The sequence below is a fragment of the Theropithecus gelada genome, chromosome 8, assembly GCF_003255815.1.
Source record: "Theropithecus gelada isolate Dixy chromosome 8, Tgel_1.0, whole genome shotgun sequence".
In the NCBI taxonomy this organism is placed as follows: Eukaryota; Metazoa; Chordata; class Mammalia; order Primates; family Cercopithecidae; genus Theropithecus; species Theropithecus gelada.
This window is the reverse complement of record NC_037676.1, coordinates 68,266,728-68,379,256: the sequence shown is the minus strand read 5'-3', so window position 1 is coordinate 68,379,256 and position 112,529 is coordinate 68,266,728. Positions and strand designations below refer to the sequence as shown.

Genomic DNA, 112,529 nt, shown 5'->3' with positions numbered 1-112,529 from the left:
TATCATTATTTTTTAGAAACAGAGTCTTGCTTTGTTACCCAGATTGGGGTGCAGTGATGCAATCATAGCTCACTGCAGCCTCAAACTTCTGAGCTCAAGTGATTCTCCTGCCTCAGCCTCCTGGGATTACAGGCATGCACCACCTCACCTGGCTCTAGCTTTTTTGCCCAGGCTGGTCTTGAACTCTTGACTTCAAGTGATTTTCCGGCCTTGGCCTCCCAAAGTGCTGGGATTAAGGCGCAAGCTACCATACCTAGCCAAGCCCTTTTCCCCAACGGCCAACCTTACTTGAGTAACAGGTTTCAGGGAGGCCAAACATGCATAATTTTTGGCCTTCTTACTTGTAAGTGACAGAAATTCACAAGAGCTAGTATAAGCAAGACATTTATTATAATGATACAAGGGTGTCCCCAAGAAACCAAGGATGAAATGTCACTAGGCCTCCTTAAAAGTTTCTCTGTCAGTGCTTCTCAGCTCCTCTCTAGCGCACACAGTTGGAAACATGGTGCTGTCCCCCACCCTAAAAGTTCTGGAGCTTTATTCTTCATGGTCTATCACACAGAGAGTCACTTCTCTTTCTCTGGCCTGACTGCAAAACTCTCCGTTATTCTTGGCCTCACTTAGGTGCTCACCCACTGTGTCCAGGGATCAGGATTACATGTATGAAGGTTGGGCGCATACAACTACACCCCTTCCTCCCCAGGAGTACATTGAAAAGATGATAAAAATACACAAAAGAAAAAAAAATCTATTGCAACATGGAAAACTACAGTAGGTATAATTAACAAATAGACATTTTAAATAACTTCTGGAAGGTGAAAATCAAATGAGATTATAATGGAGAAAAGCACAGCTTCAAATGCACATTCTGCAAGCTAGCAGAGACAAAACCATTCTCCCCATGGAGCTCATAAGAGACTCCAGGCACAGAGAGAGCAGCACAGAGGTCAGCCGCCCACAACATTGTGCAGCTGCTGCTGAATTTTTTGCCAGGGAGATCCCACTGGAGAATGGCTTAAGCAGAGTAGATTTGCCAGTCTAGAGTCTGTAGAGTGGTATAGGGCTAGGGAGTAGGGCAGAGTAGAGCCTAATAGAGATGGAGGGAACAGGAAGGCCACCCCACCCAACTCTTAGAGCAAGTTCTTCCTTGACTTGTCAGGTTGGGGGATCTTAGGCCAGCATGGCTGTTCCCACCCATGCACCATAAATGCAAAGCCTGATTGTCCTCAGGACACAGTCATTTTTACAGATATCAATGTATTCCGTCATATTGTGTTTACCAGACATTTGGGAGGAAATAACAACTTAAAAAAGAAAGTCCAAGATGAACAAGTTAAATAAATGACTGAGGAGAAAACAGAGATAATGCAAGGAATAGAACAGAACTATTTAACAAAAAAGTAGTTAGGGATATCCTCAGGGACATCCAAGAGAGTGTTACAGCAATGAAAACCAGAATACAGTGATATTAACAGGAGCAATTAGGGAAGAAGAGAGTTCCTGAATATAAAAGTATGATTGTTAAGGTGAAAAGTAACATATTGGTCATGGCTAAAGATCAACTATGAAGATATAGAAGACAGAATGGAAAATATGTGGAAAGCAAAAAATAAAAACATGACATTGGATACGGTGGCTCACCTCTGTAATTCCAGTATTTTGGGAGCCCGGGGCGGGAGGATTGCTTGAAGCCAAGAGTTTAAGCAAGCCTGGGCAACAACGCAAGACCCCCATCTCTACAAAAGATACGAAAATTAGCTAGACATAGTGGTGTGCACCTGTAGTCCCAGCTACTTGGGAGGCTGAGGCAGGAGGATCTCTTGAGCCCAGGAGTTCAAAGCTGCGGTGAGCTATGATTGATTGCACCATTGCACTCCCGCTCCTGGGACAGCGTGAGATCCAGTTTCATACATACACGCACGTGTGCACACACACACACACACACACCGCCCCCCCAAAAAAAGAAAGAAAAGATAGATCCTGAAGACATAAAGAGTATCTAATATGAGCTCCAGAAAGAGCAAACAGAGACAATGCAGGGGAAAGAATAAAAGAAAGACATTGGTCCTCAGATGGAAAGGATCATGCAAGTTAGGATGAATGAAAAACAACTATGCCTGGACACAGCCTAGTGACATTCAAAAGCATTGAGGATAAAGATGAAACCCTATAACTTTCAAAGATGGAGAAAAACAAAACAAAACAAAAAATCTAAACAAGAACTAGGCTAGCTACAAAGGAATAAGAATTGGATTATCATCAGACTTATCATCATCATTACTGGATGTTAGAAGACAGTGGAGCATGGCCTTCAAAGTTCTGCAGAGAAATAATTTTAAGCCTAGAATTGTATACCGATCGAAGTAGTAATCACATATGAGGACAAATAGTTCACACTTGCAAGGTCTCATAAAGTTTAAATCTATGATTCCTTTCTGAAACAAATAAAAAGTAAGTAAATATTATTTGAGGATGTTATACTGGATGGCTTCTCCAGGAAGCTGAAGCTCAAACAGAATTAGAGCACAACATTTTACAGGGGAGTAACATCTGTGAATGGAAAAGGGGAGGACACAGGATTGGGTAGAGGTAGTCATTAGACAATGATGCAGACCCGACAAAGTTTCTGCCAACCCTCTTGGTGGCTCCAGAGCAAAGATTTCTTTTTAGAAGAGTCTCAAGTTGGGCAGAAATGGTGGGGCCCTAGCATCACCACCTTGCTCAGTCATTGGCCAGAGGCTTAGAACCTCGGCTAGAGGAGTTAACACGTGGTGGCTACTAGTTAACCATCCTCCTTGCAGCTGGGTAGTGAATTCTTTTTTGAAAGGAAAGAACAGCATGTCTAGCAGCATGTCTCTGTGTATGCCACGGATGTACTTCAGCAAAGCAAAGCAAGAATCCAAGAAGGAGGAGTACACAGGATTTAAGAAAAAAGGAAACCAACCCAGGAACTCAATGAAAATAAAATCTCAGGTTGACAGTGATGCAGCTGGCAAAGATAGCAATCAGGACAAATTAAGGGGAAGAAAAAAGAGGGCTCTGGGAAGATTATTTTTCAAAAAGAAGCAGATTCTTTACAATAGTAGTGTGATTAAGGACCTGGGAGACCTTAGAGATATGATAAAGGCACATGTCACTTTTCTCAAAAAGACAGAACAAAGATACTCAGGGATTTCTAAAAAAAAAAAAAAAGTCTTTATAAAACATGTGGTTCAAATATTAAGCAAACTGAAATATGGCACAATTTTGAGAAATTGATGGCATGGATGTTGTTAGGCTGACTTCCCTCCCCACCCCAATTTATTTGTTGAAGACCTAACTCCTAGTACTTCAGAGTGTGACTGTATTTGGAGATAAGGCCTTTAAAGAGGTAATTAAGCAAAAACAAGGTCATTAGGATAAGTCCTGATCCAATACAACTGGTGTCCTTACAAGACGAGGAGAACAGAGCACAGAGACAGCAGGCACATGCATGCACAGAGAGATGGCCACAAGAAGATGCAGGGAGAAGATGGCCATCTACAAGCCATGGAGTCTGAGAAGAAACCAAACCTGCCAATACCTTGAGCTTAGACTTCTAGTCTCTAGAACTGTGATAAAATAAATTTCTGTTTTTAAAAGCCATCCAGTCTGTGATATTTTGTTATGACAGCCCTAACAAACTATATGGGGATGGTGAAGAAATTTGCTTTTGCACATTTTTGTTTAACCATATGTAAGTTATTTTTACATGTATGGGTCAGAGTGTCCCATAATTGTCATCTAATTAAAGATATTCTCTAATAAAATTGCTTAAGAATGAAGAAACTGAGGCCCAAAGATGTGAAATGACTTATCCAAGGTAACAGAGAGGAGAAGTGGCATGTGAGATCTCAGGCCTCCTGAGTCACAGCCAGGTCTCCTTTCTGTGGCACTGCTTGGTCTCTCTGTCCTCAGACAGACACTTGGGTTAGGGAGATTGGGCTGCTGGCTGCTACTCTGGGAGGAAGGAGGTTGAAAGGCAGGTTCTGATGCCAGTACAGTCAGAAAACGGACATTCTGGGAGTAGCAAAGTGTTCCATCTATTATAGGGTATTCTCTTCTCACCTCTAAATCCAAAGGTCAAATCCCTTAAATTTGTTAACAGCGATGCTCCAAGGAGGTGTGTCAAGACTCCGTGAAATGTGAAAAAAAAAAAAAAAAAAAAAGCCATTGTTTACTAGAAAAATTATTCTTAGACATATGTGCACTAAAGAGCTTTCAAGTTTTTCCTTTCAGTCAAGGAAACCATTCTACAGATAAGGAAGCTCTACCCGGAAAGATTAAACAATGTCTTTAGAATGACCATCCAGATTAGGGATGCAGGGCTAGACTCAGGCTTATTGACTTATCCATGGTTTTCTCTAAATATGCACCATCTCCAAGAAGGATATTTGTGAGAAACCACAGAGATGATGTTTCTAGGTCAGAAAGGGAACTATTCTGGGGAATTCCAGTGAAGATACACTTGATTCTCATTATTCATGTAATTACATTGTATAAAGTCATTTTGAACCCTGTTAGCCAAGTTACTTATCTTTTCCATGTTCTAGTCACATAGTCTAAAAAACCACAGATGATGATGGTGACAGTACTTCTCTCACAGGTTGTTGTATTAAATGAATCAATATAAAGCTCTTAGGGCAGTGTCAGATACTACGCATTATGACTCTTGGTTATTATTCTCTTAGAAATTTTATTTCTAATTTATGAACGAATAAATCAGCTTTCTCAAATACAAGTAAATGCACCTGTGAGACTAAGGCCAACACTTTCAAATCCTCTATTTTGGGGGATGGGATGAGAAAGGAAGAGGTAAAAGAGCTAAGAAATGCAGAATATGAGTAGGAAAGTGACTCATTTAATTTTGTTAAAACTTTACTCTTTGACTCAGAATAACAGGTATCTTTCAAGTTTTGGTAGCTAAATATTTAATTTTCTAGTATGTTACACATTGATTAAAAAAATAATTTCCATGTTGAATACAATAAAAATGTTATCGAAATGAAGGCATTTCATATAAAACTATTATGCTAATAAATTAATCAATGTAGCTGGGCGTGGTGGCTCACACCTGTAATCCCAACACTTTGGGAGGCTGAGGCGGGCAGATCACCTGAGGTCAGGAGTTTGAGATCAGCCTGGCCAACATGGTGAAACCCCGTCTCTACTAAAAATACTAAAAATACAATGTAGCTGGGCGTGATGGCACGTGACTGTAGTCCCAGCTACTCGAGAGACTGAGGCACAAGAATTACTTGAGCCCAGGAGGCAGAGATTGCAGTGAGACTCTGTCTCAAAAAAAAAAAAAAAAAAAAAAAATTCATGTATAGACAGTTTTTTCATTCTAGATATAGAATGTCACTTATTCTAAAAGAATTGATATGTGTGTGTGTGTGTGTGTTTGGGTAAAGAAAAATGCACATGTAAGTTTTTTATTATGTTCTAATGTAAGACAGCAAAAAAATAAATGGATGACTCATTGAACTTTTTAAGAAGTCTCCCATTCCAGTAGCCCAGTGCCCAGGATAGGTGGTGAGCTGTTGACACGGACCGTTCAATGAACTCTGTGTGTCCACCGATGAGGCTCACGCTCAGCATTTCTCTTCTTGCCTTGAAGCTTCCCTGCTAAGATGCTTGTGAGTTCAGAATGACTGCCAGTGCTTCTGGATAGCCCTTCTGTTGACCCCCACAATATACTTCAGCAGCTCCTCCTCTAATGAAGAGTGGATTCTTGTATCTCTGTAGCTGAAGGAGCATTCTGCAGAATTCATTCCCTCATTCATAGGCATTCAAGTGCTTGCATTTGTCACACATCATTGTAACCAGAAACTAGCCCTTTGTGAGGAACATTGGCCAGAACCCCTCTAGCAATTTGATTCTACCATCTAATTCTGATTCTGATCCATGTCCTGTTCTCATCTTAACCACTCTTGGACCAGCTTCCTGGGGGAACTAGGAGTGGAAGCAAAAAATTCCATGTGAGAAAGGAAAATGAGGTTTGAGCAAGAAAGAGAAGGTGAGCTTTGTAATTTGTAAGTTGCTTTTCAAAATAGACCTGACCATTTTGCTTAAAAAGACCACAGGAAGGAAATGGAATGGCTCAAATTATCCGCAGATTGGGCTATTTATCCTATTGTTTCCTCCAAACAGAAAATAGCATTTGTTTGTTGAGTACAGCTTTCCAAGCACTTGCTGGTTACTGGAGCTGTTAATACTGGGTGTCTCTATGGGTCTTGTTGGGTGAGAGAGTTTATATGCATCGAGTCACAGTACATTTGTCTGTGTGTGTCAACATATACAAATTCATTTAAAACCATCTTACATTTGTTGAACATTTGACTTTTCAGATTTCTTTCACTTTAGCCATTTTATCTGGTCATCCAGCAACTTGGAAGGTGGTCAGGGCAGATATGAAAACAGAGCCATAGAGAGATTAGCCATGTTATTTTCATCTCACTTGGTCACAAGGCTAGTTAATGAAAGCTTAGATTAGAACCAGGTTTCTTAACTTTCAAACCAAGGCTCTGTCTACTTGATTACATAGAAAAAAAAATTCAGTAACTAAAGAGTTAGAGCAGAATTTTAATGACGTCAGAACTGTCAGAGCTATAACACTAATTCTCACTTACAATATATATTTAGCAGCAATTGACTATAATTTTGTGGGGAGGGGGATAAGAAACAAGAAAAAAGATGAAGGCATTTTATACAATATTATATAAAAACATAACAAGATCTTGAAAATGCAATATTATGTAAAGAAGTAAGAAAGACCTAGAAAAACAAACACTTTTTCTGCCGTAGTATTTTAGAAATAGCACATGGTTTCTACCACATAATAAATGTAAGAATCAAACAAGCAGATGCAGAGATGACCTCTGGGCTTAAATTGTGTAACATGTACAGAGCCGAGCAATTTCTGTCAAGGCAAATAATTTTAACAAAAATGAGGTGATATGCGTTTTGGTGTAAATTTAGGCTCTAGAGTTTAGAGTTCTATCCCTTCATGTGTTTTTTTTTGTTTGTTTGTTTTGTTTTGTTTTGTTTTGTTTTTCCTTAGTTTGGCTAATCTGAGCCAGTTATACAAAAATTATTTTACTAGAAAATGATCAACATACTGATGGGGCTGGTTCAGTCTCAGAATGATTTTCTGGTTCACTTACAACATATAACCAGGTTGAAGTTTTGTTTTGTTTTGTTTTTAAGCCGATCTAAAAGTACACACAAAACCTGTTTCTTCCTGGTTTTACTTGCCAGTTTTCAGTAAATGCCAATTTTTAATGTTCCAAAAATATACCTTAAAAATGTGATTTTTAAGAAATCCAATCATCCTTTTCTGGCTCTTGAAACATTTCTATAACTTTATTGAATATTGACATGGAAGAGGCTCCACACCCAAAAACTCTTTATAGGTTCTCATATATTTTGATGATGATGTTTGTGGTAGATATGAATATTGTGCTACATGGAAGAAAAGTGGCTTCTGTTCTGGAATATTACTTTGGTCAGTTAGGAATCAGATCTGCCTCACATAAAGGGCAGGTTCATAAAGGCTGTACAATTCCACTGTCCTACATCAGGCAAGGAGCATAAAATAACTCTTCAGGCCTTTATTCACCCAAATTGAATGTGTTTCATAAGAAATTCTACTCAGAGAGAAAGTCTGCAAACTGAGAAAATTATATAGCAATCATGTTTTCCTAACCCAAAAATAAAATACCAAGATGGAAAAGTTCACAGCACTTTATGCCCCACACGCTCCCCTACGACCATCTGGAAACAAGACTGAACTGAGAGGAGGGACTGTGGACTCTCAGAGAGCTCAATATCAAGAGTCTGTGCAATAACTTCGAGATCCTTCTTTGATTAGCTGTGTTTTCTCATTTGCATTTGTAGGCTGGAGAAAAACTGGAAAGTCCACATCTAAAAATAAACAAAGCAAAGCAATAAACACTTTCATCATGTTACAGTTCTTTTAATGAAGCAAGTGATAGGTATTTTTGTTGAAATGATGACTGGCAAATCAACTCAATTAATAAGATATCAATATATCTACCATTTTAAGGACTTCAAAAAGGAGGAGGCACTGTCTTTACTCTTTATTCAAGTTTTGTCAGTTATGGAATTATAAAACCAAAGCACCAAACCCAGCTGTCACTTGCTGAACCTGGTGAACTTGAACTTTAGTTTTCACCATCTTGTGGGGATACAGATAGAACCATCACATATAGTGGTGAAGATTGGAAACTGAACATTATCAAAGGGCACCTTTCATATAGACTACAATGTATATCTACAGGGAAGGTATAGTTTATATGAAAGATGCAGCCTGGCATTAAGTAGTGTACAATTGGATGACTGGCCCTTCTTGGGACAGCAGTCAAAACTGGGAGTTTGCTTAGAGGGAGAGTCTAATAGAAATCTCCTCAGATAAAGCTAGTGCCCAAAATGGTTATGCTGTCTCTAAAATCACTAAATCTACTCCTAAATCTACAGAGAGATTTGTTAGCCTTTAATTTGGGTGCTAAGTTGAGAGAGCTGCCCTAAAAATGTTTAATGGCAAGCCAATGAATACACAAGTTGGCCGACCAAGTTTTCAAAACCTCTGTGTTCTAAGAAACCTCAAGATGATAATTTAGTTTAAAGAGGTCCAGTGCAAGATGTGCTCTCAGGCACTTAGCAAAAATGAATGACCTCACCTCCAACCTAGGCCTCAAAATATCATCAGAAAATTGCAAGAAACATGAGCTCATAGTAAAAACAATTAGAGGTAGAGATATAGATGTGTGTGTGTGTGAGACAAAGAGGGAGAGAGAGAATGAGAGAGGGAGAGACAGAGAGAGAGAGACAGAGAGAGAGACAGTGATTACATATAGAAACAATGCATACTAAGATCCAGTATAAACAGCAGAAGGCCAAATCAGACCCAGAAAGACTTCAAGAACTGCATTTATCAGATACAGAATACAAAATAATTACATTTTAAAAGTAATTAAATTAAATAAAATAATAGATCTTAAAATTTAAAAGAGAATTTCTGGAGATTAAAACATGGAAAAAACCTTCATGAATTGGCTTAACAGGTAAAGAAAGAATTAGTGAAGTAGAAAACAGATTGGAAGAGATTATCTAAAATTTAACAGAGACAAAGAGAAAATATAAAAGAGGTTAAAGGACATGATGGAAAGAATTGTAAGGTCTAACATATCTAACATAACTTTCAGAAAGAAATTAAAAAAAGGAGACACAATATTTGAAGATTTGATGGCTGAGACTATTCTAGAATTGATGAAATACACCAATCCATAGAACCTGCCAGGATAAATTAAAGAGCACAGTGGTTCACTGTTGTAATCCCAGCACTTTTGGAGGCTGAAGCAGTCAGATCATGAGGTCAGGAGATGACCTTCCTGGCTAACATGGTGAAACTCCATCTGTACTAAAAATCCAAAAATTAGCTGGGTGTGGTGGCGCACACCTGTAGTCCCAGCTACTCAGGAGGCTGAGGCAAGGAGAATCACTTGAACTTGGGAGGCAGAGGTTGCAGTGAGCTGAGATTGTGCCGCTGCACTCCAGCCTGGTGACAGAGTGATACTCTGTCTAAAAAAAAAAAGAGAGAGAGAGAAACCCATCTTTAAAACATCTTAGTCACATTGAAGAACAAAAGACAAGGATTTTGGGCTGGGTGCGGTGCCTCACGCCATTCCCAGCACTTGGGGAGGCCAATGCAGGCAGATTACCTAAGGTCAGGACTTTGAAACCAGCCTGGCTAATGTAGTGAAACCCTATCTCTACAAAAAATACAAAAAAAAAAAAAAAAAAAAAATTAGCCAGGCATGACAGCAGGCGCCTGTAATCCCAGCTACTCGGGAGGCTGATGCAGGAGAATCACTTGAACCTGGGAGGCAGTGGTTGCAGTGAGTCAAGATTGTGCCACTGCACTCTAGCCTGGGCAACAAGAGCGAAACTCCGTCTGAAAAAAAAAAGACAGGGATTTTAAAAGCAATCTTACTTGTCAATAGCAAATATGGAAATAAAACTGTGGAGCTAAAAAAACTATGAAACTATGTCTCCAATATACTGAAAGAAGACATCAATCTATATTTATTGACAAACTCTCTTAATAAGTTACATTTCTTTTTTAAAAGAGCATGATAAAGATATTTTCAGACAGTAAAAAACAAATTTTTCTAACTGCACACTCAATTTAAAAGATATAATTCAGGCAGAAACAGTTATCAGATGAAATAATTGAGGTGTAAAAAAATTTTTAAAAACAGTAAATATGTCAGTAAAACCAAATAATTATTGAATATAAAACAGTAATAAAAATGTATGAGGCTTAAAATTGAGAAAAATCTAAAATATGAAAGTAATGTATAAGTCAGAAAGAGGTTGATCAGGGTTAAAGTGTTACAAAATTCTCGTATTGTTCAAGAGGAGGGTAAAGATAAGAATTGGCTTTAAATTTTGACAAATTAAGTATGTTTGATAAATTTTCAGGGTAATTCCAAAAGAACAGAAAAGAGAATATAATTTCCAAATCAGAGGACAGAAGGAAATTAAATAAGAAAAGACACTCTGACAATTTAAAAGAAAAAAAAAAAAGAAATAGAAAAACATGTCAACTTAAAGTGATAAATAAAATGATAAAAAATTACCAAAAATTAGGTATATGTATATATCTTATTTTGTATCCAGCAGTGTTCTTAGCACTTTATGTATATTAACTCACTCAAAGTTATAATGATGCTATGAGGTAGGGTTGTTATTATAACCATTTTACAAATGAGAAAAGGGGGGCACAGACTGTGTAACTAGGCCAACTTTACATGGGTAGGAAGTAATAGAGCTGATATTCAACCCAAGGCAGTGTTTCTCAGAGGTCTGTTCCCTTTAAGACTATTTCTATATTGTCTCTCACAAAAAGTAGGGTAATAGAAAAAGATCAAAGTACATTATATTGATGGTAATAAATACCAATGGATATAATACTCTATTTAAAAGAAAAATAGTGTCAGACCGAATTTTAAAAACCCAAGCCGCATTAAAAAATAAGGATAAAAGTAGAGAGTAAAATGATGAAAGCATATTTACCACACAAACACTGATGGGAAGAAAGCTAATGTAAGTATATTTTAACAGACAAAATAAAATATAAGGCAAAAGCATTTCTGGAGCTAGAAGTAACTCCATAATAATAAAATGTTTAGTTCACCAAGTAGCTGTAAATATTCTAAACTTATATACACTAATAACATAACCTCAAAATCAAAATCATAAATCAAAAATCAAGAGAACTTTATAGAGGAACAGAAGACTTCATCATCACAGTGGAAAATTTGACTGCTTTCAGCACCTAACTCATGAAATCAAGGAAGGAAATCTTACATAGAATTTGAAAAGGACTATGTCGTGGACTGAATTGTGTCTCCCCCAAAATTCGTATGTTGAAGTCCTAATTCCTAGTACCTTACAATGTGATCATATTTGGAGATAGGGTCTTTAAAGAGGTAATTAAATTAGAAGGAGGTCACTAGAGTGGGCCCTAATCCAATAGGACTGGTGTCCTTATAAGAAGAGATTTGGACACCGAGGAAACACCATGTGAAATCACAGGGAGATGAACAGCTACCAAACAAGAAGAGGGGTCTCAGAAGAAACCAACCCTGCTACCTTGATCTCTGACTTCTGACCTCCAGAACTTTGAGAGAATAAATTTCTGTTGTTTAAAGCCCCAGTCTGTAGTAGTTTGTTATGGCTGCCTTAGCAAACTAATATATACAATAAATTAGCTTTATGCAATAGACATATATGGAACAATGAACCTAACAAATGCAGAATGTGTTGTTTTGAAGCAATGTGGAACATTTATAAAAATTGGCTAAGTTCCAGGCTGTACAGCAAATCCTAAGACATTTCAAAGCACTGGTATCATAGTGTTGACATTTTCTGATCACAGAGCAGTCAAGTTAGATACAAACAACAAGTAACCTCGAAATCCCAAGATTGAAAATTAAGATATACATAGGCCTAGCTTACAGATTAAAGAAAAAAAATCATAATAGAAATCAGAAAATATTTAGAATTCAGATGATGAGAACAATATAAGAACGTCTGTGTGTGTGTGTGTGTGTGTGTGTGAGTGTGTGTGTGTGTATGTGTGTGTGTGTGTGAAACTGAAGTATAACTTATAGGAAAATTTAAAATTTATAGTCTTAAATTTTTAATGTAAGAACAGAGGAGGGGCCGAAAATTAAGAAGCATAAAAGGAAGTTAGAAAATGAACAAAATAAACTGAGAAATAAGGAAGAAAGAAATTAAGTAGAACCAATCAACAAAACCAAAAGTTGTTTATTTGAGAAGACTGATAAGATTGTAAGACATCTGGTGAGAATGGTTAAAAAAAAAACAGAGAGAAAGCAGAAATGACCAATGTAAAGAATAAAAAATAGAATAATCATGCAGATACTATAGATGTGTAAAGGATAAGAGGAAATCTTGAAGAAACCATTTTTTCTTTTTGTAAATAAAAAAGAAGGGAAATCTAACTGGTCTATAAACATTAAATAAATTAAATCAATAGTTTAAAATTTGCAAAGTTACACGCTAGCCCAGAAAGGTCTTCAAAATCCTGTAGAAAGAATCCTAGTATTACACAAACTCTCCAAGAGAAGTAAAAAACAAAGGAATACTTTGCAATTTATTTCATGAGGCATAATCTCGATGCAAAATACAGTAGGGAAAGTTTGAGGAAGGGAAATTATAGACCACTCTCACTCATTAACATTGTCACAAACATCTCAAACAAAATATTGACAGCTCATTTCACCAAATAATAAAATAGTTAATACATGAAGACTACACTGAGTTTAATTATCTAAGGAGTAGAAGGTTGCTTTAATATTGGAAAACCAATTCATATAATTCATCACATTAACAGATCAAAGGAGAAAACTCAGGACCATCTCAAATGATGAAGAAAAAATATTTGATAAAATTTTAATCCGCAATCAAATATGAAGTTCTAACAAAATATGAATCGAAGACAATTCTCTTAACCCGATCAAAAACCTATAGCAAACTTACTAATTATGATGCAACCCTGAAAGTACCTTCTCTTCAACATTTTACTAGTAGTCTTGGCAAACACAGAAAGGCAAGAGAAAAAACTGGGTTCACATACTTGGTATGGTTTAAAAAATAAAGAAAAAATGATAAGAGATGGAAAGGAAGAATCGAAACTGTCAGTACTCACAGATGAGACAAACAGTTATGTAGAAACCCTAAAGAATCTACAGGTAAATAATTAAAATTAGCAAGAGAGTTTAGCTAGTTTCTTGGATTCAAAAATCAATGTTTTTAAAAGTACATTTCTATATGCCAAAAAGCAAGTAGAAAAATACATATATAATTGATTGATAGTAAGAAAAATGGTAAAGTATTCAAAAATAAATATAACTAAAGATATGGAAAATACATCCTTAGTGAAAGCCAATAAATGGTGAAATATACCATGTCACTTATTAAAAGACTCAAATTCTTAAAGGTGTCAATTGTACCTGTGGATCTGTAGATTCACTGTAATTCTAACCAAGATCCTAAAAAGTTTTGCTTAGGGAATTCTTGTTAAAGAACTTGACAAAAACCTGATTTTGAGATTTATATAAGAAAGCAAAATACTAAGGATATGTGACTCTCCTAAAGTACAAGGGAGAAGGACTTGCTTAAACAGATATTAGGGATTATTATAAGTGGGCTTGGTATTGCATAAAATAAACAAAATCACCAATGGACTAGAACAGAAAGCCCAGAAACTGCTCCATATATCTATTGAAACTTAATGTTTATCAAAACCAAAATTAGAAATCAGTGTGCTGAAGCAATTTGTTTTCTATCTGGGAAAAAAATGAAATTGGAGTCCCACATCATACCACATGTAAAAAATCAATTCCAGGTGATTAAACTCGTATATGTGAAAAGGCAAAACTATAAAACTTTGAAAATCTATATCAGAGAATATATGTTTGAGTTAGTACAGGAATTCTTAATCAAAACACAAAAATCACTAAACATAAAGGCAAAGACTTTTCACTTTTCAACATTAAAATCAATAACTTTGATTCATCAAAAGATGCCATAAAGAGTAAAACACCAAGTCACAAACTGGGAGAATATGTTCTAAATAAACATAATCAATGAAGAATCAATATCCAGAATATTTTAAAAATCAGTAAGGAAAAGGCAGATGATACAATCTTAAAACCTGCAAAAGATCTGAATGGGCATTTCATAGAAGGGGAAACCCCAATGAACAATGAACATATGAAAAGATGTCAACTTTAATCAAGGAGATAAAAACTAGAACCACAATGGCACACCGTTTCCCACCTATAAGATTGTCACACATTTACCATCTGGGGATGTCAAATGTAGGCAAGGGTGTAGGGCAACAGGAACTCTCGTTAACTGTTAGTGGGAATGTAAATTAGTGCAATGATTTTGCAGAACTGCTCAGTGTTACCTAATGAGTTATATAAGTGTGTATGCTTTGACTAAAAAATTACATCCTCTGTATACATATACCGAGAAAAACTCTAGCATTCATGCACCAGAAAATACATGCAAGAACATTCATAACAGCACCGTTTGTAATGTCAAAAAGTGGACGGTACTCAAATGTCCATTAGCAGTAGAATGGATAAGTGAATTATGGGATGGCCACCCAAAATATTATACAACAGTGAAAATACATGAATGACAGCCATAATGTGAATGAATCTCAGAAGGACAACGCTGAATGGAGCATACATAGACATAAAATGGGAATAACAGACACTGCGGGCTGCTAGAGTGGGGAGGGGAGAAGGGGGCATGGGTTAAAAAACTAACTATTGGGTACTATGCTCACTACCTGGGTGATGGGATCTGTACCCCACACTTCAGCGTCACACAATATACCATGTAACAACCCTGCACATGTACCCCTGAATCTAAAATAAAAGTTGAAACTATTTTTTTAAAAAAGAAATATTACACAGTAAAAATAAAGAAAGTTGAAGAAAGATAATTATTGCATGTAAATCTATTCACTTGAAGTTCAAAAATAGGGAAAACCAAGCAGTATGCCATTAGGATTATAAATAAAGTTGTAATACTAAAAAGAATAGTAAGAACTGGTCACACATGATTTAAGATCATTATGTCTGAAGAGCAAACAAGGAGCTCTAAAGGTGATGGTAACATTCTTTTTCTGAGGTAGAAACCCAGGTCATATTTATTTGTATCTATTTAATATTTGAGAAAAACAATAACAGATAAAGGAGTTAGGTAAATTATCCCCAGAACCTCAACCAGTAACTAGGGAGCTGAGGCCTGAGCCAGGATTGTCTGACTCCACAGCCGTCTGTCTTAGTCCCTGGGGTGGACTGCCCTCAAGTTAGCTGGCGTAAAAGGTTAGCTGGCGTAAAAGGCTGAGTCACCTTTTTGCTGTCCCTTTTCAGGAATTTTAATGCCTTCCTTAGGCCTGTGATATCCTCCACTCGCTGTGCTGCATGAATTTGCAGAGAACAAAGGATTCTCCTTTTCTGAAGGAAGGGTGTTCAGTTTCTTTCTCTAGTCAAATCTTGGTCTACCCTCTCCCCTACTATATATTTTTAAGATTGAAATGAGATTCACATAACTTAAAACCAACCACTTTAAAATGAACACTTCAGTGGCATTGAGTACACATACAGCTAATGTATGACTCACACTTTGTCTAATTGCAAAACATTTTTATCTCCCCAAAAGGAAACCCAGTCCCCATTAAACAGTTGCTCCCTATTTGTCCCGCGCCACAGGCCCTGGCAACCACCAATCTACTTTCTGCCTCTTTGGATTTACCTATTCTGAATATTTAATATAAATTGAATCGTACAATGTTTGTCCTTTTGTGTTTGACTTCTTCCGTCTAGCATGATCTTCCCAGGTTCATCCACATTGTAGCAGCCACATGTATCACTACCTCATTGCTTTTTATGGCGGAATAATATTTTACCTCCCCTCTATATTTTTGCATTTTTCTCCATGGAGTCTCTCAAGTCCTTTTCCCCCTTCCCTAGGTAATCCTACCACTCTTGCACTTTTCTAGCAAACTGTTGGGGATTCCAGCTACTTCCACTTATCACGTTTCATTTTGATGGTTTGAACCTTTGTGTAAGCATATCTCAGTTTGGGTTTCTTTGCAAAAATAGTCATTGCACAACTTCTGCTTCATTCGATTACCTGATAAAACTATTCAATAGAACAGCCCAATATGACTCTACCTGCCTTGCCTGGCATGCAAAGCACCATTCACCATCTTATCCATAAGAATATGGGGAGAGGCTGTGATAGTTCTTTGCTTGCACTAAGATTGGTCCCTTCTACAGTGCACCATCCCCAGAGTCCCCTACCCCTCAACTCCTCCTCCTTCTTAAAGCCTTCTGCTTTAAATGTCACTTCCTGGGAAAGTGTCCTCAACCTGCATGCAGGTGAGGCCCCAAGTGCTCACTTTCACAGCCCCTGTACTTCTTCTTTGGCAGGCTTATGTACCTGTAAATTAACTAGTTCTTTGTGTGATTATTTATTTAATATTTGTCTCCCCATCTCCCTTGCTAGTTTGTAAGGTCCAAAGTACCAGGAACTATGTCTTTACTTTCTCTAGCCCCTGGTATAGCATCAGGCAAATACTAAGTGATCAGTAAATGTTTGCTGTCCGAAGACTATCTCAATAAACCTGACCAGTAAGTTTGCTCACTGAACCTTAATGGCCAAAAATCAAAGAAAGCTTGGGTTCACTTTGAGCTGCTTTTTAGGGGAGCATTCAGAGCTGACAAACCTGTCCTACTGCTCTGGCCTAAGACCTTGATGGTACTTTCTTGCTGTTTCCGTATAAAGAAGAAGCACAGCACTCTTGACTTGCAAGCATTGTTTTCCATGCATTATTTCTAGAAATTGATTCCTTTTGATTGAGGGAAAGGGGTAGGAAGAAGCATGATATGTGGGGAGTGGCAAAAAGGGGAAGGATGAATTTAATCTCTTCCTTGGTGCCTTTTCCCTGGGCAGTAAGATGTGATGAATACTAAATAGCAAATGTAATAAATGTCTCAATATCTTGGCCAAGAGTGAGAGTCTAATTACAAGCCATATGGCCTCTTCATCTCAGTGGTTTTGTGGTTGTGAATGTATTTGGGTTTTATCCAGGTGAGTGGCAAGAACAGTTAAACAGTCAACAGATTTTTCTATGAACTGAATCTCACATTTTTAGATCCAAGGTCAATAGTATAAAACTCTTTTTCTTTTAGTCTCCCTCCTTTAAAAAAAATTGGGGCAATCATGACTCCACAGTTTTTTGTTTTGTTTTGTTTAGGGTTTTTGTTTTGTTTTGTTTTGTTTATTTAGGGTTTAGCTGGAAATTTTGGTTGGAGGTCGTTCCACTGCCTTCAACTTGGAAAAATCAAACTGAATTTAGCTCTTATATTGTGGGTTTGCTTTGTCAGGGTGTTCAGAGGTAACTGGTTCCAATTTGGGCTCTTGCTCCATACCTTCTCTCTCTCTCTCTCTGTCACACACACACACACATACACACACGCATGCAAGCACATATACTACATACAGATACATTGTCCCACGAAATAAGGCTCTCTCTCAAGATGGTCTGTAAGGCCCTCATAGTGGAATTCTATTTCATTGTGGCTTTCAGCTGCTAGAGGAGTATAGGGTCTAAGTGAGCTTTTTTTAAACATACCACCCAAAATTTCACAAAGTAGAACTCCTAATTTGTGAGCATATGAAAGTAAGGGAAATAAGTTGGTACCTATTACCTTTTACCTTTAAGGTTTCAAATTTTCAAAGACAACAATACTGGGGAAGGGTTCCCCCAAGACACTATCTATCTTCCATTTGATCTTGATTGATTCATAAGAACAACAGAATGCCTCTGTGTTCCTGGGGTCCCATTTTGGGAGTATATTGGGAGTATATTTCTATTTTAAGAAAGACATAGGAATCCACTTATAAGTTCTGTAGTTGCCAGTGAATACTGAAGATGCCACTGTTTGAACTTTCCCCCATTTATTTCTTAAAGGTAGAAGCTGGATTATACTTTCTGATATAGTTTAAAGGGACATAAAAACCCAAACAAATCTATCCCCTTTGCTACCAAATCCCACATTGTAACACCACTATTGAACAGAGTTTGGTACAATTTTATATCATCAAAAGGTATCTTAGACTTCAGCTAGAGTCAAGGAGTAGGCATGTTTGAATATGCACACAATAACAAATACACAAGACAAAGTCTTAGATACATAATTAGAATTGTTAAAACTCTCTTAAGGCAGGTGAGAAATATTTCTAATACTTTTTATAAGTCAACAATTAAAAAAGGATTTGATATTTCAAATTTGGATTTTCATAAATTAAGAAATAGTTATAATGTCCTATAACATGTACTTAAAAGTGAAATTTGTAGTGTTTGGTCACTGATATGGTTTGGCTCTGTGTTACCACACAAATCTCATTTTGAGTAGGAATCCTTATGTGTCGAGGGAGGTGACTGGATCATGGAGATGGTTTCCCCCAAGCTGTTCTCATGACAGTGAGTTATCACAAGATCTGATTGGGTTAAAAGTGTGACACTTCCCTTTCACTCACTCCTCTCTCTCCTGTCACCTTGTGAAGAAGGTGTTTGCTTCTCCTTCACCTTCCTCCATGATTGTAAATTTCCTGAGGCCTCCCCAGCCATGCAGAACTGCGAGGTCCATTAAACCTCTTTTGTTTATAAATTACCCAGTCTCAGGTGGTATTTTTATAGCAGAGTGGTATTTTTATAACAGACTAATACAGAAAATTGGTACAGGCAGAGTGGGGTACTGCTATACAGACAACCTGAAAATATGGAAGTGACTTTGGGATTGGGTAACAGGCAGAGGTTGGAACAGTTTGGAGGGCTCAGAAGAAGACAGGAAGATGTGGGAAAGTTTGGAACTTTCTAGATACTTGTTGAATGGTTTTGACCAAAATGCTGATAGTGATATGGACAATGAAGCCCTCAGACAGAGATGAGGAACTTGTTGGAAACTGAAGCAAAGGTCACTCATGCTATGCTTTAGCAAAGAGACTGACAGCATTTTGCCCCTGTCCTAGAGATCTGTGGAACTTTGAACTTGAGAGAGATGATTTAGGGTATCTGGTGGAAGAAATGTCTAAGCAGCAAAGCATTCAAGAGGTGATCTGGCTGATTCTGAAAGCCAGTTATACGTGTTCACAAAGAGATGGTTTGAAATTGGAATTTATGTTTAAAAGGCAAGCAGAGCATAAGGTTTGGAAAATTTGCAGCCTGACTATATGATAGAAAAGAAAAATCCATTTTCTGGGGAGGAATTCAAGCCTGCTGCAGAAATTTACATAAGTAACGAGAAACTGAGTGTTAATAGCCAAGATTATGGGGAAACTGTCTCCAGGGCATGTACAGACCTTCACAGAAGGCCCTCCAATCACAAGCCTGGAGGCCTAGGAGAAAAAAAAATGGCTCCTTGGGCCAGGTCTAGGGCCCCACTGCTCTGTGCAGCTTCAAGACTTGATGCCCTGCATCCCAGCCACTCCAGCTCCAGATAAGGCTGAAAGGGGCCAAGGTACTCTTCAGAGGGTGCCTCAAACCTTGGTGGCTTCTACGTGGTATTGGGCCTGCTGGTGTGCAGAACACAAGAGTTGAACTTTGAGATCCTCTGCCTAGATTTCAGAGGATGTATGGAAATGCCTGGATGTCAAGGCAGAAGTCTGCTGCAGGGGTAAAGCCCTCATGGAGAGCCTCTGCTAGGGCAATGCAGAAGGGAAATATGGGTTTGGAGCCCCAACACACAGTCCCCACTGGGGCACTGCCTAGTGGAGCTGTGAGAAGAAGGCCACCATCCTCCAGACCCCAGAAAGGTAGATCCATCAATAGCTTGCACCAAGAGCCTGGAAAAGCCACAGGTACTCAATGCCAGCTAGGAAAAGTAGCTGCAAGGGCTGTACCCTTCAGAGCCCTGCAAAGCCACAGGGACAGAGCTGCCCAAGGCTGTGGGAGCCCACCTCTTGCATCACCATGCCCTGGATATGAGACATAAAATCAAAGGAGATTTTGGAGCTTTAAGATTTAACGACTGCCCAGCCAGGTTTCAGACTTGTCTGGGGCCTGTGGTCCCTTTGTTTTGACCAGTTTCTCCCATTTGGATTCGGAACATTTACCCAATGCCTGTACCTCCATTGTATCTTGGAAGTAACTAACTTGCTTTTGCTTTTACAGGCTCATAGGTAGAAGGGACTTGCCTTGTCTCAGATGAGACTTTGGACTTGGACTTTTGAGTTAATGCTGGAATGAGTTAAGACTTTGGGGGACTGTTGGGAAGGCATGATTTGTTTTGAAATGTGAAAAGGACATGAGATTTTGGAGGGGGCAGGGGCAGAATGATATGGTTTGGCTCTGTGTCCCTATCAAATTTTATCTCAAATTTTAACTTTCATGTGTCAAGGGAGGGACCTGGTGGGAGGTGACTGGATTATGGGGCTGGTGTCCCTCATCCTGTTCTCACGATAGTGAGTGAGTTCTCATGAGATCTGAAGGTTTAAAAGTGTGGCACTTCCCCTTTACTCACTCTCTCTCTCTCACCTGCTGCCTTGTGAAGAAGGTGCTTGCTTCTCCTTCACTTTCTGCCATGATTGTAAGTTTCCTGAGGCCTCCTCAGCCATGTAGAACTGTGAGTCAATTAAACCTCTTTTGCTTATAAATTACCCATTCTCTGGTTGTATCTTTATAATAGTGTGAAAACAGACTGCTACAGTAACTGAATTCAAATCATAAATGTATTTCCCTAGTTAACCCCTGTTCCTTTCTCTTATTTGTTATACAGTAAGATAGAAGAAGACAAAGTGTTAAGTAGCTATTACTTTTATTCTGGAGTAAAGATTGCCCCATAGTAGTTTTACGATACTTTGCATCTTGACATTTCTGGATAAAAGATGGGGAGAATAATAGAAGAAAGAACTGCTAACCATATTTCCTTAAAATCAGTGCTCATGTATGAAAAATTAATTTCCTGTGGTAATCTTCATATGCTGGTCAAATCTCCAAGTACAGTATAATAATCTGTAACATAGCATTTAGATGGGTAATTAATATAAAGCCCTGGCTCCACTTAGTCTTCCCCATCCCACCTTGTCTCATCTTAATTTGTTTTCTCCTTCCCTAAAACCAGAGTATTATGCTCTGGAGGCATTTTGTCTTTTTCCTTGCCAGTGAGGATTGGCTCCTCTGTTCTTTTAAACATCCTTATATAATGTAGATTTTAAAATGTAAATGTAAAGTTAGCTAATAGTTCCTTCGAAGAAAAATTCTGTTGGCAAAAGTCATCAAACTTGAAATCCCGATTTATAGTCCACACGAGGAAATATCCTCAGTAGTGGCTATATAACTTGCCAAACCCAGTTCAAAATGAAAATGTGAGGTACCTTATTCAAAAATTTATAATTTTGAGACAATAACAGCACAGCAGCAAACTAAGTGGTAGAAATCTTAGTGCAACAAGGCAAGAAAAAGAAACAAATGGAATAAGGATGCGAATGGAAGAAATAAAACTGTTTCTATTTGTAGATGATATAATTGTCTGCATAGAAAATCCCAAGGAATTTACACACTCACAAAAATCCAAACTGTTAAATGAGTTTAGCAAAGACATGGGATACAAAGGCAACACAGAACAACTGCAAACAAAATTAAAACCAACGCCACTTACAATAGCTCTCTCCAAAATGAAATACTTACGTACTCATTTAACAAGACATACTAGCTTTGTATGCTGAAAGCTACAAAATGTTCATGAAAGAAATCAAATGAGACCTGGGTAAGTAGAGATACATACTGTGTGATAGATATTCAACATAGTAAAGATGTCAATTCTTTCCAAGCTGATCTACAAATTTAATGCAATTTCAATAAAAATCCCAGCAGGATTTTTCTGTAGATACAACTTGATTCTAAAATTTATATGCAAAGCAAAGATACTAGAAGAGCCAAAACAATTTTTGAAAAAAAAAATAAAGTTGGAAGAATCACACTACCTGATTTTAAGGCTTACTTTAAAGCTGCAAGATAGCAAGACAGTGTGGAATTGATGAGATCACATTTCTCTGTCTGATGAGTGGCAACAGAAGAACTGTAGACATTTTGGGGATTTGATTAAGGGGATAAAGAGTTAGGGATAGGTTTCAGTTGAATTTAGTGGGATATGTTTTTGTGGTTTGCAGCAACTCTGTGTGTAGTTAATTATTGTTAGCCCTACGAGTGTAGAAATGACTTTAGGTAGATTCCTACACATAGATCAATGGGATGGACTAGAGAATACAGGAATAGGTCCATAGAAATATGACCTTTTTTTTTTTTTTTTTTGAGACAGAGTCTTGCTCTGTCGCCCAGGCTGGAGTGCAGTGGCTCAATCTCTGCTCACTGCAACCTCTGCCTCCCAGATTCAAGCAATTCTTGTGCCTCAGCCTCCTGATTAGCTGGGATTACAGGCACCTGCCACCATGCTCGGCTAATCATTGTATTTTTAGTAAAGACAGGGTTTCACTGTGTTGGCCAGACTGGTCTTGAACTCCTGGCCTCAAGCGATCCGCCAGCTTCAGCCTCCCAAAGTGCTGGAATTACAGATGTGAGCCACCCTGCCCGACCCTGGCCAACTGATTTTTGGCAAAGAGGGAAAGACAATTCAATGAACAAAGGATACATGGTAGAAGCCATGTAGAGGATACATAGACCATTTTCAGCAAATGGTCTTAGAAAAATTAGATTCCATATTCAAGGAAAAAAAAAAGAGTCTGGACCTAAACCTCACACCTTATATGAAAATTAACTCAAAATGGGTCATAGATCTAAATGTTAAACATAAAACTCAAAAACTTTTAGAAAACATTGGAGAAAGTCTTTATGACAAAAAGGTAGTCTGAGTTGTCGACATAACACCAAAATAAAGCACAATCAATTTAAAAAGAACTGATAAATATGATTTCATAAAAATTTTCCTCTGCAAAGAAGCAGGAAAAGGGCGTAATAATATGTGGATACCACACTTTTGTAAAACAAAAAAAATTTACACAAAAATTGTGTAAATGTAATTGTGTTTTGGTATCCTTGAGTGGTGCCTGAGGGTGGACTGTAGAGTTAATGTGGACTCTACGCCCTCCTTTGGTGGTTGAGTTTTTATGGGCATCTCTTACTTATAAACAAAGTCCTAAACCACAGGCAGCTTTCAAATGAGCAGCTGGCTGGAAAAGCCATGCAGAGGTGAGGGTTGATTCCTCAGATTCCTCCCAAGTCTAAAATCCTAAGATTTTATGATTAAACCCTACCTAAGAATGAAGGATTCCCCAAGTAAGAAAAAGTTTGCCATTTTTTTTTTTTTTTTTTTTTTTTTTTTTTTTTTTTTTTTTTTTTTTGAGACGGAGTCTCGCTCTGTCGCCCAGGCTGGAGTACAGTGGCCGGATCTCAGCTCACTGCAAGCTCCGCCTCCCGGGTTTATGCCATTCTCCTGCCTCAGCCTCCCGAGTAGCTGGGACTACAGGCGCCCGCCACCTCGCCCGGCTAGTTTTTTGTATTTTTTAGTAGAGACGGGGTTTCACCGTGTTAGCCAGGATGGTTTCGATCTCCTGACCTCGTGATCCACCCGTCTCGGCCTCCCAAAAAGTTTGCCATTTTTAAATTAAGTTTTAGAATCACTAAAATAAGATTCTTAAATCCCTAATGTCATACCAGTGCCTTCTAATGGATTTAAACCTTGATGAATGCTGTTTATTCTTTGTCTTGAGTCACTTGATTTTTAAGTGGCTAGTAGACTCTTTCAAGTGTATTTTCTTAAAGAACCTTACGTGGGTTCCCTTCTTTTGCAGAGCAGATGCAAGTGCAGTCCATTTAATGGACCACAGTCCAGAAAGCTTAGTCTTCAGATGAAGTCTGATTTTCATTCTTAACCAGCCTGAACTCTGGGTTAATGGAGTACAAACGTGAATCTAGCTAATACAACTAACTGCAAATAAGGCACAGTTCCTTAAAAGGAAAGGGTAGATCCAAGAACAGTGCTGGATTTACTGCACAGTTAATAAAACTTAAGCTCAAGGATCCTCACCTGTGCACAGCCTTCCAAGGGCCTATTGGGGCCCTAACGATGTATTCATGTTTTTTGTAATTTGCAAAAGAAAGATATTTTGGCCACAATCAACAAAAACATCTCTTTCCACTTTGACTTCCCTTCTGTCACATTTCTCTGTCTGATGAATGGCAACAGAGGAACTGTAGACATTTTGGGGATTTGATTAAGGGGATAAAGAGTTAGGGTTAGGTTTCAGTTGAATTTAGTGGGATATGTTTTTGTGGTTTGCAGCAACTCTGTGTGTAGTTAATTACTGTTAGCCCTACGAGTGCAGAAATGGCTTTAGGTAGACTCCTACAGCTCACTGTGCCAATTCACTTGCTGAGGGGACATGAAAATCGAAACCAGAGGTGATGTTACACAATGTGAATGTGTCCATTGGGCTCTGATGCTGGGAGTATTAGATGGAGTAAGGACAACAAGGTTTGAAATGTACAAAATCAAAGGTGTTCTGTGGAAAATTCCTCCAAATCTTACATCTTCTATATGAAATAAATTATACAGGTGTTTTCCTGAATTTGACAACAATCCCTAAAAATGTAGACAACATTATCAATAATGAGTCATAAAGCTAAAATAAACTTTTCTAATTTACCAGTAATAAAACTTTTTGATCAAACATGCTAGAGGAAAGGCAGATTTTTCTATTTTTTTTTCATAGAAAATATTACAAAATGGCCAGGCGTGGTGACTCACGCCTGTAATCCCAACACTTTGGGAGGCCAAGGCAGGAGGATCACGAGGTCAGGAGATCAAGACCATTCTGGCTAACACAGTGAAACCCCATTTCTACCAAAAACACAAAAAATTAGCCAGGTGTGGTGGCACATGCCTGTAGTCCCATCTACTCAGGAGGCTGAGGCAGGAGAAATGCTTGAACCCGGGAGGCAGAGGTTGCAGTGAGCCGAGATCTTCCACTGCACTCCAGCCTGGGCAACACAGAGACTTCATCTCAAGAAAAAGAAAATAAAAAGAAAATACTACAAAATTATTGCTCTATTAATATGAAGAAGCAATCAATGGATGTGTAGCTGCAAAACCTCAGGGGAAGCATATTGCAGAGGTGTACCAGAGAGTTAATTAAACAATTGCTATTTTTCTAGATTTTGTGACATTTATGGTATCCTTAAGTATTTAAGCCTTGCAATTTGTTGTGATTTCTTTTTCTCATTCTACATATATATTCACTTTCAGATTTAATTTTGTGTTCTTTTTCTTAAAGAGGTTTGCCCAGATTGTGTAAATTTCAAGTCCCACAAAATCTGGATCCCTGCATATGAGCTGTCAAATATTTAGAAATAAGATAAAGCTTTTCCTTTTGGTTAAGAATTCTTAATAACATAGTCAAACAGGATCATGGTTTACTTTGTCCAAGATCTGACCTCTGTGATGGAATTGGTAGCTCTGGGGTGTCAGAGCTGAGCACAGTGAGAGACATGTAGATTCATCACCAATCACCCAGCAGGGAGGAAATCTGGGTAGAATCTGGCACCTAGTATGGATTTCTGTTCCAAAAAAGAAATCTTCCACAAAGAAGGTCTCCTGAAATGACCTGGTGGAGTTTTTATCTAATTTTAAACAGGGAAGACTGAGGTTGTTCAGAGAAGTGTGAAACACTGGATTGGGGGATATCTAAGTTCAATTCACCTAGGTTTGGTTTTCCCACTGTAAAGGAAAAGTTCAGTTAGGTTGACCCAGTGGAGGATGTTGAAGATACTCCCCTATCTTGCTGTGTCTTCTGGTCCTCTGTCAGTGACTGAGTGCTGGGCTGGGTTGATGGATGTTATGGGAGATCCTGTGGTCTATGGGGCTAGCAATCCCTGACATAATCTTGTAACAGTTTCTCTCCTTCACAAGAGCAGATGGGATTCAGACCCTAGGATTGTCATTCTTAGGCAAGCTGTGTCAACGTCATGGACCTTTTCCTGAAGAAACAGATATTCCATGCATACATTACTCCTTAACCCATTTACTTGTAATCCTGCTTGCTTGGTCTTCTTGGTGTATATGCCCACATTAAAAGATTAATTCGTCCTTTTATATCTCAAATAAAGGAAAGGAGAGTTATAATTCGGCTTCACCATGGGCCCACAATTTAGCGTCAAGGTCAGTAATAAAAAATGGTCAGAACACCACCTCTGTTTGCTGGACTGGCCACCTATAGGTCCCCACAGCAAGGGGTCCCAGGTTTCAAGAAAACCCCTTCTGTCCTCTCTGAGCTCCCAATCCTGAAAGAGTCTGGGAGTCTGCACAATTCACATGATTGAAGACCCCTTCCTCTGAGCTAGAGTCAGGGTGGTTAATACCTGGATATTACTTAGCACTGCATTTCATAGGGAATAAAACGTGTGTGGAAGTCTTTAACTGGTCTCTGATGCTAGATGACCTGGAATTTCCATTTCAGTTTGATCAAAAAAATCAGAGTACAATATAGTCCAGAAAAGTAAACTGTTCCTAATTTTAGCGGTTCTGATAGAAATGGGCCACTGTCTGAATTATCAAGTAATTCTTTTATTTGGCTGTCTAGGTTTTTTTGAGGATTCAGTAATGAAGTCTGTACTCCAGGATAACTATGAGAGAGAACAATGGGAGAGAATGACAAGAGGATCTTGGCTGTAAGGTGGAGTGGGACAATGGCAGGTCTGACCCCAGCTTCTTTAAACAAAGGCATTGCCCAGAGGCCATAAAGTATTCCTGGTGCTGCGAATCCGTGAGCTCTCATCTTTCTTTAAACTTTTAAATTTTTTTCATTTCTGGATAGAATGAACTTGAAGAATCAAGTACTACATCACAGTCATGCATACACATGGACATACGGAGGTGGGTTAGCAAAGCAAATAGTCCCATCCTTGATGCTGGTTTGAGGCTACTCCTGAAAGAAGCTACATTTCAGGTAAAGAAGGACTTCTCTCTGCTAGTTCACCCAAATTCATAATCAAGTCATTAAAAAGAAGCAAAGTCAAGGGTTGGTGACTTTTTTTGATGCCCACTTCCTTCTATTGCAAAGAGGATCCTAAAGGAATCGGCTGAAATGCTTTTTCTGCAAAAAATTTCTACCTTGGTTCTGCCCTGAGCATTTTCATCCAATCCTCCCTGAATCCAGTGCTCACTCTCTTGTAATGAGACCTGAATTGTATTTCCTTTGTTTCATCATCAGCATATTTCATGATTTTTCTTTCTAATGACATCAGGAACTGCTTTTCTCTATGCCTGGTAAAGGTATCGGTCTTTTCATTCTCCCCAGAAGCTGTACCAAAGCTGACAGTCTGTGAGGTTCCAACCATTTGGTTGTGGGAGCTCTCCTACTATAGTGATAGCTGTCTCTGTGGGACCTGGTGCTTGCTCAGGCCTATGAATGGACACTCACTACCTCTGCTCTCATTGTACCCCACCTTTTTCCATGTCGGATTTGATCTGTGCCTCCAGATCCTCTGGGGACACGTAGAAGTCCTCTTCTGGCACTGATGACTTGGGCCGGCAATGCCCACAGCAGCAGTTGCAGCAGCAGCACAGGCAGCAGCAAAAATAGCAGCCTGTCAAGAGGCCGACGATGACAAACAGGGCCTAGGGAAACAGAGGCAAAGCAAAATAAGGATAAGGGGTGATGCGGTGAGGGGAGAACCCATGAAATCAAGTCTGCACCCAGTTACCCCCAGAGACCTGAAGACTTCACAGTTCACCCCACAGGCCACATCTTCACCCTCATCCTTACTCCACATAAGAACGATTTCACTTCCTTGGAAATCAATTTCCTGGTAAAGTTTTGCCTAATAAATTAGACCCAGAGGAAATTACTTGTAGCCAAAGTAATAAAGTATGGAGTTTCTTTTTTTATTCTTAAGCTATATGGTGATCATTATTAAGAGCAGAGCACAGCAAGACAAAAACCAAAAAACCAACCAACAAAACCTCTGCAGGTCAAATGAGTTAGCAAGCCCCCTGCCCAGAGGAACTGAATCATCCTCACCAGAATGATAAAGAATGAACTTTCCAATACCTCCCCCTCCTACACTCACATTCCTACTGGTCACCAAGTCCTGGAGAGCTTCTCTCCTCAAGTCTCTTATATCCTCCCTCATGCTTTTATCCTGGCCAGCAGGGCTTCAGAACAGACCTTCAGTATGTCTAGTCTGGACACTTCAGCAGCCTCCCAACTGGCCTCCCTGCCTCCCCTCTGGCCTCCCTCAAATCCATGCTGTGCATTGCTGATAGAGTGAACTTGCTGAAATACATGTTCTCTTGAACCCATGCAATGGCGCTCCTGCCTCTGAGATACAGCCAAGTTCCTTATGATAGTGATCTGGCTCTGCCAATGCCTCCCTGCACCAGCACAGCCCTGTTCTTGCCTTTCCTTGCCTTATAGCTCTGCTCTCCCTGTGGATTCATCTGTCTGGACGTCCACCTCCCAGTTCCCCAGTCACCTAACAAAATATCCACCTGGTGTGTAAGACTCATCTTAAAGATCCCTTCTATGACATCTTTCCTGATCCTGCCCCAAACAATGACTCCCTCCTTTGTCCCCAGTTGCATTTCATGCAGACTTCTACTTTGGTGCTTTTTTAAAGTGATATTTTTAGAACATTGATCAGTTCATAGGTCTGTCTCATTGGACTAGACCATGAGCTTCCTGCAAGCTGGCACTGTCAGCTAGTCATCTTTCAGTTCCTCCTACTGAAGGACTTAGTACCTGATATGTGTTAGATGCTTATAAAATACCAGCTGAATTAATGATTGTATCAAGTAATAAACAGACAAATTATTTGCTCTGCCTGGTGAACAGCAGCAGGATTTCCCCCAAAACATAAAAGGTTTGCTCGCTGTTTGTTATAGCTAAAAATTAAAAGAAACTCTCAACTCCTCCAATGTGAAGTTATAAAAAGTCAGCTTTTGTGAATTGAGCAAAATCAATTTATGATTTTATCAAAAATATGCAATTTGAAATAGAAAGAAAGGGGTTTATACACCTCTAATTAAAACACAGATTTTGGCCAGGCGCAGTGGCTCAAGCCTGTAATCCCAGCACTTTGGGAGGCTGAGACAGGCGGATCACGAGGTCAGGGGATCAAGACCATCCTGGCTAACCCGGTGAAACCCCGTCTCTACAAAAAAAAAAAAAAAAAAAAAAAAAAAAACACTAGCCGGGTGACATGGCGGGCGCCTGTAGTTCCAGCTACTCAGGAGGCTGAGGCAGGAGAATGGTGTGAACCCGGGAGGCAGAGCTTGCAGTGAGCTGAGATCCGGCCACTGCACTCCAGCCTGGGTGACAGAGCCAGACTGTCTTAAAAAAACAAAAACAAAAACAAAAACCCCAAAAACCACAGATTTTATCTAATTAAGGGAGCAAGAGGGATAAAGAGGACTTGTGTGCCTGAGTACTTCTTCAATAACTTCAGGTAGAAATCTTTAATGCTGACAGCCCTCACCTGCCCCACTTATGCTTCGTAGCCCTGGACTTCATCTCTGACTCTGGCCCCAGGTGTGAGGTGGAGCCTCTGGTGCCTTGGAGTAGGGGAGCTTTAGTCACATCCTCAAATATATAATCTCTTCTCTACAGAGAATTTACATTTTCGTAGTCTTAGGTAAATCACTCTGAAAACAACTACAACACCCGCCACCTCACTGTCTCCACACCCTCCTGTACAGTGTTCTTGAGCCATTGCCCCATGAAACTCCTCCCTTTTTTTAGTTATTTTTGTCTTTTTTGTTTCTACTATGCAATTCCCATATTGTTCTCTTCTCTGAACTTTTCTTTTCATTCATATACTGTTTTGTTCTTTATTCCAACTTGATTGTTTGCCTTCTGTGGAAATAACCTTGCTTTATCCCTTACAGTGCTTAGTACAGTACTAGGCACAGGTAGATGTCTAATATTTTTACAAATACGTAACTTTGTGGTACACTGATTCATTCATGTCATGCATATTTAACATATGATTGCTACATGCAGGGCCACTCTGATGGGTGCCGTGAAACTGGGCTTTGGTACAAGGAGAAGGTAAAGATATGTTTTTTGTGGTCTCATGTTTAAAGAACCACACCAGGAATTATGTTGTGTATCTCTCACACTACTGGGCAGATTCTGCTTGTTCATATTAATTTTGATCAATTTTGTCAGCTTCCAGAGCAAGGAAATTTATTCTCATTTTTATGCAGGCAGGCCCTGATGTGCCATCAGATGGATATGTGTAATTATCTGGACCTGCCTCTGTAGTATCTTCCCATGGAACAATGTCACGCCCAGAGGTTGGGTTCCCAAGCAAACCCACAAAAGCTTGTACGGTCCTATGAACATTCAATCTATTGTCATAAATGACATTGTCAGTGTGTACACTCTCCAAATTCCAAATCTTCTCAACAGGAACTTGTCTCTCCCCTAAGTCTTCAACAATAGAGAAAGGGGTTTCAAATGGGAATCCCAGGTATCCCCGAGAAACAGAACTCTGAAGACTATAGTAAGCAAATTAGGCTAGGTTGCAAGAATCCTTTTGCATGCTGATGTACAAAAACATATTCTCTCTCTTCCTGCATACATAAAACTCAATTTAGCAAGATTCAGTGGAAGAAAATAGCAATCAGATACTACTATTAAACCTGTCTTTTTAGATATTTAATAATTATTATTATGTATTGGAACTTATATGAATGTGAACTGTCCACAAAATATGTTGATGGACTACATGTATGACCCATGTGTAAATATACTTTTATCAGAAGATAAGGATATTAATATTCACAAACAAGTAAAAACCATCACCCAACATATATATATCAGAGATTCCTAGGAAACCAAACAAAATTTACCACACAAAAGTCAATTCTGATTGCACTAAGCCCTTAAAAATGTCGCCTTTTTCTTGACTAGGTATCCATTTTGCTCTCTGTCCTCCTGTCTCTGCCTTTCCAATTCCCTGTCCTCCACTAGTAAATTCTCACATTTTCCCCCTCATTTCTCTCTCCTCTACCTCACAGCAGGCTCCAAGTGAGTCTCTGACATAATTACCACTCATTCTCCCCAGTATTGTGTTTGCTGATGTAGCCTGTGCTATAGATAGTAAAGGACATGGCTAAATTTGCCCTATAATAATTTATTAAGCGCTTGTCACACTAATAAATTATTTTTGGTTTTGAGCAATGAGTCAGTTCTTAATTAGTCATTATAAAGAGTTAATCTGAAGCTCCAAATTCAAATATAATTAATGTCTAGAAGTATTTTAAATCATGTTGTATCTTACAATTATTTGTTGAGCTAAACCAGAAATGATCCTAAATAATAGCACTCAGTGGAAGCAGTATCTCCTTTTATTTACCAGAGTTTAATAGCAGGAAGGTTAGACTTCCTTTGAGATGGAATCTAAAAGAGTGATTAATATCATGGTGTTACAGGAGATTGTTTGTGAAGAAAGGAAATTCAGATTCACCTTTGCCCACCAGCTCGACAGCATGAAGTAGGTGTTAACATTTTCGTCTCCAAACTGCTCGGCTACGTAGAGTCCCAGCGATCCGTACTTGTCGTATATGCTTCTCTTTGAGATGTCAGTAAGTATTGCGTGGGCGTTGTTGATTTCTTTAAACTTCTCAGTAGCAGCTGGATCATCTGGATTCTTGTCTGGATGGTGTTTCAGGGCCAATTTTCTTTTAAAATAAAAGAAAAAAAGGAAAGTGTAATTTGACAAGAATGAACGATGACGGCATTTTAGAAGGGCACTGTTCATTTGTATATTCTTTATTAGTGCAAATGCTGTGAAATGGTAAGTTTCAGACTAGCGGTGATTGACAAGTACATTTTCACTAAATGGTGTCCCTTGTTTCGAGTGCATAGGCAAAATAGTACTAATTCTCCCCTCACATTTCCAGAGGAATTCTCAGTATCTGCACGACTGTTGAGCCTGAGAGACATTTGTTGTCGGCAAATACGCGAAGTTTCTTTTTACCACGAAGCTATCAGTAGCCCACCCCTACAGACCTTTAAGAGTTTCAGCAACAGGATCAGTTTACACCAAACTTCCATTTAGAACCAGAAGAATTTTCCACAATTAACAGAACGTCACAACATATATTCTAAAAGTTCAACTCGGCTATCAAAAAAGTCTCTCTCGAACAAAATTAAGACCGCTTCATCAATCTTCCACAAGCCCTGACTATCTCTTGGTTTTCTGAACAAATACTGTGACTTCCTTTGCATTCAAATGCATATTTGGCCTCTTTCTAAATAGGTCTTTCCACTTAATAATCTATATAAATTTTCTTGTGGGCATAAGGCCTTCTCCTCTGTGGATCAGAAAGCAATTCCTGAGGGACTCTGCTGGAAATTCCACCTGACTCATCTCCCTACTGTGCCTATCATACGTCTATGTAGGAACACACCTTAAGCTTTTGTTTATTGTATTAGTTTAGATCAAATTGTTTCATTTTAAACAGTAATGTAAGTCCAGAAGTAAAGCAGAAAAATAAAGTACACTTTATAAATCAATCTATATGATAAACAGAACAAATCACATCTATTTTAGGAACTAAAGTATTATTGATTAGGAAGTAGATGAATATTTAAGGAGCTCAGCATCAGGATGCTTTAAATTACCAAAATATTTAAAAGCATAAATCATGATGGATAATCCATTCTAATCCTAAACTCGGAATAAATTTTTAAAAATCAAACAATGATGGTTCATCTTAAATTTATTGAACCAAAACTTTTTTTATCCTTTTTGAAAGATATCTGGGGTATTTATAAATTCTTATAGATAGGACCATTGGAGACATGTTTTCTTACATACAGAATTTATAATGAAATATTTGCTAATAGCATAAAATGCCTTTTGTAATTTTTTTACTTTTATGTTTATTTCAGCACTATTGTAAGCATGCTAGAAGTATTAATTTATGAATCCTCACAACAACCCTATGATATGGATATTATAATTATTTTACAGATGAGGAAATGTAGGCACTGAGAGGTTAAGTTAGTTGCCCAATAGCCACACAGCTATTGATGATAATTTATAGAAGGCTTTGAACACAGGCAAGGTGACCTTGACCACATGCTCTTAACTGCCACTATGCTGCTTTCTATATTTATATTTTTAAATTTAAAAAGCAAGACACATAGAATGTTGAGTAGACCATTGTGAGGATGTTGGCTTTAGTCTGGGTCATGTGGCAAGTCATTGGAGTGTGTTGGGAAGAAGAGTGATATGAACAGACTTTAGCTTCAGAAAGATCACTCAGTCTTGGAGAGGACAAAAGGCAAAAGTGGGGAGACTCTTTCAGGAGGTTCTTGTAGTGATCCAGGCAAAAGTTCATGGTGGTGTGGACTAGTGCAGAAGTGGAGGATATAGTGAGAAGTGGTTGGATTCTGGAAGTATTTTAAGGGCTAGCTAATGGATTGTATATATGGTGGCAGTGAAAAAGAAGAATCAGAATAGTACCAAAATTTTGACCTGAGCAATTTGAAGTTTGGAGTTACCATTTAATGAGATGCCAAGAGATTTCTTTGTCTCTCTTTCTCTCTCTTTCTTTCTTTCTTTCTTTCTTTCTTTCTTTCTTTCTTTCTTTCTTTCTTTCTTTCTTTCTCTTTCTTCTTTCTTTTTTTCTTTCTTCCTTCCTTCTTTCTTTCTTTCTTTCTTCCTTCCTTCTTTCTTTCTTTCTTTCTTCCTTTCTTTTTTCTTCTTTCTTTCTTTCCTTCTTTTTTTGTAGTTGGGGAGTGGTTTGCTATGATTTGGAAGTTCTATTCTGGACACCTTTGAGATGCCTATTAGACTTTCAAGTAGAGGTAGAGAGAAATAAGTCTGAAGCTCAGGCAAGATGTACATGTGGGAGTTCTCAGCAGGTAGATGATGATATTTAGAACCAGGGAATAAAAGAGATTCCCAAGACAGTGAGTCCAAGAAGTAGAATAACTGAGCTTTGGGAAAGGAAAATCAGCAAAGAACACTTAAAAACAAAGGTCAATGATACAGAAGGAAAAGCCCAGAGAGTGGGGGTTCTTGGGAACCAAGCGAAGAATATAGTTCAAGGAGGAGGGTGATCATAATGTGTCAAATGCTGCTCACAGGTCATGGCAGATGAAGACTAAGAATTGACCACTGGGCTGGGCATGGTGGCTCACACCTGTAATCCCAACACTTTGGGAGGCTGAGGCGGGTGGAACACCTGACATCAGGGATTGAAGACCAACATGGTGAAACCCCATCTTTACTAAAAATACAAAAATTAGCTGGGCCTGGTGATGGGTGCCTATAATACCAGCTACTTAGGAGGCTGAGGCAGGTGAATCACTTGAACCTGGGACACAGAGGTTGCAGTGGGCCGAGATTGCATCATTGCACTCCAGCCTGGGCAACAAGAGCAAAACTCTGTCTCAAAAAAAAAAAAAAAAAAAGATTGACCACTGAATTTAGTAATGAAAATTATTTTTGGTGGCCTTCACACACACACACACACACACACACGCACCCATGCATGTGCACACACATGCACACAATTACATATATGTTTTTATATAGGAAAAAATAAAACAGAAAAGTAAGCAGAAAATGGAAAGTTATAACCAAAATTAGCAATGTATATAGTTGCACATTGGGATTACAGATTCAGTTTTAGTTATTTTTGTTAAACTAAGACTTAGTTTTCGTTAGCTAAGTTTAAACTAAAAACTGAAGCTGGATGTGGTAGTTTACCCCTGTAATCCCAACACTTTGGAAGGGCAAGGTGGGAGGATCATTTGAGGCCAGGAGTTCGAGACCAGCCTGGGCAACATAGCGAAATCCTACCTCTACAAAAAAATTTAAAAATTAGCTGGATGTAATGACACATACCTGTAACTTCAGCTACTTGGGAGGCTGAGGTGGGAGGATTACTTGAGCACAGGAGTTTCAGGCTGCAGTGAGCTATGACTTGTACCATTACACCCAGCCTGGGCAACAGAGCAGGCCCCATTTGTAAAAATAAATAAACTAAAAACAGATTTTTGTGAAACTTCTAGTTTTGTTTGTTATAAAAACTCTGCATATTACTTGTGTAACTTTTCCCCTGAACATTTTAAAGCTTTAGTCACAGATTTTGTTCTCTTTGAACAGTTGGAAGTTCAGAATTTGTTTCCTTGAATGACTCGTTACCAAGGAAGGAAAATCTACAAAGCAAGATTTTTTTAAAAAAAGGAAGAAAGGAAGAAAAGTCCTCAAACTGCAACAATACTATGTTGGTCATCAAAAAGCCTTAAGTGGATACTTTAAGCATGTTAATTCTAATGGCTTAATATTCCTGGAATTCTCACTCTGGGCCCTGAAATCTGAATTGCAGCATTTCCCCTCCATGGTTCCAAAGATATCATGTCTCGGCCAATTAAATGAAAGGGCTGTCACTTCTGCCTTGAAAGAAAGAAATCTCCAGGCGGGCAGATCACTTGAGGTCAGGAATTTGAGATCAGCCTCGTCAACATGCCTGTCTCTACTAATTAGCCAGGTGTGGTGGCACACGCCTGTAATCCCATCTACTTGGGAGGCTGAGGCAGGAGAATCGCTTGAACCCGGGAGGTGGAGGTTGCAGTGAGCCAAGACTGCATCACTGCACTGCAGCCTGAGTGACAGAGTGAGACTCCAAATCAAACAAACAAACAAACAAACAGGAAGGAAGAAATCTCTGGAAAATGCCTCTTTACATACATTTTCTTGTTTCTAGGGCTGCTTCCTGTCATTTTTTAAGCAACTTGGATCTTTGTCAGCTCACAAGGGCAGATGCACCCAATCCATTTATCACACTCCTAACAATGGAGTTGGCAAATTAGGAGAGCTGGAACACCTCCACTTGTAACACATCCAATTCCTGGTCATCAGCAACATTTTGATTCCTCTTGGCAGATACTCTTGGCTCTGAGGAATCCTCGGGAAACATGGTGAGCAGAGACAGCTGCCAAAATTCCACAACCGTCAAGGAGGTGGTCGTACAATGCCTCGCCCTCTTGCGTGTTATCCATAGAGCAAGGAAACAACTATGGAATGTAGGGTTTAAGGAAGTGTTTGGAGTATTTTTAAATAGAATAGGCACCTATCCATTGTTAAGGGTATTTGTTGTCATTTCTACATTGATACTTAAAGTGACATAATATTCAACCAGAATGTGAGCCTTTAATTCTAAATGTCTCTACACTCTTGGTCACCTGTCAATGTGGCATGGCTGTAGCTAATATTAGAAACAGCATTCAATGCCTCTAATTCCTACTTCAGAATCTAATGACAGCTTTCAACTAAAATGCATAGTGAATTTAATTAGTGGCAGATAAGATAAACATGTGGTTTATAGTTGTAATTATCTAAAGCCCTCAAGATCTTCCTATTTTGAGGCAGTAGCATAATTCTAAGAGTTACGATGTTTTGCTCCATTCTCTTCCTTGCCCCATCTAACACTTTAAGATGCAATCAAATTACTACTACCTACCACTCTCTACCAGTCTCTGAGTCACCTGAGGCCTGATTCTAACCATGATGTCCCAGCTCTTAAAATATTTTAATATTTGTCAATCTCGCGGTTTATATGAGGCTGTTATATATACCATTTGGATATTCTCTAAGTGTATTTTAGTCCTTTACAGATTTTTACTTTGGTTTTTAAAATTAATTTGTGGTATTTTAAAAATGCATATTCTAGAAATGAATTCTTTGTCAGTTTTATGTATTGCATATATCTTCTCCCATTCTGGGGCTTTCTTGTTGTTTTACTTTACGGTATCTCTTGGTAATCAGAAATTCTTTATTTTAATTTACTGAATTAACCAATCGGTTCCTTAATTCAGGAAGATATTGTTCTATAAACTCTCTATAACTCCACAATCTTTATAGCTTTTCCTTTCGTATGGAAGTCTATGGCCCATTTACACCTGACATTTTAATGTGCTTGAGGGTAGAATTCTAATCTCACTTATTTTATATAGATATTCCACTGTTGTAGCACCATTTATTAGGAAAAGGAAATCCTTTCCATGGATTTCTGGGATCTCTATTCTGTTCCATTGGTCAATTTGGTTATTTCTGGGCCAGTAACAGTCTTACATGTGATGCTTTAAAATATATCTTCATATCTTAAAGAGCAAATTCTGCCATCCTGTTGTTCTTCAAGAGTTCGGTGGTTATTCTGGGTCCTGTACATTTCCCCATGAATTTTAGAATTAGCTTGTCAATTTACACACACACACATACATATATACACACACACACGAACACATGTACACACATTCACACAACCTATTGAGATTTTTATTGCAATTGCATTGACTCTATGGATTATTTTGGAGATTGACTTTTGTATTATATGTCCACCTATTTTGATCTTTTTAATGAATTTTAAAGTTTTATCATTTTTACCTTTATGTCCTATGTATATTTTCTTGAATTTAGTCCTGGGAGCTTAATTTTTTTGTGGTTTTGACATTTAAAAATGTTCGTAATTATTCATTGTGCATAAAAATAATTTTTTTCTATTTTTATGCTTAGGTTTGAAATAATTGTTGTATGTTGATTTTTTATCCTTCTAACTTCCCAAGCTCATGTCCAAATTTTATTAAATTATAAATTCTTTTAAATTTTCTACATAGACAATTATATAAGCTTAAGTGATAATTGGATTTTTTTCCCTTCGAATCCTTATATCATTTACATTTTTTTCCTTATTGTACTGCCCTGGCTAAGACCTTCCCAGTACGATGTCAAAAGTGGCTGTAACAGGTGGTTCTTCTTCTGAATTCACTAAGAATGAATGGATTTTGAATTTTATCAAATGTTATTTCTGCACCTATGTAGAAGATATGTTGTTTCTCTTTTGGTCTGTTAATGTGATTGATTGAGTTTTTAAATGTTAGATGAAGCTTATGTTTCTGGGATAAATTCATTTGGTCGTTATATATTTTTAAAATTTATTGCTGGGCTTGGTTTTCTAATACGTGCATTAAACTCTATAAATTTTCCTGTAAGTGCTATTTTGACTGCATTTCACGTCTTAATACATAGCATTGAATTATAGATATTTTATAATTTTAATTATGGTTTGTTATTTTTAGCCATGAGTTATTTTAAATTATACCTCCTAATTTTTGAACATACGGAAAATTTCCAGCTATTTAAAAATTTTGCTCTCTACCATAATTGCATTGCTGTCAGAGAACATATTTGATATGATTGAAATGTTTTAAAATTTGAGACTTGCCTTACGTCTTATTGTTTTTATAAATGTTCCATGTGTGTTTGAAAAGGATATATATTCTATTCCTATTGGGTACTTTGTTTTTATAGTTTTTGATTTTGTTTGATAATTGTTTTGCTCAAATCTATATCCTTAGCCATTTTATTGATCAAGCCAGATGTGTTAAAACTTTCCACTATGACTGTAGGTTTGCAGATTTCTCCTTAAAGTTCTGTCAACTCTTTGTTTTGTATATTTTAGGCCATGTGTTTTAGAAGCCCATAAACTTATAACTGTTATATATTCTTGGTGAATCATTTTTTTATTATACTTTAAGTTCTGGGGTACATGTGCAGAACATGCAGTTTTGTTACACAGGTACACACGTGCCATGATGGTTTGCTGCACCCATCAATCCATCACCTACATTAAGTATTTCTCCTAATGTTATCCCTCCCCTAGCCCCTCACTCCCTGACAGGCCCCAGTGTGTGATATTCCCCTCCCTATGTCCATGTGCTCTCAATGTTCAACTCCCACTTATGAGTGAGAACATGTGGTGTTTGGTTTTCTGTTCTTGTGATAGTTTGCTGAGAATGATGGATTCCAGCTTCATCCATGTCCCTGCAAAGGACACAAACTCATTCTTTTTTATGGCTGCATAGTATTCCATGGTGTATATGTGCCACATTTTCTTTATCCAGTCTATTATTGATGGACATTTGGGTTGGTTCCAAGTCTTTTTATTGTGCATAGTGCTGCAATAAACATATGTGTGCATGTGTCTTTATAATAGAATGATTTATAATCCTTTGGGTATATACTCAGTAATGGGATGGCTGGATCAAATGGTATTTCTAGTTCTAGATCCTTGAGGAATTGCCACACTATCTTTCACAAGATCAAATTAATTTACACTCCCACCAACAGTGTAAAAGCGTCCCTATTTCTCCACATCCTCTCCAGCACCTGTCGTTTCCTGACTTTTTAATGATCACCATTCTAATTGGTGTGAGATGGTATCTCATTGTGGTTTTTATTTGCATTTCTCTAATGACCAGTGATGATGAGCATTTTTTCATGTGTCTGTTAGCTGCATAAATGTCTTCTTTTGAGAAATGTCTGTTCATATCCTTTGCCCACTTTTTGATGGGGTTGTTTGTTTTTTTCTTGTAAATTTGTTAAGTTCTTAGTAGAGTCTGGATATTAGCCCTTTGTCAGATGGATAGATTGCAAAAATTTTCTCCCATTCTGTAGGCTGCCTGTTCATTCTGATGGTAGTTTCTTTTGCTGTGCAGAAGCTCTTTATTTAATTAGATCGCATTTGTTAATTTTGGCTTTTGTTTCCACTGCTTTTGGTGTTTTAGACATGAAGTCTTTGCCCATGCTTATGCCCTGAATGGTATTGCCCAGGTTTTCTTCTAGGATTTTTATGGTCCTAGGTCTTACATTTAAGTCTGTGATCCATCTTAAGTTGATTTTTGTATAAGGTCTAAGGAAGGGGTCCAGTTTCAGTTTTCTGCATATGGTTAGTTAGTTTTCCCAACATGATTAATTAAATAGGGAATCTTTTCCCCATTGCTTGTTTGTGTCAGGTTTGTCAAAGATCAGATGATTGTAGGTGTGTGGTGTTATTTCTGAGGCTTCTGTTCTGTTCCATTGGTCTATATATCTGTTTTGGTAACAGTACCATGCTGTTTCGGTTACTGTAGCCTTGTAGTATAGTTTGAAGTCAGGTAGCATGATGCCTCCAGCTTTGTGCCTTTGGCTTAGGATTGTCTTGGCAATGCAGGCTCTTTTTTGGTTCCGTATGAAGTTTAAAGTAATTTTTTCCAATTCTGTGAAGAAAGTCAGTGGTAGCTTGATGGGAACAGCATTGAATCTATAAATTACTTTGGGCAGTATGGCCATTTTCACAATATTGATTCTTCCTATCCATGGGCATGGAATGTTTTTCCATTTGTTTGTGTCCTCTCTTATTTCCTTGAGCAGTGGTTTGTAATTCTCCTTGAAGAAGTCCTTCACATCCCTTGTAAGTTGTATTCCTAGGTATTTTATTCTCTTTTTAGCAATTGTGAATGGGAGTTCACTTATGATTTGGCTCTCTGTCTGTTATTGGTGTATAGGAATGCTTGTGATTTTTGCAGATTGATTTTGTATCCTGAGACTTTGCTGAAGTTGCTTATCAGCTTAAGGAGGTTTTGGGCTGAGGCAATTGGGTTTTCTAAATATACAATCATGTCATCTTCAAACAGGGACAATTTGACTTCCTCTCTTCCTATTTGAATACCCTTTATTACTTTCTCTTGCCTGATTGCCCTGGCCAGAACTTCCAATGCTATGTTGAATAGGAGTGGTGAGAGAGGGCATCCTTGTCTTGTGCTGGTTTTCAAGGGGAATGCTTCCAGTTTTTGCCCATTCAGTATGATATTGGCTGTAGGTCTGTCATAAATAGCTCTTATTATCTTGAGATACATTCCATCAATACCTCATTTATTGAGAGTTTTTAGCATGAAGGGCTGTTGAATTTTTCAAAGACCTTTTCTGCATCTATTGAGATAATCATGTGGTTTCTGTCATTGGTTCGGTTTACGTGATGGATTACGTTTATTGATTTGCATATGTTGAACCAGCCTTGCATCCCAGGGATGAAGCTGGCTTGATCATGGTGGATAAGCTTTTTGATGTGCTGCTGGATTTGGTTTGCTAGTATTTTACTGAGGATTTTCGCATCCATGTTCATCAGGGATATTGGCCTGAAATTTTCTTTTTTTGTTGTGTGTCTGCCAGGTTTTGGTATCAGGATTATGCTGGTCTCATAAAATGAGTTAGGGAGGATTCCCTCTTTTTCTATTGTTTGGAATAGTTTCAGAAGGAATGGTACCAGCTCTCTTTGTACCTCTGGTAGAATTTGGCTGTGAATCCATCTGGTCCTGGACTTTCTTTGGTTAGTAGGCTGTTAATTACTGCCTCAATTTCAGAACTTGTTATTTGTTTATTCAGGGATTAGACTTCTTCCTGGTTTAGACTTTGGAGGGTGTCAAATTTTTATCATTACAAAGTATCCCTCTTTATCTGTAGTAATGCTTTCTGTCTTCATTTTAATTTTAATAAAGCTATACAGCTTTCTTTTGCTAAGCATCTGCATGGCATCTTTGCCCGTCCTTTTATTTTCAAATTTTCTGTATTCTTAAATATTAGATGTGTCTTTTGTAAAAACCATATGATGTCGGTTTTTTATTCAGAATGGCTTTTTTCTTTTAATTGAAGTATTTGGTCTATATTTATTTTTAACATAATTACTGATATTTTTCAGGTTTAGTCACCATATTCTATTTGTCCCTTCTAAAATATACTCATATTTCTTTTCCCTTTCCTTTCTTGCCTTCTTGTTGGATTAATTTCTCATTACTCTACTTTTTTTCCCTGTTGGTTTGGAAATTATATATTCTTTTATCATTCTTTTCAGGGTCCTTTGAGATTTCAAAATCCTTGACTAGTGTTAATGTACTTTTGTTTTCCTCCAAAATAATACAAAAATCTTAGAACATGGACACTGTTACTCTCTTCTTAACTTACGTGTTGTTGGTAGCATATACTTTAATTCTCTAAGTCTTTCAAGCTCTGAATAATTATTCTTTCATGAAATTAGCATTTAAGGATATTTTATACAATTAGTATTTGCATGTATTTACTCACATATTTGCCACTGTTATTACTATTAGTTCTTTCCTGCATCTCTGACCATTGATCTGAAATCATTTTCCTTCTGTCTATGAACATTCTTAGTACCTCCTTTAAGTGAAAAAATCCACTAGGGATTAATTCACAGCTTTCTTTAAAAAAAACTTAATATGTCTTTATTTCACCTCAATTTTGAAAATTTCCCTGGATGTAGAATTGTAGGTTATCTGTTATCTTCTTTCATCATATTCAAGACTTTGGTCCACTGTCTTCTGGCTTTTGTTATCTTGGCTGAAAAATCAGCTGTAATTCTAATTCTCGTGCTTTAAAAGTAATCTGTATTTTTTCCTCTGGTTGCTATAAAGCCTTTACATCTTTAGATTTTGGAAGTTTTCATGTGATGTGCCTGGGTATAGGGTTCTTTGAATTTATTTTGCTTGCTTTTATTGAGTACATGTGGTTTAATATCTTTCATGAACCTGGAATATCGACATGTTGTTTTTTCTTTTTTTTTTTTTTTGAGACGGCGTCTCGCTCTGTCCCCCAGGCTGGAGTGCAGTGGCGCCATCTCGACTCACTGCAAGCTCCGCCTCCTGGGTTCACACCATTCTCCCGCCTCAGCCTCCCGAGTAGCTGGGACTAAAGGCGCCCGCCACCTCGCTCGGCTAGTTTTTTGTATTTTTTTTAGTAGAGACGGGGTTTCACCGTGTTAGCCAGGATGGTCTTGATCTCCTGACCTCGTGATCCGCCCGTCTTGGCCTTCCAAAGTGCTGGGATTACAGGCTTGAGCCACCGCGCCCGGCCCATGTTGTTTTTTCAAATGGCTTTTCCCCATTCCCTTTCTACTCTCCTTTTTAGACTCCACTTGCTTATATCTAACTTAATACATCTTCTATGTTTTTTATCTTTTTCCATTTTTCATCCTTTTGTAATTCTTTCTTGTTAATGAAACTTCATTTTTATCTTGTTAATAAATCTTCTGTTTTTAAGTCTTTTTTCATTTTCCATCCTTTTGGTATTTTCTTCTGACCTATCTTCCAGTGAACTCTCTAACCTGGTAAAACCTACCTTTGGGTTTTTTACTTTGGTGATTGCATTTTCTGTTGTAGAGTTTCTGTTTCTTTTGTAAATCTGAAATATCCCTTTCCATAATTTTCAGGATTTGAAAAAAAAATCTCAACCTCATGTTTTATCTTCTTGGTCATGGATAATTATTTTAAGATCTGTATCTGATCATTCAAATGTCTAAAATTCTCATGGTTCTGTTTCTATTATTTCTGCCAAATCTTGTTCATATTGTCTTGATTTGTATGCTTATCTCTGTGGCAAACATTGCATTAAAACATATTTAAGAAATAATCTGAGGACTAAGAATATGTTTTCTTAAACCAGAAAGTGTTTTTATTTCCTATTTTCAGATTTCTGTGGCCTTCGCAAAACTAAGATCATCTTAATCCAACATTAAAGATCAAGGTTTCCTCAGCTGCCTAGATGACTCAAAGTTCAGTTGCAGTCCATACAAGACTGGTGTTCCTATTATTTTTTTCTCTGTAACTGACTACAGTCAAGTTTAAAGTTTAGTAACTTAAAACAACAAGCATTTAATTGCTCAAATGTTGTCATTAGGCAGAACTTGGTGGGTACAATTTTCAACTCTGCTTGGCATTGGCTGAGGAGTTGGAGCTGATGGGATATGCTCCCAAGGTGGCTTCATATATATGCTGATAAGTTGGTGCTGGCTGTGGTTGGGAGCTCAGCTAGGGCTGCTGTCTGGGGGACTCTGTTCTCTTCCATGTGACTTTTCCTCATGGCTATATGAGGCTTCTCACAACAAGATGGTCTGGGAGTAGTTAAATTTCTTGAACGGTGGCTAGCTTAAAACAAAAGCAGAAACTGGTAGACCTCTTTAATATTTAGGCACAGCATCATTTCTGCCATATTCTACGGGTTAAATTGGGTCAGAGAGCCATCCCAGATTCATGAGTTACAACACAAGGACATGAAAACCAGTGGACATGGTTGCTGACGACCACCAAAGTAATTGTCAACCACAGATGATTTCCTTCTAGTTTACCCTTTCTCCTGGATTACAGCACTTCAGAATCTCAGTAAAATTGCAGGACCTTCAACCTTGCTGGGCTAGTGTCCAAGTTGTCTCCTCTTTTCTCTGTAGGGCTGTTTTTTAAAGTCCTGCTTAGTCTTTCAGCTTCTGTTCTCCAAGATCAGGGCCCAGTTAGCAGTAAATCTTTTTTTTTTTTTTTTTTTTTTTTTAGGTAATTTTTTTTTTTTTAAAAGTTTTTTTAAATTGGGGGGGGGGGGGGGGGGGGAGGGGTGTGTTCTTTCAGTTTTTCTAGTTGCTGTCAGCAGGAGGAACAATTGGTACAAATTACATAGTCAGTGAGAACCAGGAAACTCCTGATGATTACTTATGTCTTTGTTGTCGTCTTTCAACTATGTTAATCCCGCCAAAGGCCTTACATGCTATTACACAAATGAGCCAAAGATAGCCTCTGTGTATTGGCCCCTAGCTTTTTAAAAATTTCTTAACTACAGGCTGAAACCCAGTAGCTTAAAAGCCTGCCAGCACCAAAGTTGGATTTTTATACATCTAATTGTTTATGTATTTATTCTGAAATATTTTTAAAATTTCAATAGCTTTTGGAGTACAGGTGGTTTTTGGTTACATGGATGAATTGTATAGTGGTGAGGTCTGAGATTTTAGTGCATCCAACACCTGAGTAGTACACATTGTACTTTTTTATCCCTCACCCCCTTCCACCCTCCCGCTTCTGAGTCTCCGAAGTCCCTTATATCACCCTGTATGCTTTTGTGTATCCATAGCTTAGCTTATAAGTGACAGCATACGGTGTTTTGCTTTCAATTCCTGAGTTACCTATTTAGAATAATGGCCTGCAGCTCCATCCAAGTTGCTGCAAAAAAACATTATTTTTCTCTTTTCTATGGCTGAGTAGTATTCCATGATGTATATATATCACATTTTCTTTAGCCACTCATTGGTTGATGGGCACTTAGGTTCGTTCTGTATCTTTGCAATTGTGCTGCAATAAGTACATGCATGCACATGTCTTTTTGATATATTGATACATTGTGTTCAGTAGTGAGACTGCTGGATCAGATGGTAGGTCTATTTTTAGATCTTTAAGAAATCTCCATACTGTCTTCCATAGTGGTTGTACTAATTTACATTCCCACCAGCAATGTATAAGCATTCCTTTTTCACCACACCTGTGCCAACATCTATTGTTTTTTGACTTTTTAATAATGACCATTGTTACAGGAGTAAGGTGGTATCTCATTGTGGTTTTAGTTTGCATTTCCCTTATGATTAGTGATGGTGAGCATTTTTTAATATGTTTGTTTAACATATTAAACAATGAGAAATGTCTGTTTAACACATCCAGTTATCTAAAAAATAGCCCAACCATCAGATTTCTGGCCATGTAGAGCCAGTCCGCTTTACCTACCCTGCAAAACCTCACTCCTCTTCTGCTGGCTCTTGATAAGACAGAGCTTTGTGGTTATAGGATCTCAAGCTTTTATAGCTCTTTGGAGCTCTCTGACTCAGAGACCTGCCATGCTACTGCATGACATAACTAGTCCCATAAGCCCCCGTTTTGACCCTCTCTTCCTGAGAAGTTCCCTCACCCTCGTCTCCCGGATGGTGGCCCTTCACTGAAAACCCCTGGGCAGTCTTATGCTGTGAGGGCCCTTCTCACGCAGCCATATCCAAGCACCCAAGCACCAACAAAGCTTATTATGCGTTACTGCCTCTTGTGGTCATATCTTTTCCCTTGATCAGCCCCCAAATCCTTCAAACCCCCTACAACCACTTCATGCACTTACACCTAGTACAACTGCCCTCCCACAAGAAGCTTGAGTACAGTATGTGGCTGAGAATGCTAGCGGGGCTTAGGGACTCAGGAGCCATTGGGCCAGGATTAGTCTCTGTCCTTCATAAGGGACAGAATAGAAAGCTCAGGGCACCATTTGGTTTCAAATTGCAGATTGTGATGCCAGTGCTACCCCTGCTGTGTAATTATTTCTGAAACACCTGCTACCATAGTACATGATTCAAGTACTTTGACCAGCAAGGCCCCACTGAGGACACACTGAAGGCCACATTACACAATCCTATGATTTTCTCACATTTGCAGATGGAATATCTGAGCAACTCACCCCAGCCATTGTTTGAGTGTTCTCTCATTTTCTGGGATGCAGTCACCTTTGTGATTCAAGACAGATGGCATGAGATAACAACAGGAACCATAGATGATGATCTATTTCAGAGAATTGGTCTTTTCCCTCACACAGAACCATATGGAGAGTCAAGTGCTGACCTCTAGTGGTAGTGGAGATGGTGAAACCACTGTATCTCAATGATTGCTTGACAAGTATTGTCCCAAATTTTTACTAGAATGTGTATTAACTTGACTTTATGAGGCATTATACTTGATTTTTTAAATATAAGTGTTAAAAACACAACAATACTTAATCTTTTTTTTTAGGTAGCTTTCTGGTCATTACAATTTTTTCCCATGGCTGATTAAGAGCCAGGTCATTACCCTCCCTAATAAGGTAGAAGGAACTGGAATATTTGTGCAAACACAATAGATAAAATACATGTCCAACGCCAATCATAAAGCACTGCTTTAGGGCATGAGGACCTGAACTTCTGACACCAGTGGGTCACTGACAGCTTTTAGCAAGCCACTAAGATTTCTGTGTACGTATAATATAATCCTTTTCCCACAACCTACCAGCCCCACAGCTCACTCAGAATCTGTAGGCTGCATACAGTTCAAAACATCTGTATCTGGCTCAAGCTCCCAGTAAAAGTTTCTGGGCACCTAACTTTACTATGTTTCCTGGGGGAAAATTTACATTTGTGGTTTTTCTTCAAGCCAGCAATCTCTACTGCTAGAAGGTCAAGGGAGGATAAGACTGGGGTGTAGGAGAAGTGGCTGTATAGACTTCCTCTGTCTGATATCTTGTCGCCTACTTTCAATAACAGCTCACGCCACCGATTCTAGTCAAAGCTCTCAGTAAGCACTTGCTCTCTGAGGCCTTCCTCCTGCTGGCTCCTGGCTTAAGCTCCAGTGACAAAGCTCCAAGCAGGTCCTGGTAGTTTTCAGAAGCAGTTCCTGCCAATAGCTCTTTGCAGGCTCTCAGTGTCTCCAGTCTTTTACTTTTCTCAGTGCAAAAACAAACAGCATTATCCTCTGATCTTTATGTCAAGCTCTCACTTTCTTCTTCTTCCTAAACCCATTTTTCCCCAAACTCACTTTTTAAAACTAATAAGACCGATTTTTCTAGACTGGCAGTCTCACTGACAATTTCCTTAACCATACAGGCTGAATCTTGTGTTCATGCAGTTGAATGCTACTCAAACCATCTTACTCAATTCCTTAATCATTCTGATTTCCTGTTTCAGTCCCAAGAAGATGACATTAGCCACCCACTAACTCCACTCCTGTTTCTGTGCTGACCAGCATTGCTGGAGAAGATTGCACAACCATGCAAACTGGAGCCAATAAATTTAAAGAGTTTACTACATAGAGTAAAATTTAATAAGGTTGAAAAGGTATGTCTCAAAGACAAGCAAAACAAGGGAGAGTATAGTGAGTGGGATAGATGAACTTGAGCATAGGGTTCATATTAATGAATACAATGAATATATATATATATAAAATATGTATATTCATCTCTCATAGTATAATATAAATAATTATCCAACACTAAATAGATATTGAGTGAATGAGTGAGTAAAAAGACGTGCATCGTAATGATTCCGGCACCCAGGAATGACTGAGGTTGGCACTGCTTGAAGAACTAAGAGGCCCGATCAAGTGAAAGACTTGACGAGGGAGAAGGGAGGTTATGCAGCCCACCGGAAGACAACTCTTCCAAGTGGGCTGTGAGTATGGCCTCACATACTCTTCTTTTCAGTGGAAGATTTTAGAACTCAGGAAACAAATTAGTGCTTGATAGAGATTAATGTCAATTAATCTTGTGAGCCTGAATCATCACTCTGCCTTGTAAATATTTACAATTCTTCTATTAACTATGCATTCCCCTGACATTTACACTTTATTCATAAGCAGCCTCTGTTTTCACCTGTAATTGCTAATAAAGATGGGTAAAAGCACCACAGATTGGGGTTGCCACAGATCATTATGGAAATAACACTCTTTTCTGCTTCTTTTGAAAACAGAATTTGCCTCACTTTGGACTACACTGAGGCAACTCATTTCTGCAGAATTGGAAGCTAATTTCTAGAAAGTTCCATGTAAAGTCAAATGAAAAAGAAGAGTCAACCGAGTCTTCTGCTGTCATGTGAATCAGAATACTTGGTACCTTGTCAACAAGGAGAAATTAAGCTTATCCGTGAGGCACAGAGACCCAAGTGCTAATGTGCAAAGTAGTTCACTTTGGTTTTTTTTTTTTAAGAGTCTGGGTCTCACTCTGCCACATAGGCTGGAGCGCAGTGGTGCAATCATGGCTCACTGCAGCCTCAAACTCCTGGGCTCAAGAGATCCTCCCACCTCAGCCTCCCAAATAGCTAGGACCACAGGCACATGCCACCATGCCTGTCTATAAGTTAATCTCTAATTAGGGTTTTGTTTTGTTTAGAGACAGGGTCTTGCTCTGTCACCCAAGCTGGAGTGCAGTGGCATGATCATAGCTCACTACAGCCTCAAATTCCTGGGCTCAATTGATCCTCCCACTTCAGCCTGCTAAATTACTGGGATTACAGGCAAGAGCCACCACACCCAGCCTCACTCCGATTTTGTGGCTCTCTAAAAAGCCAAGGAAGAGCTAGATCTTTGCGTGTTTTCTTACGCAGGATTTTGTTAGCTCTTGCACCCAGCATGCCAGAGAAACCAGTCAGCCTCATTTTGGAGCATCATAATCTTGTTTCTAGTCTACTTCAAAAATGTACGTATTGGTGTAAATAAAAACCAATGTTTATGTTACAAATGAGATTTTAAACACTGAAGGTACATTATCTAAATTGCAAACCTGGCTGTTTTTTACAGTTTTCCTTTTCTCATCCCCTAACTACTTTTCACTTGAAGGTCCCAGAATCATACAAAACTTCTCTGGTTTCCAAATGGAAACTAGTATCTTTCCTTGCTGATCCACCCCTCCTCTGTTTACTGGGTCAGTAAATAACTCCCTGTTCAGCAAAGTGACCAAACTAATTATTTGAGAAATGGTCCTGAAGAAGCTGAGATTACCATCAGGGAGAAAACAGACGTTCTATATTGTCTAATTCCTTTTTGCATTCAGCAAATACTAGTGTGGTGCTAGGGCCGGAAGTACAATGAGAGACCAGGCCCAGTGTCTGCCCTCAAGGAACTGATGGAGTCGGAGAGGCAGAAAAGCAGCAAGGGAATTACTGTCTGTGAAGCTGCAGTGCTCTGCTGGGACAGCACAGTGGGCCAGGGAGCAAATGAAAGGCCTCAGGAAGGTGTTTGGCTGTGCCCCCGCAGGCCGCCACTCCCCGAAGCCACCTGAATGCCTCCTTGTCATCACTCTGGGTGGGATGTTTGGGTTTCTTTTGTCCTCCCCACCCACAGTTAAATTCTTTTTGCTTACACACCTCTTAAACTAATAATGAGAAATTGTGTCCCTTCAACATTTTTAACTTGGTATCTAAAATTCTTTATAAGATTAAACAGATGGAAAGAATGTAATTTTCAGCATATTATAAACATCAGCATGTTAAAATAAAACAGTTGTAACATTCTTTTAAATGTATTCAATGGAATCTAAATGTCACATAATCTAAATATCCCCTACATACACACACACACACACACATTCTGTATCCATTCCTCTCATTCACATACTCACACTTCTTGGCACACCACCCTGCACCCATGCCCTAGCTGAGTTTGGAAACTGCCATTCTGTAGGGTTGGTTCTCAGGCTCTTGTGTATCCTTTGTAGCACCCAGTACCCATGTGCCAGACTTTGGCTAAACATTTTGCATGCATCATCTCATGTAATCCTCCACAACCCTCTGAGATCGGATCATTATCTGCACTTTACTTATGAAGAGAATGAGGCTGAGAAAAGTGAGTTGAATTCAGGTCTTTCCGAATATCTTGCACTCTTTTTTAGATATGGGATCTTGCTGTGTTGCCCAGGCTGGAGTGCAGTTGCTATTCACAGGCTCAGTCATAGCATACTACAGCCTCAAACTCCTGGGCTCAAGAGACCCTCCCACCTCAGCCTCCTGAGTAGCTAGGACTATAGGCAAGCACCACCACACTCAGAAATATCTTGTGCTCTTAACTGCTACATTATATTTAGGATACATTTCAATTGAGTGATGTTAGTATTTATGTGAACATCTCAAAGAGAATGTGGAACTTCCAGCACACTCCTAACACTCCCTACCCTCTTCTGCTTTTCTTCACAGCATTTAGCAACATCTGATATGCTGTGTGTCTTACTTATTTGCTCATTATTAAGCCTCCCCCTTCCCCTGGCCCTATTTGGAACAGGTTTAAGGAAGCAGAAATTTGGTCTGTTTTGTTGACTGCTATTTTCTCAGTACCTAGGACAGTGGCCAACACAGAGGCGGTGCTCAACACATATTCGTTGAATAATGAACAAGACTTGCTGGTATAAAGCCATTGATAGTGTTAGAGACTCTAGACATACTGGTGGTTGTTACGTGCTCTGATCAGCCTTCTTGGCTTCTGCTATCATTAGGTAGCAGTATGGATCAACAATCTAATGACTTTGGAGTGAAGGTCCTTTATGTACCAACAAGAAAACAGGAAATCTAATCATACACCCACAGTACTTGCTGAGCAACAAACAGTAAGATGACACATTTTATTTACCTGTTTCAACACAGAATCGGGTGGCCTTGCTGCAGGAATATGGTAGGGCTGCTCTTTGAGTCATTATCGCCCATTGTTCACTGCTCGGGGTTAGGGCACATCAGGATGTGTTTGGAAAACTGGTAGCAATGGCCTCCCAGAAGTTTCACAGAGCTGAAGAGGCTTCCAGAAAGGAATCCAAGCCATGACTGTGGCAGCCCCAGCTGGGTACATCTAAAGAACCAGTGGGACAGACTGACACAAACCTCTCTTAGGCTGGGGAGGGAACTGTAGAATCTCCTGGAAAAGAATGCCTCTTAGGAAAGAAAGAGCCAGGTGTGAAGACCTTGACACAGGAGCAGGGGGGACTGTTGGATAAGATTGAGAGTCTAAGCAGAGCGACACTACTGCTAGTGTCTGGCTCACCCCCTGAGCATGTGTCTGGGTCCTAGAGAAAAAGAGAGCTACAGGGAAAAATGGAAGGAGCTTTTCTACCATGCTTTGAACTCACAGGGGGCTCTAACAGAGCATATCACAAAGAGGAGGGAGGGAGCCATCCCCTATGCCCAGCCTCATCCCTGCCAGAGGTACAGCCCAGCAGGCTTTGGTGCTCCCTCGGCTCTCAAGGTAAACAGCAGAAAAGGTTTCTGGGCCTGAAGGAGTGGTCAGAGGATTTGGGGACTGAGTGGTTGGCAAGGAGCACCAGCTGCGCCTACCATGCCTGGCAGGGAGGTGCAGCTGAGTGGCAGGGGAGCTGTAGCAGCAGAGTCTAGCCCCCAGGGCTGTGTCTAGCAGTGACCGTGGACATGCCAACATAGCAAATGGCAAAGCAGCATCAGCTACAGGGTGGCAACATGGCTTGGTGGACAATGCCACTACATGGAGATGAACTGGCTCCCAGGCCCTGGAAGACTTCCTCAGAGGAGACTTCTAGAAGAAGGATGGCAGAGACTCTGCAGTGAACCCAACTTCTCAAGTCACTTGAAAGGGTCTTGAGCCTGAGTATTGAGGTTATATAGAGAGCGGTCTTTGAGTTCCTTATTTCAGCAGTCTCCCATCTCCCCAATTGTTCAATCATCCCACCGTCCACTAGTGACTCTCCCTTCTCCTCACTTCCTTCACTAGCTTTCTAACTCAAAATTCCTGTTGGCTCTTGGAGCAATATCTAAATTAGGTGGAAAGGCAAAACATGTCAGTTTAAAGTTCAGGCAAATGTATGAATGATGGATAACCTCCATCATTTTAGGTCTATCTGAATTTTAAAAGATTAACTCAAATAAGTATCCTTCAGACAGCATGATAAGGGGGAGACTTAAGACTTTTAGGCAGTGGGAGAAGAGGGTAAAATATTTGCTTATCTCATGCAAATACTGGTCAGATTAAGTGACATGATCTAGCAATGATAAAATCAGATTAAATGAGCCTAAGACTTCAATCCCTTTGGGATGATTATGATCTGCAATACTAAAGGAAGATTTATTCCATAATGAAGGCTCTGGATGACACTATACCATGAGTTTCACCCTGTGATATGCCACTTTTGACTTGGATCACAAATTCATCTTATGTTAGATAAATGGTTTTGGAACAGCAGCACCAAAGGGCAGGATAATTTTAGACTTGGATATTTGTTCATTCACAATAGTACCTGGTATTTTCACTGTGCTTTGCCACAAAGAGCTTGGCGTCCCTTGAAAAAAAAATGATCTCATTTCTCTTCACAAAATGTCAATAAGGCAAGAACTTCAATACCTGATGGATTGGCACAGTAAAAGCCTTCCTCTTGTCACCTTTCCCAGCTGTCCTTTGAGGTAGCTGGGGACTCCATTTTATCAGCTGACTAATGACATATGGTTGAGTTTCAGATGACATAGGAAAAAGTGCTTTATTCACAGGAAGACTCTATGATAAAGATCTACAAATAGACATGGGAGGGACTGAGATAGGTCTTTGAGGCTGCTGTTTATGGTTAATTCTGTAAAAGAATGAAGAACTGGAGATACTGATAATTTCTTTCCCAACTTTGTCCCCTTTTTTAGAGAACACTGTCCCTTTCCCTTCCGGTAAAAGTTGGATCGCACCTCCTTGCTAAGTGGTAGTGGGAAGCTGTGATTCCCTGAATCAGAGCTAGTTAGACATGAATGGGCATCTGATCTGGCTGGATCCATGAGATTCTTGCTCTAGGAATCTGGGATCAGGACATGCAAATACTGAAAAGGGATCAGGAATCAAGATTGTTTCTTTTTCCCCACCTCTATCTACCTTTCTGGACTATGGGGTTTCCCTCTCCGAGAGGCAAAAAGTTGGTTTTAAAAAGACAGCCTTGATGGGAAACAACCTAAATATCTATCATTAGGAAGCTAATTAAGCCATGGGACATCCATGTCATGGAATACTACATGGTAATATGAAAAGAATGAGAAATCCTTTCATGAACTGATCATTCCTTAGAATTATCTTTAAGATATGTTGTTAAGAAAATACAAAGTACAGGCTAGGAGGGAGAACACACCACCATGGGTAGAAGAAAGGAAAATATAACATATATGCTTAGGCTGTTTACACAATATAATTATTATGTGAGGGTTTAAGGCTACAAATTTTAGATAATGGGACTTGGACAATTGGGGAGATGGTAGGCTGTTGAAATAGATTTTAAATTTTCTGTTTGTTTCATTTGTTTCTCATTTTTCTTGTTCTTTTTTCTTGTCTTCCTGTGGGTTATTTGAACATTTTTAGGATTCCATGTTGATTTATTTGTGTGTATTGGAACGTGTCATTTTGTGTGGGTTTCCCAGTGACTGGGTATTATATATGTGTATGTGTGTGTGACATCACAATCTATTGATATCAGTTTGAGTGAAGGTGCAAACCTTACTCCCACTTTGGCTGCTTTATCCTCCCGTTTTTAAATATCACTGTTTTGAGTATCACATGGTATTATAAATTTCGTCCCAATCATCATACATGAAAACTCACTAGGAAAAGGACAGTCTCTTGTATTTTCCCATATTTCTGCTTTCTCCCTTGTTCTTTCCTTCTTCCTGATCGCCTAAGATTCCTTCCTTTATCATTTCCTTTCTTTTGAAGAACTTCCTTTAGCCATTCTTTAAGAGGAGATCTGCTAGTGACAAATTCTTTTAGATTCCCTTTATGTAAGAACGTATTTCCTCTTCACTCCTGAAATATAGTTTCACCAGATATAGAATTTTCTGCTGACAGTTCTTCTCTTTCATCACTTGAAAAATGTTTTGTCACTTTCTTCAGGCTTCTGTTGCTTTAGATGAGAAATATGCTGCCATTCAAATGGGTGTTTGGCCATGCATTGTTTCTCCCTGACTGCTTCCACATTTTTTTCTTTGTCTTTAGTTTTCAGAAGTTTAATTATAATGTTCTTGTCATGGATTGCTTTAGGTTTATCCTGTTGGAGTTCTCTCAGCCTCTTAAGTCTGTAGGTTTCTATCTTTTGCCAAATGTGGGCAATTTCCAGCCATTACTTCTCTGAGTACTCTTTTAGTCCCATTGTTTCACTCCTCTCCTTCTAGGACGGCAATGCTATAAATGTTGGGTCTTTGTTATTGTCCCACAGGTTTCTGAGACTCTGTTTCAGTTTATTGCTTATCGATTATTCAGATCGGGCACATTCTATTGATCTGTCCTCAATTTCTATTCTCTGTCATCTCCACTGTACTATTAATCTTATCCAGTTAGTTTTATTATTTATGTTTTGTTTTTGTTTTTGTTTTGTTTTGTTTTTTGGTTCTGTAGTTTCCATTTGGTTCTTTTTTGTAACTCCTATTTCTTCACTGGGAATTTCCATTTTTTTACTTGCTTCAAGAGAAGCATTACTTGTTGAATTATTTTATGATGTCATTACTTGTCATTACTCATTGAATTATTTTATGATGGTTACTTTAAAATGCTTTTCAGATAGTTCCAACATCTGGTTCATCTCAGCACAGGAGTTAGCTGATTTTCTTTTCTTATTCAAGTTATGATTTTCTCGCTTCTTTGTAGGATGGGTGATTTTGTTTGTATCTGGATATTTTGGCTATCATGTTGGGAGATTCTGGTTTCTATTTAAATTGTTTTATTTTAGCAGGCAGTCCCCTTCTTTAGGTTTAGCATGCAGGTTCTAGCCTACTTTTGTGAGTGGTTCCAATAACAATCTGCTTTTCAGAGTCTTTACGGTGCTTCTTTGGTTTGTTTGGTTTGTCTCCTGCTTCTGAGGCTCCCAACACTCCTTGTTGGTAGTAGCTGAGGAACCAGGTGCCTTTAGTTGAAGAAAGGGAGTCTCCAGCCTGTGGGGACAGAAGCATTCCTGGGCTGGGTGCTTGTGGTGGAATCCTCCTTACTAATGTCCTCTGCCAAGTGGGGTCTCTAGGTGAGAGACAGGAGTCCCAGACTGGTGGTGGGAAAAGAGAGCACTTCCCCGGCAAGATGTTGATGGAGGGCTTTCAGTTGATGCCACTTGCTGTTTCTGTGGGACTTGTCTAATGTTGTTGGCAGGACTTCTGTTCAATTTGGAGGAAGAATAAGGTTAACTGGATGCCTTCTCTTGCTAGATTGGGTATTGGGAAAAGCTGGGCCTGGGTTATCTTTTGTTGGGTTGGGATGGAGGGGATTATAAAATGCCCAGCTGCTGTGACCTAGGATTTCTGATCATCCTCTTTCTACCTTTCAGAGTTCTCTTTTGGTTGTCTCTTGTGTTATTTCCAAGGTTTTTAGTTGTGCTTAGCAGGGAGAGAAAAGTCTACACCATCTTGCTTAGACTGGAAGTTCTGTATATATGCTTATTTATTTATTTATTCCGAGACACAGTCTCACTCTGTCACCCAGGCTGAAGTACAGCTGCATGATCTCGGCTCTCGGCTCACTGCAACCTCTACCTCCCAGGTTCAAGCGATTCTCTTGCCTCAGCCTCCAGAGCAGCTGGGATTACAGGCATGCATCACCATGCCCAGCTAATTTTTGTATTTTTAGTAGAGATGGGGTTTTGCCATGTTGGCCAGGCTGGTCTCAAACTCCTGACCTCAAGTGATCCACCTGCCTCGGCCTCCCAAAGTTCTGGGATTACAGGTGTGAGCCACCGTGCCTGGCCTATATATGCTTATTTAGACATAAGATCTCTCTAGAAGGGTACATAAAGAATTGATAATATTGCTTCCCCTGGGGAAGTGATTTGGGGGATATGAGGTAAGAGAAAGACTTTTTTATATACCTGTTTTCATTTTAATCAAATGAAAGATTATCTTTTTAAAAATAAAATGCAAAAGAAGAAAGAAGTCTTCTAACTCAGCCTTGTTTTCAAGAGCACAGCCAAATATTATAACAGTGGCCAAGTTGTGTATGGATTCAACAGTTGGTAATTTTATTAAATTTCACTGATTTTTAATTTCACTATATTGTGACTGCTTTGATCCAGATCCCACAATATAAGAATAATAGTCTCAGTGGATTTCCAGCTTGCTCATACATTTTGAATAACTTGCAGAATACAAATATGTAATTTAGGGAGAAGTAGATGCTTTTGGCAGCATACTAGTACCCTAATCACCTGAAAAAATAATATTTGTATCACATTAAAACAAAATTAATAGCAAGACACTAATTACATGAATAGGCTTTATGTTGTAATTGTTAAATTTGCAAACAACTCAGCATAATTAATGCCTTAATTAACATATGACCTGAAATTTTAGCTTACAAAATTAATAAAGACAATTAAGAGTCACATTTTTAAAGTAAAGTGGATTTTAAAAATTACAAGGAAGTTGGATGTCACTTTTTTCCCTCCTGGTTTTGGGGAGCAGTTTTGCAGTTATTACAAAAATTAATTAACTGACAATACAGTTATGGCATTCCCTCCCACCTCCCCTCCCCCAGCACAGTGTCCCAGCCTGAAGCCTTCAGTCAAATTCAGTGATCTTCAGCCAAGGACATCCACCAACAGGTGTGGGCAGCTCCCAGGCACACTCCTCTGGATAGGTCTAGGGCAAGATGGAAAAGCAAAGGCTTTTCTCTCCCTAGCACCTTAAGGGAAATATAAACTAGAAGATTGATATTCACTTTGATCAGACTCTACCATTTTCATGTAACCATTTGGTTCCAAATTGCAGTTCGCACCATTGTCATTTCTTCTTCAAAACATTCTTCTCAAAGGCATTTCAGTCCTACAGTTTGCCAATGGTGAAGGTTCCAATCCAAACCCAGAGAATTTCCCATTAATAGATAAATATAGAGACTCAATAAGTATTAGTGGGCTAAGGATTTGGAAAAAAATTAGATCTGGAATTTGACCTCATTCCTTTTTCATATTTTGGCATATGAAATATGCCAAAATAAACCTCAATTGGATCAAGATTTAGTGTCAAAGCAAAATCATAAATGTGCTAGAAGAAGATAAGGTGAATATTTTTATAGTGTTGTAATTGCAAGAGGTCTTTTAACCATAATTGGTAAAACAAAAGTCATGAAAGAAATGACTAACAAATTTGCCTAATTTTAAACTTCTGTACAATAAGAAAAAGCACATAGGTTAAAAAAACCTAATTCAAGACTAAATCAAGAAGTAACTGATTAAAATCTGAAAATTTATTTATAGTTTGATTCTTTTTTTCCTGTAAAGGTATAGCTTTTTACCTCATAAGAAAATAAGTAATTGAAAATATGCATTATATTATATGCACATTAAGTATAAGGAATAAGTAAAAGAACTTACGTGTTCAATAACAACTTGCAATGTGACTAAATAAATTACAGATAACCATAGGCTAACGCCATTAAAAATCAGACTATTTAGTAACATCAAGATATTTTCATGATAAGACCTTGTTAAAAAAATAAAATAAAATAAAATAAAAGCAGTAGTAGTCCAGGCGCAGTGGCTCACGCCTGTAATCCCAGTACTTTGGGAGGCCAAGGTGGGAGGATCACCTGAGGTCGGGAGTTTGAGACCAGCCTGACCAACATGGAGAAAACCCATCTCTACTAAAAATACAAAATCAGCCAGGCATGGTGACAGGCACCTGTAGTCCCAGCTACTCAGGAGGCTGAGGCAGGAGAATCACTTGAATCCAGGAGGTGGACATTGTGGTGAGTCGACATCGTGCCATTACACTCCAGCCTGGGCAACAAGAGTGAAACTCCATCTCAGGAAAAAAAAATAAATAAATAAAAATAAAATAAAAAAGAGATAGTTGAAGAATATAGACTAATACAACCTGATTTTTAAATGTCTTTTCTAGATAGAAAAAAAAAGGCTGGAAAGAAACAAAATATTAATGATAATTATTACTAGAGGTAGGATTATGGATAAATGTTATTGCCTTCATTTTTGGTAATTTGCAAATTCTCTACAATAAGCAAATTAGTTTTATACTCAACATTTTTTTTGCAAGTTGGAAAACAGTTTAATCATCAGTCACCAAAACCCACAGGTGTATCTTAAATGCTTACAAGCACAGATTATTCCACTATTTCTGTTATCACCATGTCCTTCATGGTAGAGTATCACAAGTCAAAAGTTTCTGGTTGTTTCATCTACTTAAAACTATATGTAAGAAAGAACCTGAGTCTTAGCAAATTTAGGCTTCAATGTGAAACTGTCAAGGCTCTTCTGGCACTTTGGGAGGCCAAAGTGGGAGGATTACTTGAAGCTGGGGGTTTAAGACCAGCCTGGACAACCAAGCAAGATCCCATCTTTTTAAAAAGGTAATTTCAAAAAATTAGCTAGGCCTGGTGGTCCTGATAGCCGGAGTAGCTAGCCTGAAGTCCTAGCTACTCAGCAGGCTGAGGTGGGAGGATTGCTTGAGCCCAGGGGTTCGAGGCTGCAGTGAGCTGTGATCAGACCACTGCACTCCAGCCTGGGTGACAAAAGTGATGCCCTATCTCTAAACAAACAAGCAAACAAACAAACACTCTCCTGGAAAGATTTTCTCTCTCTGAAAGCAGCTGCCTTGTCCAGAAGGTGGTTAAAGTCCACACATCTTTCTTCCTCCAACTAGCCAAGAGACAGTTAAATACCTCAAAATGCCCTATGAGGTCCCAAAACACTGTCAAGACAAGTATCGGACAGGCTACATGCTTTACAGGTGGGACAAATATCAGAATTTTGAGAAATTCATTAAACTCATCATGGAATTCTTGGAGGACTGACATACTACAGCGCCAGTGCAGAATATCTCCGGGAGTAGGAAGCCCTGAACTAGTGTTCCTTCTGTCACTGATAGGCCTTTCTAGACTTCGGTGTAGAAGCAGATGATTTTTTTTGTGTTTTGAGTTGGGGATTTGTCCCTTCGACTTTAATTTTACAGCTTCCCTCGTATGTTTGGGTTGTAGTAGTGGCATTTCTCCCTCAATATTTTTTTATTCCTTGGATACTTAAAATAAAAACTTTGAAATGTCTTTTTCAAAGTTTTCCAGAAATAACTAACTTGGAACTAGACTATAAAAGCTCAAAAGTAAGGGCTTGAGAAATATGGCTTACAAATACAGCATTCCACCCAACTCCTTTTATTAAAAAAGAATTCCTCTACCTGACTCAGTGACGCTATATCAGATGGGTTAAATGACAGTGGTTGGCAGGGTGCAGTGGCTCATACCTGTAACCCCAGCACTTTGGGAGGCCGAGGTGGGCAAATCACCTGAGGTCAGGAGTTCAAGACCAGCCTGGCCAACATGGTGAAACCCCGTCTCTACAAAAAAAAAAAAAAAATTAGCTGGGTATCGTGGCACGTGTCTGTAATCCCAGCTACTTGGGATGCTGAGGCAGAGAATTGCTTGAACCCGGGAGGCGGAGGTTGGAGTAAGCCAAGATTGAGCCACTGCACTCCAGCCTGGGTGACAGACTGAGACTGTCAAAGAAAGAAAAAAAAAAATGACAGCGATTGGTTGTGGTCGGTTCACTCATTTCTCTCTCTCTCTCTCTCTCTCTCTCTCTCTCTCTCTCTCACTGCAGGTCTAAGACATAGGCTGCCCTTTCCTAAGGCCCAGCATCATCAGTGAGTTCTTCCATAAAATCAGTGCCATGCCTGTCCATTCCTCACTCCTATGTTGTAGAGCAGGGAACATTAGATCTAAAATTTGGAATACCTGGTCTTAGCAAGAAGCTTATGTCTTTAATGGAGGCACCTACCAGTCACAAAATAACTATCACTAGTAGCACAAGAAAAGTCACCATTGAACTCTGTACCTGTAGGTTTTCTTAATTTCTTCATTTGATGCTCCCTTACGCAGACCAAGAATTTCGTATAGAGCTTCTCCTGTTGTTGACAGAGTCCGCTGTCTTTGGTTAGGTACGTTACATGCCATTTTCTAAGGCTGCAAAACTAAAGGAGAGAAAATAGCCATGAAGGTTATGCACACTACTTCCCACTCTCTAAAGGGGAAGACAGCTCATTTTTGACCTTTTGTAAAATGACAATCTAAAGAATATTTGTGTACCAACTGCAAAAAGAGGGGAGAAAAGGGTTAGGAGAGCCAAAAGCAGAGCTCTGAATCAGGGTATTAAAGGGTACAGGCAGCCATGCAAATGGAACAGGGCTTCGTCCACACGGTTAAATAGAAGCAAAATGTCATCTAAACACCCAGTGAATTCAGAATTGTTGAGAATCAATCCTCACAGGCCGGGCAAATGTAGAGCTTTTTGGTCTTCTATTTTTTTCTGGAATTTGCTTAACTTCTTTTTCATATATTTTCCAAATTTAGCCAGCAATGGAAGTGGTGGATATGGGGCAAGCAGTGGCTGGGGGATGTTGTCCAAATTATGCTAAATTTCAGTTAAATAGGAGGAATAAGTTCAAGAAATCTGTTGTACAACTTGGTGACAATAGTCAATAACAATATATTATATATGTATGTGAAAATAGCTAGGAGAGTAGATTTTAAGTGTTCTTACCACACAACAAAAAGAGAAATGAGCTAATGTGTTTGCTTACCTTAGCAATTAGCTTACCTTAACCATTCCATCATGTATGTACACATAAGGCAAAACATCACACTGTACACCATAAATATACACAATTTTTGTTTGTCAAATAAATAAACAAATCGACATAATAATTCAAATCCTAGGACTACAGAATATAGAGTTAGAGGCCATCTAGGCCATCTTAACAAATGCCTTTTGGGGTGTTCTGGCCAGAGATCATAGTAGTAGATAATTTTCTTATTAGCCATTTAGCTTTTCTTTTTCTGGGGAGTGCATAGGTTCCCCACTGCAACTTGTGCTTTTCCTGAGACCTACCTCAGACTTACCCAATCTCTGTTAGTCCACCAGGTGGAAGTACCTGACCCAAGTCAAACCAATTAGAATTCTTCCCTAAGATTTTAAAAACATAGAACAATCTCTCAGATGGTGAAAATTATACAATTGAACATTTGAGTATTGTTGGCTGGCCTGAATTAAGAGACGGTGAAAGAGAGTGAGAGCCTCAGTGGGGTTCAGTTCCTGGCTCCGGTTGTTCTCGGGTCCACCTGCAACTCTTACCCTACAACAGTTTGTCTATCAACCCTTCCTTGGATTGAGCCAATAAAATTCCTCTCCATGTACAAATGTACACGCATAGTTTTTCTTGTGTGTTTCAGCTAGGTTTTGGTCACTGTCAACCAGGACTCCTAAATGCTGTTATACTCTCTCAATTAAACACCAGTGGCAGCTCCCTAAGCATCGCCAAGCCAGACAAACTATTGTGGAAGTTTCTTAAATCACTGCACCTACTCTGCCTTTAAGTTGAATGTGGCTTCTGGGTACTTGGGAAAGAATACTTTGGGGAAATAATAGTGATAAACTAAGATATTCAAACCCAACAGATTTCAAATGTGTTGTGTTGACATTTCTAGTACAGATAAGAAGAGTTATGTCTGCTTTATCGATTTTTCTCTATATGCAACATCCAAAAGAAACCATTTTGATAGTTTCAATTTGAGGGAAAAATGTATTTCCTCTTCATCATCTATGTCATAAAATAAGAGAGATGTCATGACTCCCATAAATCAACAGATAGTTGTAAAATCAATTTTAACAAGGCACAGAGAAGCATAATTTTCATGCTTGTGAGCACCGTGCTCTATGACTCACTCACTTTGATTGCTTCCTACTTGGATCTTGCTGTCACTAATCCAGGAAAGAGATATACAGTTTACTGAAGATAATCTACTACACGGATTATGATAACACCCACAGCCGACAATTTAATTATGGTCATGCACCGCTTGACAATGAGGCTATGTTCCGAGAAATGCATCCTTAGGGGATTTTGTCATTGTGTGAACATCACAGAGTGTATTTACACAAACCTAGACGGGAAAGCCTACTACACACCAAGGCTATATGGTATAGCCTATTGCTCCTAGACTACAAACCTGTACAGTGTGTTACTGTACTGAATATTGTAGTCAACTTTTTAACACCTAAACACAGAAAAGGTACAGTAAAAATGTAGTATAAAATATAAAAATTGGTACATCTGTATAGGGCATTTGCCACAAATGGAGCTCAAAGGACTGGAAGTTGTTCTGGATGAGTCAGTGAGTAACGGATGAATGAATGTGAAGGTCTACGTCATGATTGTACACTTTTATATAACGGGCAATGCAGTAGGTTTGTTTACACCAGTACTGCCACAGACGTGAGTCATGTGTCACACTACATTATGACAGCTACAATGTCACTAGGCAATAGTAATTCTTCAACTCCATTACAATCTTCCGGGACCACCATTGTATATGTAGTCTGACGTTGACCAAAATGTTGCTATTCAGATGACTGTATTTATTCAGAAGCCTAAAGTGTGGGTTAGGTCTTCAGAGAGGTTGCAGACTAATATGGGATCCAAATGTATAAGCCAAAAATGAAACTAGTGTTCAGGGTCAGAGAGGTACCAAGTATAGAGATCAAACAGAGGAGGGATCTCCTGGAGGACAGGATTCTGCTTGGGAACCATGCCATTAGAGGCCTCGCTTTGTGCTTGGCACGGATTAGGTATCTGGCAAATGTCCGTGGGGTGATTCAAGAGCAAGTGCTTAACTTGAGTGAGAGTGGGAGGGATGGCCTCGCAAAAATGGTGAAGCCTGAACTGAAAGCAATACTACCACTTGCCTCTGTAGAACTTGGTTCATATTTTTCTATTACAGCCCTTCTATCTAAGTCTAATCTCAGATCTGTATGGCCTTGGTGGCCAGTGACTCTCTTGGTCATCTATTTGCATAAATCAACATGAAGTAGGACTTCTGGGTTTGGGGGCTGAAAGAGGAGGGAGGAAATTTTGACTGGGATCTAGCTCAGAGAGAAGATGAGGGGAGTCTAGACTAGAAGATGCCCTGCCCTACCCAAGAATGTGTTTTTGAGCTCCTCTGGGGGAGAAATTAGAGACTGAAGAGATGTTTGCATGAGCACTCTGTAAAGACTAAAGGAAACAACGATCTGCAACTCTGAAACCATTTCATAGGGAGAGGCAGCACCCAGGCCACGCTGGGCCAACATTTTGCTACAAAGAAAGTAGCAACAGAGAACGTGGCAGAAAGTCAGGGGACACTGCTGCCTGCCCCTTCCCCTGCCCCTTCCTTCCTTCTCCTGCCCCTTCCTTCCCTCCTATCAGGCCTGATAGGAAAAGGGCTGGTCACAGAAGGCCCAGAGTCATGTCAGAAAACATTTGCAATACCTGCTAGGGATACTCAGAAATATTTGCGGTGTTTGGAAGCTCCAGAATCACAATGTTGGAAAGACTCAGTACCAGCAAGGGGCAGGAAGAGTGAGGGTGGGCAGCAGGGTGGTGGGGTGTGGGGGAACTTCAGGTTGCTTTGTATATACTTTAGCTGGGGTTAAGAAAACATCATTGATTCAAATTTTATAATGGGCATGGCGTGGACTAATGCTAATGGAGAAAATGGGGATGAAAGGTGGACACTAATCTCCCTGAGCACTGGCACATCTTTGGGAGGATTTTGCAGGAGGTAGGGCCCTGTATTTGTACAGGTGAGGTCTAACAGCACAGCAAAATGAATAAATGAATACCAGGAAGGCCACATTTATTCCCACAGCCAATGGGCCTGGGAACAACAGGGTTTTTACACTCAACAAAACATTATCCACTTAAATATCTCTGCACCACCATACCCTGAGCTCCTCAGGGGCTGGAATCCAATTTTCTATTAATCTTTGAAATACAAGTGACATAGCACAGGGCTATGTTCCATAAAAGTCTTAAGAGCTATCATATTGCATGAAAGGGAAGGAAAACAGAGAATTATTCTTTACTGAGCCCCTCCTATGCACCAGAAAGACAACTTTCATACGTTGTACCATTTAATCCTGTTATCAGTACTTGGGGGCTTCAGAGAGGGACCCCCAAAAGCTTAGGAGTAAGATAAATAAAACTGTTTTCTGAGAGGTAAAATGGGAGATCAGTGCATGCTGGATCAGGAAAAAAGCTGTCTTATAAAATCATCTTAAAGAGATAAATGGCTCGTGGGCCTGCAAGACCTGATAGAACCTGATTAACTGCATAATCGTAACTGACAGTGTCAGGTTCTTCTTGTGTTGGTTATTCAGGAGGATGAGCAGACACAGACAGGCAGAGAAAAACAAACGTGGAGGCCAATCCAAGCGCTATTGCAAGGAAGGCGGGAAGGGACTCAGGCCCCATTGGCCAGGCGGTTGCTCTTGAGAGAAGCCCATCCAGCAATTTCAGCCCTCGTTGTTAAACATTGGACTCATCTAACTCCATGCTGACAAGTCTCCTTCTGGCTACTATCTGGCATCCTACATAAATCTCCCTCAAGGAAGAGAATGCACTGGTCACATGGATTCAGTTCTTTTCACTGGTCTCAGGGACACTTCTATCTCCTGGTAAATGAATAAATTGGCATCTGATGATGATTTGTCTTGCCCTGAGATCCACCCACAAGGAGGACATGAATTGGTCACATTGACACAAGTGATCTTCTTCCAAGGATAACTGTTTCCCTTCATAAAATAATAGACATCCAGAGTTTGTGCGCCATCCGGAGAGCGTGGCTGCAGGGAGTGCGGTCTTCAGCAAGGCCCTGCTCTCTGGCTGCCACCAACTCAGCTGATTGAGCTTCAAAGGCTGAGAACCGGACAGCCTTTCACTGTTTTGACCACGGTAAGTTCATGATGTGGTGATGAATGCTGTCATATGAAGTCTCTTAGAAGATAAGCAGCCTGCAGCCCCCTAGGGGCAGCAGGCATATACCTCTCTGCTTTGCAATCTCATTTTGTGGATGAGAGAATTGAGTCTCCCAGAAGTAAAGCAACTTGCCCAGGTTCACAGAGGTGAGTTTGGAATTTAGAGCTATCTGGTTCTAAAGCCCATGTTCTTACTAGAGTGTCATATTGAATAACACTTGACATGTCTAAGATGCTTTACAATTTACAATTTCCCCCAACTAGTATCTCATCTAATCCTCACAAGAACTCTGAATAGCGGTGACACTGAACTGAAGCAGCCTTGCACTGTGTCCAGCTACAGGTTGTGAGGGACCCTGCGGCTCTGTCCAGGGTGAGGGGCCACATGGAGGCGCAGTGGGATCTAAGGGCTACTGCAGCAAGTGTTTTCCCTCTGCACAGACACTGAGCCTGCACGTGGACTAAGAGGGAGCTCCTAACGGAGCTAGTGAGGAAAGTAGAGTTAGCTGGAAGTAGAGGAATGTGTGGGTTATGCAAGAATTTCAGAACTTCTGCAGGGAGCCCAGTTTGTAAGTCACACAGGAAAGAAGATTCCTGGCCTCTGGGTCAAAACCTCCTGAGGATCTCCAGGAAGCCCTGTGGCTCAGGGCTACAGGAAACACATGAGCCACAGCCCTGAGTGTTTCTAGTCTTGTTAAACTTACTCCTACCACCTATGAAAAACCACTCTCTCCTCTCCATTCCCAAACTCCTGGTTCTTATTTTCCCTGCTGACTGGGTGGTGACAGGAGGGGGGCACATTAGGTTTGGCGTTGGGCAGCACTTTCACTGGGTACACCAGTGTTTGTGAGCGAAGCAGCCTAACGTTAGCATTCATGCTTTTCACAGAGGAAGACTCCGAGGTTTCTGGAGTTGAGGGTGCCTGAATCCTGTCCAGTATCTTTTCCAGTGTAAGGAAAGCAGCCCCGGGGAGCCTGCAAAGCCCTCTGGTGCCCTTTGAGGATGGCTTTCTCCAAGGCTGCCTCCTTCAAAATTATCCCAGGTATGGAAAAAGAGAGATGGGTTCAAGCGGGGGCTGCTCCCAGCCCCTTCCAGAGAACAGTCCTGGAAACAGCCTGGAGCCTGTCTTTCCCTGCCCCAGGCCTTTGCTTCTCTACCCTCCCTTTTCTAATAGGGGGAAAAAAAGGGCAGATTCCATTTCTCAAAGAGTGTCATACCTAGAAACTCATACCCGGGAAGACACAGTAGCTAGCTAATTCTTTGGTTTATGATGTTTTCTCCAACCATCACTTCATTTAGAAATTGAATCACATTATAATTTATTCCTGCTAAATGAAATCCAGTAGTCAACTTGTTTTACAATACGGATTGATCAATATTCAGAATGGGTAGTATAGAGTGTATATTGTCTGTTTCATCTTCTTTTGCCCTGTTCCCAAAGATTTCCTTTCAGACAGACAACATCTTTTAATGAAGAAACTTTTTTAAAAAGTCCATTTGCATTATGTTAAAATGCAAGCAAAAGATAGTTGGTCAATGTGGGAAGTAGTTGGCTGACTCCACAGACTGAAACACAAAGGAACCAAAAGATCATAAGGCTGCTTTGTGCCTCAAGCAGCAACAACACACTACTTTTTCTGCCTCCTTGTTAAGTTAGAAACCAGATTCTTCATATATTATTGATTTCTATGATATTTAGTTTCAGATTCAATAGAGCAATACATTGAAACCTTTAATGGGTGTAAAGATGTTATGTCCTGAGAACGTAATAACATAAAAACTCTTCCTTAAGTAACCTTAAATAGTGGGCCCAAAACCTTTTAAAATTCCTTATATAAAATACAACTTTTGAAACTCTTTTTTCTGTAACCTTTTGAATTATAATATTCTTATGCAAATTTCAAGTCTTTATTATTTATTCATAGTCCCTCATCTATCAGGCATCCAATGGGGAGAAAAATCTTGTCTAGCAAAGTCATTAAGTGACTCAATTTTGAACATCCAACACATGATACTTAATCTTCTGAACTTAAAATTACTTTCTTACTGCACGACAAAGCCATTAATATTACAAAAAGCATTGACCTCTTTAGAGTGACTATCAAACCAGGTACTGCTCACGTGCCTCTTGATAATGGATGTAATCGAAAGAAGGTACAGCCCCCCAATGACAATAGGAAATGACTCAAAATGAACAAAAATTTTAAAGATTCTAATTCCAGGGGTCCTAAGAGTGCGGTTCTAAATTTTTCATGTTGAAATGAAATCTTCATTTCGAAGCAAAAGAAGCTTCACCTATATCTATTATGTGAATTTGAAAAAATAGAAAAAGTCAAACTATGCCTTTCTTGGCAGGGTCCCTTCACAACTGAGAAAATGAATGTGGGCAGAGGAGATTAGACCATTAAACACAGCAAACACTCTCTCCATGGCATTCCCTGGAGAAATCAACATGCTTTGCCGTTTTGTCATTACTTCTTTGATTCCTTCGTAGAAATTCGTTTAGTGGAGCAAAATTCCCATAAGCCCAAATAATGTATCTTAAAGCTAAATGCACATCCAAAATGCAAATCTTATGTTTAAAAGTAAAAATTCTCCCTAGAATGATTACTTATTTGCTGTTTGAAAACAATGGTCTCAGCCAGGCATGGTGGCACACACCTGTAATCCTACCTCTTTGGGAAGCCAAGGTGGGTGGATCACCTGAGGTCGGGAGTTCCAGACCAGCCTGGCCAACATGGTGAAACCCTGTCTCTACTAAAAATACAAAAATTAGCCGTGGTAGCGGGTGCCTGCAATCCCAGCTACTCAGGGGGCTGAGGCAGGAGAATCACTTGAACCTGGGAGGTGGAGGTTGCAGTGATCCAAGGTGGTGCCACTGTACTCCAGCCTGGATGACAGAGAACCCGTCTCAAAAAAAAAAAAAGGTTTTTTCATTGCCCTAGTCGTTATATAAATGGCAACCTGAAGATGTGGCAAGTCAGAATGTTACTAGTAAACCACAGTACCTGTTCCTGGAACCCGGAACCCCAATTCTGTATCCGCAAACAGGAAAAACTTGCTGTTTTCAGCTGGTCTGGAAATAATGTGCAAGGAAATAAAAGAAGGCAACAACAAAAGCTGCTGTTCCATACCTGTTCCACTGTTTCAAAGCAAACAGCTGCTCATTTCCATCCTTCCCCCTGTGCAGGGTTAAGCGGGTCAATAGAGTCAGGTTACTTTTCATTTGTTACTTTGCCAGCCAATTGGTTATCTCTCTGGAAAACACAACAAAGAGAGAATGAAACATGCATGACCGTAAAGCTTGCAATTACAAGGCATCCACTGATACCAAAATATATGCCGCATCCCACTTCTGATCCTTTGTCAACTGGTGCTTGGTTCAACCAAACACCACTGAAGAACTGTCTCCAGTGTCTCCACCAGGACTCTCCATTAAGGAAATAAGTTCATCTCCTGACATGTGAAGTGGGTTCCTTCAAACTTCATTTTCTTCTTGGTCTATGGCTAGTACTGATCAGTTGATTTAAAATTACTGGAAAGACCATGCAATATTAATAAGCGGGAAACTTTAATTGCTCACTATTTATTAACCCAATATTTTCAAATCTGCATATTTAACCCTTGTCTAGTTAACAGGCATTGAGTCACAGTACTGACTCAGCTGGTCTTCAGAGTTAAGGCATCTCGTGCTAATGCCCATACTCTCACAGACATTAAAAATTCTCGTGAGACAACAATTCTTATGATTTTGAGTAAGATCCCACAGACTAAAAATGTGTTACGTGAGACAGGTTTTATTCCTGAATTTGGCACAGTGGGGTCCTGAAACCTGAAGGAGTAGTTTAAGTGTGCTGCTTACCAAGACAAGTAGCCCAGCTTCAGGCAATTTTGTGTGAATGATTTAGAGCACTCTTGCCTCTAGAGGGCATTGGTATTTTAGATACCTTTGGATTTCCAGCCAGAGTTTATGAAGCTGCCCATCATCACATAAGAAGAAGAAGGAAGAGGAGGAGGAGGAAGGAGGAGGGAGGAGGAGGAGGGAGGAGGGAGGAAGGAGGAAGGAGGAGGGAGGAGAAGAACAAGAAGAAGATAAAGAAGAAGGAAGAAGAAGAAGAAACACAAACAAATTTAGAACTAAATACCCAAGTTCCAGCATCACCTCAGTTTAAGGACAGTGTCCTTTGATGACATAAAAGTAGTTGCTATATGCATATGGTGAGCTTTGTATGTTTATTGCAGCACTATTCACAATAGCAAAGACTTGGAATCAACCCAAATGTCCATCAGTGACAGACTGGATTAAGAAAATGTGGCACATATACACCATGGAATACTATGCAGACATAAGAAAGGATGAGTTCATGTCCTTTGTAGGGACGTGGATGCAGCTGGAAACCATCATTCTCAGCAAACTATCGCAAGAACAGAAAACCAAACACCGCATGTTCTCACTCATAGGTGGGAATTGAACAATGAGATCACTTGGACACAGGAAGGAGAACATCACACACCGGGGCCTATTGTGGGGAGGGGGGAGGGGGGAGGGATAGCATTAGGAGATATACCTAATGTAAATGACCAGTTAATGGGTGCAGCACACCAACATGGCACATGTATACATATGTAACAAACCTGCACGTTGTGCACATGTACCCTAGAACTTAAAGTATAATAATAAATAAGTAAATAAATAAATATGGTGAACTTATGGGTAGCTTTTTAAAAATGTATGTTTTAGTTTATGTTTCAGATTTAGTCTAATAAGAAATACTTTTAGTAAGAGTCATTCTTTTTGCACAATTAATCACTCTCCTTAACCATTAATCTTTATTTTAAAGTATTACATAGAACATTAGTTTCAAAAAGTTAAGTAACGCAGAACTCTTCAGCGAAGTGGAACTGTAGCTGAGTTTCAAAAAGAAAGTGCAGTATTCATTCAACAATTAGACACCTATTGAATTCAAACACTGGACTAACTGCTAGAAATATACTGATAAACAAAAGTCAACACAGACCCTGGGTGTGTGAGTCAAAGAGTTACAGCCTTCCGAGACAGGCAGTGAGCAATCAAATGGTCACCCAAAAAAGTGGAAAAGTGAGACTTTGGAGAGATACTACAAGAACATAAAATCAGCGAACAGGGGAAGATTAGAGAAAGCTTCCCTGAACAAAAACATCTGGGCAGAGATCTGAAAAGAACTAGATAAAGGAGTTGCTGATAGTAGCAAATATATTCCAAGCAGGTGGAAGAGCATGTTCAAAGGTCCTATGTGCTTAAGTTGGAGAAATTAAAAGGACATACTGATGCGTACTGTCATACAATGGACGTCATTACATGCCTGTAAGCATATGGCTTCCGATATCAAAAGATACGTCCAGAGATCAATGGGATCATATTCCACATAACCAGGTGAGACTTTCTAGAAGTGGTGAGTTTCAAATGATGTTTGCAAAAGGAAATAACTCATGGTAAGCACATTAAAGAATTCTTTGATTCAAAATGCACTAATGTATTGTAAAAGCATTGCCAAGTGGATGATTTATATTTTGAAAAAGAGAACTTAGTAGATCTTCCAAGATTGAACCAAAGAGTCCTGTCTCTGAGGTGGGAAACTGAAGATAGAACCATGATGGGGAGGAGGGTTTTACATGCTAATCTTCCTTGTTTTCTCTATTTGTGGGGTCTTCACCATTCCTTTAGGGGCTTCTAGGGAACTTTTATACACGTCTTTCAATTGCCACATATGGCTAGGGATATTTTAAGAAATGACGGGTGCACCACCACAGAATCTGCAGCAGGTACCAGCTGAATTATTTGAATATTCCACCCGAACTATCTAACACATAAGCATTAAGGTTACATAGTCTTTCTTTTAAATTTCATATCTCAGCAAGCTCAAACACCACTTGTTTTGAACATGTGATGTGCAAGGACATGATGAACAAACACATTATTATTACTAATATTGCTATTATTTTTACTACCTCTCTACATCATTTGTGTTATTAGTATTACAATATATGAAACTCAAGCCATCACTTTGTAAATTTCAAAGAGATAAATCATCTGGCCAAGATTCATTGCATTAACTTACTTGGGAAAGGGAAAAAAACAGGTGGTTGCTTTGATTGCATAAAATGAAAAAGCTGTCACTATTACTTCAGTATCTAAGATGTCACTACTGAACAATTCTGGCAATTCTTCTGTAAAATCAAGTGCCTATATGTTTCTTCAGAAGAACAAACTGGTTAATTCCTATTATGTTTTATCATTTTACAAAGTTAAAAAAAAGTCCCTTTTAAAGAGAAGTTACAAAGGGGAGAGAATTTTAATGTGCCGAAATCTATAAACATGTATAAAACATAGAAATACAGAAGGCGAAGCAGAGAGACCTAGATTATAACTCCTTCTAGAAGCACTTGGAAAGATTTTAAGAATTCTGACGCCTGGGGCCCACCTAGACTATCCCAAAGCAAAAATCTGGCTCAGTGGTGCTGGGCTTGTGTACTTTTTAAGGCTCATGGGGTGGTTCTAAAGAGCTGCCTGGGTTGAGAGCCCTGTTTACCCCGTGTCAGAGAGATCTGACTGCCGACAGCTCTCCAGTCAAGCAATGTGGAAAACACCTGCTGACCAGCAGCTGTCTGGAGGAATTTCCCACTGCCTGGGTTTCCCAAGAAAACATTTACTGAAGATAATGGCATCCTTGTGAAAAAACACAAAATAAAATTCAGTTTGACTCAAGAAGGAGTGTCCAAAAACACTCTTATTTCTTAAACATTGGGCAAGTCGCCTTTTTTTTTTTTTTTTTTTTTTTTTAGTTTTTCTCTGTTGCCAGGCTGGAGTGCAGTACAGTGGCACGATCTTGGCTCACTGCAACCTCTGCCTCCCGGGTTCAAGCGATTCTCCTGCCTCAGCCTCCCAAGTAGCTGGGACTCTAGGCACGTGCCCCTACTCCCGGCTAATTTTTTGTATTTTAGTAGAGACGGGGTTTCACCACGTTAGCCAGGATGGTCTCGATCTCCTGACCTCATGATCTGCCTGCCTCGGCCCCCCAAACACAGGTGTGAGCCACTGTGTGTGGCCTCAAGTCACTTTCTTGAAGCCTATGTCTCCCCTGAAAATCATCATAAAATATAAACCCATTTTACTTTTTATCTCCTAGAACTTTTATCAAATGTCTATTACGATTTGCCAAGAATTATACTAAGAACTTTTATATACATAGATTATTTTCTAGGGTTGAAGTTTGGGAAAGTTTTAAGAAGGTACTCTCTCCCTGCCTCCCAAAATGGGAACACAGTACATTGGAAGAGCTTTAAGAATTTGAATGTGTAATCCTGATAGATTTCATTCCAAATTTAAAATGCATCAGTGGATGGAATGAGTTATACAACAAATGGAAATTGCTCCCCCGTATCACAGTGCAAGGCACTATACTGGGTATTTTGGGAGACTAAGAGGTGGTGATGATGATGATGATGATGATGTTGTTAGTGATAGTAGCTAACACTAACTAGATTATCTCATTGAAGCCCTAAAAAGTATAAAGTGGACTGGGCGCAGTGGGTCACGCCTGTAATCCCAGCACTTTGGGAGGCCAAAGCTGGTGGATCACCTGAGGTCGGGAGTTTGAGATCAGCGTGGCCAACATGATGAAACCCCATCTCTACTAAAAATACAAAAAATTAGCCAGGCATGGTGGTGGGCACCTATAATCCCACCTACTCAGGAGACTGAGGCAGGAGAATCACTTGAACCCAGGAGGCAGAGGTTGCAGTGAGCCAAGATCGCACCACTGCACTCCAGCCTGGGCAACAAGAGTGAAATTCCATCTCAAAAAAAAAAAAAAAGACGTATGAAGTGGGTGTTTTTATGCACTCATTTTCTAGAGGAGGAATTTAAGATTGAGGAGGTTGCGTGAATTGCCCAAGGTGACCAGCCAGTAAACAGTGGACTCTGGCTTTGAAATCAGGCTGGTTGATTCCATAGCTTAAGCTGTCACCCATTACAGAGCTTTGCTTCAGGAGCTTGTAATTCCAGGGGACTGCTGCCTACTATATTCCCTTGCTTATCAGTCTATGACTGTGCCAAGTGGTGCATGTTTTAAAGCTCAAGAAAAACACTGGGGTAATGGACTTAAACAAGGAACTACCAAGCGTGTTCACTAATAAAATCCAACTCACAGTTCTAGTGTCAAGGTTAAGAACTTACTTCCTTTGGTTAAGTAAACTTTTGGTTAAGTAAAGCTCAGAACCTGAGAACTGTGCTACAAAAAAATATTGACTGAGTCTTGGTCCCTGCTAGGCAACATAATATGTATTTCACATGTGTGAAATTTAAACACCTTGTTGCTTACTTACAGTAAGCAATTGCTGTAATAAACCAAGGAGGCTTCGAGTCAAACAGATGTATTTGTTTGACAAAACGTAAATAGAACTTTGATCCCTGATTTTGCCAGTAGTTATTTTCTGTTCCCATTAGCCTAAGATGTCTCTAGTGTTAGCTTAAAAAAAGGTAGAAAACAAAAACAAGGACGGTATTCCCTGCTCAGGACAAAAGTCCTTTTTAGTGGGGTTTCTAATATGGAAGTTGCTCTGCAAATTGTTGTCTGAATGTGGCTAAGCAACCACAAAGCCATGAGTACCCAGAACCCAAAATACTTTCCAATTCTATTTGTTTGGTGATGGTAACAGCATGGGCCTGAAGATATATCTTTATCTTAACTCTAAATAAACCTCTTTCACTCAGCCCAAGTAACAGACACATATTTGAAAGAGAAGGAAGTGCTAAAGATTCCCTCCTGAGATTAATGACACCACTTACGTCACACTGGATCAATTCCTAAGTGCTTTCACAGGTCATATCGTATCCATTATTTGGTACTATTAACAGGTGCCCATTTTAAGAAAGGTAACCTGTTAGGTGTGATTGTGTGACTTCTGCCAAGCATGAGCATCAGTCATGAGGGTCATAAATCTGGAACTGGAATCCAAGTGGTCTGCTATCAAATTATGTCCTTCTTGATCCCAGTTAAATAAAAATACTGAATGGAGCAAGCAAATTGTAAATGACAAAGGGAACCCCCTCATGGCCAGGTAGCCCCCACAGTGGTCACTGGTCTTGGAAGCAGGGCAGTCCCTCTGCCTGCCTTCTGGGCCCACTGCACCAAGCAGATCATGGCCTTGCATGAGTTCCCATTATCCACAGTGGATCTTCTCGGTGGAATGTTTCAACTTGCTCGTGGAGGTCACAGCCATGCCCTCATACTCTCTTTTATAGATATACATTCTCCCCTCATTTTGCTGAAGTTTTTTCTTTCATACAAAAAGCCAAGGCTCGCTAAATTGCCGTCAACTCATTAGTAGAGCTTCTGGTCTGCAAAGCCACCTGCTTTCCTGCAGAGCGAGTGCTCCTTTGCTATTTACAACATGCTGTTGCTAAGAACAGTCTTGCTCTCTGCTGAGTGTCATCAGAAGGTGCCCATAACCGTATGGCTAACATTGAGTGGCCTGCCTCAGAGGTGAGAATGGAAAAGCCCCTGTCTGAATGAGTTGTGTCATCTGCCACAGATTCTTCCACAAGCACACACACCCCCTTGGGGCCCAGACACTCGTGATTAGACAGGCGATGGTGCTGGTAGCATCTGCCTCTGCTGCCCACCTCTGGCAAGGCACCTCTCCCGCGTGGTCTCTCCTCCCAGGCCTCAGGTCACCCTGGAGGTCAGCCCAGCCACCCCTTCACAGGGCCCCCAGTACCCACAAAGCCTCCCATGCCCTCAGTAGCTCTGCTCCTGCTCCTTCCAGAGCCTTTTAGGAGCCTTTAGAAAATTTTCTATATTTCTCCAGAACCATAAATGCTCTGCTGTCAGTGGGAAGCTATCAGCGGGAAACCGTTCAAGACCACAGACACACACACCGGTGAACTGGCCCCTGTTGCCGAAGCCCCACCGCTGTGGAGGCAACAACAGTGCAACCTCAGCCATCCCTCGACCTTCCCTGGGGAATCCTCCATTCTCCCAGGGCCAGGTCTCACCTCCAGATGCGAATTGGAACAACTCACAGAACCAGTTTAAAAGGATGAGCCCAGGAAATAATGAGCTGGGTCCCTGCAAGAGGCAGCTCTGACCTGGGACACAGTCCTAGCCCTGCTGCAGAGCAGACCAGAGCTGGACAATCTCACGACTGGGTGGGAGAGCAGGCAAGGAGTGCTGCCCCACAGGTCCCCCTGCCCCAGGCCCTGGGCGTGAACATCCAGCAAGTGGCCCCCAAAGCCTCCTCTGCAACTTTCTTAGAAGTCCGAGCAAAATATTCAAATGAATCCATGTTCAATTCAGCACTTCTTAGTTCTTAAACTTAAAAAGAAAAAAAAAAGTTGGGTGCCAGGATTGCAGTCCTAAAGCAAGACCGACCCACCATTCAGTATGACTGTGGTGCCCTCTGGTGTTCATAAAGAAAGAAACTGTAAACAGGAGTTACAATTTCAAAATGTGTCTCACCCCAAATCACCCTTGATTTTCCATGTGCCTGATGCCTGTCTCTCAGCCACCTAAGATGACGAGAACTGCCTAGAAAAACACTCCTGGAAACATCCGCGTGGGGCAGGTCACGTCTGGAGAGGACGCTGCCCTCTTGGTGCATTCTTCTGAAACTAGAGTTTTGCAATAGCGTCCCACAGCTCATCTGTTGCTACAAAAATCTGGGTTTTTTGGTAAGGCTTCTGTCTGAAGGGAGAAACATTGGAGCAACTGTGGAAATTCTGAGATCTCCACTCCATCCACTCTTCAGCTATGTCAAGACGAAAGACCCCTGAGAGATCCAGGTAGCAAATGACAACAAAAACCCAGGAACCAACCAGAGACAATCAGCCAGTTCACCAGCAGTGAATAAGTGCTGCTGGGGGCTGCTGGGGGAATGCCAAGGCTAAGAGATGTCCTTCACCTCTCAGAACAATACCTGGCACCTCTTGGGAAGGACCAGATCATGGTAAAGAAAACACGTGCTGGAAGAGGGACGGTCTCCTAGGAACAGAGACAGGGAAAGGCAAAAGCCGACCTTCCCTTTGCTGTTCACGTGGAAGAACTTCCATGCCCTCCTGCCCAAACGTGAGGCTGTGACGGGGTTGTCAGTTTCCCCGCGCTGCCGTAAATGGCACAAACCGCGTGGCTTAAAACAACAGGAATGTCTTCTCTTGCGGGTGTGGAGGCCAGAAGTCTGAAGTCAAGGTGTCTGCGGGGTTGGTTGTTTCTGGAGCTCCGAGGGGAGTCAGTTCCATGTCTTTCTCTTGGCCTCTTGTGCCGCCAGCAATCGTTGGTGTGTGTCACCGTGGTGTGCCTCCAATGTCACATGCTGTTCTGCCCTGGGTCTGCGTCTTCACGTGGTTTTCCCCACTCTGTTTGTATCTATCTGTATCTCTTCTTCTTTTCTAAGGAGGACTCCAGTCACATCGGATTAAGGGCCCACCCTACTCCAGTAAGGCCTCATCTTAACTTAGATCTTAATTATATCTTCAAAGACCCTGCTTTGAAATAAGACCACATCCACAGGTACCAGAGATTAGGACACGTCTCTTTTAGAGGCACAACACATTCAATCCACAACAGGATTGTAAAATTGCGCAGATTTGGAGATTTTATTTAGGCCTAGGCAGTGGTGCTGGGAAATATTTGATAAACTAGATTTCCAGGGATGGGGGGGCATTAGTGGAGGGAAGCCCTGGTTTGTAATGTTTGCTGATTTTGCTTCCAGGCCTATTTCCAGCTATCAACATAACACCTGGCTTGCAAAACTCCTGAAAATTCAGCAATGCGTGGTTCTCTTTCATTGGTACTAACCATGCCCTTGGGCCTATTTTATGAAAAATGTCAATAGCTAAAAGGAGTTATTTATTACAGTTTTTTAATGCGTATTTTGTATTATTGAGGATAAGATGTCCCAACAACTTTTGATTATCTACATGTAAAATGACCAATCTGTATGTAATTCATATCCAATTTCAAATCTGAGCATGCATCCAGGTAGATCTGTTTTCTGGGTCTCCATAACCCTAAAACAGCATCAGCCTTCTCCTCCCAGCCCCTCCAGACACCTGCCCCCACCTCTGATGTCCTCACCACTCACAGATTTCCCATCTCCCTAGGTGTGACAACTCCACCATATTCTTTGAGGTGACCCTGGCACTCAGCTTCTACTCTTTCTATGCCAACCTTGTCATTTGGCCTGGGGCCCTTCAGCACCACCGTGGCCCTCCCAGCCAGCAACCCCTCCCTTGTCAGATCTTGGATGCCCTCCACCTCTCAAATTTGAAACTCCAGCCTCGCCTCTCTGCCCACCACTGCCACCTTGCCAACAACTCCCTTATGCACGTGATGCTTACATCTCGCTGATACCTCCGAGCTCCCCAAACCTATCTGCTGGGTCCCTTTCTTCAGCCCCTTTCCTGTTCAGTGAAATCTCTGGGATCACCATTGTAACTGCTGCCTTGTCAATACGCCTAACTCTATCCACCACCCCAGCCAACACTGGACCGCATGTCCATCTGCTGGTGGGGTGAATGCTGAAGCTGCAGATCCAGGGTCTCCAGTGCTAGGGGTCTGCAACCTTACCCAGCACCCTCTGTGTGTCCCAGTAAGACCTTTTACCATTCTCCACCACTCTTCAGCATTCCCATCTCACTTCCAGCAAAAGACATTCCCACCTACATCACACACACACACACACACACACACACACACACAAATAGAATACTCCCTTGTTAACAAAGTGTGTTCACATAGGGTCATTTGACCCACACACCTGGGACAGGCAGGCACGGCAAGTGTTATTATTCCCACTTTATAAATCAAGAAACTGAGGCTCAGAGGGGTTTCATGTACACATCAGACAGTTATTAACAGAGCGAGGGTAGGAACATGGGTCTCCCAATTCTGAGCATCCCAGGTCAAGCGGTGGGGTGATTTTACCAATGAGACCTTGGTATCCAGAACGAGCTCCCACATCTCTGGACACCATCCAAATTCTCTATCCACCTCTAGGGTGTGCTGCCTTCTCAACTATGATTCAATTGCTCTCAAGGCACCTATTTACCATTCATGCTACCAAAAAAAAAAAAAAAAAACTAGAATGATCTTGAAAGCAAGAAGCAGTTTTTTTTCTCCTTTCCTCTGAGAGTTGTTACCACCGATTGTGTTTCCTTGTGGAAGTGTTTGGCTGGTAGAGGATTCTCAGAGTCCTCGGCTGAAACAAGACAGTTCACCCTCTGCTCCTGTGGTCTGCTTCAGAGCTCGGGAGCTGACCAAGGGTCTGATCAGGAAACATCTTCCCATGGAAGCCAAATGCGTGTCTGGAGACCCATCAAGGTATCATAGAGAAGAATCCGCTGGGTGGATCCGATGCTGTGGGCTTACATGGATGAGATGATTTTCTGTAAACACATAATACGAGCCAAAGCCACTTCCTCTGGGAATGGGAGTCCTAAGTGAGTCATATTCTAGTCAATTAGGAATCTCAGCTCTTTCCCGGGCCTTCCAGCAAAGCATGCACACCAGAGGGAATCTGCTTCTGTTAATATAAAAAGTACTTCCCTACTCCAGTTCCTCTTCCAGTACCTTTGTTTGTGTTGTACCCACATGGCTGTACATGGAGGCAAATATGCAAAACAGGTGCCGACCTCCCGTGTGGCCCTGGGCCAGCCTGCGTGCCTTCCCGCAAGGCCACCTCCAGGATGTCTTGTTCTTTGACCTGCCTGCACTGGGTCAGTCCAGGGGGCTGACCCCATCCCATCCCGTAAGAACTGATGTCTGTGGGATACACCAGAAGCACTGGACTGGGACACGGATGGCTTGGCTTCTAACTGTGTGAACTTGGGGAAGGCCCATGCCCTCCTGAGTCTCTGATTCCTCCTCTGCAAAATGAGAGTTTTGCTATGGGCGAAGCTAACTGGGCAATGCCATGAGGACTGCTCATGTTGTCACGATGAAGGGGACTCCGTAGAGCAGAGAGTGCTGCGGGAAGTTGAAGACAAAGGAGCTCCTTTTATACAAGATTTATTTAGGGGCTCATAGTTATGTTTAGAACTGAACAATGTTTTTGCCAAGCTCTAGTGGAAATGGAAAATGAGGAACAGCAATGTATCAGGCGATGAGGAGCAAATAAAAAGAAGGGAAAGCCCAGGCCTGCTCATGGGTGAATCAGCAGGCAGCACACACCTGCGGAGCCATTGATTCATGCACATTTTAAGCAGTTTTTATGGACAGATTTTGAGGAGCGATGGAACAGGATTGGACTGGTCCATGGGGCCATTTAAGGCAACCGAGGGTACTCTTGGTGGCTCTGAGGACAACAGTTTAAAAGGATGCCTCCTAGTCCTTGCCCATGGCTGCCTCATGGGGAAGCTGTCACTGTCTCCCTCCCAAACAGGGTGGGGTGGTGGGAAGAACACAGAAATGTTGTGAACATTAAATAATAATATCCACACAAAACACGAGCACGTAGCTTTCAACAAATGCTAGCAACTATTCATGCTCTGTGGGTCATCTCAAAGGCCAAGGAAAGGGGAGCCTTCTCCAGGCTCCCAGCTACACTCAGGTCCCACATGTTCAGGCGTGCCTGCCCCACTGCTGCCCTGAGTTTTGGCCAGTGGCCAATGCCTTCAGCTCTCCTCCATCCTAAGGAGGGAGCCCCAGGGCCTGTGGGGAGCACAGCACCAGTGCTGGGAGGCAGTGGTCATACTGGTTCAGAGTACCCAGCTGAGTCTTAGACTTGTGTTAAAATCTTGGTCCTGCCATTTACTGGCTGTGCTGCCTTAGACAAGTGTTACTTCAATTCTCTGAGGCTCAGTTCTTCATCTCTAAAGTGTGCAAACATTTGTTAAATAAACAGCTGTGGAGTAAATGGGAATAAGGCCACTTTCCACATGGGAGGTCTTTGTGGCAATTAAATGAGGTAATTACTAGGCCAACTGATGACATAGTAGGTGCAATGATTAATTTTATGTGTTTACTTGACTAGGCTGCAGGGTGCCCAGATATTTGGTCAAACATGATTCTGGGTGTGTCTGCATGCATGTTTTGGGTGAGACGAACATTTGAATCATTCAATCATTTGAATCAGTTGACTGAGTAAAGCAGGTTGCTGCTGCCCACCCCACCCTCATCCAATCAGTTGAAGGCCTGAATGGAACAAAAAGACTGACCCTCCTGCCTCACTGCTTTGAGCTGGGACATTGGTTTTTTTTTCTACCTCCAAACTCAAACTGAAACATTGGCTCTTCCTGGGTCTCAGGCATGCTGAATGCAGATCCTGGGACTTGTCAGCCTCCATAACCATATGGGCCAACTCCTTATTTTATATATGTATATATATGAAATACATACATTACACATATATGTCCATCTCTCCTATTGGTGCTGTTTCTCTGAAGAACCATGACTAGTACAATAGGTGCTTAAGAAAAAAAAATAGGTTGCTTTTAATGATTGCTATTTCTGTTATCTCAAAACTAAGCAAGAAATGATGTCTAAATGTAAAGCTGACTGAAATTATGTTAAGGGATAGGAGGAAATGCCAATAATGACCTAAATAGAACTTATTATTTGTCTGCTATTCAGATGGTATCTTTCATCTTCTAAAATGAGCATTTATAATAACATATGTGTGTATCAATTGTGGCAATATCATTACCTTAAATTCTGGGAAACACATTTTTATTTTTTACTTTTTTTATTTTTTATTTTTTTTGAGACGGAGACTCACTCTGTCGCCTGGGCTGGAGTGCAGTGGCTGGATCTCAGCTCACTGCAAGCTCCGCCTCCCAGGTTTAAGCTGCCTCAGCCTCCAGAGTAGCTGGGACTACAGGTGCCCGCTTAATTTTTTGTATTTTTTTAGTAGAGAGGGGGTTTCACCGTGTTAGCCAGGATGGTCTCAATCTCCTGACCTCGTGATCCGCCAGTCTCGGCCTCCCAAAGTGCTGGGATTACAGGCTTGAGGCACCGCGCCCGGCCACATTTTTAAATATATATTGATAACTACCTCCTTCTAGTTGTATAGTTCTTTAAAATTAAAGAATTATATTAATTGGACTATGATTTTACCATTCCCTAGTTATGATGAAATCACTGATATGCAAACCTGACGGTCTGCTAACGAGGGTGAAGAAAGTGCTCACTGATTGCTTCTGCAACTTATAGAGGTAGTGAGGGGCTCTCACGAACATGCGCCCAGGAGAAAGCCATCACTACGAGATTCCAGACACAAGGGAGGACCGTGAGCAGCCTCAAGATGTGAATAAGGAAAGACTCATGCCTGTAATTTCAGCACTTTGGGAGGATGAGGCAGGCAGATCACTTGAGGTTAGGAGTTCAAGACCAGCCTGGCCAAAATGGTGAAACACGTCTCTCTACGAAAAATACAAAAATTAGCAGGGAATGGTGGTGGGCACCTGTAATCCCAGCTACTGGGGAGGCTGAGGCACAAGAAACACTTGAACCTGGGAGGTGGAGGTTGCAGTGAGCTGAGATCGTGCCACTGCAATCCAGCCTGGGTGACAGAACAAGACTCTGTCTCAAAAATAAATAAAGAAAGAAAGAAAAAAGAAAAAAAAAAAAAAAAAGAACATGCCACAACAGCACAGACTACAGGTGGAGGAGGAAAAGAAGGAGACCTCACCGCTCTATCAAGTGGACTTACCAATAGAGGAAGGGGGCAGTGGTGGCAGGGGAGGGACAGAGCAAGTTGATCGTGACCCATGATTCTGGAGATGAACTACTTTCTGACAATATGAGTATGCCTTGAAGTGATTCATAAGAAAAGATGCAGTCAGAAGACATGGTATGTTTAGTTCCTTTAAGGTTCTAGGTAGGAATAAAGGACATAAGGGGATTTTAATCTTTTGTTGTACAGGCCATGACTTTGAAGAGAAAGGAAGATGTAGGAAAGGGACTGTTGGCCCGGGATGCTGTCAAAAGACACAGTTGATTTTCTGGTGATGACTCTGAGCTACCAGATATTAAATAGCCATCAAGGAGCACCATGAGGACTATGACGGCTATCAAATAACCCAGCTGGCAGAAGACTTGCCTCCTAATGAAGACTTTCAACTGAAATCTGAGTTGGAGAGGAAGACAGGCTCCATTATATTTACACTATGAAGGGCAATAAAAGATAAAATGCCCAATATTTTTTAGAAAACATAGCAGGAAGACTACCAGGAACAGTATTTATAGGCACAGTTGTTTATTCACCAAAGTTTATTGAATAACTAGTTGCCCTGGAGACTGTAACAAATGAATGAGATCCAGGCCCCATATCAACTGGAAGTGTCTTCTCCGAAGCAAATGTCTGAGGAGCTGTCGACTACCCCCACTCTCACTGTCAAAAGTTTCATCTCTGAGAAGGGAGAGAGAGATCCAGTCTCTTTAGAGGGCATCAGCAGGAAGTGATGCTGTGCCATGGACAGTATCATTTCTAGGCCACGCCAGAAACCCAGGTGTCTCCCTTCTCTCACCCTCTCCATTTAAACCATGCCGATCAATTAACCAGGCCTAATCGCGCCTCCTTTCTAAAGCTCTCTGAAGTCTACTCTCTTCCTCTGTTTCTTGAATAGAGGTAGTGAACTTGGTCACTACCCTTGACCAAGCTTATTATCTCCTGCCAGCCTTCTCTAACTGACAGTCCTTTCTCCAGTCTTTCTCTGGTCCCCATATACTAATTCCTTTAAAATGCAAATATTATCCCATCACTGCCCTGCTGATAACTCTTCAAACTTGCCCGTTGATCTTTAGCTAAAAGTCCAGCTTCTTAGCAGGGCCAATCCCTAGGACTTGCCCCTGCCTCCAGTGCCATTTCTTCCCAATGCTGTCCTGTCCACTCAAACCCAGTTTCTATTAACTACTATGCACGTTTAGCTCCACGAACACACCATTCTCTCTGTCTTCTGAGTCTTTACACATGCTCTTCCCTGTCTCAAAACATTCTTCTACTCCCTTTGCCCTGGTCTCCCAATCTCACCTGGCTCACTTCTTCAGCACAAAGGGTCAAAATTTTTTAAATGTCAGGAGAATGTCACAAATGATGGAGGTAGGAAGCAGTGGCTCCTGGGAAGCAGGAATCCCACAGGAGGCCTCATTAGGAGCTCAACTATCAGAAAAGCTGAAGAAATTGCATGAGCAAGACCATGGAGGCAAGAGAAGTATTGGGCAAGCTGGAAAATTGAAGGCAGACAGATCCGCCTGGTGCATAAGAGGTGGGGAGGAATGGGTAAATGGGTGGCCAAGGGGAGAGGCTTGGTCCAGTGAAGCTAGAGAAGATGAGAGGCCTTGAAAACCAAGCAAAGGAGTTTAGTCATTGTTTTACAAACAATGGGAAAAACTTGAAACTGGGGAGTGCTGGTTTCTATTTTAGAAAGGTGTGGCCAACGAGTGCAGAGGAATGGGGCTGGAGAGATGAGTGACCTTAGAGGAAGATGAGGAGATGAGGGCCCAGACCAGGGTGGCAGCAGGAAGAACTGGCTGAGGCAATGGGTTTGGAAAAGATGTGGAGATCCAACCCCCTAAACTCAATGCTCAGTGACCGAATGCAGCAGTAGAGAGTGACTCAGGAATCAGAGGGGACTTGAGATCCTCGCCAGAGAAACTGGGAATATGGTGAGGCCCACTGGCTGAGGTGGGAATCACAAAGAGGGAGCAGGTTTGGGGAAGATAATGAGTTAGTTTTGGAACATGTTGACTTCAGGGTGTAGGCTCTAGAAGCCCACGTGCATAATTAAAGTCAGACACAGCCCTGGTTTCAGCATGCAGGGCTGTTCACGGAAACCACCTGTTAGAGTTCATTTTGTCCTTCCTGGTGTCCTTGTGTTTCCATGACTCCTCTTTTTCATATCCCAATGAAGCAATGTGAATTGTTTGCTTTGCAAGCCAAGAACCAGTCGTCAAAGCGCAGGGAGAGTGGACATGAGCGCCGGTGAGTGGGAGAAGAGTGGTTGTGCCAGGGCCAAAATTTTCACTAGGAAATTGTTTTTCTCCCTAAGTTTGTGTCAATCAGTCATACTCTGTTTCTCTTCCTTTCAAGATTCCTCCCAAGTCTCAGTGCTGACCTGCCCTCATGAGCAACCTGAACACTCCAGACAACACTGCTTCTTCGCTCTGAGCCCCTGGGGCACTTTGAAGTTCACAGTGCGCACATTTTTCACATAGTTTTGTAGTTTCCTCTTTGCTTTTGAACTCTTTGCAGGTGTACATCTTGTCTCCTTAACTAAATTCTTAACTCTTAAAGAGCCCAACTTATGTCAAACATTTTATTTTACTGTTGTCACAGTGCCTAGTACAGTCCCAGGTGCATATTAAGTTTTTAAAAGTACAAACTGGATTGAAACTGACATTGAGTTCATTTGTCATACAAAGGAGACTGGAAAACAACCTCCTTGAAAGGACATAGTATGAGAGGAGATAAGGTCGATGTGGGGAGGGAGATAGCGCCAGTTCCTACCATGCAGAGGAACATATCCTAACTTAAAAAAAAGCTCTCCCTCTCTTGTAGTAATACTGATTTTGCATTCTAAATATACTTGAAAGGACGAGAATACTGGTCTTCTAGGTGCCAAGTAAGTTGTCTTCTCAACTGGCTAAAACGTCCGTTTTCCTGAGACCACCTTTTGTGATCAACAATATTGGTAATATAAAAATGTGGAACTTGTCATTTATAGTGAATTACACGCCGTAGTACTCGGTGCCACTCAAATGGCAAGACTGAGAGTGAATCTTTCACTTCCTATTGGTTAGAGCTCCATTTGTGTGGCCATCATGATGTTTGGGTAACTTAAAAGGAGAATATTCATGACTCAGCTCATGACATTTTCCCCAGGCAGAAGAGACGGAACAACCCCAAGTATTATGGTGGCCAGATTGTGTACTTGTCATATTGGAGGACGATGTCTATGGGAGAGGTGAGGAGAGGAGGCAGGAAGCTGGTTTTGTAAATCGATGAATCCCAAAGATTTCTGGGGCTGTCCTGCTACCAGTGCCTGGCACTCTACCATCCTCATCACATATAATATGGATCCCTGCTCCCTGGACAGCAGGATGCCCTTTACCCTTACAGGACATTGGAATAATGGGACCACAACTTGTAGCTTTCAGTAGGAGACACAATTAAGAGGAGGAGGAGGAGGAGGAGGTGTGGCTTGAAAGGAGGATGGGTAGGTCAGGTGATGGGTATCCTAAAAGCCCAAACTTGACCACCACACAATCTATGCATTTTTAAAAATTGCACTTGTACCCCATATATTTATACAAATACAATAAAAATGAAAGCACATGAGGTTCTACTCTCTGGAGTAGCATGAAGCATGCCTCCGGAGGTCAGCAAAGATGACGGGAAAAGACACTCACTAGAGTGCTTGCTTCACAGCTGTGCCAAGGACTTGACTCCCCATGCATTTCAGAGCATACCTTCCCCCTTCTGAGGTTCCCACGGGATAGCAGGGTAAACAGCAGGAGAGCTCCTTCTCAGCCCTGGTGGCACCAACGCCCCTTGGCTCTGGGTCATATTCCTCCACAGACTTCACGGGCCTCAGGTTACAAAGGCCCTGTTGCACAATTCTTGGGAGAGTGGGCATGGGGGCTGGGCTGGGATGACAGGCAGTGTCCTGCGCGTGTCGGAGATCCAGCGTGGCAGCTTGCCAAGGCGCCTCAGGGGATGGCAGCAAAAGGAGACTCTGCTGTCTCAGGATCTTCAGAGAGGTAGCTTCCTTTCCTTTTTTCCCTTCCAAGTCTCTTAAATAAAACTTGTCAAGGCTGCATCTTCTCCGGTAATTCAAGAGAAAACATTTCAAAAGTTTACTTGGCATACCTGTGTTTCATTTTACTGGAGAGATTTGAAACTTCAAAACCACAATGAAGAATTCTGAAACTAAAACTTCTTTTATCCCTCTGTTTTTCACAATCAGCTTTCTCCTGTAGTTATATGGCATGGTGTGTGTAAAATTACTCAATATATTACACAACTTTTAAAATTAATATGGAAGCTGAAAGCTATAACAACAACTGTTTAAAGCCTATGCCTTGATGGAATGCTATTTCTTATGCTCCTTCTTGTTGGTAATTGCTTCATAATTATCTTTTATTAAAGGCAATCTGCATATAAAACCAGAAACATATGGAAAATCCTTACAGAAAGTTCACATTTTAGTTGGCTAAAAAACAATCTAATGACCTAGAAAATACTTATCAGACCTCTCTAAGGCTAATGATGGCGCTGATGACTATAAAAATTAGGTCTCTATTTATATTTAAAAATTCTTCATTTCATTTCCTTTTCTTTCAGAATTTGGATCTTTGGACTGATACTATTATATTTGCAATGAATTTAATTGGAAAAACGCTGAGTACCTGCACGCAGGCACTGCCCGGGCTCAAACTTGCAGATTAATTATGGAAGCAAGACATATATAGCATCATGTATGCCAAACCCTGGACAAGTCTAAGGAGGCTCCTCCTATACTATCATGTTAATTCCAAATAGAATATTAATTCATTGGATAAGTCAGAGAAGGCTCATATAGAAGATATATGAGGTAAGTAAGGGTAGGTCAGTTACCATGGATGGATGTAATAGCCAGCCCCACACCTGCCAGATAAAGTGTTTACTCATCTGTACATTCAAGGGTGTACACACACATGTTCATAAACAAAGTATTGTCTACCTAAACTGGAAAAGACAAGGCCACAGGAAGACTATATATTTATTATAAAGTAAAAATCTGGTAAATTGTATAGATTTTTTTTTAAGAAAAATAAAGATTACTTCTAATCAGCCCTCAATTTACAGTAGCTAGTCAGTTTCCCTGGATTTATTTTCACTGTTATCTCAGTCTTTTGAATGGGGTCTTTGGTGCTTTTTCTTGTCGTTAACCAAAGCTTATTTTGTATGGAGATGCAGAGGCTAGGAGAATACCTACTTTTACCAATAACCACACCAAAGTGATAAACGAGATTTCCTCTTTTTAGCATATTCTAACTTAGAAAATCAAAGAGTTAGTTCAAATATGAACCAACACATTCATTCATTGTGGGGCGGGGTGTATTGGAGAGGCCACCAGGCTGAGCGTGAGGGGGCTTAAACTTGAGTCCCCAGCACTAACTAGCTTGATCCCCTTAGCCGAGACACCTCTGTGTCTGGTTTCTCCTTCTGGAAACGAAGCTGTGGAATGGATGATCTTCTAGTTCCCCTCCGACTCTAAAATTCTGCAGTACGTGACAGGCTGCAGCAGCATGTGACTAACACAATGGTCAGGGAACGTTACAGTCAATAAATGCAAATGGAGATGAGTTAGGACTTTCTGTGTTTTGTGGGTATTATCTGAGGTTCAGCTTAAACTTAGTTTTCAATGGCTATCAAGGAAGGAAGGCTAAAAACTGGACCAATGAGATTTTAATGTTCAAGGTTTGAGTGGTTATGATTAGATCATAACCGAATTGTGAAAATCACAGTGACTTCTGTACAGCAGTTGAATGTGTGCTATAAAGTTAATGTGCAAGTGTATTTTGTTTTTATCTGGATCTCTCAGTTTTACATGCTGTGGGGACGATTACTACTTTCATAGAATGTGAGAGTATTGGCCTTACTGCTATGACATATTTATTCGTGATGTGTTGGAGGTCAAGGAGAGTTAGAATTGTGTCCTGTGGATAGAGATTCCATCTCTTCCTCCTCTTGTCGATGGCTGTTTGGGTCCCCTGTGGGTGACTGACCTACCTGTCAGAACAGGGACTCCGGCTCCCACTGAGGGAGCATCACCATCAACTCTGACCTTGCAGGCAGAGCTCAGCGTGCCTGCCTGAGCTGTCCTGTGCTCCAACTCCGGGGTTGCAGTGTGCTAAGACCCAAGGGAGTCCACATGGGGATGAGTCAGGGCCTGGCGCTGGCCCCGTGCTCCGCCCCACTGGTAAACAGAACAGTTCTTTGCCGTCACTGAGAGCCTCTCGGGGCCCCAAGACTGCAGGAAGAAACAAGTATTGTAGAAGCCAAAACCCCAAGGCAAGGTAAAGAAAACAGAACTGTCCGCATCCCCAGCAATGATTTCACTGGCGGGAGTTGCTGGGAGCTGGGTGGGGGGTCCCGTATATGGTTCCAGCAGAACTGTTTTACTTACTTCTCAGCCAAAAGCCCCTTCTCTTTTACTGTTTATAGGGGTGGCCTTTTGCCTTTCAAGGTTTGAACTTTCAAAACTCGACCTTAGAGTCAGTCTTGCTTGCTAACCCATAACATAACTTTTCACCTTTTATTACTTTTGTTTGTTTTTGTACTGGCTTCTATTAAAATACTTCCTTCAGTGAACTTATTTTTGTTTACTCTTCCCTGTCATTCCAGGGAGAAGCTATTGAAAGACAAAAACCTCTATATAGAAATATATCACCAGCAGCACAAGTGGACTACAGCCTCAGAAATGTCCTCATCGTCCAGCTTCATGACAAGCAGACTGGCTGTTGGCAGAATGCACCCAGCTCTGCTTCTGCTCGTATGGAACCTTACATTACCATAACACAGCTGGGGCACATGCTATCTGTGCTTATACTGTTCTTCCTAAGCTTGGAGACACACTTGCCTTGAGATCTCTCCTCTTTTTCCTTTAGACATTGGCAAGTCCTGTTCCGAGCTTAGCAATGCCACGTACCTGAACTGGAGGCATGGCTGGCTGATCCCTTCTAGCTCCCTCCAGCAGCGTCCCACCTTGGCTATATCAGTAACTGCACCTCCTGTTATTTCTCCTTCCCGGTTGTCAAGGTCAAACCTGGGCTGGATATTGTGATGTCACAGAGTGGAATCCTCATTCCCCAGATGGTCCAGCTAAGGCCCTCCTGGACAGCACTTCCTCTCCTGCCCACGGCGGGAGGTTGGGAAAGACATTCCCCCATTTCCACTTGCTCTACCATTCAAAACCTTGTGAGGGCCCTCAGGGGAGAATCCCCTTGCAGATTATAAACTGACCTGCAGAATTATGGGATCTTAACTGTGAGGAGAGACCTAGAAGACCAGCTCATGACCAGATTCTCATCTAACTCCTTTTTTTTTTTTTTTTTTTTTACAGATAAGGAACTGAGGCCCCACGTGGTGAAGTGACAGAGCTGATTCTAGAGTCCAGGTGCTCTCAGTGTCAGCCTCTGCCATTCTGACCACGCTGCGCTCAGATCTTGCTCTACTCTCTGGAGTTTGTCCACATCACAGTTTTCTGGTATGCAGCTCATCAGACAATTTTTACCTGAATCCACACATGACAAGAGACCATTTGGGTAATGTACATTATGGGAAGAGAACAGAGTCTCAGTGAAGATCATTAGTTTCCCTAGCAACGTAGATGCCAGGAGTGGCTGGCTCTGGTCCTAGCCTAGATTCAGAAATCCTAAGCCACCAGACCAATTCTAGATTAACAAGTAAGGTGACGGCCGGGCGCGGTGGCTCAAGCCTGTAATCCCAGAACTTTGGGAGGCCGAGACGGGCGGATCACAAGGTCAGGAGATCGAGACCATCCTGGCTAACACGGCGAAACCCCGTCTCTACTACAAAAAACACAAAAAATTAGCCGGGCGAGGTGGCGGCGCCTATGGTCCCAGCTACTCGGGAGGCTGAGGCAGGAGAATAGCAGGAACCCGGGAGGCGGAGCTTGCAGTGAGCTGAGATCTGGCCACTGCACTCCAGCCTGGGCGACAGAGCGAGACTCCATCTCAAAAAAAAAAAAAAAACAAAAACAAGTAAGGTGACTTCTGAGTAACTAATATTTTCATTGAGATTTGATGATAAGCAGCAAAGCTCAAACAAAAGTCCAGAGTTAGTGTTGGCAGGGTGAGGTGGCTCATGCCTGTAATCCCAGCACTTTGGGAGGCTGAGGTGGGAGGATCACTTGAGCCCAGGAGTTTGAGACCAGCTGGGCAATATAGTGAGATCCCATCTCTACAAAAAGTACAAAAATTAGCCGGGCGTAGTGGTGCATGCCTGTAGTTCTAACTACTCAGGAGGCTGACAGGGCAGGATCGCTTGAGCCCAAGAGGTCTAAGCTGCAATGAGTTGAGATTGCACCACTGCACTCCAGCCTGGACGGCAGAATGAGACCTTGTTTAAAACATACACACACATGCACACACACACACAGTATTGACTATAGCGCTATACCAGTTTCTAGTGTTGTGTAGGGGACAGGGAGGAGCAATCTGTAAAGAAATAGCGTCTCACTGGAACTTCGTTCTTCATTCTTTCATATCCTTCATTTTTTTCTAGACACTAACCCCATATGGTACTAAAAAATTATCTGAATTGCGTGAGACGACGTACCTGTGAAGTCAGAGAATTAGGCTTTAAGAATCTCTCAAGAGGAGAACATATATTGGGCTTTTATAATACTGATAACATTTTACATCCTGCTTCATTTACAAGCTATTTTCACGTTTATCACTCTATTTAATCTTCACAACTTGGTGAGATAACCAGTATTATTTTTAGTATAATTTTATGGATGAGAAAATTACAACTTAGAGAAGTTGTGTCTTGCACGATATCACAAAGCTAATTAAGTGGAAAAGTTACTTAACATTAACTACAAACCAGATCTTCCACCAAGCCTTTTCCCCACCACACGCCTTGGCTGGTTGGGGAGAAATTGCCATTTGGTCCCAGAACACACTTGAAGGCCACTGCCTTAAGCAACGCTTTGAGTAACAAGGAAGAAAGTATTCCCATAGGTCATAAATGCTGCTTTACTGACTTCCTAAATGTCTTCATAAAAACTTAGGGAAATGATTAATGGACACCAATTTTAAACTTTAAAATAATATAATTATTGCCCTTCCATTCAACAATTCCACATCTGTGAATTCTCCTAAGAGAACCATTACAGATATGAAAAATATTTAGCTACAAGAGGTTTTTTTGAAGCACTGTTTATAACAGAAAACAAATATAAAGCTCAACATTGGAAAAGTGTTAAAATGGATTATGCTGAACTCATGAAAATAACGTGCATTTCCCACACTTTGATTATTCATGTGGCATCTTCAGAATGTTGCCATCTGCACTAATATTTACTTAACATTTTTCCTTTAAATTAATTCACACATTTTACTGGAATACAATTATTTAAAGGTTTTTTTTTATTATTAACGTAAGTAGAAATACAGTATTAATTGCCTTAAATGTCAGATGACAATAAAAACAAATACAATGAAAACAAAGTAATGTTATGAATGCATTAATTTGGTCCCAATACCTTGAAGAAAACACATGACTGATTTAATAAAATCACAATTAATACGCTTTTTTGCCATCACAAACTTCACCTTTCTACATTTAAAAAAATCTCTTTTTTCATCTCTGATCTAGAAAAGGTTCAATGGAAAGAAGAAATGCAGTGTGTGTCTGATCCCAAATCACAGTTAGATATATTTATGCATACCTTACATTCTAATTCAGTAATTCTCAAAACTTGCTTGAAAGGTCACCTTGCTTAGAAGAGGGTATTTCCCTGGCAGGATATGCAGGGATCAACGCCTCTTTGCTCAAACAGTCTTCCTCCAACTATCATCTCAGGGCAAATAAAGATGACATCTTTCCTTGTGTTTTGTCTTGGCCGAGCATACTCAATGCTGTACATTCTGTGGAGGTGTGGATTATGCCGCATCCCTTGAGCATACATCCCTGTGATGAAACAGGTGCACACCTGTAGCAGAGTCAGGCAAAGCCTTACACCTGGAGCACACAGAGGCTCCAGGTCCCCACGGCAGTGATGAGGGAAGCCTGCACACCTCTTCAGAAGCAGGCATTCTGCAGGCTGAGTGAAAGTTATAGATATTTGTAAGTCAGAGTTCAAAGGTTTTTGCTCAGTTATGGAGAAGGATTTTGTGGGGGGAGATGCTAATTTTGTCAACATTTAAATTCCACTTCAAGGCAGAATTTCTCGAATTGTGTTCTACAGACTATATATATATATATACACACACACGCAGATTCCCACACAGCTTCCTGCATTTACTGCCTCCAAATCTCAGGGACTGAGTGAGAGACTCATGTTAAGTCAAGCTCCTCCAGGAGCTTGTGGTGTAGGTATACACAAATACTTGAGAACAATGCTCTAGGCCAGAAGTTCCCAAACTTTAGAGCAAACCAACGGAGTGCCTGGAGGACTTGTTTTTGTTTTTTTTTTGTTGTTGTTTGCTTGTTTTGTTTTCTGAGATGGAGTCTCACTCTGTCGCCTAGGCTGGAGTGCAGTGGCACAATGTCAGCTCACTGCCACCTCCATCTCCCAGGTTCAAGCAATTCTCTGCCTCAGCCTCCCTAGTAGCTGGGATTACAGGCGCCCACCCCCTCCACCGCCACCATGCCCAGCTAATTTTTTGTAATTTTAGTAGAGACGGAGTTTCACCATTTTGGCCAGGCTGGTCTTGAACTCCTGACCTCGTGATCCACCTGCCTCAGCCTCCCAAAGTGCTGGGATTACAGGAGTGAGCCACCGCACCCAGCTGAGGACTTGTTAAAACACAAATTGCAGGCCCCACCCATCAAGTTTCTGGTTTTGGATATCTAGAGTGAGTCTCAAGACTTGACATTTTTAGCAGGTTCCTAGGCCTGATGGTGGACACCAGACTTTGAGAGCTACTGCACTTGGACAAAGAAATTGAATGTACAGTATAGAGTGCTCTCGATAGTAGTACAGAATGTACAGTATTGAGTACACTCTAAAGGCATTTCCAAAGGCCTAGGAAATGGAGTTTGGACCTTGGGTCTTTACATATTCAGAAAAGAATTGGTATAGAAAGGAATTTTGTTCTTATTTTGCTTTTGGTTTTTGTTCTTTAGGATTTTTTCTACAAATAATTTTTATTTTTCCACTAAAATGCTTGTAGTCTATGTCCATACATTCAGGATTCTTCAAGGTTAAACAGAATCACTTTTCCTTATTTTGTACCTTTTAAAATAAGGAAAATGAAAATGAACACAATTGATGTCTGACTTTTCAGATGCCTGCATTAATTTGATTTCAGTGACCCACTGGAAACCAGTGTCAGCATAACAACAGTTACCAGAGCTAAATCTACAAAGTAGGTAAGGAATATAAACAGACTAAGCGCTAAAGATTTTAATTAAGCCTAGTGACTCTGAAGTTGGACTCTCTCTTAAAAGATGTTGAGAATTCAATGTAATCCTGAAAAAGTACATCTAAATTCAGGAGATTTTAGCAACCAAATACTTAACGCTTAATAGAAATGGAAGTGTGCCTATAGAATCAGAAAGATCTTTCTGTTGAATCAGAAACATATTGCTAATGTTTGTAGCTATGGGACCCACCTCATGTACACGCAAAATCGTAACATTTTCTTAAAACAAAGGTAGTACTATATACCCCAACAGAATTCATTTTTAAGGAGTGCTAATGACATTATTAAAAGAAAATGTCAGCCAAAGTGCAATAAAGCATTTCCAGGCCAATAAAAGTAGTTTGAGTTGAATGCTCTAAAAGTATCGGCTTTGAAAGGTTAAAATAATAAGTGATCATAGATCCAAGAAATACAATGCTCAAGTCATTAGCAGAGGCATTTTATGCTGTATTGTAAGTAAAGTGTAAGGGATGTATTGGTTTAGATCCTATAAGGTGATCCCTTTAAGACCAGTGCCTGCCCTTTCTATGTGGCTCTTCTCTGAAGAACAGAAAGTTATATATAGGACCAAGAACCCACGCATTTTAGAAACTAAAAAAAAAAAAAAAGTTATATTTGACTTTGTGATACATTTGTGTGATTCCATTCAGACATAACTGTCTGATATTTTGGAAGTGCTTTAAACCAAACATGAGACACACTGTGAAGACCTGCATTCCCAAAGATTGCAGCTAATATTGGTCTAGCTTTCCCAGTGAGTCCCTGTCTCAGAAAACTTTTCTACTTTCTCCACCCATGGTAGAAATCTGTCTCTTCTCCTTTTTCTTTACCCCCAAATAGTCACAATTGCAGAAACACATAATGCCATAAAGACCATGCCAAGTACAAGTGGTCTCTGCTGTGGTCTGAAAGTTCTACAAAATTCATATGTTGAAACTTAATCTTCATTGTGGTGGTATTGAGAGGTGGGGCCTTTTGCAGAGTAGCTAAATCACTCATTGTGTTAGTTCGTCCTCATGCTGCTCTGAAGAAATACCCAAGACTGGGTAATTTATAAAGAAAGAGGTTTAATTGATTCACGGTTCTGCATTGCCGGGGAGGCCTCAGGAAACTTACAGTTGCGGCAGAAGGCAAAGGAGAAGCAGGCACCTTCTTCCCAGTGTGGCAAAATGGAGCGAGTGTGAGCAGGGGAAATGCTGGACGCTTATAAAACCATTAGATCTCGTGAGACTCACTCATTATCACAAGAACAGCATGAGGGAAACCACCTCCATAATCCCATCACTTCCCACTGGATCCCTCCCACAACATGTGGGGATTATGAGGATTACAATTCAAGATGAAATTTGAGTGGGGACACAGCCAAACCATATCACTCATGAATGGATTAGTGCCTTATAAAAGGGCTGGAGGAAACTAGCTGAGGCACTGTTACTCTTTTGCTTTTCTGTCATGTGAGGACACAGCATTTGACTCTTCCAGAGGATGTGGCTATAAGGCACTACCTTGGAAGCAGAAAGCAGTCTTCACCAAGGCCGGTGCCTTGGTCTTAGACTTCCCAGCCTCCAGCACTGTGAGAAACAAAATCCTGTTATATATAAATGACCCAGCCTATGGTCCTTTTCTATAGTAGCATACATGAACCAAGACAGTCTCCAACCTCAATTATGCCCTCAGCACAGGGCAGTTCTCTCACTGTCCACTGCACAGTCATTGCAAACTCTCACCAATCTCTGGAAGCCTTTCATTTATGTCCCTCTCATTCTTAGCAGTGAGTCTCATTTCCTCTGCTAAAAACTCAGAAACCATTAACTATTCCCATTTTCAATTCCAAACCTACCCTACTCTAAATACATCCACATCTATGCCCACTCTTAACACTTTCCTGCAGCCCAGTGGAAAGGCATTCTCTTTCAGACCAAGGCTAATACCTCTCTATGTGACCTGAGCCCCCATTTAATACTGCTACTTTTGAGAATTTGCTCCTTCAATTATTCCCTTTAACTAATTTCTACTAGTGTCTCTCTCTCTCTCTCTCTCTCTCTCTCTCTCTCTCTTTTCTGGCTCTCCCATCTCAGCATAAAAACATGCTCAAGTCTTTTCTATTCATAAAAACACGAAACCTCCCTGAACCCCAAGCCCCTCTCCCCAACACAGCTACTTAAAGTTCTCTCTTTTCTTCCAAGCTAAGCTAATGGAAATAATAATAATAATCTACTGCATTTCCTCTTAAGCCATAAGGCTGATGTCTGAAACAAGACAAAGAGAAGATAAAAGAACATAGGCTTGTTAATCATTTTATACTTAATCATTTCCCTTCACGGCGTCACTACCAAATTCTCCCAGGACTTCTTCAAGCTACAGCTAGAAGACAGACTACCCATGTCCTTGCCTCAAAGACTGTTTGCAGCATTTTAATGTGATCTTTCTCACTATAATGCTGTTGCCAGGATATTGGGGAATGGAGTATGTGTAGTTCAGGGTCAGGTGGACTCAGGATCCCTCCAGTTACCCTCCAGCTGTGTTTCTGGCTTACCTTGGTGTTGGAATCACAGGAAAGCAAGTGTTTGGAAGTGTCCTCTCCTCATGAGATCTTGGTGTCATCTGTATGTTCCCTTGAAACCACTGACTTTTCATTTTTACTAAGCCACCTCTGATCACCTTCCCTTTTATTTTCAGATGAATTATCCTCTGAATTCCCCCTGTACTTAATACTCTTATAGCATTAAGAAACCTAAAGAAATCTACCTTGATCTCTTCTCTGAGCAGTTTAGGGTGAGTTCTACCTAGTTTATTTCCATAACTACTCCTTGATTCTAAGATTAAATTGGTTAGGAGATAACTAAGAGCTAATAACAGCTTTTTAGGAAAAGAAAATAAGACTACCATATACATCAAGGCATTAATTGAACACATGTTCCAATTTAAGAGATGCTTAAATGTAGAAAAAGGGACTGCTGTTTGGAAAATATGGAATACAGTATTGGCCAGACACCAGAGCCAGGCCTGTACTCCCAGCGCTGTGGGTGGCCAAGGCCAGGAGTTGGAGATCAGCCCAGACTACAGAGAGAGACTGCATCTTTACAAAAATTTTTAAAAATTATCTGAGCCTGGTGGCATGCACCTGTAGTCCTAGCTAGTCGGGAGACTGAGGTAAGGGGGATCACTTGAGCCCAGGAGTTTGAGGTTACAATGAGCAATGATTGCCCCACTGCACTCCAGCCTGAGCAACAGAGCCAAACACTGCCTCAAAATAAAAAAAAGAAAAAAGAAAGAAATACAGTATTTATTTTTGTTGGCTACTTAGTATACAAAACACTCCCATGGGATAGAAAAGGTCACAGTAATACCTGCTGGAAGAACTACCCCACAGAGCAGGGAGACAAAAGTCACACACAACTCAACACCAAATCAAGTGTGAAAACAGCGTTGTTAGGACTACTATTTTTGCAGTTACAGCCTGAATTCCAATCCTTGCCCAATTTTTTCATCTATAAAGAGGAAAGAATGATACCTTCCTTGCAGGAGTGCTGCAAAGAAGAAAGGAGACACCGACTGTAGACTTTAGCATGGTTGAAGCATAGTGGAAGTTCTCAATGACAAAGCAGTGTGATATTTTACTATTATTAGCTTTATTATAGGGAAAAAATAGATGCTCTATGGATTTAAAGAAGGAAGAGATCATCTTTTCTTGGGAAACACAAGAAAGACTTCATTTAGCATGTGGTCTTTGAGAAGAGCCTCGAAGGATGAGTGATACTTCTTTAGGGCAAGGTGGAGAACCCCTTCTCCCAGCTCTCTGCAATCCTGACAGGCACCATGAGCCTGCCAGCATGACCACCTTGAGAGTCATGGGCAGAGATGACACTTTGTACATGTTAAAATTTATAATACTTATTTATAATTGTACCTGGTGAACTTTTTAATTCAATAAATTCCTATTTATATCATTGCTTTGAAACAGGCAATACTTGTTGAGGGGCTATAATGTTCATAAAATAGTTGAAAAAGCAAATAAAGGATATTTTGAATAAGCGTTACTGTGAAATCATTTCAAAAGCATGTACTTGTTATTAATGATAGGCAGTGCGTTATGTGCCTCTGGCTTGGCATCCTGTCTCTGGAGTACATGTTGTAAAGGAAGAAAAGTGGGTAATTATATTTTACATGAACATCAAATTGAGTGTTCCTTCCTTGTAGTTTTGTATAGTAAAATGTGGCAAGATTGTCCCCAGTTAATGCCAGGAAAAAATAAAAAATAAATGTTATTTAAAAGCATGTCTCTTAGAAACACAAGTGAAACTTGCTCACGTGGTTTGCAGTCATTGAACGTAGATCAGCTCCTGTGAAAACAAACTCCATGGGTAAGTCTGAATTATTTTGTTATGTTGGTATTTTGTTGCATCATATGTTGCTTAAAGTGAAATTAAATATATAGTTCGTATCAGAGTGAAATAAATATCAATGTTATTATTGGTTAATCCATTATTGACAGACTCTAATAACTCTGTTATGATAAGGATTTTAATTCTATCTATATTTATCTTAACAGGTGCAAACTTACGGTTCTTACGGTTCAAAAAATGAACAAGTAACTTTTCAATCTTGTTCTATAAATATAAAAGTTAATTTTTGTCTCAGATGTCTGTTTTAACAATTATCTTCAAGGTATTTATAATAAAAACACAGTTGAAAATGTGCCCTTAATACTTGTGTATTCTGCATAAAAATGATCTAACATAAGTCATTCTAGAACATAAGATTCTAACATTTATTAGGATTCTATATCTCTAGCTGATTCCCAAGCTATTTCTTGCTTTTTTTTTTTTTTTTTTTTGTGGTGGTTGTTGTTTTTTGTTTTTGTTTTTGTTTTGTTTTGAGATGAAGTCTTGCACTGTCCCCCCAGGCTGGAGTGCAATGGTGTAATCTTGGCTCGCTGCCATCTCTGCCTCCTAGGTTTAAGCTATTCTTCTGCCTCAACCTCCCGAGTAGCTAGGAATACAGGCACGCACCACCACACCTGGCTAATTTTTTGTATTTTTAATAGAGATGGAGTTTCACTATGTTGGCCAGGTTGGTCTTGAACTCCTCACCTTGTGATCCACCCGCCTGGGCCTCCCAAAGTGCTGGGATTACAGACATGAGCCGCCATGACTGGCCCAGTATTTATTTATTATAGAATCTTGTCTGGGACTATATTATTGCCTGGGTTTTTTTCCTTCAACTTTTAAGTTCAGGAGTACACGTGCAGGATGTGCAGATTTGTTACATAGGTAAACATGTGCCATGGTGGTTTGCTACACAGATCATCCCATCACCCAGGTATTAAGCCCAACATCCATTAGCTATTCTGCCTGATGCTTTCCCTCCCCCTCACCGCCCATCAACAGGCCCCAGTGTGTGTTGTTCGCTGCCGTGTGTCCATGTGTTCTCGTCATTCAGCTCCCACTTATAAATGAGAACATGCATTGTTTGATTTTCTGTTCCTGTGTTACTTTGCTGAGGATAATGGCTTCCAACTCCATCCATGTGCCTGCAAAGGACATGATCTTGTTTCTCTTTATGGCTGCATAGTATTCCATGGTATATATGTACCACATTTTCTTTATCCAGACTATCATTGATGGGCATCTAGGTTGATTCCATGTCTTTGCTATTGTGAATAGTGCCACAATGAACATATGTATGCATGTCTTTATAAAAGAATAACTTATGTTCCTTTGGGTAGATACCCAGTAATGGGATTGCTGGGTCAAATGGTATTTCTGCCTCTAGGTCTTTGAGGAATCGCCACACTGTCATCCACAATGGTTGAACTATAATTTACATCCTCACCAACACTGTAAAAATATTCCTTTTTCTCTGCAACCATGCCAGCATCTATTGTTTCTTGAATTTTTAATAATCTCCACTGTGACTGTCATAAGATGGTATCTCATTGTGGGTTTGATCTGCACTTAATGATCAGAGACGTTGAGCTTTTTTTTCCACATTTTTTTTTGGCCACATGTATGTCTTCTTTTGGGAAGTGACTGTTCATGTCCTTTGCCCACTTTTTAATGGGGTTGTTTTTTCTTGTAGATTTGTTTAACTTTCTTGTAGATCTTGGATATTAGATCTTTGTCAGATGGAAAGATTGCAAAAATTTTCTCCCACTCTGTAGGTTGTCTGTTCACTCTGATAGTTTCTTTTGCTGTGCAGAAGCTCTTTGGTTTAATTAGATCCAATTTGTCCATTTTTTTGCTTTTGATGTAATTGCTTTTGACATTTTCATCATAAAATCTTTGCCTGTGCCTATGTCCTGAATGGTATTGCCTAGATTTTCTTCCATGTTTTTTGTTTGTTTGTTTTTTGGTTTTTGGTTTTTTTTTTTTTTGTAGTTTTTAAGTTTTTAATCCATCTTGAGTTCATTTTTTATATAGTGTAAGGAAGGGGTCCAGATTCCATTTTCTGCATATCGTTGCCTGAGTTTTAGTAGTATCACTAATTATTAAAGTTTTATATAAAACACTGCATAAAGAATACTTTATTGGATTCTAGTCATTTGGAAACATTTCTAGCATCTCTCAGGGGTGTGGTGTTTGGAATACTCTAATCTGATTTTGGATATAGAGTGCCTCCTTATCCAAAAAAGTCCTTCAACTTTCTTTCCTACCTACTTCATCACTTTTAAATCCCAAATAGAACTATTCCTCCCTTCCTTGGGAAACTTCACCAGCGGAATTAATCAGCTTTGTTGTGATAATGTTGTGTAACACAATTTCTGAGTTTAGCTGGGCGTGGTGGCACATGCTTGTAGTCCCAGCTACTTGGAAGACTGAGGTGGGAGGATTATTTGATCCCAGGTGGTCAAGGCTGCAGTGAGCTCTGATAGCACCGCTGCAATATAGCCTAGGCAACAGAGTGAGACCTTGTCTCAAAAAAAAAAAAAAAAAAAAAAGAACTCAGTGGTTTGCAGTACCAAAACATTTACTTCTTGCCCACAGGTTGACTGGTCAGCTACAGCAGCCCTGCTCTGTGCTTTGGGTGAGGCTTAGGTCTGTCCCATGAGTCTCTCATTTTGGGACCTACATTGGAGAAACAGTGGGTACCTGGGGCAAGCTCTTCTTAATGGTAGAGTAGGAAGGAACACAAAAGACTGAGAAGTCAAGGCAAAGGGTGCAGACACATTCAAAGCCTCTGCTCACATTCATTGCTCAGAACAACTCCATGAGCAGCCCCAGCATCAGTGGAGAGATTATGATACTCCTAATATAGGTGAGGAAAGGAGACAGAGTGAATATTTGCTGAACAGCACCCCCACCAAACATATAAGGGTGGAACAGAGATAGGTTAACAAAAATCAACATCCTGTGCCAAAAGGGGAAGCAGTCACTGTTCTGTGGCACTTGTGAAATCCCACTGGGCAAACATTCTGCTGGATGGGTCACTGGGCAGCAGAGCAGGCCTGAAAGCCTAAATACCCTACAAGCTCATGTTCCAGCCCAGGCCAACACCATGTACTACCCACAGGCTCCCCAGAAAGAGAAATGACCAAACACAGAAATGAATTAAACCGTCGTATCTGTGCCACAGATCATGAATCTGAAATCCTGCACCCACTTAAATCCTGTACCAAGAGACGCCTCTGTTTTCTGAGGTGTCAGGAGGTGAGTAAAGAAAAAAGAAAGCAAAGAAAGCAAAGTCAATGGAGCAGTAAAAAGAATCAATTAATCAATTGATCAATTCAGGAAACTTGAAATAATTTTCCTTTTCGGGATCAAGGAACTAGAAGACAAGAATTCCTGCCTGAGAAAGGAGTGGAAGACCTCATGAGATACCTTCTTCAGACTCGCTGGCAGCCTTCCTGGGATGTGGAAAACACTGTTCGTTATTCCTTCCTTTTCATTTAGATGAAGAGTTGACTACTTGCACAGTCATACAGTTGATGGCATTGTCAGGAATAATCTGTAAATAATCTGTAACACTCATGTTTACTCATAAACAGATCCCTCTTTCCTGGACCAAATTGCGGTTTCCTTTGGAAACTATTTTAATCAAGGCTTTTTTGTTTCAAAGTAACATCAACTCACATCAAACTAACTCAAGCCAGCCAAGTGGCTGGGATAAGGATTCTGGGGAATGTCGTAAAACTCGAGGTTAAGAGAGTGGCCTTGTGAGTGACTGGTATGAGCAATTGGCTGCACAGTAAAAACTGAGGCCAAATCTGAGCAGGATGTGTTGGAATTGATGTTTTCATGTAATTAGCAATGCCACTCGCTCAGGGAACCCAATGTTGGACTTGTCAAATGCCAGCTGTGTCTGTCATCCCTTTCACACTGAAGCTGAGCACCCCCACCATGTTCTACACACGGAACCATCATGGAACTGTCCCCAACAATGGCAGCCACTGGTGGAACCAGGTGTGGGCATAGTGCCCAAAGGCAGCTTATGCACTGCTGGCCAGAAACCCATGAGGTGGGCCTGTGCAAAGGTCTCACCCAATGGTAATCACAGTAGTTAACCAAATCAATTAGTTTTGGTTACTTTGGACTGGGAAATATGGAAGATGGGCCAGTGAGTAGCCAAGGCAAGTGGACCCAATGTAGAGAGAGACTTATCAGCCACAACTAGGAGGCCATGCTGGCTCAGAGAGCTGGAGGCAGCAGCTGGCCTCTACAAGTGTCTCCCCCAGTTCTAGTCCATAGGTGCCTGGATGAATCTGCCTGGGCTGCGCCCCTCCCTCCAAAAAAAAAGGTACTACAGACCAGGTGGCTTAAACAATAGAAGTTCACTTTTTCACAGTTCTGGAGGCTGGAAGTCTCACATCAAGGGATCAGCAGGATTGATTTCTTCTAATGTCTCTGTCCCAGCTCACAGACAACCGCCTTCTTCCTGTTTTCACATGGTCTTCCCTCTGAACATGTCTGTGTCCAAATCAACTCTCCTTGTAAGGACACCAGTTATATTGAATTAGGACTCACCATAAGGCCTCATTTTAACTTACCCCTTTAAAGATCCTATCTCCTAACACAGTCATATTCTAGTGTATTTGGGGTTAGGACTTCCACATATGAATTTTGGGGAGTACCCAATTCAGTCCATAACAATGCCCTCTCCCTTTAAAAAAGTGTCTTGTATGAGTCTATGTGATTTCGACAGTCTAGCAGACTCTATTAGGACTCTGTTGTAAGCAACAGAAAAACCAAACAGCTTAAGGAAAAAGGGCATTCACTGACTTGAGTAACTGAAAAGAGTCCAAGAGTGTCACTATCTTTAGGCATGTCTAGATCCAGAACACAAATGCTGGCATTGTATCTGTTGGGGTTCTGGCAGGAAATAGATGGCTCTGTCCAATTTGGTTTTAAAAAGAAGACTGCTTACAAAGATGAGGGCAGGGCTTAGGAAATTTAAGGGATATTGAAGGACCAGATTAAGTAATAGTGGGACACTGTCGTAGCTAACCCTGAAGGAGCAAAGCAAGGGTGGCTGCTGGAACCTGAAGACCAAGAGCTGTGTGGAGACAGTCCCCTGACACAGCTGAAGCCTTCAGTAGTGAGACACAGCCAGCCCCAGGGGACCCCACAGAGAGGGAAATAAATAACCCAATTTTTCTGTCAGCACGCCTATTTGGAAGTCAAAGAAGAAGAGTTTATGTAGTCAGCCGAGAGAGAGGAGGAGAGGGTAGACCTGGGGCAAATGGAAGATATGCAGCACCATCACAAAGTCAGACTTGCTCTCCACCCTCTTCCTAATCAGGGTCTTACTAAACAGCCTCACAGTTTGCAAGATACAGGAGGAGAGCTTCTCTTGTCAAAGGTTTATATAACCAAATCCATCTCTATTTCAATCTGTATTTATGCCCATCTCTAAATCAATCACTGAGGTCAAAATAGGACTGAGCAGGTCATGATGACCTGAAGACCCCTGGAGCTAGGAGGGTGGGTTCAGTCGTATTGAGCACAGCGTGTGGAATAGAGTGGCTGCCCAAAGGAAAATTCAGGCATTGTTAACAGAAGAAGGGGGAATTCATAGAGGTTGATCAGGCAAAAACAGCATGTGTACATTACATTATCCATACTACTCATAGTACAATCCTTGGTAAATAAGTAATGACTGGTTGCATGGATTGGATGCAGTGTTTTGAGAACTATCCATTGCACATAACTGGTGCTCAATACATGTTTTCAGAAATGTGTTGGAATATAAACGTTAATAATCATCAAATTAGAATTCTACGGACAGAATTATTTTGCAATTGGCTAGGAGACTTCTGAATCCAGAGGATATTTTTTCCACTTCCAGTCTTTAGAGTGATCCTTATGAATGTTGACTTATGATTATTAGCTGCTTGTTTGTAGAAATCTATATTTACATCCCAAACACTGTCTCTTTCAGTGTTCTGAATTATTTTGTAAACTCTATTTATTTGCTTTCATTAGACCACAGTCTTGAGAATTTCTGGCTTGTTTACACACATCACCAAGTTTTTTTTTTAAGACTCATTTAGCAAAATATCATCATGAAAGAGGCAACAAACTGAAGTAAGATTAGTGAACAATTTAAAGTTAATAAGCCTTCTTTGTTTTTGTCCATGAAGGATGACTATCAATGTTGCTAAGAGCTGTTTATTAAACTGATAAAAATAAATATTGTCTTTAAAAAGTCAGGCTGCCTTCATCTGATCACAAAGGTGAGCTTGTAAAATTAATCCTTCTGGTGTTTGCTTGTCATTCAAGCACAACTTTTCTTCTGCCTACACCCACTGTTTTGTTGTTGTTGTTGTTGTTCAGCTCCAGCAAGTTTTTGGCTGTGGTTCTATCAATGGCTCTTTGAATAAGAAGTCCTGATGGTAGGATGTAAGCAATATTTTTTTTTAAGTGGGAGGAGAGAGTTAGATTGGGCTGACATTAAAAATCAAAGAATCTTCAAAGCGTAAGACTCACCATTATTAGGGTTTTCATGCCATTGAAAGTTTCAGTTAGGGAAACTTTTCCCTTTGTGTCTCCTGTAGTCTGGAGAGTGATTATACTTTCATTTATTTATTCCTTAAATATTTATTGAAGGCCTGCTTTGTGGAAGGCAAGATATATGCAGTAGACAAGAGAAACGTGGATTAGGACCCACCCACTTTAATGAAACTTATTCTACTACGGGGGTCCCCAAATGCACAAATGATGGGACTGTCAGGGCATCTGTAGATACGTGTGTATAAATGTGTGTGATGTAGTGAAGTTACTGTACATGCTCATCTTTGCACAGAGCAGTGGTGGTTAATGAGGATGTCAGGGAGAATAGGAGAGAAAGCCTGAAATCTTGTGGCATTTGCTTCTTGATTCTTTGCCAGCAAAGGCAAGCAGTAATGTAAAGAGCTCCCAAAATCATACCCATTGGATTTTGAGATGTGTGATGCACAGGAAAAGTGGAAGATTTAACTTCCTTCTTACCTCTTACATACACATCTCACCTATCTAAATTCCTGTCCCTTCTGCTAAGCTTTTCTGATTATTTCAGCCCAGAATGATCTCACTGCCTCCTTACTCTCAACTCTTATAGTGCTTAGACTTGATTACCTACTCCCTCACAGTAGGATCTGATTTTTGGAGGTCTCCCTGTGCTCCTTTAAGGGCAGGGACCAGATTTAATGCTTTTTAAATGTATTGTATGGCCCATCATCTGGGGCAGAGTGGGAGCTCTAGAACTACTGACTAAATTGACATGAATGCTTTGCCCAAGTTAATATTAAACTCAGTTTGCATTTTCTTGGGCCATAAACCACCCAGTAATTAGAGGGCCATTTATGAAGGAGGAGCTCTGAATGTACCAGTAATGGAACAAATCTTGTCTGGTGGCTGGAGGAAGTAGACATGGCCTAATAAAAATCTGATCAATTAGGTCAAAACTGACCCAGACCAACATCAGAGCTGGAAGTTTATACAAAAATCATTTGGTACACAATTCTCTCACTTTACAGGAAGGAAGCCAGGGCCCATCGAGTTTGTAGCCCACTCAAGGTCACACTGAGTTTGTGGTAGGTCCCATTGAATTGGTGATAGAACTGATAACTATAGCTATTGACCAAGTCTGTGCTGGGTAAAGCATCAGGCTTGAGAACCGACTAGATGTAGGCTTAACCTGGTGTTTGCCAAGTCCTCACAGTAATAACGACCATGTTTCAAACCTGTTTGAATGTTCCTGGCACCATGTCAAATGCTTCCCATCTGGTAATAACATGACTTCCATTAATCTTCACCACACATGAGGGAGACACTGTATCAGAGTTCCACCTGAGAAACCAAACCAGCAAGGGATATTCAGAATTTTTATGTGTAGGTTTATGTCATTGTGGGGTTGGTTGGGGAAGTCCAAAATCCAGAGGGCAGGCCATTGAGAAAGGCAGGCTGAAATTTGAGGCACTCAGGGAAGCTGGTCCACAGATGGACTTTCTTCTTCAGGGAAGCCTTAACCTGCTTTCAAATCCTTTCAACTGATTGAATCAGGCCCACCCAGATTATCTAGAATAACCTTCCTTACTTAAGGGCAATTGATTATGGACTTTAACAACATCTACAAAACACGTTCTCTGATTGAGGACAGCGATGCCTGGAATAGCATCTGTGATTGAATAAACCGACCATCCTGGATACTACTTTTCACTGGTTTCCCAAGTCACAGGGCTGGTTAGTGGCAGAGCCAGATCCCAGGCCTGCTCTGCCTGTCTCCATGGTCCATGTCTGAGATGCACAAGATGGTCTGTGCATGTAAACTTGGGCAAGTTCTTACACTACTCTGAGCCCCAGATTCTTTCCCCTATGAAATGTAGGAACTCATATTTATGGCACAGTGTTATGTTAATTAAATGGGGAAAAGTGATTTGTTAGCACTTAGTAGGGGCTCAACAAATGTTAGATATTTCCTTCCCCTTTGCACTACATCAATGGCCCCCAACTTTTTGGTATTGGCAGCCAGTTTCGTGGAAGACAATTTTTCCATGGACCAGGAGTGGGGGGTGGTTTTGGGATGATTCAAGCACATTGCATTTATTGTGTACTTTATGTCTATTATTATTACATTGTAATATACGATTAGGTAATTATACAATTCCCAATAATGTAGAATCAGTGGGAGCCCTGACTTGTTTTCTTCCAACTAGACGGTTCTTTCTGGGAGTGATGAGAGGCAGTGACACCTGAAGTGTTACTGAAGATTACTTCATAATCTCATTTTGGTTGCTGTCACTGCAGAAAGCCCTGCTTCATAAAGACAGGATGTTGGAAATGGCAGCAAGCTTTTTGATGCACTTGTAGCAATCTCAGGATATTCTGCCTTGACTTTAATCCAGAAGGTATGGTGAGTTGAAGTTATCTCAAACATACTTTTAAGGTCACTGTCATTTGTGATCTCAACCAGTTGACCCACCTGGCTTATTCAGAAATGGTTCACAGACCCATTCCTTCCCAGTTTGGGGGTCTTTTGTGGTTGGAAGTAATGCTTAAACTCTTTTGAAAGCTAAGATAGGTGATTATGTGCCAGGCCCTGGCTTGGTCTCTTTCAAAATCTTTGCTAATGCTTGAAACATGTCAGAAATTCCAGTGTTCACTCGTTACTCACATAATTCCATTTTGGCTTTGAAGGTAGTCACTTTATTTGCCTACTTGAACACAGTTGTCATTCTCCCCTGAAGTGACAGATTGAGTCTGTTGAGCAGGTTAAATATGTTGCACAAGTAAGCAAGTTTTGTGACCCATTCTGTGTCGCTGAAATGTGCTGCCAGTGGTGACTGTTTTTCTAAAAGAAATCCCTGGTGCAGCTCTAGTAACTCAAAAACTCTGGCCAGTGATCTACCTTTATAAAGCTATCTCACTTCTGTGTATAAAGAAGACATGTGTGTTCTGTGTCCATCTCCTCACAGAGCTGAGCAAACAGATGTGAGTTAAGGGCATATACTTTAATGTAGTTGATAATTTTAATCACATTCTGCAAAACGTTGTTAAGTTCAGATGGCATTTTTCGGCTAATCAGCATTTCTCTCTAGATGACACACTCCATAGACTCACATTCAGAAGCTACCTCTTTGATCCAAGCAGTGAAACCCGAAAGCCATCCAGTCATGGTAGCAACTCTGTCCGTGCACATACTGACACAAAATGAACAATTCAGTTTTTCTGATATGCGATCATTCAAAGGCTTGAATAGTTCTGTAGCTGTGGTGTTGGTTGGCAACAAAAGTGCACATAACACGTTCTCATGCCCATCCTCCTGAAAAATATATCGCACAAAACAAGCATTGTTGCCTTATTGTCAGCATTGGTAGACTCGTCAACCTGGATTGTGAACCACAGTTACTCATTAATCCTCTCTAACAATTGTGCTTCAATATCCTCTGTTATTTCATCAATTTGCCTAGTTATGGTGCTAGCCAAAAGAGGAATACGTGCCACCTTTTGAACCACAGCCTCTTCTAAAAGTTCACAACAAGTATCCTTGACTCCTTAGCAGCAGGCAGGATCAACTCTTCACCAATAGTAATGGGATTCTTAGGTTTAGAAATGTGGTTAGCCACTAAGAATGATGGTCTCAGTGCAGACACATTTGATGAAGTGTTGGCCTTCAATAATTGCTTCTATTCTTCGTGTTCACATTGTTTTTCTTTTGAAAAACTCCAAAGGCAGGGTGCAGGTCTACACATGGCAAAGCAGTTTTGAAGGCTTCATGGCTTCATTGGATATCTGGTCACCACATACTATATAAGCGGGCTTGGAGAATGTGAATCACCTGTTGCAATGAACTCGTAATTTATGTAGGACTTAGCATTTTCTTTTAAATTAAGCTTTCTTTTTGTTGCAGTCTTGGAGTCTCCTTCTTTCTCATCACTGGGTCTTTCCCCTTTTCGAAGAGGCTCTCCAGTGGCATTTGGTTTTTTTTCTGATTTTGGCTAGCTTGTGGACTTACCAAAACTGTGACTGAGACAAGTGCTTAGTGCAGGAAAGAGGCACAGATGAAAGTGGCAAATAAAATAATAGACCACATGCAGACTAAAATAAGTGTCAGATTCATACTTAAAGCCTGCCACCAGATGCAGTTTAATTGTCACTTACCACCCACTGATAGGGTTTTGATATGAGTCTGCAAGCAATTGATTTATTATGGTCTCTGTTCAGTCAGACCTCTCTGTTAATGTTAGTCTGAATTAGCAGCCACTCCGCAGTGCTAGCATCACTGCTTCAGCTCCACCTCAGATCATCAGGCATTAGCTTCTCATAAGGAGCACCCAACCCCGATCTGATGGCATTGCATGCGCAGTTCACAATAGGGTTTTCGCTCCTGTGAGAATCTAATGCCACTGCTGATCTGACCGGAGGTGGAGCTCAGGTAGTAATGCAAGTGATGGTGAACGGCTGTAAATACAGATGAAGCTTTGCTTGCTCACCTCCTGCTGTGCAGCCCAGTTCCTAACAGGCCTGCACTACATCACTCACTCACACTCACGTGGGAGCTGTGCTACCAGTTCAAATCAAAATCAATTCCACAAGAGAAACTCTTGCTCAGATGTGGGTTTCTTTCTGAAACCTTACACAAACATCAATTTCAAGGAGTAGCATATCCATGACCGTCTCCACATATCCTTGGACATTATTTCCAATATTCTCCATATCCTTTTCCTGCTTTGACACCTACCTGCAAGAGGATTGATTTACTTTCTCTACCAGGCAAAGAGGACAAACTGATTCATTCAGGCTCTTGTTCTCTTACTCTTGCTCTGCCTTATCTGAATTCAGATCTCTTTTCTAAGAAAAAGGTATTTCTGCTTTCATGCAATTGTTGTAATAAATGATCTCATGTGCTAGACACTTCATGAGCATGTTCCCAAAATTTACTGTCCTATTATTTCCTTTGAAGGTTGTCTGCAAAGTCAAGATTGGATATGTTGGAAATTCTTTTGTCTCCCTTGACTTGGGTAGAGCAGGAAGGAAGTTAATTACTTCTGTTGTGTTCTCAAGATAAGGGCAGTCACAATCCCAGGTCCAATAACCAAGTAGCACCACCTGATATTTTGCTGTTTACCTTCCCAAACTTGAAATCAACAATTATATATTTTATTTTTATTTATTTATTTAGAGATGGGGGTCTTACCCTGTCATCCAGATTGGAGTGCAGGGGCACAATCATGGTTCGCTGTAACCACAAACTCCTGGGCTCAAGTGAGCCTCCCACCTGAGTAGTTACGACTACAGGCACATGCCATTACACCCAGCTAATTCTTTTATTTTTATTTTTCGTAGAGATAGGGTCTCACTGTGTTGCCCAGGTTGGTTTTGAACTCCTGTGCTCAAGCAGTCCTCCTGCCTTGGTCTCCTAAAGTGCTGGGATTACAGGCATGAGTCACTGTACTCAGCTTGAAATCAACAATTTTAGAAGACCTTCATATCCTTGATATTAATTTAATCAAATGGAAATATTTCTTCTCACAGGAAAGTCACAGTTGCATATTTTTGTACCACCAACCTGCACTGCCTAGTGGGGAAGCAGATACTTACTAAACACCTCATCTACCTCCACCTGCCATCCCTGAGCACATCTCACATGAATATCACTGTACCTCATTCAGGTGCAGCAGGGGAAAAACGTATTATGAGTTTCAAACATACTTGGTGTCACAAACATGTGGTCCCACACATGTGAGCCCTCTGTGCCATTTATTTTGTCCCCCTCTCCCACTCTCTACTGTCATTATTCCAAACCTCTATGTTCCCTGAGCCTGTCCTTGCCTCCTAATTTTGCTCTCAGCAGATGATCTTGCTAGCTCCCTTGCAGAGAACTTGGAGGTTGGAGGCTAACAGACAAACTCCCTCAACTTGCTGACTGATCACCTCCTGCTTTCTCACAAAACCTTTCTATGTACACCTTTTCCTTAGTCCCTTCCCTCCATCCTCAGAAGAACAGATATTCATTCGTTTCCTCCTTCTCTCATTCAAGGTCAATGCCTCCATCTGTGCCATTTCCATTCTGGACTTTCAGACTCTTCATCACAAGATCCTACTTAACAGTCTTTAAAAAATGTGTATGTCACCGGGTGCGGTGGCTCATGCCTGTAATCCCAACACTTTGGGAAGCCAAGGCAGGTGAATCACCTGAGGTCAGGGGTTTCAGACCAGCCTGGCCAACAGGCAAAACCCCATTTCTACTAAAAATTAGTACATTGCCTGGCCAACATGGCAAAACTCCGTTTCTACAAGAAATTAGCCGGGTGTGGTGGCATGTGCCTGTAATCCCAGCTACTAGGGAGGCTGAGGCAGGAGAATTGCTTGAACCCGGGAGGTGGAGGTTGCAGTGAGTGGAGATCATGCCACTGCACTCCAGGCTGGGCAACAGAGAAAGACTCCATCTCATTAAAAAAAAAAAAAAAAAAAAAAAGTGTATGTCTTGCCAATTATGAATGGAGAGAGAAGGAAGAAAGGAAGAGAAAGAAGGAAGGAGACACAGAGACACGGAGGGAGAGAGGGAAGAAGGGAGGGAGGGGATAAACTCCTCTAGCTATTGTCCTGTGCCACTCCTCAGACAGGCTGCTCAGGAGACTTGTCCTCATGTCTGGAGTTTGTCATCTTTCACTCTCAATGAACAATCTACCTTTTGCTCCCACCATTCCACTAAAGATGCTTTTGTTAAGGTCACCAGTAACTTCTCAATTGCCAAACCCAATGGATACTTTGCATTCCTTATCAAACTTGACCATTATGAAACATTCGATACTGTCTCCTTAAAAAATGCTTCCTAATTTCCAGAACACCACACACTCATGGTTCTCGTCCACATCCCTGACAGTTTCTCATCAGAATCTTTCATTGACTCTTTTTTTCCATTTGCTCCCTAAGCGTCTGTCCTGACTCTTGTTTTCTTCTCACTCTATACCTTCTTCCAATGATGTCCAGGCCTCATTAGCACTTTAGTGGCTCCTTTCCTCTGTGCTACAGACCACTAGAACTTGTACAAGCTGCTTCAGCTATTCTCTGCAGCTCAGGGAATGTCTCTGGGCAATACCTTTCACCCACTGATCAGAACCTTCTTTCATTTGGTTGCCATCCACTTCCTGGTACAAGGGTCCTTGCTCTCTGCTAAACCTCTTTGCATGCATGACTTATTTAGAAGATCAGCCTGGTTTTTGAGTCCACTGTGACAGGAACAAAAACATTAATGCGAGAGCCCTTCCAACCTTTCCCCAACTCCTGGCCTCTAGAAGAATCCTGACTTTGCTGGCTTCATTTCTTCTCCTTTCTCACTCTTCAGAAAGCCTCTTCTTACCTCACCAGACTGGAAATCTTCTTTTCAAACATTTCCAAAGATTTCTTCTTTGAAATCTTTGCAGATTGCAAGATATAGAATAAGGAGAAAGTGGGAAGGAGGTAGAGACAGGAGATGTAGGGGCTAGGACTAGAAGAAGGCTTTGCAGAATGTGTAGGAGTGTTGGAGGAGCAGTTTGTGATGAGAGAGAAGTAAACGGGAAAGAGATGGGGCTTTAAGGGTTTCTATGGTCTATGTATTCACTCAAAATGTTAAAGAAACCCAAGCAAAAAATAATAATAATAATAACTATTTTAACAGTGCTTACTGGGTTTGGGCAGGTTTTCTTTGATGGCAGTTCTGCTCTAAAGATGGATAAGGAAGGAGGTTCCAAGATGGCCAAATAGGAACACCTCCAGTCTACATCTCCCAGTGTGAGTGACGCAGAAGATGGGAGATTTCTGCATTTCCAACTGAGGTACCAGGTTCATCTCACTGGGGCTTGTCGAACAGTGGGTACAGGACAGTGGGTGCAGCATGTGGACCGTGAGCCGAAGCAGGGCAAGATATCAAGTCACCTGGGAAGCACAAGGGGTCAGGGAATTCCTTTTCCTAGCCATGACAAGGGAAGCCATGACAGATGGCAACCTGGAAAATCGGGTCACTCCCACCCTAATACTGTGCTTTTCCAATGGTCTTAACAAATGGCACACCAGGAGATTATATCCTGTGCCTGGCTCGGAGGGTCCCATGCCCATGGAGCCTTGTTCACTGCTAGCACTGCAGTCTGAGATTGAACTGCAAGGTGGCAGTGAGACTGGGGGAGGGGCATCCGCCATTGCTGAGGCTTGAGTAGGTAAACAAAGTGGCCTGGAAACTCAAACTGGGTGGAGCCCACCGCAGCTCAGGGAGGCTTGCCTGCCTCTGTAGACTCCACCTCTGGGGGCAGGACATAGCTGAACAAAAGGCAGCAGAAATTTCTGTAGACTTAAATGTCCCTGTCTGACAGCTTTGGAGACAGTAGTGGTTCTCCAAGCATGGAGTCTGAG

At 40.6% G+C, this 112,529-nt stretch overlaps 1 protein-coding gene across 1 annotated transcript; it reads right to left on the bottom strand.

The window, feature by feature from the left end:
* Nucleotides 1-7,360: 7,360 nt before the first annotated feature.
* Nucleotides 7,361-88,846, bottom strand: DNAJC5B (DnaJ heat shock protein family (Hsp40) member C5 beta). Its single transcript, XM_025394637.1, has 6 exons — nucleotides 88,686-88,846; nucleotides 68,221-68,343; nucleotides 60,131-60,266; nucleotides 31,646-31,859; nucleotides 27,620-27,791; nucleotides 7,361-7,944 (listed from the first exon to the last, which is right to left on the bottom strand). The coding sequence occupies exons 3-6, from the start codon at nucleotides 60,247-60,249 to the stop codon at nucleotides 7,850-7,852; spliced, it is 600 nt and encodes a 199-aa protein (XP_025250422.1). The 5' UTR covers nucleotides 60,250-60,266; nucleotides 68,221-68,343; nucleotides 88,686-88,846; the 3' UTR covers nucleotides 7,361-7,849.
* Nucleotides 88,847-112,529: the final 23,683 nt, after the last annotated feature.

Coding starts and splice junctions, on each gene's coding strand:
- DNAJC5B (XM_025394637.1), bottom strand. CDS start 60,249: ATGGCATGTAACGTACCTAACCAAAGACAGCGGACTCTGTCAACAACA. Junction 31,860..60,130: donor GAAATTAAGAAAACCTACAG/GTACAGAGTTCA, acceptor TTATTTTAAAAG/AAAATTGGCCCTGAAACACC. Junction 7,945..27,619: donor CAAATCCGACATGGAAAAAG/GTGGGGTACAAT, acceptor GTTTATTTTTAG/ATGTGGACTTTCCAGTTTTT.